At 45.6% G+C, this 144179-nt stretch overlaps 2 protein-coding genes and 1 pseudogene across 2 annotated transcripts; 1 reads left to right on the top strand and 2 right to left on the bottom strand.

The window, feature by feature from the left end:
* Nucleotides 1-14258: 14258 nt before the first annotated feature.
* Nucleotides 14259-14377, bottom strand: LOC133371051 (5S ribosomal RNA; annotated as a pseudogene).
* Nucleotides 14378-19162: 4785 nt separating this feature from the next.
* NPHS1 (NPHS1 adhesion molecule, nephrin) lies at nt 19163-80404 on the top strand. Its single transcript, XM_061596873.1, has 30 exons — nt 19163-19242; nt 21206-21320; nt 31810-32013; nt 33919-34041; nt 35027-35158; nt 38261-38342; nt 39251-39354; nt 46610-46731; nt 50690-50861; nt 52482-52639; nt 54018-54159; nt 54293-54417; nt 55466-55637; nt 56879-57008; nt 57654-57826; nt 59167-59307; nt 60270-60410; nt 61200-61321; nt 63469-63640; nt 65267-65423; nt 69762-69913; nt 70052-70163; nt 72131-72312; nt 72883-72939; nt 74178-74300; nt 74988-75012; nt 75954-76044; nt 77725-77827; nt 78335-78477; nt 80265-80404. Exons 2-30 carry the CDS (start codon nt 21260-21262, stop codon nt 80391-80393), a joined length of 3750 nt encoding a protein of 1249 aa, XP_061452857.1. The 5' UTR covers nt 19163-19242; nt 21206-21259; the 3' UTR covers nt 80394-80404.
* Nucleotides 80405-83064: 2660 nt separating this feature from the next.
* NFKBID (NFKB inhibitor delta) lies at nt 83065-116646 on the bottom strand. The gene is made up of 12 exons (XM_061596534.1): nt 116544-116646; nt 101210-101313; nt 100438-100471; nt 96702-97018; nt 94714-94925; nt 90456-90564; nt 89294-89440; nt 88656-88707; nt 87972-88117; nt 86772-86888; nt 85602-85766; nt 83065-85070 (listed from the first exon to the last, which is right to left on the bottom strand). Exons 1-12 carry the CDS (start codon nt 116563-116565, stop codon nt 85005-85007), a joined length of 1491 nt encoding a protein of 496 aa, XP_061452518.1. The 5' UTR covers nt 116566-116646; the 3' UTR covers nt 83065-85004.
* Between the last annotated feature and the right edge of the window lie 27533 nt (nt 116647-144179).

Here is a 144179-nt window from a genome sequence, read left to right on the forward strand (position 1 = left end):
CTTCCTATTAAATCTAGCCCTTCCCGTTGGGGCAGCAGGGAACAAATCTTTGAGGGTGTGGGGGAATGTGAAATTGATGGGGAGGCAGTAAAATTCAATGGTGGAGGGACTTTGGCGACAAAAAGGTTTGGTCACCCATGTGGTCCATACTGAAAGCCCCTGACAGCTGCATGTAGCCTATAGATGGCCCCCATGTTATGCCCACTACCTTGAACTCCTTAGAGGAAAGGCTGGATATAAATGTAATTAATAATAGCAAACTAATTATTTCCTTCCCTAGGATACATCCTTCTTTGTTTAATCTATCCTAACTTCTGACCAACCATCAGGTATTCAGCTATGTTTCATATGCATCCATCCAGACAGACTCAAAGACAGATAAACAGACAGAAGTCTATAACATTAGCTGAATCATAGTCTTCTTCTTTTTTGTCTCCCGAAATTTAACGTGTCCATAATCAATACATCCCACAATTTATACATCCGAGCTGTCTCTTTTTAGTAGTGAAGTTCGATTTCCATCGCTGAATTATGAGCATCCCTGCTTCTAACAGCATATTTTGTGCAAACATTTAACTGGAGTCAGTGATGTTCTCTTCATTAATATATCCCAGCAATATGGTCAGTGTCTGAAATCCCAACTTTTACTTCTTAAAGGTACAGGAAAGGTTGAAGAACTTGGGCATGATTTTAGACTGGAGAAGAGTGTGTGGGAGGGGGACATGATAGCACTACTCAAACACCTGAAGCACTGTCCCAACAAAAAGTGCATAGCCTTGTTCTCTCTTTCCTCAGAGGGCAGGATTATACTTAGCAGGCTTACTTTACAGGAGGGTAGATTTCGGTTAAACATCAGGAGAAGGTTTTAGGCATTAAGAGCAGTTCAGCAATGGGAACAATTGCCTAGAGGGGTGGTGGACTCTCTCTCTTTCTCTGGAGATCTTGACAAAGAGATTGGACAGTCCTCTACTGATGATGTTCTACCTCTAGATTTCCTGCATTAAGGAGGTTGGGCTAGATCCTCCAACTCTGTGATGCTACCTATACTTTTGGAGAAGGGCCATAGCTCAGTGGTAGAGCACCTGTTTTGCATGCAGAAGGTCCCAGGTTCAATCCCTGGGATCTCCAGGTCGTACTGGGAGAGATCCCTGTCTGAAACTGTGAAGAGCCACTGCCAATTAGTATAGATAATACTGAGCTAGGTAGACCAATAGTCTGATTCAGTGTAAGAAAGCTTCCTCTGTTTTCTGTGTGGACTATAGTTCCCATCATCCCTGACCATTGACCATACTGGCTGGGGCTTAGGGAAGTGTGAGACCAACAGCATCTGAATGGCCACAGGTTTTCTATCAGGATGTAGTTGTCCAGGGTTTTGGGGAGTGTGGTGGCCACAGAGAAGAGTCTTTTAAAATATTTTCTTGTCCTTTCCTGCAGATTGGAGCCAATCAGAGTGAAATGAGGTGAGTGAGCCGCTGAGAAGACTCTTCTCAGTGGCCAACACTCTCCTCTTTGGATGCTTATTGGCTCCTAGGGATGTCTCTTGTTGTGGGAGAAGACACTAACATGAATCTCATTGCCAACCTCACAGCAAAAAAAGGTGTGTGTGCGAGTATGGCCGTGACTAACATGAAGGGACCCTATACTTCTGAATTTGCAGTTACACTACTGTTTCCTATCCCTGTTATACCCACTAACCTAAGAATAAGCCCGACTGAGTTCAGTGGGACTTCCTTCTAAAAGTAGGCATGTGTGGGATTCCAGAGTCCTCTCTTTATCTATACGCATGCTTTGAAAAGAGAGAACAGAAATGTCCCACCCTTTCACTCCTTCACTGCGTATTCATTTACTGCTCTAAGAATTGGGAAATTAATTCACATCAAGTGGTTTGTTTGAATATGCATCCCTGATGGCTTGGAGTCATTTTCCCTCGAAAAGTGGCAAAATGAGCAGATTGTTACCCAGTTGGCAAAGTGCCTTAGTTTTTAGTACCTCATTAACGCCAGTCGATTGATGCTTCCCAATGTTTTTTCGTCGGTGGTGCTACTGATGCTCAGTGACTCAGTAGCACTAGCAGCGAGTGTATACTTATTTTATAAGATGTGTTTTTTATCCTGCCTCTTAGGGTAACCTTCCCCGAACCTTCCCATTTTAAAAGGGACAACTGAAATAGTTTGCAAATAGGAAAGCAGATCATTCAGTTCTAAATCTGCGGCATGCTGGCCAAGCGCTCATCACAACTTACTTTTTCTTCGGTGAAGCCACAGAAATATTAAGGCAATAACTAGAACAGAATTGCAATGATTGAAGATGTAGTTCTATATCTCAGGGAAGGGGAACCTGTCACCTTCCAGAGGTTGTTGGGCTACAGCAAGGGGTGAGGGAGAAATTTGATTCAGTTCACCTTAAAGGCAAACATGAACTGAAATGCAGCCGTCCTCCAAAATTCACACTTCATCAAATTGTGCAGTGCAGTTCTCCAGCGAAGTAATGTTTCCAAAATGCATGTACTAGGATAGTGTGTGCATATAAATGCATATACTTTTGAAAATAAGATACAAACACACATTGTACTAAGGAAAACAGCTTTGTAAAAAAGTGTATATTCTGAGAAATTCGCATTAAAAATTAATGATGAATTTGCACAACGACTTTAAAAAATTGCAATCTGATTTGGAAATGTGGAGACGTGAACTTAAGACTGAAAAAAATGAGAAAATCAGAGAAACTGAAACTGACATATATGTAGGAACATAGGAAGTTGCCTTATATTGAGACAGACCATTGGCCCATCTGGCTCAGTATTGTCTACACTGACTGGCAGTGGCTCTCCAGGGTTTCAGGCATGGAGGGTTCTCTCTCAGCTCTACCTGGAGATGCTGCAGATTGAACCGGGACCTTCTGCATGCAAGGCAGATGCTCTACTACTGAGCTGCACCCCCCCCGGGCTGTATTCACCCATCCCTAGCCGGTAGTGGTCATTGGGGTGGGAATGTGGGCAAAGTTGTGCACTTGGCTTCCAGAAACCAAGTGTCACTGCCACTTACACAAAGGGCAAGGGGCAGGGAGATGTGGCGAACTCAGAGTGGTATAGGTGTTGGTGTGGCAGCAATCTGACAGTTCTGTCACCGTGCCACCACCATGCCCATGGGAATCTGCGTTCATAGAATATTAGAATACTAGAGTTGGAAGGGGCCTATAAGGCCATTGAGTCCAACCCCTTGTTCAATCTAGGAATCCAACTTAAAGCATACCCAACAGGTGGCTGCCCAGTGTTGGAGAGCCCACCACCTCCCTAGGTAATTGGTTCCATTGTCATACTGCTCAAACAGGAAGTTTTTCCTGATGTTCAGTTGAAATCTGGCTTCCTGTAACTTGAGCCCATTATTCCGTGTCCTGCACTCGAGAAGAGATCCTGGCCCTCTTCTGTGTGACAACCATACAAGTACTTGATGAGTGGCATCATATCTTCCTCAGTCTTCTCTTCTCAAGGCTAAACATGCCCAGTTCCCTGCGCCTCGCTCACATGGTAAGCGGCAGCAACATGGGGTGTCGAGAAGGCAGGTGCTCAACACTGTCCCATCTTCCCAGTCCCAACAGCCACCACTGTCCCTAGCTACAACCCCCATCATCCCTGGGCATTAGCCATGCTCACCAGGATTGATGTGATCTGGAGTTCAACAAAACTAGCAGGGCCACAGGTACCCCATCTCTGGTAGATTCACTTGAATTGCTATGCCTGTTGAAGTCAGTTGAACTTACTGACTTACCAAGTAAATCAGCACAGGACTGTGCTGTCAGTTGCTTTGAAAATTCAGTCCTGCTCCATCTATGAGAGAGCAAAGGCTGACCCCCCTTCCCTCCTCATATAAAACAACTTTGTTTATCATCCTACTGCCAGCTGAAGTTAGAATCTGCTAGCTTGCAAGTTAGACGAGATTCTTCATCAGCTAAAATGAAAGACAGATGGACTCTGCTGTTGATTTGTTATGTGGCCCTGTTTCCTTAAACCAGAAGAAAAAGGTGAAACCTCATAGGTATAATCCCTCTTACTGGCTGGACCTCAGTGCTTCCATATTTATTTTCATCAGAGATAAAGGTGAGGTAGAGAATGTTAAGTTCCAGCCGTTTTGAGTAAATACTAGCTTAATCGCAAATCACTTGTGCCTCTTAGCATTGGATTGGTTGGTCCTCCCCCCATATTTATCTAGAATAAAGACACTTCTCTACCTATCTATTGATCCATGGCCATTGGCAGGAATTTTCCCAGGGGGGAGGGCCAAGTAAAACATTGAAATGGGGGCAGGGGCGAGGGTGGAAGATAATTTCTTACCAAAAAGGAGAAGAATAATGTCTGTATATAATGTCCCATATCTCAGTTTCTACAAATGCAAGAAGCCTACTCCTTAAAAAAAGAAAGCCAGGAATCTGGGGATTTTGGTTCATGAGGGTAGGGGAGGGAGGGGAACTGACCCTATCTATCTATCTATCTATCTATCTATCTATCTATCTATCTATCTATCTATCTATCTATCTATCTATCTATCTATCTATCTATCTATCTATCTATCTATCTACCTGTCTGTCTGTCTGTCTGTCTATCTATCTGTCTATCATCTGTCTGTCTATCATTTTTGTTGTTGTTAATTATCCTATCATCATCGTTGTTGTTGTTGTTGTTGTTGTTGTTGTTGTTGTTATTATTATTATTATTATTATTATTATTATTATTATTATCCTGTCTGTCTATCTGATCGAATCCATGGCTATCCTCTCCCACCCACCCCTTTCCTTCCAAGTCTGGCAGTTGGTTTCATCTATAACCAAGTGTGGGGCCTTCCCCCTGCTTTGTGTAACTCTAGTGAGGCAGGAGGGTGCTCTTTTCACCATGGAGACCCCTGCACCCCCACTGGGGTCGAAGACCCTTATTGTCTCTCTGTGTTTTGCTTCATTAAATCTTTATCGGAGTTCATTAAAAGTGTGGTTTGGACATTCCTGCATAGTCTATTAATCCTGCCTGACACAGTCCCCTCCTCCGCACTCCCAGCAGCCCCTCCATTATCCCCCAACAAGGTCACAAAAGCACCATCTGTTTCTGCCATGTTTACTCCCTCCTGACATGTTGGCAGTGTGGGGGGAGGAGGAAGGGATATTACAACCACTGTCTCCCCCTCCAGACTTCTGCCACATCCCACTTCTCAGTAGAAGGCTCCTTCCATTTATTGGAATTTATCCATCCATTGGAAAGCTGAAATGGTCTTCAGGAATTTGTCTACCTGCCTATCTGTTGCTCTCCATGCTCATTTTAATGCATTTCTTTAATCTGTTGCGACTGAGGCAGCCACTGCTGTGTTCGCTCCAGAGAATAAGGCAATGCTTTGCCATTGCTCTATTATTATAAAGATGTGTGCAGATTGTGGAGCAATGCAGAGCTCTTCATCAGAAAGAGGATGGCCTGATGAACAGATCTGTATAACTTGAAAGCCTGTGTACTCCTTTGGTGGTCCAACAAAAAGAGACCATTTTAGGATGTTTTCATAAATGACTGTATTTTCACAGTATTGTGATCCCTATTTTGTGGAACTCCTTCCTGGCTGAGATCAGACAATCCCTGATTTTATTGTTCATTTTAACTGATCATTTGCTCTGTTCTCTTGGTATGCCTCCTGTATCCCTATCGGGATCTGAAGGCACATGAGGCCACCACCTTGCTGAAGTTAAGCAGGTCTGGGTCTGGTCAGTACCTGGATGGGAGATCAACTGGGAAAGACATGTATGCAGCATTGAGTTCCTTGATGAAAGAAAAGCAGGAAATAAATGTAAGAAAATAACTAACTTACTAAATATTATATACCACGTGGAAACTGCGGTATTAAGTGGTATATAAATTATTAAAATAATCAAATAAGAAATAATGTTACCTTCTAAGGCACCCCCAAACTCTACAACTATATGCTTGCTGTTTAACTAGCCTCAGGGTGGCCCACTGGGACTTCACTTCTACAGTGTGAGGCCCTCCTCCTCTCAAGCTGCCTTCGAAGTCAGTCAGAGCCTTCTGGAACTGGAAGCCCTTCCTCAGGGCCTGTGTTAGCAGAGGGCATCCCTCTGGGCAGTTGCCAGGACCCAAGAATTCTGAAAAATGTCATTGGTGGGCAGCTTCCCAGACCCAGGTGTTTCCACCAGGTAAGCCCACAGATGGGAGCAACCACCAACAGGGAGAGCCACCAATGGGGACCCAACCGAGGACCTTGCGGAGGGGGCCTTCAAACCTGGACAAGTAGTCTGGTGTAATGCAGCCTCCTATGTTCCTAACTTTACTGTACCCTCCCCCTTTCTTTCGCCATTTTACCAGATCTGGAAGAATGGGGAAATAATAACTAAACTGAAGGTGGAGATGTAAAAAAGCATCATTTTCCATTCTGCCTTGCATTTGTAGCATGCAGCTCTGTTTCTGTTCCACTGCAGTTTGTTTTCCAGCAGAAAAACCTATTATTTGTCTGTCTGCCGTGGTGAAATTACATATTTACTTAACTATGTAAACTACGTTGTCATTACATTATTCTACCCCATTCATTTCAATGCAAAGGAAATGCAAGACAAATGGGAGAAACCCTGTTATGTATCATTTGTGTAATGGAAGCAACAACAGCCAATACCAATAATATCTGCTGAATTGATTCCATTCTGGACATGGAACAAATAAGTGAATATTGGCAATTTCTGCTCCCGGTTATTTATTTATTTATTTATTTATTTATTTATCCATTAAATTTATATCCCACCCTTCCTCCCAGAAGAAGCCCAGGACGGCAAACAAAAACACTGAAAGCATTCTAAAGCATCTTAAAAACAAAAGACTTTAAAACATATTAAAACAAAACATCTTTAAAAAACATCGTTAAAAACATATTAAAAGGCAATTCCAGCACAGATACAGACTGGGATAAGGTCTCTGCTTAAAGGGCTTGTTGAAAGAGGAAGGTCTTCAGTAGGTGCCAAAAAGATAACAGAGACGGTGGCTGTCTAATATTTAGAGGGAGGGAATTCCAAAGGGTAGGCGCCACGACACTAATGGTCCACTTCCTATGTTGTGCGGAACGGATCTCCTGATAAGATGGCATCTGCAGGAGGCCTTCACTTGCAGAGCGCAGTGATTGACTGGGAATAAGGGGTAAGACGGTCTTTCAGGTATCCTGGTCCCGAGCTGCATAGGGCTTTTACACCAAAACCAGAACCTTGAACTTGGGTCGGTCGCTAATGGGCAGCCATTATGTTTCTGTTTCTGTTGGCATTCTTCAACATTTCTAATTGTAGTGGTATTAGATAACCAAAGTGAGATCATTTCTCCCTTCCCTCAGACTCACACTAACATGGTGGCAGGAACAGCAGGGATTGCCCAACAGCTGGCTAGTGCTGCACCTCCTATGAAGCCAAAAACATTATTGGGAAATGCATCATTTCCTCCACCGTCCGGCCGGCCTGGAGGATGCTGACAGCAGGGGAGTGCGCAAGGCTGCTGCAGCCATTCATTGGCTGTGCCCTGGATCCAGGAAGTGTTTAATGCAGATGTTCAGGGAACTGCTAATCCCCTGGAATTGACTGAGGATAAAAGGCAACTCACTTTATTGTCCCTTACACAAGCCAGGCTCTTTTATCTGAGGAACAGTGCTGATAGCGATGACTTTTAAATACTTTTGGAAGAGCCAAGAGTTTTCCAGGCTCAAGTAATACCATGGCAAGCAGCACCTGCCCAAAATCCTTCCTGGGAGAGTGTGTGGGAGAAGCTGGAGTACTGTTGCAATGTTAAGATACCCTCCAGGCTCATAATTTATCTAGAGCTTCAACCTGGGAAGGCTGGATGCAGGCAGCATTTGATTAGAGGACACAGCCTCACTTTTACGCAGACGTTGATCCCAGCTCTAAGGAAGAATATTTTGACATGCTGTTGTTTGCATTAAAATCTATTTGTAAAAAGTGTTTGTGTAAACAAGGAAATTAGACAGTGGTGAACTGGGACTTTTTTTTTGGGGGGGGGAGGGTATATATATATTTGTTTATTTAAGAGTTAATCCCCCCTCCACAAATACAAAGGAGTGGAATATGGGTATTTCCAGATGTGGACTTTGAATCACATCTGGGTTATTCAGAGCTGGATTTTCTGTGCATACGTTTGTCATGTTACCTTCCACACAATCCTGGTTTTTCAGTCATAATATTGATTGGCCTGGGTTGTTGTACAGCACAGTAAGCCAAACTGCAGCTTACCAGCAGTAGTGGAGTGGCAAATTCAGAAGTGCAAAGTCCCTCCATGCTAGCCACACCATGCCCCCTCAGCCACGCCCCCTTTTCCACTTTCCCTTGCTCTCCGAGTCCTCACTCTGCTATAAGAGATGTCCCTAGAATGCCTGAATTGCAAAGCTCTTGTAGCATGCCTCTTATATGAAAAAAACCCCACTGTCGGAGCAGCATTACATGTTGCGGAAGTTTTTAATGAGCCTGTTGTATGTTGTATTCATTGACTCTGCCATTGCCAGCCCTCTGCTGGTTTGCAAGTCAAGAGGGTGGTTAAAGATGTACTCAGAGTGGAGGAGGAAATCCACATCCCATAATTCTCCTACATTATGTTATCAGCAATTCAGTACATACCTTGAGGTAGGGGACCTTTTCAGCTGGAGAGCTGCATTCCCTTCTGGGCACCGTTCTGGAGGCCACATACCTGTGGTGGGTGGGGCCAGAGGCTCAAGTAGGTGGAGCAAGAAATGTAAATTTTTACCTTTGCACAGTAGGCTGGTTTCTACACATGCTCACACACCCCATCCTCCATCCGGTCCAGTCCGAAATATTAGTTATTTATTTAATTGATTTGACAACATTTATATACCGCTTTATTGCAATAAAAATCCCAGGTGGTTTACATGCATGCACACACACGGGTGTGCACCTGTGAGCACACAGAGGCATATTTCGGCCTGACAAAAATACTAAGGGAGGATGGAAAGCAAGGTTGGTGAGGGGTGTCGTCTGAGGAGAGTCCTGAAGGGCCTGTGTGCCAGAGGTCAGTTGCACCCATAAACACCACCTTAAAAAAGTAACTTCTTAGAAAACCTGGGGAGGCAGCTAAAGCATGACAACTCAAGCAGGACCTTTTTTGGAGAAGGGACATAACTCAGTGGTAGAGCGCATGCTTTTTGTGCAAAAGGTTTCAAGTTCAATCCCTGGCGTCTCCAAGTAGGGCTGGGAGAAAACTCTTGCCTGAAACCCCTGGAGAGTTGCTGCCAATCAGTGTAGACAGTACTGAGCTAGATGGTGGGGGACCAAGACTGCCACAGACCAATGCCTCCCCCCCCCCGTCTTCCTTCTAATCTTGGCAGGTGTTCACAGAATCTTTGCCAAGGGGCTAGGGTGGTTGAGTGTGTGGATGGCATCCCCCTCTAGCTAATCCTGTTATCTCATTAAGAGGCGCTCTTTAATTGCCGAATAGCTCCTGAGTTAATTAGAAAAGGAGAAAGAGGAGAGCCTGGGCAATATGTATGTGGAGAGGAGAGGCAATGTTGGGTCAACACAGACTCTGGTGTTGTTAGTAGGGGCGAAATGCGGGGCTGGGGGAGGATCTGGGGGAAGGGGGGAGGGAAAGAAGCCAGGCTAATGTAGGGCAGGTCTCAAAGTTTGGGTACGCACTAGGGATGGGGGAAAATTGGATTCAGTTCGCATTTAAAGCTGAATTGATCAAATTTGCACTCTCTGAAACAAGAGAATTGAAAAGCAGCCATCCTTTGAAATTTGCACTTACTCAAGTTTTGCAATGCAGATCTTCAACCAAACAATGTTTTCAAAAATGCAAACATTAGGGGAACGGAGTGCATACAGATGAATCTATTGGTGAAAATAACATACAAACATGCTTTATATTAGGAGAAATTGCTTGCAAACATGCGTACATTTGTCAAAACTGCAAACGAACAATGTGTTTATCAGGAGAAATCCACACTAAAATGCTGATGAATTTTCATGAGGATTTTTTTTCTTCAAAAACAAACAAGTCCTCGAATAGCCGCAGTAATGTGGGGAATGGAATTTAAGATTGGGAAAATGAGAACCTACGAGAGCTGAAATGGACAGACCCTTCTACCCCTAGTATGCGGGCAAGGAGTTTGGGGGCATAGGATTTCTTGTCACCTCTTGATCTTGGAGCGGACATCCCTTTCTCTTTAGGGACATAGAGCTGTTTTGCAGAATATACTTGGATGCATCTTTGGAAGGTATCCTTGCTTTGGAATCCTGAAAGGAAACAGGCACTGGTGTCTGAGTTGGCTGGTACTAGAGCAACCTGAGCAGAGCATCTTCCTGGTTGCTGGTGCAGAATGTGCATGGAGTGCTTATGATCCCTGTTTCCCATCTGTGACCGAGGTGGGATTTTCACATGGTTGGGAGGTTTAAACCGGCAAGGCTTTAAACCCTTCTCTGCCGGCGGATTAGACCCTCAGCTGCTTGCAAGGGCATATGTTGCCCTATTATGTTCATCCATGCACGCACGCCCGTGCATGCCGCAGCCAGGGCACTGAGGGCCTGTTGCTACCCTCTGACGGGTAGAGCTTGGCACAGTGCAACATGTGTGCAAATCTTTCCAAACACCCAGTTTTGTGTATGCGAGGGGGAGGATTCTTCCTTGTGGCTGAGTTTGCTGGGGGAGCAAAGTGTGGCCTGCTATTGTATGCCTGCCTCTCCTCCCCTCCCCTCTCCTGCCCTGCCACAACCTTTTTGAAAATGCACAGCGTCGTCAAATCTGCACACAATCCATCAAAATGTAGGACGTGAATAAACAGCCAAACGGAGGCCTTCAAGCAAGGGATGAGGCTACCATGAAAGGCTGCCAAGCTGTTGCAACCAGTTCAGCTCTGCCTCCTAGTCTCTCAAGCCTTTGGGACAATTCTGCCGAAGGCTGGCCCTGCCATGCAATGAAGTAATGCAAGCTGTAGAGAAGATAGACAGGGTAGATACTTACATGTCCTCCCCTCCAAACAGAGAAGAAATATATCACCAAAAAAGAAGCTAATAGATGATACAGATTTCTTTGCATCAAATGTGCATATGCATTTAAAGCCAAATCTATCAAATTTGCACTTTCCGAAACAATATGAGAACTGAAACTCAGCCATCCTTCGAAATTTGCACTTATCCGGGTTTTGCAACGCAGTTCGCCAACCAAACTATATTTATAAAAATGTATGTGTTGGGGAAAGTGTGCATAAAAATGGATATATGAGTGAAAACAGCACACAACAATGCATTCTATTAGGAGACATTGCTCGCAAAATTGTGTACATTAGTCAACGCTGTCTCCAAAAATGTGTTGATTAAGAGAAATCCACACTAAAATGGTGAGGTTTTCCCCCAAGAGGATTCCCAAGACTGCTGCAGAAATGTGGAGGAGTGGAGACTGGAAAAATGAGAAATTGAAAGAACTGAAATGGATAGATCTTTCCATCCCTAAATTGATATCGATAGAGGCTCATGTAGAAAGTATTATGATCGCTGAAATCAGGGATGGGGAGTCTCCGGTGGAGGGGCCAAATGTGCCCCGCCAGATAGGAGTATAGGAAGCTGCCTTGCACTGAGTCAGACCATTAGTATTGTCTGTTTAGTACTGTCTGCACTGACTGGCAGCAGCTCTCCAAGGTTTTTGGCAGGGTTCTCTCCCAGCCCTACCTGGAGATGCCGGGGATTGAACCTGGGACCTTCTGCAGGCAAGACAGATACTCTGCCACTAAGCTATGGCTCTTCCCCTAAATCTAGATCCCTCTGTCTAGCCTTTGGGACCCTCCCCTCCCACCATACCCTTTACTGGCCCTGTTTTGCATCCACCTTGAGTCTTTTTGTGTCTGGCTGGAATGTGTCTGTGAGCTCTCATGTTTCTTGTTCACCCTCCAGAAGTTACTGAACTACAAATCCCATCAGCCCTAGCAGAGCTCGGAAAAGTTACTTTTTTGTACTACAACTCCCACCAGCCCAATCCAGTGGCCATGCTGGCTGGGGCTGATGGGAGTTGTAGTTTTAAAAAAGTAACTTTTCCAAGCTCTGAGCCCTAGCCAGTGTGGCCAGTGACCATGTGGCACTGCAGTAGGGCAGCAACATCTGGAGGCCCAAAGGTTCCCCACCCCTGATTTCAATGGAAGTGCAATAATCTCCCCAGGGAAGGCTGCGAGCAGGTGAGCCATGCGCTGCTAACAGTGGATGGGTGACCAGGGCCTTTGCTCTCCATTCTAGGCTTCTTCATATTCAAATTGGACTTAGAGTGGACAGCCCGTCAAAGGCAGGATGCCTTCAACTATAAGACTGTCCTCTAATCGCCCTTGGAAGAGGGAACTGTTCTCTGTGCAATAGGACACATGACCAACAGAGGATATTAGAAGGAATTGCCTCTGAATGGCGCAGCAAGACTTATTAAAGCATTGACCAGGGGTGGGGAACAGGCCTGGGGAGCAGATGCGGCCCTCCAGTCCTCACTATCTGGCCCTCGGAATTCTCCTTTGCCACCTCCCCCACATCCTTCCCAAGCCACAGTCTTTGCCCACCCTGGTTTGCACCCCACTTGAGGGTTTCGCCTGGCTCGAATGCGCCCTCGAACTCTGATAGGGCCTCTTGCGTATCTGGATGGAGAGAGGCGTGCGAGTGTGTGCAGAAACTAGCCTTCGGTACAAAGGTCAACTTGACATTCGTCGCTCGTCCCACATTTGCTGCTGGCCCCACTCACCATTGGCACGTCGTGCTCAGAAGGTTGCCCAGAACAGAATGCGGCCTTAGACTGAAAAAGCGCCCCCCCAGCACTGGACATAGTATTTATTTATTTGATTTATTATTTGATTTATATCCCACCCTTCCAGGCAGCAGGAGCCCAGGGCGGCAAACAAAAGCACTAAAAACACTTTAAAACATCATAACAAAACTTTAAAAACATTTTTTTTAAAAAAAGCTTTGAAGACTTTTTTTTTAAAAAAAAGGTTGAAAAACATATTGCTTACAAAAAAAGGTTTAAATGCATATTAAAAAGCAGTAGGGGTGGATTGGGGTATCATTTGGGCTATGCTTCTTGCAGAAAAAATGTGTGGGCCCGGCCCTGATTCTACCAGTCAAGACTGGCTGGTCGTGCATGTATCTGGCAAGTATGCTGAGGTGGAGGGAGCTACATTTACACAAGGGATGGACCACACCGAATCCAAGCCTGATACATGCAACGGCCGCATCAGTATTGGCATTCTGCCGGCTCTTGAAGACACACCTATTTAGACAAAGCATTGCCCTGTCCTCCTGGCTTGAATGCCCTGCTTTGATGGTGGTTTCAACTGCTTCCCTCTTTTAGCTGCTATCTGAGTGGGCTCCTTGATGATCTGTTTTAATTAAGGATGTTCTAATGTATGTCCTTTACTATGTGTTTCAATTATGGGCAGCTGCATTTTTTATAACTGGTTTTATTCTTGTAATTTTGCTGACGGTTTTTGTTTGTTTATGAACCGCCTCGATATTTCTTCTGGAAATGAAAGGCGGCGTATAACTTCTAATAATCATAGTAGCAACGAGGATGATCGTGTTGTGGCCCTGGAAAAATGACTTGCTCTCTCGCCCTCTGCCTGGCTTGTCTTGAGGATGAAATGAGATATAAAGAGCGCTGAATGCCGTGAAGTGCTGCAGAAATTAATAATCATTCATTAATCCTATAAAGAAACACCTGCTGCGATATTAGTTCTGTTTCATTACTTTTTGGCCAGGGGCGGCAGTGGCGGGGGGGAATGATTTAGATGCTTCCAGGGAAAATTTTCTTTCCCGGTGGCAGGAAAGAGTAGTTCCTTAACAGTTCCTGGGTAATGTCTTGCCACGCTAACTTGTGACCTTTCAAGCACCATACAGGTCACACCAGCTGTGCACAAATTAGCCCTCCATTAAGTACCCAGGAAGTTGCCTTCTACTGAGTCAGACCACTGGTCTATCTAGCTCAGTATCGTCGGCGCTGACGGGCAGAGACTCTCCAGGGTTTCAGGCAGGGAAGCTTTCCCAGCCCTACCTGGAGATGCTGGGGATTTGAACCTGGGACCTTCTGCATGCAAAGGAGATGCTCTGCCCTCGAGATGAGTTCCTTCTGTTTGTTGTTGTGATATGCCTTCCAGTCAATTATGACTTACGGCAACCCTATGAATCTCATTTGGATGTATTGATGGGGTTTTCACGGTAAGATGTATTCAGAGGTGGTTTACCATTGCCTTCCTCTAAGCCTACGGCACCCAATATTCCCAGGCGGTCTCCCATCCAAGTACTAACCAGGCCTGACCCTGCTTAGCATCCGAGATCAGACGAGAGCGAGCATGATCAGGGTAGTATGGCCATAGGCAGTCCCTCCCTAGTAGCCCAATGAGCTGCTGGTTTTGGATGCCAGTTCGGAACGGCAAAAACTGCTGCAGGGGGAACCTGTATGGTATGTTGGCTGTCATTTACTTTGGTGGGTCAGAAATTGAGCAGGCCTGCTCTGCCGTGACCAAGAAACAGCCAGAGTGGAGCAGTGGTTAGAATGTCAAGCAAGGTTTGGAGAGATCCGGGTTCAATTCCCCCTGTGACGCTCATTAGTCATCCGAGGGCCAGTCACAACCTCTCAGCCTAAACAACTTTAGTTCTACTCTGTTCTGTGCTGTGCCCAGTACTGGGTGGCTCATCATATAGGAACCTAGGAAGCTGCTGTATACTGATGTTCATCCATCTAGCTCAGTACTGTCTACACTGACTGGCAGCGGCTCTCCAGGGTTTCAGACAAGGGTCTCTTTCATCCCTATCTAGAGGTGTTGGGGCTGACCATGGGACCTTCTGCATGCAAAGCGGATGCTCTGCCACTGAGCTATGGCCCTTCCCCCTGAGTAACGCGTGAATAGAGCTTGCAGTCTGGACACTATGATTCTGTTTGTGCAGCCTCATACTGCATTGGCTTTTTTAGCAGCTGCATCACACTGCTGGCTCATGGTTCTTTCATGAATAAACAAACAAACTCAAGCTGCAGCTGATGAAGACATTTAGCTGGGCAGAGAGCAACAAGATCAATACTCATTACCAATGCCTGACCCTTAAGTACGGTAATAAATATGAATGGAAAAGGACTAGACTCTTGGTGTAATGGCAACACTTGCTCTGTCTCCTCCTCACCCCCTAAATGAAATTGTGGTCACCACTGGCAGGGAGCTGGTTTACTTTCTCCTATATGATTTATGAATGGCTGCTATTATGGGGTGGTGGTGGAGAAAGTAAAGCACAGCACTTAAGGATGAGTAGGAGCACAACCTAGCCTCCCTCCCCATGACACTGGGGAGCATCCAGTCCTTGCAACAGGCTGGACCTCTGTTCACCTCTTCCCATCATCATGATGGACAATTCACTGTTAGCTGAATGCAGAGCAAGGAGTCGGATTGACAACCAGTGGGAGCCGGCTCTACCATTAGACAGAGCAGGGATGCAGTTGTCCCCCCAGGCCCCTGATGTGCCCTCTCCTCGAGTGTTTTTTTTTTTTTTGGCCTGGCTGGAATATGTTCTTGAATTCTGATTCTGCCTCTTGCGTGACTGGATGGTGGAAAGAGAAAGGGGCGTGTGTGTGTAGAAAGTAGCCTACTGTACAAAGCTTCAATTTGCATTCATCGCTCCACCCAGTTTTGCCTCTGGCCCCACCCACCACAGGCGTGTGGATATTGTCGCGCCCCCATGGTTGACATACAATTCAGCTGACCGTCTGGCTGACTTCTGTGTGTGGAATTTGGAGGACGTGTGTGCCATCTTGCCCTTCACCCCCACAAGAGGCAGTGATGGCTACCAGCTTGGTTGGCCTTCAGAGAGGATTATTAGATCATTTGCATGGCAGATAAGGCTGTCATGACTAACTCTGGCAGCCTTCTTCTGTCTCCACTGTTGGATGCAGTATGCCTTTGAATACCAGTTGCTGGAAACCGCAGGAGTACTGTTGCGCTCTGGTCCTGCCAGCGGTGCAGTTGTTTGGGAATCATAGACCCCTTCCTTTTTTGGGAACAGGGTCCCAGCCAGGTCCCTATATATGAGCCAGTCATCATGAAAGGGCTAGCCGCTGAGAAGAGTCCTTGTCCTTTTGTGCTGATTGGAGCCAATCAGAGTGAAAGAAGACGAGTAAGCCTCTGAGAAGACTCTTCTCAGTAGCTGATGCACAGCCTCCCCTTTCATGTTGATTGGCTGCTGGGGACATCTGTTGTAGCGGAGAGTGGACTCAGAGACAACATGGAGAGCAAAGAAGACAAGGGAAGGTGGAGAAGGGGTGTGGCTGTGAGGGGGCGTGGTATGACTATCACAAAGGAACCCTGGACTTCTGAATTTGCCATTAGTCTACTGGGTCCTTCTTGCAGGCATCTGGCTGACCACTATAAGAACAGAATGATGGCCTGATCCAGCAGGGCTCTTCTTATGTGCTTATGTTCACCCCAGGCAACCATGTCTTGGGGCAGATATTTCCATGCTTCCCATGGAGATGGCTGGCTGGTGTGCTCTGCTAAAGAGTTTTGGAATCATTCCCTACTCCTTCTACAGGGGCCCTTCCCCCCTGTTATGATCAGTGGGCCTAGACAGGAGTGCACATAAAAGCATATCCTGTACACACTCTGTGTGGGCATGCTGTGCAGTTGGGAAGCTGGAAGGGCAGGCCCCCCTGAGGGTGTATTTGGAGCCTCCATGGGTACGTATAGGTTGTGTGCATAGGTTTTTTGTATGTTTTGCCGAATGCACACAGGAAGCTGAAGCAAGGATACCCATGAATGCACACAGGAACCATGAACAAGGTCCTTTTAGCAGGTGGCCACACCAACAAGTTTGCACGGGCTGAATGCACGTGGCAGTGTGCTCTGATGTGGGTTAGACTTGCGCAATCCATGCAGGTGTAGAAGAACCAGCTCAGGCTCAGCTGAAGACATATGCTGGGCTTGAATCCACTGGTGGAGGCTTTCTGCCAAGACCCACATAAAATATATATTTACATACCTTCAATTGGGTGCTAAATCTGCCGTCTCAAAGGACCCTTGGCTGAGGATTCCATGACGATAAGCCAGGCTAAGCCTTTACAAGTGGCAGTTGTAGGTCCAAAATGAAAGATAGAGGGAGGAAGGGGCATGGTCCAACATACTAATGAGGTGTATCTGCAGGATGACCTGGTGCCATTGCTCAGATAGCAAACCTGTGATTATGTCTGTGCTGCAATGCAGATCGCATACATTGGTTGTGAACTGGCACAGATCCCCTATAGCACAGAGTGGATTGTGCAGGCAGACTCCACCAAGGTGTGTCAGATGTAAATGGACATGAGTGCAGGCACAGCCTCAGGTCGGTGCAGGTTCGGCCAAGGAAAATAAGACCTTTGTCCCTGGCAAGGTATCTATTGCTAGTGATCACTTACTTGGGAAAAACATTTTTGGACGGCAGACCCAGAATAAGGTTGTCCTTTTTAACCTTTCGCCAATACCTTTCACAGATGCTTGTGGCTTTCTCTGTCCTTTTGACTTTGATCATGTTTGCAGAACTTGCCTTGTCCCTAAACAGACTTGCTAATTTCATGGTACTGAGCACCCTCCTTGTAGCTTAGTCTGTGTGATGCTGCTGCCCTCTGCTGGTAAGAATTGGCCTGCCTTTGGGTGGTTTCATATGTGCCTAATTAGGTATTAGTGCAACAAACTCTTGACCTTTTTCTTTAAAACAAACAAACTGTTATCACCACTAAGCATGCATTTGGGTAAAAGTGTGAGAGCATTACTTTTAGTCATTGCAAGCACTGGATAATAACATCATGTTAAAGGAGCTGCAGGAACTATTTGGGATAATGTAGGATATGTGGGTGTTACCAGAAATTAGCCCTCCTCTATATACAGCTGCTGGTCCCACTAGGAAAAACTGCTAATACAGACTGGAGAGAGATAATGTGGTTTCAAAGAGGGATCACTATTTGTGGTGTGTATCTTCAGCCCACATTTGCCTCTGGCTAATAGATTAAAGAGGTGTCCCCCCCTTGTTTCAAAAATCTGCAACACTTATTTAACCAGAGTATCCAAGGGAGCCAAAGAAATCTAGGTGCTGCCCTCCAGATGTTGCTGGACAACAACTTCTATCATTCCTGACTATCGGTCATGCTGCTTGGGGCTGATGGGGGAGGGGGAGCTAGAGTCCAACAGCGTCTGGGGGGCAACTACGTTTTATCTACACCATGGAAAGGGGAGCCTCCCTTTTGGTCTCATTGTGCATCCCTGAAATCTTAGATTATTCCTGATGCACAGTGTTTCTATGATCTCCAAACACAGAAGCACAATCCAACACAGAGTAAAATACACTTTAGCAGGAGTGGCTTACATGTGGCCCTCCAAGTGGTGTTAGACTACAACTCCCATCATTCCTGACCATCGGCCATGTCAATTGGGACTGATGGGAGCTGGAATCAGACAATATGTGGACAACAGCAGGTTCTCCCCACCTCTGTCCTTATACCCAACGAAAGCAATGGGCTAGGGTGCACAACTTTGTGTCTGATTTAGGTAAGCCCTGTTGCATTAATGTGAGCTGCCTTGCAAATATTTATATTGAAGGGTGGCACTCAAATCCATTAAAATGAATGAATACAGTGAGTGGTAGTTGATTTCCTCTATTTAACAAGAAAAAGCCAGAGAAATCAAATGCAACAAAAACATCTTTTAAGCTATTATATATTTGCCTTTTCAGAGGTGGGGAAAGGTAAAAGGAAAAGCCTAGAGAGAGAGAGAGCAAGTTGAAAATTGTAGCCTTAATTGGCTGGAAGCCTCCTTCCAGGGCTGGTCCAGAGAATGGGAAGACTGGGCACTTGCCAGGACCCCAATACCGGAGCCCACCACGTGCTAATAGTGCCATCATTTCTATTTTGGAGAATGTGTTCAAGAAGATCAGACAGAGCCTAAGAAAATTATCCGTTTGCGTGTCCCACAGCTTCCAATTTAGGGGCCCCTAGTGAGAGTTCCATGCCCAAGCCCCGCCCAAACCCTGGTGTCAGCGCTATCTCCTCCCATGCTTTTAATCAAAGACTCCCCCATGGAATGTAGGGTGGATTCCTTGCCCTGTGCTATTTTCTCAGGGATATGTGGAGGAGGGACTGGAGTTGGTATCTCAGCCATCTCACTGACTCGGCAGTCCTGTTTCAGCAGAGGCTCATAAGAGTCAGTCTGAGCGTCTGTCCCTTGGAACAAGGTAAGATCGCAGGAAGGGTTATCATACTTATATGCAGAGCTTGGAAAAGTTACTTTTTTGAACTACAACTCCTATCAGCCCAATCCAGTGGCCATGCTGGCTGGGGCTGATGGGAGTTGTAGTTCCAAAAAGTGACTTTTCCAAGCTCTGCTTACATGATGCCCAGATCATGGGAAGTAATAGTTCTGCTCATTTCTGTTCTGGGCAGGCTCCATCTAGACTCCTGAGTCCAGTCCTGACCACCACAATTTGAAGGCATTGGCAAACCTGAGCGTGTCCAGAGGAGGGGAATCAGAATGACTGATGGGTAGGAATAGTTGACGGGGTGGGCATGTTTAGTTCAGGGAGCAGAGGTTTAAAGGGAGACATGGGGAAGGACTGCAACTAGGGATGGAATGATCTGTCCGTTTCAGTTCCCTCTATTTCTCACTTTTCTTAAATTCAGTTCTCCGCATTTCTGAAGCAATGATTTTTTAAAAAAATCTTCATGAAAATTCTTCAGCATTTTAATGTGAATTTCTCCTAATAAACACATTTTTTGCATGCAGTTTTGACTCATGTACACATTTTTGCAAGCAATTTCACCTAATACAATGTATGTTTGTATGTTATTTACATGAATATATTCATTTTTATGCACATTTCCCCCTAATCTACGCATTTTTGTAAATGTTGGTTGGTTGGAGAACTGCATCGCAACATTCGGGTAAGTACGAATTTGGAAGGATGGCTGTGTTTCCATTTTCATACTGTTTTGGAAAGTGTAGATTTGATCAATTCAGCTTTAGATATGAACTAATTCTCCTCCATCCCTACCTGCAGCTCAGCAGTACAGCATCTGCTTTACATGCAGAAGGTTCCAGGTTCAATCCGTGGCAGCTCCAGGTAGGGCTGGGAGACGCCTCTGATCGAAGAGTTGCTGCCAGTCAGTGTAAATCACACTGAGCTAGATAGACCAAAGATCTGATTCGGTATAAGGCAGCTTCCTGTGATAGCCTGGGGAAGAAAGGAGGCAAGAGTCTTCAAATATTGGAAGTGCTCTCATGCAGAAGATGGCACAGATGTCTTCTGTTGCTTCAGATGACAGAACTAGAACTGCCGAGTGGTCTTTGCAGGGAAGCAGATTTCAACTAAACCTTAGGGAGAAACTTCTTAATGGCAAGAGCTGTTCACTAGTAGAGCAAGCAACATTAGGAGGTGGTGGGCTCTCCTTCACTGGAGGCATTTAAGCAGAGACTGTCAGGGATGCTGCAGTTGCATCCTGCACTGTAGGTCCTGCATTGAGTAGGGGGTTGGACTAGATGACCTCCATAATCCCTTCCAGCTCTTAAGAATCTGCTACATAGGGCATATTTAGAGTGCAATGCAATTTCATGCCTGTATCTTACACCCCCGCCCACAACGTTTCTTGTGAGGCGAGGCTGGGAAATGGAGTCGTTGGTGAGAAATGGTGGACTGTCCACAGCTGAGGAAAGTGTTCTCAGGGTGGTGGTGGCCATTGTGGTGGACATCTTACTGAAAATGTCATGAGGGTTGTATATTACCGCTAGTAACAGAGACATGATGCATCTGGAGACCAGGGTGGGTACCCTGAGCAGGACAATGTTATTGTGCTTATGTCCTGCTTATGGGCTTCCCAGAGGCATCTGGATGGCTACTGTGGGAAACAGGATGCTGAACTAAGTGAAGTAATAGTACACATTACTCTCTAAAAAGCCCCTGTCCGCCACTTAGACCATTAAATCCAGAGTGTAAAATTACCTAAATGTACCACTGACTAGATGATATGGCAAAATGATGATCCTCGAAATGATCTTATGTTCTCAACAGTAGTCTTCCCCCCCCTCAGGTTTAAGTCTATGATTGTCTACATGGGATCACAGGAGGAAGAGTGCTGGTTGCCATCAACCATCACTCACCTTCATCGCTCACAACCATCTCTTTGTCTGATGATTGCTTGCAGGTTTCCGAGATCCTGAGACTCTGATTCTTACATCCAGAGTGTCAGCAGATTGGAATGGTGCACTGGGGTCTGGCCGTTCTGCTCACCTGTTTCCTCCTGGACCCGATCGATGAAGGTGAGAAAGTTCAGCAGAGGCACAGAACGCAAGAGGATTGCTGCTGGGACCTATCAGAGGTCCATCTAGTCCAACACTCTGTGTCACACAGTGGCCAACCAGTTGTCTTTAGGACACCCATAATATAAGGGATGGCATGGGCAGCAGCCTGCATGTGAGAAGAAAGGGAGTCAGACCAAGCCCCCAAACCAACCCCTCCTTCCTGTTACCTTCACCACAGCCACCAAATAGATATCTTTATCTTTTCCACTAGCTACTTCCACTAAATAGCTCTTTAATCTTCTGGACATCACAGGTCCAACCTATTTTCAATACTGGGTAGAATGGTGTGGTACTTAGGTGTGGGGCAGATAACTAGGCCTCAGACCAAATTTTTCCAAACAAATTATACATTTACAGAAGGGCTTAGTAAGGCAACAAGTTAAACTGTTTTTTTTTTTTGGTGAATAGTGTTTTATTGAGATTTGTAGTAAATGTAACAACAAACAAGTAAAACAACAATCAAGGTACAATAAACGTGTCACTACAGTATATATAAAACAGAAAAAGAGTACATTCAGCGACAGAAGCTTTATATATAAAATAGAAAGAATAGCAGAATAATAGAATTAAAAAGCAGGGTACTATAGGGTTACCAACCGTACTCTTTTAAGAGTACATGTACTCTTTTTGAGATGGTGCAACAGCATACTCTTACTTTTCACTTATTGAAGCCAAATATACTCTTTTTGAAATGACAAAATGATGGTAACCCTAAGGGTACACATCCCACCAAAAGGAAGTTAATGAAGAGGGTGCTCTTGCTTCTGCCCCATCTTCGATAGCATAGCATAAAAAGGGATACCATATTGGAGTAAATTTATTGGAGGATGTCTCCCCCCAAGCTTCCCCCCCCCCACTCTTAAGTTAATTTTTCAGCTACTGCAAGTTGCCAAAGTCTGGTAAAACACTTTTTTATCGATAAATGCTCTGCCCCCTTCCAGTTTCTGCCTATTTCAAGCCTCGCTGCAAATAGGAATCTAGATAGGAGAGGCATCTGTTTTAGGAACAATGGAACCTCCTTTAATTAAAAGAAGTGCCAAGGCAGGATCCAGGATATGTAGCTTCAAGAACTTTACTAGCAATCTGAAAAACATCACTCCAGAAATGTCTCACTTTATTACAGTTCCACCATAAAAGTAGGAAAGAGCCATGAATCGGGCATCCCCCTCAGCACAAAGGGGAGAGGGAGGAGTTTATATAGTTCAGTTTGACCAGAATAAGGTGCTATCGATGTATAACTTTCAAAGCATTCTCTCTGATGAGGGCTGAGGTGACTCTTGAGTATGGCCTACCCATATACGGCCTACCCATATATCACTCCATTCTGGATCTGGGATATCCTTCCCCAGATCTTTAGCCCAAGCTTTATGTGCTGAATTTTCTTTTCCCTATTTAAGCTCTAATAGGAGGCTATAAATGATAGAGATAGTGCCTTTTTGGCTAGAAGTTCCCTGTTTACACAGGGCTTCATAGGATGTCAAAGAACGTGGCAAACCTTCTGCTTTGTAAATTGTGTTTATAAAGGAGGATTCTTGTAAGATTCTGTACCAGTTCACTCTTAACCCAGAGAGACGTTTTTGTAATTGAGACATTTGTAAAGGATGTCCTCGATCAAACAGATTTTGCATCGTTGGCAATCTCCTCTGCTCCCAACCTTCAAATTGCCTTATTTGTCAATGTGATGAAATTTGGGGTAATCTAGGAATGGAAGAAGGGATGGCCAAGGCGCTAGTTTGCGGACCCATCGAGTCCAGATTTTCAAGGTGGCGTTCTAGAAAGGGTGTGTGATTGAGGAAAGAGCACATTTAAACAGTGGTAACAAAGGGAGTGATCATGCTGATGGGCATTTCACTTCTGAAGTAATTTCCATTGAAATCCAAGGTATACTTAGATCAAAATGAATCATTTGAGCTAATTGTTTAATCTGCAATGCTTCATAATACAGTCGCAGATTTGGCATGCCAAAACCTCCTTTATTACTCAAGCAATACAGAACTGCTTTACTTAAGTGTGAGCATTTACCGCCATTACAGTAGGAGTCAAGTATTTATTGCCATTTCTATAGGCGTGTCTCAGGGAGATAAGGGGGGAGAGTTTGGAAGAGGAAGAGGAGTTTGGGCAGAATGGCCATTTTCACTGCAGCCACTCTGCCAAGCAAAGAAAGGGCAAGGTTTTTCCAAGAATAAAGCTCAGTTTTAATAGCTCATATTAGTAGATCAAAGTTATGTTTTTTAAATTGTTTTAAGTCTTTGGTAATAGTTACCCCTAGATATATAAGGCCACCAAACACCAGCAGGGGACCAAATATATTACTCAAGTGAGCCTGTGCTCATATGGGGAAATTGATGCAAAAAAGTTCTGTAGTTGATTTCTAATAGCTGGTATAGCACAGTGGGGAGGAGAGCCTGGCTGGGAATCCAGAGTCTGTGAGTTCAAATCCCCGCTCGTGTCTCCTGGGTGTCAAGGGCCAGCTAAAGATCACCCCCACAAGGAGTGGCTCAGGGGTTACGTGCCCTGCCACCTGTGCAGCTGTGGGCAAGCTGCATAGTCCCAAGGAGCCCAGTTGCCCCCCAGCTGGCAGTTGCAGACAAAGAAGGGGCTGGCTTGTGCAGCTGTGGCAAGCTGAGCAGGCCCTAGCCAGCTGGGGAGGACTAGACTCAGAGGGAGGCAATGGTCAACCCCCTCTGAATACCGCTTACCATGAAAACCCTATTCATAGGGTCACCATAAGTCGGGATCAATTTGAAGGCAGTCCATTTCCATTTTCAGTTGATTTCTAAGCTCGCCACTTCTTTAAAATTAGCTAAATGGGTTTGCAGCCGTGGGAGTGCGTCATAAGGTTCTTGTAAAAATAGGAGTACATTATCCACAAAGAGGTTGATAAGGTGCTCTTGGCCATTAATAACCAAACCTTTAATATTAGGGTCTGCTCTAATATCATGAGCCATGGTAGCCAGGGGTGGACCGACACATGGGGAGGGGAGGAAGACTTGGACCAGGATGTCCCGGCCAGGGAAGGATCCATCGAGGGGGAACATTGAAGCAGCCCCTCTCTGGGCATTGACAGGCCACCTTCAGCCATCCCAGACAAACCCCAAGAGGGACCCCTGGACCGGCCCCTTACTCGTCCTTCTCTGCTGCCACCACCAGATAGCTCTCCCCCCCTCGGAGGGAGAGGATGGGACTGACGCCAAGACCCCGCCTTCACCCAGGTCCAGGAGGTGGGCACGGCAGGAGATTCAACAAGCCCAGCTCAGAAGGAGTTTGCACTTACGCACCTGCCTCCAACCATGACTCGGGTTACACGCAAGCAGGGGAACGCCCAGCTGTACATAAGCTGGATGAGGGCAGAGGGTTAGTTGCTGAGTCAATGTCTTAATGCACCAAGCTGTGCCTAATTAGTTAGAGAGGGATACTGAGTCCTGAGTAAGCAGTAGATAGATTCATGAAGCTTTCTCCTGCTTCAATAAAAGAAAAAACTACAGTTCTGTCTGAGTTCCTTAAGTTTGGGCAGGGCATCTAAGCTTATTGGCCAGTACTTCTATTGCAGTTGCAAATAATATATGAGATAAAGGGCATCCCTGCTTGGTCCCTCTTGTTAAATGAATAAAAGGGGAATCAAATCCATTGATACAAATTATCGCTTGGGAACCAGAATAAAACGGATGAACTGCATTAAAGAAGTAAGGACCAAAATTTAACTTAATTAATAAGTGGATTAGGAAAGGCCATTCAAGGTGGTCAAAGACTGTGAATGCATCTAGGGAAAGTAGTGCAAGAGGAGCGCCTGTTCGTGAACTATGATGGACAATAATAAGAACCCATTTTATAGCATCTGAAAGTTGCCACTTAGGAATAAAACCGGTCTGATTGAATATATCTAGAGATAAAGACATTTAGTCTCTGAGCCATTATTGAAGTAAGTAACTTAGCATCTTGTTTCAGGAGAGCTATTGGGTGATAGGACACCAGAGAACACGGATCTTTATCAGATTTAGGGATGACAACTATTCTAGCTTGTTTCCAGGGCTCTGGGATCCTATCTCCTTTCATAATTTCATTCATCAGTGCTTGCAGATGAGGAAGGAGAATTTCACTAAATGTCTTATAAAATTCTGCACCAAAGCCATAAACACCTGGAGTCTTTCCATTTTTCAGATGTTTTATAGTGACTTCTATTTCTTCAGAAAGAATAGGACTATTTAAGTATTCTCTGTGCTCCAGGCTCGACGGGGGAATTTGAAGATCTGTTAAAAATGTGTCAATAGAAAAATCTTCTGGTGAGTCTGTAGCATACAGATTAGTGTAAAAATCAGCAAATGTAGAACTAATATCAATCATGGTGCAACATTTATGCCTTCGTGAGAGAGCACACTAGAAAGGACATTTCTCACTCTCCGTTTGCACACTGCATTGGCTAAGAGCTTAGAGTTCTTGTTTCTGAATTCAAAGTATGGCTGTTTTGTATAAATGAGAGACTTATGAATAGTGTCTATGTCATAAGACTGCAGCTCTGTACGTTTCGCTGTTAGCTTGCAGTATATCTTAGAGCCACCCTTGTTTTTATGGGCTGTTTCAAGGGCAGAGATTTCTGCAATTAGATCTATTCTAGCGGCTTCCCACTGTGTTTTTTTTTTTTAGTATGGAAGCTTCTTTAATACACAAACCTCTCATTACTAATTTCATAGCATCCCACACTGTCGCCTGGGTGAGATTGGGGGAGATGTTGAGCTTAAAATATTCAGAGAGTGACTCCTTAAGTTTGCTAACCAGATTTCTTTGGTGTAGGAGGGATGTATTGAGTCTCCAGGCAGCAGTGCAGGAGCCATTTTGCCTCAAATGTACCACCAATGAGAGAAGGGTGTCAACAGAGGTTAGAATTGGGCCAGTGTCTGCATCAACAACATCAGGGAGCAGTGTTTTGGAGATCAGGAACATATCTAAAAAACATCATTTTGCTGCCACTATTAAATCATCTCTTTGCCGCCCAGCGGAGCTCTTTCGAGTTGTCCGGGGGCTTCTCCATTCAAACCCTCCGGACACGGTGGAATCATCGGAGGCCCGCTGTAATCAGTTTGCCGATCACTTCCAGAATAAGATCTCATGTATCCGCCAGGACCTAGACTCTCAAGTTATAGCAGTAGATCCTAGTGAGATGTCCGGAGCACAGTCTTGTCCTGTTTTGTTGGATGAGCTTCAGTTGGTTCAACTCGAGGACGTGGACAAGGTGCTTGGACAGGTACGTGCAACCACTTCGGTACTGGATCCTTGCCCCTCCTGGCTGATAAAAACTAGTAGGAATGGAACAGGTAGCTGGGCCAAGGAAGTGATAAATGCCTCTTTACGAGAGGGAGTGGTCCCGGGCTGTCTGAAAGAGGCAGTGGTGAGACCACTCCTGAAAAAGCCTTCCTTGGACCCAGACAATTTTAACAGCTACAGGCCAGTGGCGAATGTTCCATTCCTGGGCAAGGTCTTGGAACGGGTGGTTGCTGGCCAGCTCCAGGCGCTATTGGATGAAACTGATTATCTAGATCCATTTCAATCGGGTTTTAGGCCCGGTTTTGGCACTGAGACAGCCTTGGTCGCCCTGTACGATGACCTATGTCGGGAAAGAGACAGAGGGAGTGTAACTCTGTTGATTCTCCTTGATCTCTCAGCGGCTTTTGATACCATCGACCATGGTATCCTTCTGGAGAGGCTCGCGGAGTTGGGAGTTGGAGGTACTGCTTGGCAGTGGTTCCGCTCCTACTTGGCGGGTCGTCTCCAGAAGGTAGTGCTTGGGGAACATTGCTCGACACCGCGGGCTCTCCAATATGGGGTCCCGCAGGGGTCAGTTTTGTCCCCCCTGCTTTTTAATATCTACATGAAGCCGTTGGGAGAGGTCATCAGGAGTTTTGGAGTGCGTTGTCATCAGTATGCTGATGACACGCAGCTCTACTTCTCCTTTTCATCTTCTTCAGGTGAGGCTGTCGATTTGCTGAACCGTTGCCTGGCCTCGACAATGGACTGGATGAGAGTTAACAAACTGAAGCTCAATCCAGACAAGACTGAGATGCTGTTGGTGGACGGGTTCTCTGATCGGATGGTGGATATATACCCTGTCCTGGACGGGGTTACACTCCCCCTAAAGGACCGGGTTCGTAGTCTGGGAGTCTTTTTAGACTCTTCCCTCTCACTTGAGGCTCAAGTAGCCTCGGTGGTTAGGAATGCGTTTTACCAACTTCGGTTGGTAGCCAGCTACGTCCCTATTTGAGTAAAGAGGACCTTACATCAGTGGTACATGCTCTGGTAACCTCACGTTTGGATTACTGTAATGCGCTTTACGTAGGGCTACCTTTGAAGACAGTTCGGAAGCTACAACTAGTGCAAAATGCGGCGGCCAGATTGCTGACAAGGACCAAGCGGTCCAAGCATATAACACCTGTTCTGGCCAGCTTGCACTGGTTGCCAATATGTTTCCAGGCTAGATTCAAAGTGTTGGTATTAACCTATAAAGCCTTATACGGTGCGGGACCACGATACCTTGCGGAACGCCTCTTCCGATATGAACTGGCCCGTGCACTACGTTCTGCTACGAAGGCCCTCCTCCGGGTTCCAACTCACAGGGAGGCCCGGAGGGTGATGACAAGATCTAGGGCCTTCTCAGTGGTGGCCCCCGAACTATGGAACAGTCTCCCTGAGGAAGTACGCCTGGCGCCGACTCTGCTTTCCTTCCGGCGCCAGGTCAAAACCTTCCTATTCTCTGAAGCATTTTAAGTTACACTGATTTAATTTTAAAAATGTTTATTGTGTTGGATTGTTGCTTGTATTTTAGTATTGTTTTGTTATTTATTGTATTTTTATGCTGTTTTATGTTCACCGCCCAGAGAGCTATTGCTAGTCGGGCGGTATATAAATTTAATAAATAAAATAAATAAATAATATCTATGTGTGAATAAACCTTATGCCTTTTTGAGTTCTGCTGGGTTACATTCCCGCCAAATGTCTATTAAAGCTAATTTATCTATTACATGGGAGAAATCTGAGTTAGGACAAGGAGTGGGGTGATTTGCTCCACTCCTATCTTTACCATAGCGCAGAACATCATTAAAATTGCCTCCAGCAATAATATCACCTTCAGCAAATGTTTCAAGGTAAGTTACAGTGTCAAGCAGGAAGGAGAGTTGTTGAGCGTTTGGGCAGTAGATAGATGCCAGAGTTATTTTTGAGTCTCCTATAGAACGGTGAAGACATAAGTAGCGTCCTTTGGGATCCAAAAGCGATTCTGCCACGTGGAAAGGACATCTAGAAGCTATAATAGTGGCAACTCCTCTAGATATGGATGATCCACAAGCTGTGTACTAATCGCCCATCTAATAAGTTTATTAGAGGATACATCTTTTTGATGAGTTTCTTGCAAAAAGACGATATCAGGACCTGCCTTCTGTAATAAAGTTCTGATTCCAGCACGCGTCACAGGAGTCCCCAATCCATTGACGTTAACGGAAAACAGTTTTAATCCAGACATTTCCTAAATTTGTTATAGCGGGAGGTTGGATTGGTGAGAATGGGAAGAATAATGTGACTTTGAGATGGCATGGAGTGACAAAAAAACTTTTAAGAACACAACAAGACCTAAACAATTAGAACAACTGGTCAACCCATATTGTGGGGGAGACTTTGCAGCCTCACAATCTGGAAATCCATCCCAGGATTGCCCACGGCTCAACTCTGCCAACATTGGGATAGTGGCAGAGAAAGAGAAAAAGTCCAAAGTTAAGCAGCAACGTTCCTCAGAATAGCAAACATATAAAAATAATGGAGGTTGTCTGATAGAAGAAAGGTTCGGAAGAGGAGCCAGCAGTTTGATCTGCAGAAGGACTAGGAAGTGTAGATTTAGAAGCGCCCGCTTCTTTCGGCTAGACCATTTGGCTGAAGGTGAAAGTGCATTTCTGTTGTGTGGAGTTTCAGATGGTAAGTTCGGGAGCTCAAGCCCAAGATCATGTAATAAAACAGATGCTTGACCTATAATTGAAGCTGTATAAAAACGGTCTCCTCAACAAACCATATGCTTGAAAGGGTAACCCCAGCGGTAGGGAATGTTAGCTTTGTGTAGAATCGCAGTGAACTGCCTGAAACCCTTGTGGCACAACAGGGTATCTGGGCAGCAGAGCTTGGAAAAGTTACTTTTTTGAACTACAACTCCCATCAGCCCAATCCAGTGGCCATGCTGGCTGGGGCTGATGGGAGTTGTAGTTCAAAAAAAGTAACTTTTCCAAGCTCTGCTGTGCAGACACCTCGAAAAATCTGTAATTCAGCATTTTCATAGGAGATCCTTTTAAGCTTTCGCAGTGCAGCTTAGATGAATTCTCGCTTGTGAAATCGCTTGAAGTGAATAGCAGTGTCCTTAGGGGGACCACCATCCTGTGATTTACGGCACAGAGCATGGTGAGCCCTTTCAGTATCAGCTTCTGCTACAAGTTCCGTGAGGCACAGTTGCATAAGTAATTCAACAATAAAAGAAATCTTATCTCCTTTTTCAGTCCCTTCCAGGACCCCACGTATGTGTAGATCCTGTCTGCGATTACAATCCTGCTGATCTTACAATTTAATTGGGAGATCTAGTACTTGATCCATTAACTTGTCTATCCTGATCTTTTGTCTTAAAGCCAGCTCAAAAGCCTCTTCAGCTGTTGTAGCGATTTCTGCAACTTGGGTGGTCAAATTCTTAAATGACTGTTCAAGGGGTTTGAGAGTAGCTTGCCAACTTTCCATAAGGTTAATTTGCATGTGTCAATCTGCCAGAGAGAGTTCAGCAGTGGCCTTTGACAGTTTTTCCGCCTTCACTGTATTAGTAGCCATTTTGAGCTTGTCAGTTTCACCCCCACAGAGCTGTCAAAAGTTGCAATGTAACAGAACAGGGATGTTAAAAGCTAGCAGAGCTAAAATTAGAGCATTTGTGATCTCCTCTAAGTCCCCCAACCAAAGCTACTCATAGGCCATGAAAAGTATAAACAGCCATCCGTTCGCAATAAAAAAGAAATGAGAAATATTACTAAGATCCAGGGTTAAGCAGCCATCTTAAACTCAAGTTAAACTGATTTTGAGAAAATGATTTTAGAGAAAAGGCCAATTTTACAGTGAGTAGTTGCCCATAAGTGCAAATTAAAAAAAAAAAAGTCAGAGATAAACACATCCAGGTATACATATTCTAGACAGTTTCTGTAACCACACTGGTACTTATAAATTTGCTTATCCCTCAGTTCAACCTCTGGGTCCCTTTGAGGTCTTCTCCAGGCACCTTCCTGCTACAACACCCTACTGTGCTCTCTAATTTTCCAGAGTTCCAGCTCTCTTAAAGTGCTCCAGCCCTTTCTCTTTCATGCAGCCCTTTGACTCCTGAACTTCAAGTTTCTGACTCTACAAACTTCTGACTAATTACTCTATTTTTTAGCTTGATTTTTATACAATATTTTCCCTCCCCCTTCCAACCTTTTAGTCAATTGGGAGGAAAGTAGAGTCTTGGTTGTTCCGATTTCCTTTCAATTGCCAGGTTCCTAGATTGAACCTTTAATCCTTCTGTGAACAATTTCCTGAACAAAACATCCCCCTGTACTTTTAACCTTCCTGTGAACTTTTGACCCTCTTATGCATTTGTCCCTTTACAGCAAAAAGCAACCATTTTACAACCAAAAACTCAACACAAAATATCTGAATGTCCTGTTATATCACAGCAGAACATGAAGGCAACAGACTAGAGCTCCTGACAACCTGCATCATAGCAGAAAGGATAGGGTGCATTTCCAATTGGGTTTCAACATTTTCATTATTGCCCAGTTCATGGGAGGGAATAGTTCCATTCTATCCTGTGCTGGTCAGGTCATATATAGGGTTCTGCATCAAGTTTTGGGCATTGCCTTTTAAGAAGGACATTGAGAAACTTGAGAGTGTCCACAGAAGGGTGGGCAGGATGGTTAAGGGTCTGGAACCCAGGTCCTGTGAAGAATGGTTGAACAAGCCAGGCATGTTTACCCTAGAGATATGAAGATTAAGGGAAGGAGAAGCATGGTTGCCACCTGTAAATATCTGAAGGGCTGGCATGCAGAAATTCAAGTAGGCTTATTCTCTGTAGATCCAGAGAAGGTTAGCACCAATGGGTGTAAATTGCATGGAAGCAAATTTAAGCTAAACATTAGGAGAAACAGTAAGAGTTGTTTGAAAGTGTAACAGGGACTGCATTGGGAGGCAGTGGGCTTTCCTTGGCTGCAGGTCTTCAAGCAGAGACTGGAATTCCTTAGTCAGGAACGGGGTAGTTGCATTTGAACTGTTCTCTGATTGTCCCAGTTTTCTCTGTTGAGCTTCAGGGAAATGGACATTTTTTTTACTTAGGTGTAATTGGCTTGGAGGAAATCGGCAGCCTTTGACTGAGTAGAACAGATGACCAGCATTCATATTTTGGATCTGCTAGGTTGCCATGCAGAGAACCTTCAACAGGCCTTCCGTGTGGAGCCAGAGAACATCACCATCCATGAAGGAGAAACAGCTTTGCTGAGGTGCGAGGTGGACAACCACTCTGGCATTGTGCAATGGGCAAAGGATGGGCTTTTACTAGGCCCCAACTGGAACATCCCTAGATTCCCCCGTTACAGTATGGTGGGAGATTCTAACAAAGGTGAGAAGTTCCCAATTTGTGTGTGTGTGTGTATTTGGAACTAGCTTCAATCAAGAATATCAGTTAGTGCAGGGGTGGGGAACCTGTGGCTCTCCTATTGTTGCTGGACTACAACTCCCATCATTCTTGGGGCACTGATCATGCTGACTGGAGTCTGACAACACCTGGAAGGCCGCAGGTTCCCCATCTTTAAATAGCCTATCCGGCCCTGCTTTGCTACCCTGCGCCAGCTCTATTTTTGTGAATCAGGTTTTCAAATAATTTGGCAAGGAAGGCAGAAGGGAAAGGAGGAAGGGACAGGCATGAAGACATTTACAAGCGTTACCCAGCAATCGCGAGAGCTAGAAATGTGCTTGTGGCTTATGTTAGAGAGCACAGACCCACGGCAGGAATGACGGGGGCATTTCTGAGGCTTTGGGACTAAGATTAGAGCAGAGAAAGATGTACGTTGGACAGTATTGTTGTGAAACTGGAAAAGCCTCCTTCTCACACTAGGTTTGCAAGAATGTGTTGATGCTGTTTATTTTATTTGTACTAAGGTACCTTGCTATGCGCAATGCCATTCTACTGTTTTATTTTGTATTTTTTTCCCCTGGGTGGAGGGTGGTGGGGAGGAGAATTTGAATGGCTGTGACACTTATTTAACTGTTCTTAATGGGGAATCCTTTGGGGTCTGTGTGTGTTTATGTAAGTTCTTTCATGAAATAAAGTTGAAAAGAAAAAGAAAGCTGAGGTTGTATCCAATGTCCGACCTGATCAGAGCAGACTCCTTTTGAATCAAATGGACAAGGCTAACCTAGGCCCATTGATTTCCATTGGATACTACCCCTGGTGATTTGAAAGAATGGGATTCTCAGGATGGCAAATTCTGCAGTGGACAGAACAGTGTCAGCCTAGAAAAGACACGGCTATGGAGAAAGGGCACAGTATAGCAGGAAGCCTAGAACAGGACTAGGGAACCCCACTGGATGGGTGGGAAATCTGGGAGTCTGAGATCCATCAGCTAAGCTCGTCCAAAGCAGGGTCTGAGACAGTGGAGGCTGGTGCCCTTGGGACTGATAGGGCAGAAGGCAGGGAGGCCAACAGTAGGTGGCGCTAGAGTAGGCTGGCGAGGCTAGAGCAGGCTGGTGAGGCTACAGCCAATGACCGATAGAGCCAAATAATTCTGGTTTCGTCCCCATCCTCCCTTCCTGCTCAGTTCTACAAAAGGCAACACTGAGACTAAGGAGGAGGAAGCTGATAGGTAAGGACACATCCTGGACTGGTCGTTAAGTAAGGAGGTGGGCCGGTGGGGGAGCTGGCTGAGGGTAGACCGAGTTTGGTGGGACTGTGCCCAACTCGCCCTCATGGATCAGCCTGAGGGATGGAAAGATCTGTCTGTTTTGGTTCTCTCAGTTTCTCATTTTTCCAATGTTAAATCCAGTTCTCTACATTTCTACAGCGATCTGTTGTTTTTTTAAAAAAAATCCTCATGAAGTTCTTCACCATTTTAGTGCGAATTTCTCCAAATAAACACATTTTTGTAGGCAGTTTTGACAAAGGTACACATTTTTGCAAGCCATTTCTCATCCTTTCATGCCCTTTTGCATGTTATTTTCACTCATGTATTCATTTTTATGCACACTTTCCCCTAATATATGCATTTTTGTAAATGTTTTTAGTTGGTGAACTGCATCCCAAAATTCTCATAAATGTGAATTTCGAAGGATGGCTGTGTTTCAGCTCTCATATTGTTTCAGAAATTGCGAATTTGATCAACTCTTCTTGAAATGCGAACTGAATCGAAATTCTCACCCATCCCTAACCAGCCCCCAAAGATTTGAGAATGTAGCCCGGAATGAGAATATTTGAGCCAAGCGGGAGGGAAAGGCTACTTCAACTTGTCCTTGTGTTTTGATACTTCAGGCACATATAATCTGCAAGTGACAAGGAGCCAACTGGAAGACGATGCCTGGTACGAGTGCCAGGTGGGACCCTCGGAGAAAAGTGGCGGCATCATCTCTCGCAGTGTGCTACTCACTGTGCTTAGTAAGTACTGGAAGGAATCTGGGGGTTCTTACTCTGTGTCGCTTTCCTCTCAAGCCTTTCCCATTCCCTCTTCCAGAATTAGTTCAGAAAGAACCTCAGTATCAAAGGCAGATGCTGCCTCTCAGGTCAGACTCCTTGTTCATTTACACCCATATTGTCAATTCTGACTGGCAGCAACTATCCAGGGACTCAGACAAAGGGCTTTCCCATCACTTGTCACCAGTCGCTCTGATGTCACTGGGGCAGTGAATCCGCTCTATGTGTTAGTTCGAGCTGTCAAGGAGCTGTTCAAGGTGCTTTCTTGAAAGTTTGGACTAAACCCTGCCCCGCTGATTCACTGCCCCGCTGACATTGGAGCCACAAGGCTCTATTGCCTGTCATCCATACTTTAACTCAGGGGTGGGGAGCCTCTGGCCCACAGGCCTAATTAGGCTCACCAGGCCTCCTCATTTGGCCCATGGAGCTGTATCGGCCAAGCCACGCCCACCTGTTTCTCCTGAAGATAGTGCTTGCTCTCCGTTGTATCTATATTAACAATATTTTTTAAAAAAGTTAAAACTTCTGCTGTCTGATTAATCAGAGGCAAATTTTTAATCACTCAAAATGTTTTTAGGAGATTATTCTCTAACTGATCGATTGATTCAATAACTGCAAACCTTAAACCAGGGATGGCCAATGTGGTGCCCTCCAGATGTTGCTGGGCTACGACTCCTATCATCCCTGACCACTGGTCATACTAGCTCAGGCTCATGGGTGACTGTTTATTTTAAATATTTTTTTTAATTCCACTTTTCAGCCGACAAAGGCTCCCAGAGCAGTTGACAGAACACTTGCAACAAGACAATCCCTGCCCTTAGGCTTACACTCCAAAAACACACACAAAGATTTTAGACACGGAAGTCACTTGTGGGAAGGATGCTCCGGTTGTGGAAGTGGAGCAGGGAAAAGCATCCCCATCTCAACCCTATGCTTCTTTTCCTTATAGTTCCCCCCAAGAAGCCTCTCATTATGGAGTACCAGGCAAACAGCACAGTGACGTGGGTGGCTGGCATGGAATACACGGTGCACTGCCAGGTGAAAGATGCCCGGCCTCCAGCTGAGATCACTTTCCGCAAGGGTGATGTCCAGTTGCAGATTTATTTGGGGGGAGGGGCTGGGTTTGCTATGCCCTCTCTTCTTTCCCTGAGTGATGGTGAAGAGACATTCCAGCAGCAGGAATTCTCAGGTCCTTGCAGAGGTCTAGAGGCAGAGCTCTAGAGAAGCCCTGGCCTCTTCCAGGTTTCGAACTCCCCCCTCAGCCCAGCTATAATAAAAATTTAAAAAATGACAACACAAAACCAAAATAAGGCACAAAAAAAGAGACATAATTTGAATATTTTTTTATTTAACAAATGCTTTTCTAGCCTTTTTCTGGTGCAAATGCACTAATTACTGAGGAAAAATTAGCTTTTGTGCAATGGATAATGAGGAATTCTCACACATAAACAAATCCTTTGTCAACTAGATGTGAAACTGTAAAGACACTAAAATGTACCAGCTCTCTCCCTTTCAGCACACGCTTGATCTAGTAACAGCCACAAGTAGTGGTTTGTTTCTATAATGAGCTGATCTGAGAAGACACGTTCATCACAATCTAATTTTGTGCCATGAGAACTGACAAAGTTTTTTTAATATTTATCAACATTTTTAGCTCTCTAATATGACAAAATCTATATCAGCTGAGAATCACATCTCTTATTTGCTTAAATTTGCAGCTCTAAGCTGAGAGTGTGTATCACATTTTGGTTGGATGCACATAGAAACAAGCTGCAAAACTTACCAAAATGCCAAGAAATGAACAAGTGTGTAAACTGGAGGCCCCCTTTGAGCTTCAGACTAAGTCCAAATGGCCCTCCTGTTCCTCTCCTCTGATTGGCCCTACTGGTTCTTGTCCTGCCCTCTGGAGCAACAGAGCCAGGCCTGCTCCTTCATGGCAGCCCTTCAGATATTTGAAGGCAGCTATCGCGTTTCCCTTTGAATACAGGCTAAACATACCCAACTCTTTCCTGCAGGCTAATCATTACCTATACAGCTGGTATAGCACAGTGGGGAGGAGAGCCTGGCTGGGAGTCCAGAGTCTGTGAGTTCAAATCCCCAGTAGTGCCTCCTGGGTGTCAAGATCACCCCACAGTGAGTGGCTCAGGGGTTACGTGCCGTGCCACCTGTGCAGCCGTGGGCAAGCTGCATAGTCCCAAGGAGCCCAGTTGCCCCCCAGCTGGCATTTGCGGACAAGGAAGGGGCTGGCTTGTGCAGCTGTGGCAAGCTGAGCAGGCCCTAGCCAGCTGGGGAGGACTAGCCTCAGAGGGAGGCAATGGTCAACCCCCTCTGAATACCGCTTACCATGAAAACCCTATTCATAGGGTAGCCATAAGTCAGGATCGACTTGAAGGCAATCCATTTCCATTTCAATCATTACCTCTCTGCCTATCCTACCTCACAGGGTTGTTGTGAGTCTACAATGGGAATGGGATGATAGGCAAATCATGCATGTTGCCCTTTTCAGGAAGGGTGGGATTGAAATAGAATAGATTACAATGACTTTGTCAAAGGTCTTAACTCCTCATCGTGTGTTGCCTTAGGCAAAACCATTCACAGTAATCAAACAGCAAAGGCACAACATACTCAAAAAGAACCAAAGGAAGCAGTGTTGATCCATAAGGGAAACAAACCAACTATGGATGAGCAATACGTTTACTACAACTAAAATGGCAGAAAGTAGTTTTGAGTTCTGCAGAACTCTTCATCAGGCTGGATGTTAAGGCAGTTGAGGTTGGGAGAGAGAGAAAACTCTAGCTTGATTTTGAAGCTGCATTTCATCACATTCTTGAGATGGAGCGTAAGAGGAGACTGCAGACTTAATTGAGTCGGGTATACTTGGCACTATGCAAGTTTCATACAGCGAGTAGATTTTGAATTAAGAGAATTGTGGTGGCCATCTCCAGGAGCTGATTGTTTCTGGTGCCATCTAAGTTAGCAGAGTGAGCGACAGACACATTTGGGCCCACGGAGCCCAATTCTGTTGTTCCACTGTTGTTGAAGATCCTAGAATTGTGCAAGAGCATGGAAGGATGTACTCCATATTTAGAACACAGGAACATACAAAGCTGCCTTATACTGAGTCAGACCATTGGGGCATCTACCTTAGTCCATCAACACTGACTGACAGTGAATCTCCAGGGTTTCAGGCAGAGGACAATCCCTCCAACGATATGTGGAGATGTTAGGGATTCAACCTAGGACCTTCCAAATGCAAAGCAGATGTTCAACCACTGAGCTATGGCCCTTCCCTCATATGAAGGGCCCTGATAGACCAGGCCTATCCATCTCAGAATTGTGTTCTCATAGGTGCCACTAGAAAGCCCTCAAAGCAGAACCCTCTAATCGACACTGGTTAGGCCTCATCTTGAGTACTGTATCCAGTTCTGGACACTGCAACTTAAGAAGGATGCAGACAAACTGGAACAGGTTCAGAGAAGGGCAACAAGGATGATCAGGGACTGTAAACAAAGCCCTATGAGGAGACACTGAAAGAACTGGGCATGTTTAGCCTTGAGAAGAAAAGACTGAGGGGAGACGGGATAGCACTCTTCAAGTCCTTAAAAGGTTGTCACGCAGAGGAGGGCCAGGATCTCTTCTTGATCATCCCAGAGTGCAGGACACAGAATAAAGTGCTCAAGTTACAGGAAGCCAGATTTTGACTGAACATCAGGAAAAACCTCCCAACTGTTAGAGCGGTACGACAATGGAACCAATGACCTAGGGAGGTGGTGGGCTCTCCAGCACTGGATGCATTCAAGAGGCAGCTGGACAGCCACCTGTTGGGTATGTTTTAAGTTGGATTTCTGCACTGAGCGGGGGCTGGACTCGATGGCCTTATAGGCCCCTTCCAACTCCACTATTCTATTATTCTGCGACCTGAGCACCATTGTCCTCTCCTGCTCATAGTTCCCATCAAGTGGTATTCAGAGACATGTTTCTTAGCGGGAAAGGGGTGCCATTGTGGGTTTTCACCTTGGGCACTCTTTTCCCACATGGTATAGGGCCTAACTGAAATAGTTTCTGTCATACCATGCTAGTCTCATGGAGGGGGCCATCACTGAGGGCTACTATGGGGGTATTTGGGAGGTTGACTTGGCCATGGAATTAGCATCCCCCTTACCAGTCTTTTCTTTCTCCCCAGGTGACAACGAGGTGACAGATGTGACATCTAGCATTCAACCTGGCTCCAGTGACAAACTCTTTAACACGGAGGCCATGCTGAGGTGGGAAGAGCCTGGAAGGGCTCTTAAGGAGCTCGATGGGACTAGCATCCCAGTCCCCATAGTGCAGGGGTGATTGACAGTGGAAGCAGAAATCTGAAGGCGTGTGGAGAGGGGAGCATGCAGAGTGCAAGCCAAATCAGAAGGCCCCCTATGTCCTGCAATACCAGCTAGCGATTGTTTCTCTTAGCTTCTCATTTTTCCAATCTTTTGCCATATTTTTTAAAAAAGTAATCTTGAAAATTCACCAGCATTTTAGTTTGCATTTATCCTCATATAATTTTCACCTAGGCTCCACCTGCACCATACCCTTAAAGCACCATTATACCACTTTAAACAGTCATGGCTTCCCCCAAAGAATCCTGGGAAGTTTGTGAAGGGTGCTGAAATTTGTTAGGCAACCCCTATTCCCCTTACACAGCTGCATTACTTGGAGTGGTTTAACAATCAATCCCTCTTCCCAGGGAACCCTTGAAACTATAGCTCTGTGAAGGGAATAGGTGTCTCCTAACAACTCTGAGCACCCTTAACGAACTACAGTTCCCAAGATACTTCGTGGCAGGGTCGCAATGACTGTTTAAAGAGATATAACTACTGCTTTCAATGTTTAGTGCAGATGGCTAATGTAGTGCATTTTTCTATGTCATTTTCACTAATATATGCCTTTTTATGCACACCTTCTTCAAATACACACGTTTCATACACATTCCTTGGCTAGGCAACTGCATTGCAAAATTCAGAGGAGAGACAATTTTAAAGGTAGCTGCATTGCAATGTGCGTATTCTTTCTGGAAGTGCACATTAGATAGGTTTGCTTAAAAAAAAAAAGTAAACCAAACTGAATTTCTCCCCAAATCCCTAATTACCAGCTTTGAATTCCTTCCACTGTCTCCTTCTCTGCTTTCTTTCAGGATCACTCCCCAGAACTCAGACAATAGGCAGAAGCTGAGATGCAGGGCCTCTAACCCAGTTGCTTTGATCCCAACAGTTGTCAGTTTCATCATGAACATCCTGTGTAAGTCACTAAGAATGCTTTGTTGGATCTTTTCTATTTCCGCCCAGGGCTAAGGTAACAGCAGTATAATCCGTAATACTAAGTGCCCAAGGTTACAGTGTTATTTCAGTCTTAATAAAAAGCAAACACAAAAGGATGTGGGAGGAGGAAGAGGTGGAGGGGGAAGCCAGAGATCACCCAGGGCAGTTGTAATAAAAGGCAAAAGAAACAAGAGGCACCGTGGAAGGGAGAGCATATGGACAAGATCAGCCAAGAGCATGTAGGAGATAAGTAAAGAGGTTTAGAGACTCTTTTAAAAACAAGACAAAGTCAGTGTGTGATGGAAATGGCCCACATGGGGTACATTGAAAGCACATTTAAAGCATATGGCATCCCCTAAAGAACAAAGCTTACCACTCACAGAGCTACAGTTCCTAGCACCCTTGACAAACTACAGTTCCCAGGATTCTTTGGGGGAAGCCACATGCTTTAAATTAATGGGGAGGATGTAAATCTTTAAAGCAGGTGTGGGGAACCTTTGGCCCTACAGATGTTGTTGGACTATAACTCCCATCATCCCCACCCATTGGCCAGGCTTGCTGAGGATGATGGGAGGTGTAGTTCAACAACGCTTGGCAAGAAAAAGGTTCCCCACACCTGCCTTAAGGTCTGATCAACTTAACCAGGCAAACACCATACTTCTAAGGCTTAAATATGACATTGTAAATGGCCTGCTTGATTTGGATGTGTTTAGCTTCCTCTGCGGATCAGTATCTGTCATTCAAAGCAGATCGCTAACCCAGCTTTCATCCTTTTTATTTTGATCATGATAAGTCAGTTGTGAGTATCCTGCTTTTGAGTAGGAGTGGAGAATCTACGGCCCTCCAGATGTTGTTGAACTCCATATCCCAGTATCCCTGACCACTGGCCACGCTGGCTAGGGCTGGTGAATGTTGGAGTCCCTCAGCATCTGAAAGGCCACCAACCCCATTCCTATGGTAGCAGAAGGCTGCTGTAGGGAAACAGGGATCTACGGTCTTAGTGACCTCTGTGATGTTCCTATATTAATGTATATATGGTAAGTGTTGTTGTTTTAGAAAATACATGGTAAGTGGAGTGAAAGAGGAGGGGGAGTGAATGGGCAGTAGAATGCGAGATGATTGGCTGAGTGTTTAAAATGGCTGAATGTATAAAAGGAAGAGTGAGAGTTGAATCGGGGGGGGGGGGAGAAGAGAAAGAGTGGATTGCTTGGTGGGGTTTAGAGAGTTGTTTACCAGGAGGGAGGTGGAGTTCGGATTAGTATTGAGTAAAACCAGAGCTTGGAAAAGTTATTTTTTTAAACTACAAATCCCATCAGCCCAATCCAGTGGCCATGCTGGCTGGGGCTGATGGGAGTTGTAGTTTAAAAAAGTAACTTTTCCAAGCTCTGAGTAAAACCATATGCTTATGTGACTTAAGAAGAAATCTTGTTAATCTTGTTAGCTTTGTTATCTTTAATAAATACTTAATTTGGTTTACCAAAGGCCTGATCCTTGGCTGGGGTTTCACAGACCAGAAGGGAGGGTAAGGTAATGACCAAGGCTGAAGGGGAACTGTAACAAATGGTGGCAGCGGTGAAGAGAATAACAATACCAGTATTCAGAGTCTCTGGGAATACTAGTATTGGGACGTTACTGGTGGTTGCCTAGCAGGGGGATCTGTTGAGATCTGTGCTAGAGCGGGAGAGAAACCATAAGAGAGAGCGGTCCGGACTGGTGGAGTCCCTGGTGGTGCCTAGTGACAGGCAGTAGCCACGCGCAGGTAGGAACCTGACAGGGAGAGCCAGGGAAGGAGCGTCACATGTGGTGTCAGTAGCGGTGGGATATGAACAACAGAGAATCCAGATACGAATACTAGAGAATCCCTAACAGTGGTGTGGCTAACAGAAATAACAAAACAAGATTACTTGTGAGAGTGACTGGCAAAGAGTGTGTGGCAAAGAGTGAGTGAACTCAAACACCATGGCTGAATACATAAAAATGAAAAGAGAGGAGCTGGTGGAGAAGTGCACAACATTCAATTTACCTCACGAGGGTAAAGGGGTAGATGAATTGAGGGTAGCACTTATAGGATTTGCAACTGCCCAGCAAAAACAACCTGTCAGGGAAGAGACCCCAGAAGGATATTTAAGCAATCCCGCTTATATAGAGTACTTGAGAGAGAAGTTAAGATGGGAGGCTGAGGAAAAAGACAAGCAGAGGGAGTTGGAAGCTGAGAGATTGAAGATGGAAGCTGAGAGAATGAGATTGGGGTTTGAGGAGAGGGAGAAGCAACGAGCAGTGGATGCCGAATTACAAGTAGAAAAGTTAAAATTTGAAAGAGAGAAGTTTCATTCTGATGAAACAAGAAAGGACAGAGATGGAGCAAAAATAAAAATTACAACAAAGGACTTTGCTGTCTATGAGCCTGGTCAAGATCCTCAAATTTACCTCAGCACCTTTGAAAAAGCAGCTCAGTTGTGGGGGCTACCTGAAGATAAATACATGCAGTATTTATCAAACCTGATTAAAGGGGAATTGGCTGAGCTATACCAATATTTCCCCTCAGACAGGCCCGTCACCTATGCTGAATTCAAAGAAGCAGTGTTTAAAAGATTCAGACTGGGGCCTGATCATTTTAGAAAGCTTTTCAGAAACTGCCAGATACAGACAGGGAGGTCTTTTGTGGAACTGGGAGCAAAGTTGATGGATATATTTGGAAAGTGGATGAGTAGTGCCAAAGCTCAGTCAGTGGAAGAGGTGAAAAGCCTCATGATACTGGATCAATTATACCATCAGTTACCACCAGAAATAAGGCTCCTGGTCAAAGACCGTTCCCCTACATCTGTGCAGGAGGCCGCAGAGATGGCGGATCACTTCGCCTCCAATAGAACTGGCTGGGTGGGGAAAACATCAAGAGAGTTTAAGCCCAGACCATATAGTGCTGGAGAAGGGATGTGGTACCACAGCAAGTGAGTCCTCCATTAAAATCTGAAGGGCACAGGACACCCCAGAGTGGATCTGTGTACCCTAAAAGTGAGGAGAAATTATGCTACAAATGTGGTAGACCGGGGCACCTACGTTTTCAATGTGAGGTTGCCAACCCCATTAGTAATCCTGCTCAGACAAGGGCAGTGAAAACAGAGCCCAAGGCTTTAGAAACAGCGAAAAAGGTTCAGTTTTGCCAGATAAACTGGACAGAAGTAACAGACCTTGATTCAAGTCTGAGAGAGGAAGTGAGTGTACAAGGGGCAAATTATTGGGCATTGCTTGACACTGGTGCCGCTCAGACGTTACTGAGGCCAGATTTAATAAAATCTGAAGAAATATTACCTCAGGAAACAGTGACTATCCAAGGAGTGAGGGGTCAACCAGAGAGTTTGCCTGTGGCCCTAGTGAAAATGGAATGGAGAGGCCGAAAGGGCCAATATAAAGTTGGTATTAATGCCCAGCAACAAGAACCAGTAATACTGGGAAGAGATGTTATGAGGGCACAGGGGAAAATATATGTAGTGACCAGACAGCAAATTGGCAGAGAAAAAGAAGCCATATTAAGGGGGGCTGAAACAAACAGGGTGGAATCTGTTAACCAGCCTCAGGTCACCATAGCAACCACTAGCAGGCCTGCTGAAGTAGACAAACTGTATCAAGTAGTCTCTGGGGAAGAAGCAGATCAATTCAGGGAAGAGCTGCATAAAGATATAAGTTTGAAGCAGATAAAGGAACAAGCCCTGACCCAACAGATTCCTTTCACTGACAAACTGAGGAATCAAGTTGTGTGTGAGAATGGGATTTTATATAGACTGTGGATGCCTGCTGAGAGAAAGGATGAATGTGAACCAGTGAAGCAATTGATAGTACCTAGCAAATACAGAACCAGATTGCTAGAGGTAGCCCACGATGTCCCATGTGCAGGACATCTGGGAATAAAAAAGACCAAGAGGAGATTGGCTGCACATTATTATTGGCCAAATATCTCCAAGGATGTAAAACAACATTGTCTATCTTGTGGAATATGCCAAAAGGTAGGAAAGAGTGGAGTAAAGACCAAGGCACCCTTAAAGCCCCTTCCTATAATTGGACAACCCTTTTATAGAGTGGGAATAGATTTGGTGGGCCCTTTTTCCAAACCCACAAGGCATGGCAAGAAATATCTAGTGGTGGTGGTGGATTTTGCCACCAGGTACCCAGACGCAGAAGCACTGAGATCTGTAGAAGCCCCTGTAGTGGCAGAGGCTTTATTAAAAATCTTTATGAGGCTGGGTTTCCCTCATGAAGTGCTGACAGATCAAGGCAGTGTATTCATGGGAGAAGTGATGCAATGTATGTGGAAATGTTGTGGTCTAAAACATCTAAAGACCACTACTTACCATCCCGCCACTAATGGGCTAACTGAGAGATTCAATGGAGTTTTGAAGGGCATGATAAGAAGCTATGTTCAAGATCACCCACAAGACTGGGATGAACGTTTGGGATGCTTCTTATTTGCATACAGAGAAGTCCCTCAGGAGTCAACAGGCTTCTCACCCTTTGAACTAATGTTTACTAGAAAAGTGAGGGGACCTTTGGAACTGCTAAAAAATTCATGGGAAGGAACTCTGGGAGAGTACAAAACTTCTGTAGTAGATTTTGTATTGGAATTCCGCAATAAATTAACATCAATGATGGAAGTAGTGAAAGAGAATTTGAGTCATGCACAGGAGAAGCAAAGTTACTGGTATGACAGAACAGCCAGGGAACGTGTGTATGATGTGGGAGATATGGTTATGGCGTTCATACCCAGGACACATGACAAATTACAGGCTAACTGGGAAGGACCATATACCATCAGAGAAAGGCTTGACACAGTGACATATGTAATCACCACAGACCAATTAAACAAAAGCAAAGTGGTTCATGTAAATATGTTAAAGCCTTACCATACCAGGGATGCAAAGGTGTTGCAAGTTACGTTATTCCCTGAGGGAAGTGGGCCTGAACTTCCAGATTTGGTACAGGAAAGCAAAGACAAAGGAGGGGTAGATCAAGTGGAATGGTCAGAGGAGGTGAAGGAGGAAGTAAAAGAGGAGATTCTGAGAGTTTTGAAAACCTATAGGAATCTCTTTAGCAACAAACCTGGCCGAACCAGTATAGTTATACATTCCATTGATACTGGAGATCATGCCCCAATCAGATCTGTTCCGTACCGTGTGAATGGGAAAGTTTTGAATGAGATCAAAAAGGAGGTGGAAGAGATGCTGGAATTAGGAGTGATCAGGGAATCCATCAGTCCCTGGGCCTCAAGTATTGTCCTGGTTCCGAAAAAAGATGGAACAAGGTTTTGCATTGATTATTGGCTAATCAATAAAATTACTGTCCCAGATGCGTATCCTATGCCTAGGGTAGACGCTATGTTAGAGTTATTGGGGGCAGCAACCATTATCTCTACACTAGATCTCTGTAAAGGATTTTGGCAAATGGAACTAGACGAGCAATCCAGAGCCAAAACTGCCTTCAGTACACCAGATGGGTTATATGAGTTTGTGACCTTACCCATGGGACTAAGGAACTCACCAAGTTCATTTCAGAGGCTAATCAATACTGTGTTGCGAGGCATGTCAGATTTTGCAGTGGCCTATATCGATGACGTGGCCATTTTTAGCAAGTCGGTGCCTGAGCATGTCCAACACCTGACAACAGTATTGGAGGCCTTAAGAAAATCAGGCCTCACAATAAAAGCTAAGAAATGCCAGTTTGGACTAAACGAAGTAATCTATTTAGGACATAAGGTGGGGAGTGGGAAAATCACCCCCTTATGGAGCAAGGTGGAGGCAATACAAGCGTGGCCGATCCCCTTAACCAAAAAACAAGTAAGGGCATTTCTGGGTGTGGCTGGATTTTATAGGAAGTTTGTGAGAAATTTTGGGGAAATAGCAACCCCCTTGCATGAATTAACAAAGAAGAAGTGTTCTGAGCGTGTGGTATGGACGGATGAATGTCAGAAGGCTTTTGATCTACTGAAGCAAGCCTTGTGCCAAGGACCCATATTAATAGCACCAGACTATGAGAAACCATTCATCGTGGCTACAGATGCGTCGGACCTGGCGCTGGGAGTCGTCTTGCTGCAGGAGAGAGAAGGCACCAGACATCCAGTGGCGTACCTGAGTCGCAAGCTGACGCCGAGGGAGAAAAACTATTTGTCGGTCCAGGAGTGCCTAGCGGTCATGTGGGGACTGAACAAGTTGCGCCCATACGTGTGGGGACGAAGATTCACAGTGACTACGGATCATCGGGCCTTGTTATGGTTGCAGACTATGAAAAACCATAACACTATGCTGCAGAGGTGGTCCTGGGCCCTACAGGACTATCAAGTGGACTTCCAGTTCATAAAAGGCAAGGACAATGTACTGGCCGATGGACTTTCCAGGCAAGTGGCTGGGACTGCAGTGACGTGACCAGACAGAGGAACAAAGAAAGACATTTTCCCCATAGAGACTTTTATTTGTTAACGCGACGTATAAATCCTGGAACAGGAATAATACTCTGCTGTTGTTTAAGGGGGGGGGGAAATGTGATGTTCCTATATTAATGTATATATGGTAAGTGTTGTTGTTTTAGAAGATACATGGTAAGTGGAGTGAAAGAGGAGGGGGAGTGAATGGGCAGTAGAATGCGAGATGATTGGCTGAGTGTTTAAAATGGCTGAATGTATAAAAGGAAGAGTGAGAGTCGAATCGGGGGGGGGGAGAAGAGAAAGAGTGGATTGCTTGGTGGGGTTTAGAGAGTTGTTTACCAGGAGGGAGGTGGAGTTCGGATTAGTATTGAGTAAAACCATATGCTTATGTGCCTTAAGAAGAAATCTTGTTAATCTTGTTAGCTTTGTTATCTTTAATAAATACTTAATTTGGTTTACCAAAGGCCTGATCCTTGGCTGGGGTTTCACAGACCAGAAGGGAGGGTAAGGTAATGACCAAGGCTGAAGGGGAACTGTAACAAATGGTGGCAGCGGTGAAGAGAATAACAATACCAGTATTCAGAGTCTCTGGGAATACTAGTATTGGGACGTTACTGGTGGTTGCCTAGCAGGGGGATCTGTTGAGATCTGTGCTAGAGCGGGAGAGAAACCATAAGAGAGAGCGGTCCGGACTGGTGGAGTCCCTGGTGGTGCCTAGTGACAGGCAGTAGCCACGCGCAGGTAGGAACCTGACAGGGAGAGCCAAGGAACGACGCCTCACAACCTCCTCTCTTGAGTTACAACCATTTTTTGCTCTCTTTGACAGTCCCACCCCAACCGCCTGTCATTGAAGGATACAGCGGCCCTGCAGTAAAAGCCAAGGACAAACTAAAACTGACCTGCATTTCTCTGAGTGGCAACCCTTTGGCTACTCTGCAATGGCTAAAGGTGAGTGGGAGAACTCTGGGATGCGGGTTGTGATTAGCGACGGAAAGTTCTGCCCATTTCGGTTCTCTCGGTTTCTCATTTTTCCAATCTTAAATTCACTTCTCTACATTCCTGCAGCAATTTGTGATTTTTAAAATTAAAAAGTCCTCATGAAAATTCGCCAGCATTTTAGTGTGAATTTCTCTGAATAAACATATTTTTGTAAGCAGTTTTGACTAACGTTCACATCGTTGCAAGCAGTTTTTTTTGGCCATATAATGCATTTTTGCATGTTATTTTCATTCATATATCCATTTTTATGCACACTTTCCCCTAACATGTGCATTTTTGTAAACATTGTTTGGTTGGCAAACTGCATTGCAAAACTCGTGTAAGTGCGCATTTCGAAGGATGGCTGAGTTTTGGTTCTCATCTTGTTTCGGAAAGTGTGGATTTGATAGATTCGGCTTCAAGTACAAACTGAATTGAACTTCTCGCATATCCCTAAGTTGGAATAGAACATAAAAAGCTGCCTTGTACCGAGTCAGACCACTAGTCCATCTAGCTTGGCGTATAGATGATGTCAGTGTAGGGCAGATGGGTATCACTTGGCCAAAATGGCCTGGTGGACTTAATCAGGCCCAGGGCATGGAGGTCAGTAGTGTAGTGGCAAATTCAGAAGTGCAGGATCCCTTCATGTTAGTCACAACCATGCCCCTCCTCTGTTTTGCTGCTGGGTTGAGAATGAGATCCTTGTCAACGCCTTCTCCCACAACAACAGAAGTCCCTAGGAGCCAATAAGCAAGAAATGGAAGAGTGTTAGCTACTGAGAAGAGTCTTCTCAGTGGCTGACTTACCTATTTTCACTCTGATTGGCTCTAATCAACAATAAACAGCAAGGAAGCATGTTAGAAGACTCTTCTGAGTGGCTAACACATTCCCCTTTCAAGCTGATTGGCTTGTAGAATGCTGGAGACACAGGGACCCTGCTGGGACCATGCTCCCAAAAAAGTAAGGGATCTAAGACCCCCTGAGACCCTGGACGACTACACCCTTGTTGGAGGTTCCCCACCCTTGCTTCAATAGGCAGAAGTGGCCTGGTAGAGAGACTAAACCCACTTTTGGAAATGGGTTGTAGTCTGTGGGTCATACCCTGTGTTACGTCATACTCATAGTCGACTAGGGAAGGGATCCGTTGGCCGGTTCCACTCAGAAAGCATTTCTTTGACCCAACAGGCCGGTATCGATTCAAATTTGTTCTTTGTCCACTATCTGCTGCTTTTACCAATCTGTTCTTTCCTCCCCCAAACTATTAATATTGATAGTTTTACAGGAAATATCAACCAATATTTTTTAAAGAAAATCTCGATAAATGAAAGGAAATAATGAAATGATAATTCTTACTATCAATATTTTTTTAAAAAATCTGTTCTCGAAAATAGCTGCAGAAAATCACCACATACAAATCCATAACGATAGAGAATAAGCAAATTAATGGAAAATACTGTACCAAATCTGAATTGGGAAGAATTCTAGCATACCCCTAGAGTAGACCCATTGAAATGAATGGACCTAAGTTAGTTGTGTCCATTAATTCCAATGGTTCTGTTTGGAGTGTGATCTAATGTTGGACACAACCATTTGCGTTTGCACTGCGGCACTTGTTTGACAACTACTTACTCACTTTGTGTTAACTTTGTTGGTTATTCACCCAGTGCTGAGATAATTCAGAAAGGAGCTGTGTGCCAGTGGCTTGAGTTGCTGAGAACCAGTCTTGAGTGGCGATCCTAAAGAAAAGGGAACAGGGGAATCTACCTTATACAGAATCAGACCATTGGTCCATCTAACTCAGTGTTGTCTACACTGACTGGCAGCGGCTCTCCAGGATTTCAGACAGGAGTCTTTCCCAGCCCTACTTGGATCTGCTAGGGACTGAACCTGGGACCTTCTGTATGCAAAGCACATGCTCTACCACTGAGTTACAGCCTTACCCATCTTTGGATTGGGTAGGTAAGAGAGGAGCATCCATAGGAAGTAGAAGCAAGGAAACCAAGAGATCGAGTGCTCAGGGCTGTTTTTGTACTGTTGATTTCAGTTTTCCTCCTATTGTGCTCTGGGGAGAGGAGAGCCATGCTTGTACTGCACACACTGGGAATTTTGTACAGCAGACCATTTCTTCCACTCTTTAACATGTGCTCTGACATTTTGTGACAGTCTTATAAATGTAAATGCAAACTTTTTCAGTGAGCACCACCTGGTGGTCATTATTCTAATAGCAGCCAATGAGAAACCTGCAGCCAAAGTTTTTGACATGCTTTTAAAAAAGAAAGCAGTGCATGAAATCTCTGCACCGGCTCTTTGGCCTCTCTTTCTTGGGTCCTTTGCCAACAATCCTCTTTCTGCTCCAACTACAGCAGCAATAACAATGCAACTTTTCCTGCCCCTTTATTTGGTGTGGAAGCTCAGCTTCCTGGCCTCCTTCGTTTTCCCTGTGTTCCTTAAGCCTTCTTTCAACCCTTTACCTCTTCCACCCACTCCTTGGTTCAGTGCTACCTCTTTAGTCCCCTGGCCTTCTGTCCCCTCACCCTCTCATCCTTGGCACTGGTAGATCCTCTTCCCTCTTAGCTTCCCAGCCTTCTGCCTCCCCTCTGTGGTTTCCCCTCCCTTTCCCACGTCTTTACAGCAATAGCTCATCATTCTGTGAGTTGCCTGACTCTCATCAGTTAGAATGTTCATGAATATTCCGTGATTGCCGAGCAGCTAAGGATTTGTATGGTGGCCCTTGCATGGTGTGTGGCAGTTGCTCCACATGGCGGCTGTTCCATTGGGGAAGAGCCACAGAGCACATGCTTTGTATGCAGAAGATCCCAGGTTCAATGCCCAGTATATCCAGGTAGGGCTGGGAAAGATCCCTGTCTGAAACTCTGGACTGGCTGTTGCATATCAGTGTAGCTAGATAGACTAAGAGTCTGTTAATACAGCCTAAAATAGTATTTGTCTTTTTTGCAACCACATCGCACTGTTGGCTCATATTCAGCTTGTGTTCAACAAAAATTCCAAGATTCTTCTCGCATGCAGTATCGCCGTTGGGTATGCTTTAAGTTGGGTTCCTGCATTAAGCAGGGGATTGGACTCAATGGCCTTATAGGCTCCTTCCAAATCTACTATTCTATTGTTCTGTGATTCTGATGAGCACTATAAGGCAGCTTCCAGTGTTCCTGAAGTTTTCTGCTGATGGTGTCTGGAGATTTTCTGAATGACAGCAGCAAACCACATGTCGCCTGATTTACATGGGATGTTGCTAGGGCTGTTAGGTCTCAGGGACTGCATGACAATGCTATGGCTTTAGTCCCCTCGGGGTCTCTGGGGAAGGAGTGAAAACCTAGGCCACATCTGCACTATATATTTAAAGCACTCTTATGCCACTTTAAGCAGCCATGGCTTCCCCCAGAGAACCGTGGGAACTGTTAAGTGTGCTGAGAGTTTCACGAGACCCCCTCACAGAACTTCAGTTCCCAGAGTGGTTTATCTATCAAACCCTCTTCCCAAGGAACTTTGGGAATTGTAGTTCTGTGAGAGGAATAGGAATATCCTAACAACTCTCAGCTCCCTTAACATGCTATAGTTCCCAGGATTCTTTGGGAGAAGCCATGACCGTTTAAAGTGGCACCATAGTGCTTTAAATGTTTAGGGTGGACATGGCCTGAGACAGGGGGACTGAAATAGATCATTTTTTTGTTTGGTTTGAGACCTTTTGCTATTTGCTCTGCCTCCATATTCAGTCACTTACAAACAAAGCCATGGTGCCTTAAGGCCAGCCGGCTATTTCTGATTGGCCAACAGCCCTTTTCTGCTTCTACTTGGCACCGCAATGCCCCTCCCCTATCTTGCCAACTCCAGCCCTTGATTGCTCAGGGTCCCCCACGTAAGCTTCCAGGCTCTGCCCCCTGGATCTCAGCCAAGGGTTTGTGCCTTACAGAACGATGAAGTCATTTCTACCAACTGGGAAACGGATGACACCGGCCAATTGTCCCGGAGTTCCCTAACCCTCAGCATCACAGCGGAAGACAACATGGCTACCATCAGCTGCCAGGCTTTGAATCAAGTCTTGCCCCTCCCGCTGCAGGCCAGCATCACTCTGCACGTAGTCTGTGAGTGTTGGGGCCTTTCCTTCCCAAACCAGGTCTAGCTAGTTCTTCCTTCCCCTCCCCTATGTCCTTCTGCCTCCCCTTATCTATGTCCAAGTCACCTCTCCCAATTTCTGTCCATAGCCAGTACCTTCCAATCCTGTCTTCTTCCACTGTCTCATTTTTTACCACAACTGCTGGGAAGACCGAGTAGCCAAATTTTACTGGCCTGACCAAAATGTAATTCTCTTGCTCAAACAACAGGCCATGAGATGAGGTGGGATGGTGTGTGGGTCTATGTTTTCTAGTCCTGTAGCTTGTTCCTTAGTTTCTATAAGATGCATTTTTTTTTAGAAAAGGAAGAGGTGTGTCATCCTTACTTTGATGTCTTTTAAAAAAAATGGCAAAGGATGAAATACTCCACACATGCTCAGGGCACTTGCTGTATTCACCCGTCATGATAAACAAAGAAATTTGACTCTGCTGTCCTCAAGTTTGCCGTGCCCCCTCCCCTCTCGTTCTCCAGTGCAGCCACGAGGAGCAATTTGGAAGGTTTTTGCACTTCCTTTTTTGTTTCATTGCAGCTTGTTGTTGCATCCAAATCCAGACAAACTCTAGTTAGCCTTAAGTGTGTTTTGTTGAATTGAGCCAATTTCAAAACCACTGCTTCCGCAACTGGTTTGTTTCAACAAAGGCTTGACTTGATATCCCATCCCACCTTTTATGGGACCGTTCCCATGACAGTGAACGGAAATATCTGGTGTCTTTGGGAGGGCACAGGCAAATTTTAATAATTTGGGGCAAGCTGTGGTCTTGCTTTCAAAGGGAGGGTTGCCATAGTTTTTTTTGCACATGTGCACACACACACACACACACACACACACACACACACACAGAGTATTGACATTGCTTCAGGGCAGCAGCTTGGCTGTCCTCAGGTGTGTCAATGCCCCAATAGGAACAATGCTCTGTCATGGCATGGGTTTGTTCCCAGTGGAATTCTTGGGGAGGTGGGGAGAATGGCTAATGGGCACTTTTTGTTGTTAAAAATAATAGAAGAAATTCCTCCCCCCAGCCAACTCACCTTTAAAGGTAAGACCGTCTTTCCAAAGTTCTTAAGAATTCAACCCCCTCAAGATTAATCCAATTTTCAGTAGTGTATTTTCTACGAACATCCCTGGAAAACTTACAAAAATCACTGGACTCCAATATTTTGGCTTGGCATTGGCTTCAATAAACCATAGTTAAGACTGACCACAGTTTAGGGTTCAGATGTAATGCTAAACTGTGGTTAATTTGAAATGGAAGCAAAGTCTCTGATCTCCACCTTGTATCTGGAGGAGGAGAGGAGGAGGCCATGTAAACCCAAAGCTCACTGCAGCTCCTTCCTGTAACTGGATATTTTTGTTAACATTTGAATGCAGCCACTCTCATTCGGTCCGTTAAAACGAAACTCGTTTCCCTTTGCAAAGGAGAGGCATGCTCTACATTCCCAGAATCACTGTGTCCTTAAACTCTTAAAAACAAAAACAAAGGGAAAGGGGGAGAAAAGCACATGGCATGTTTTGAAAACAAAAACTGACACCTCTAGCTTTTATACTGGATGACTGATCTCTTTCCCCTTCCCTAATTTTTGGATGGCAGTTCTCCCTGAACAGGTGAAAATCATAGGGTCAAGCAGCACCGAAGAAAACAAGGAGATCTCCCTGTCTTGTTCGACTTCCCCCAGCAACCCACCTGTGTTGGTGCGCTGGTGGCTAGGCTGGAGGGAGCTCAATGCCACCGAAGTCACCGTGTTGGAGGTAGGCAATAGCAGAGGCTTGCCATGTTACGAGGCAGAGTAAGATGGGTTCTCTGTAGATTCTCAGTTGAGGACATCAGTGGACATTGCATAGGCATTGCATCCTATCTTGTTGGTAGGGGTGAGGGGAGAAATTCGATTCAGTTTGCATTTAAATGGCATTTAAAGGCGAACCTGCCTAATTTGCGCTTCCTGAAACAATATGCGAAATGCAGCCATCCTTTGAAAGTCACACTTCTTTGAATATTGCAGTGCACTTCTCCAGCCATGTAATGTGTACAAAAATGCATATACCAGGGGAAAGTGTGCACAAAAATGCATGTATCAGTGAAAATAGTACACAAAAATACTTTATATTAGGGAAAGGTGCTTTGCAAAACCATGTATATTAAGCAAAATTGCATACAAAAATGTGTATATTAGAAGAAATTTGCATGAAAATGCTGCTGAATTTTCATGAGGCCTTTTTTTAAAAAAAAATCACAGATTAATATGGAAATGGGGAGACCTGAATTTAAGATTCGAAAAATGAGAAACCAAAATTGACAGATTTGCCCATTGCTACTTTTTGGACCTTGGCAGCTAACATTTCCAGACAAAAAGGAGATTTTAGAGCAAGATGATCATGTGAGGGCAAAAAATGGAGGTGAGCTGGTGCCATCTGGCAACGGTTCCTCAGAGCAGTCTGTCTGATGGGGGTCCCTGTTTGGGGGATTCTGTCTCTCCTGGCTGACAGGCTCCAGCCTGGGTGTCAGAGCCTGGGTTTGGGTTCGCCATTTCCATGGCTTCCACCATTGGTCTTCCTGATTCAGGGGGTTTCACCTCCTCTGTATCAAGAGTCCTGTCTGCTGCTAAGGGTCAGGGTCATGACAGTGAGGGCCTGAAGCAAGATTTTAGGATCCATGACAGTGGTGGCTGGTGGCTCCATATCAGCGGGGCAGTGGAATCTGCCCCGGGTTTTGGTCTGAACATCCAAGGAGCTGTCCAAGGTGTTTCAGTGGATTCCACTGCCCCACTGACATGGAGCCACCAGCAGCCATTGGTCCACGAGCGTGGGAAAATAGGGGCCTCTTCTGAGATTGTGGTATCCCACCTTGTGGGGGAGGTAAGATCATTGTGTGAGCATGGGGAAGGGCCCCAGCTCAGTGGTAGAGCATTTCCCTTGCATGCAGAAGGTCCCCAGCATCTCCAAGTAGGCTTGGAAATAGCCGCGGTCTGAAACCCTGGAGAACCGCTGCCAGTCAGTGTAGGCAATACTGAGCTAGATGGACCAATGGGTCTGACTCAGTATATGCTCCCCGTGTGAGATTTTCGGGCCCTGGGCTGTGGGGTGCTTTCTTCCTTCAGGTGAGTGAGTGAGGGCTGCTTTCTTCCTTCAGGCAACTCACGGCGGGATGATCACCGTGTCTAATCTGACATACACAGCACACCGGGAGGACAATGGATTGTCTCTGATCTGCGAAGCTTTCAATGAAGCCATCCTGTATGCCAAGAGCGCTACTGTGACCCTCCGAGTACAGTGTGAGCATGAGGGTGGGAGGACGAGGATTGTGTAGGCACGATGGCAGCAGTAGTCTGTGACACATTTTGATCCTCCTCCAGCTAATATTTATTGCATCCTTCTCTGCCTTGCTCTTTTGTCATTGCTGTTCAGATCCACCTCAGAAAATCTGGATGGATGTGCCACCACCAGAAACATGCTTTCGAGCTGGCACCGAAGTCAAGCTCACCTGTTTTGCCAGCGGCGGGAACCCTCTGCCTCGTCTCGAATGGTTCAAGGTGCCTCTGCACTGCAATCTCCAGGGCCGGCCTTACCATTGGGCGCTCCATTCTGGGCAATCTTCTGGGAACCTCACAGCAGCGATTGTATTGTTGGGTGGTAAAAGTTGAAAGTTGGCAGAGCACTGAATGTAAAATTTATCTTTAGTACCATAGGCTAGTTTTGATGCACACATGTGCCTCCCTATCTTCCATCCTGATGAGCAAAAGGCATGATCAGAGTTCAAGGACACATTACAGCCCAGCAAAAACATTCCAGGAAATTGTGAACCAGGGGTGGTGACGGGTGCGGTCCAGGGGGAGAAGGTGTGGATGGGGAGGGATGGTCACCTGGGGAGAGTTTCCAGGGCCATCTAGAAAGGCCTGGAGGCTGCATTTGTCCCCTGGGCTTGAGGATCCCCCCTCCTGCATTAGACAAAGTGAGGTGACCATCGCAAACGGCAGATGCTGGCGGGCCGTAGTAGCAGCCCCCTGGCTCTTCTTCCTAAGCCCCCTTGGCTAGTCCTTTCTATTAGAGCTGTGTCAGCTAGATTGGCCTATCCTCCCCCCCCCCCGAGACTAACCTGCTGTCTCGGATGTACTGGAGGGCGCCATCCTGTCACTACTATTTTGATGTAAGATTCAGCCCCCAGGTGGTCAGCTGGGTTCTGCATGTGGAATTGAGAGGGGACACCATCTTGCCCTTCACCTCAGGTGGCAGAAGGACTTGGACTTGTCCCAGCAACCTCCTCCTTTCTTTTGCTTTGCCCCAATTCAATGCAAGAGTGCCTCTCCAAACAGCAATAATACAGTAACGTTGGGGAAGCATCGCAGAACAACTCATCTAGCAGAATGATGTCTGTCGAGTGCAGTATAAATCTGCCACTAATGCATGATTATTGCATCAGCGACATGTTGCGGAATACACCTGCAACCCATCACCCGTCTGGAAGGGCCCTGTGAGGATTTCTTAGTTCCAATCCTGTTGGGGGCCGGCATCAAAGATCTGAAGCAGGTTGCTGCCTCTCCGCTACTTTCCCCCCCTCAACAATCTGGATTATTTCTACAGGAGACCAAGATAGTGAGGGACGGAATAACACCAGGCTCATCTGGGAATATCGTTTCCAAGGAGTTGCTCTTGACCACTACTGCCAGCGACAACATGGCTACATACCGTTGCACGGCCACCGGAAGCTCGAGAACCTCAGCACTCACCGCAAAGACTCGTCTGCATGTTCAGTGTAAGCCTCAATACATGCACACACGTGCACATTCTTCCAGCCTTGATCTGAATGGAGGGTGTGTCTGAGGACTAAGTGAGAAAAGAACGGGATACTGAAGAGAAAACTTTCTTTCTTTCTTTCTTTCTTTCTTTCTTTCTTTCTTTCTTTCTTTCTTTCTTTCTTTCTTTCTTTCTTACTTACTTACTTACTTACTTTCGGCTGATGTTATCAATATATTTAGGGCATTCTTATCGTGCCTTTCAGCCAAAAAGGCTATGTCAGAGTGGCTTGCAAAAATCAGTACTAAGATGGCCCCTACCCTCAGGTTCACAGTCTAAAAATTCACGACACATGAGGAAAAATGAACAGGAGGGAGGAAGTAAAAGCTAGCTCAAGCATAAGTTCTTCAAGTTACCGTTCTTATAATGCAGTTATGTAGATTCTGGCTGTCTTGTCCTTGATGAAGGAGCAGCCCCTCCCTGGAAGCACTCTGTCCACCACTCCCACAGATCTGATCGAGGAGCCAAGCAGGTGACAATGTCTATGGAAGATGGACAGGGCGGCTCCTGCCACACAGTTCTTCCATCAGACTGCTGACTTGATAGCAGTTAGCAATTTAGAATCATCAGAAGGATGGATCTGTTCTGGAGTCTTCCTTGGCTGAAGAGTAGGGATGGGTGAGAATTTGGATTCAGTTCGTATTTCAGGCTGAATCTATTAAATCCATGCTTTCCAAAACAATATGAGAAGAGGAATACAACCATCCTTTGAAATTTGCACTTATTTGAATTTTGCAATGCAGATCGCCAAGCAAACAATATTTACAAAAATGCATATATTAGGGAAAAGTGTGCATAAAAATGAATATATACATCGGTCCATTTAGCTCAGTGTTGTTAACACTGACTGGCAGCAGCTCTCCAGGGTTTCAGGCAGGAGTCGGTCCCAGCCCTACCAGGAGATTCCAGGGATTTAACCGGGGAGCTTTTGCATGCAAAGCATGTGGTCTGCCACTGAGCTATGGCTGTTCCCAATAGCTCAGTTCAGAATACCTGAATACAGAACGAATACTGCCTCCCCAATTCATTTGTTTTGAACGACAATTCCCATCATGGCCACATTGGCTGGGGTTGTCGGGAGTTGTAGTCCAAGACATCTGGAGGTTTGGGGAGGCTGATGTGGAGGGCAGAGTTGGGAGGTGGCACTGAACCTTGAAACTTCCCAGTCTGCCATTTCCTTACCATTCTTTCTTTCCACAGTTGCACCCCTAAGTGCCGAAATTACGGTGACGGCCAAGGAGGTGAAACGTGGCCAGTCGGTGACGCTTCACTGCAAATCGGGCAGCAGCAGCCCTCCTGCCAGCCTCACCTGGCTGAAAGATGGGAAAAAGTAAGAGGATGCACCTTCCCAATGTCACCTGCTGTTCTCTGTAGGTCCTTGCCTATTTCTGCCTGGGCCAGCCCAAGACATTGTAGAACCTGTAGTGGAAAATCTAAGCGGTGCCTCCTTTCCTCTCTCCAATTCCCCGGGAGTGGCTTAGTGCTGAGCCAGAACAAAAGTGATGTGGACAGTCAAGTCTCCCTAGCATGTATTCCCATGTATATTGGGACATGAATCTCCCCACAATGTCCCAGGGTGCTTCCAGACCACCTGATCATTGACCATTCATCCTGATTTCCATGGGAGAGCCAGTGTATGTAGTGCTTAGGGTGTTGGACTAGGACTCTGGGAAACCAGTTCAAATCTCCACTCAGCCATGAAGCTCACGGGGTGACCTTGGGCCACTCACCGTCTCTCAGCCTAACCTACCTCACAGGGTTGTTGTGAGGATAAAATGGGGAAAGGGGAAGAACCATGTATGCCAACTTGAGCTACTTGGAGGAAAGGCGGGTTGTAAATGCAATCCACAACTACACTCATTTGTGTGCAGGGAGACCTGGTAATATATGCAGAGGGCTTTGGCCACCCCAAAGCTCTACATAAGCATTAATGCTGCTGCTGCTGCTGCTACTGTTGTTATTGCTTCTTTTTCAGGTTGAATGCAACTGACCTAGGGCAGAAGAAAGCAGAGTATGGGGGTTTTTCCACTTCGGGAAAGGTGACTCTGGTGGTGTCATCTGCAGATCATGGGATGAGGGTGGAATGCCATGCATATAGTTCTGTCCTCTCTGAAGGTGTGAACACCTTCTACCAGCTCACTGTCCTATGTAAGTAAAAAAGTAAGGATGGGGAAGAAATTTGGTTTGGTTCACGCTTAATGGTGATCCTATCTAATTTGCACTTTCCAAAACAATATGCTGAGCCAAAATGCAGCCATCTTTCAAAATTCATGCTTCTCCAAATTTTGCAATTCAGTTCTCCAACCAAGTAATGTGTACAAAAATGCACATATTAGGGTAAAATGTGTGTAAGAATGCATATACTATTGAAAATAACATTAAAATCCATTATGCATGGGGAAATGGCTTGCAAAAATGTGTATAAGGCAAATTTGCATAAATGGATATGTTAGGCAAAACTGTATAGAATGTGTGTATTTGGAGAAATCACACCTAAATTCTGATGGATTCTCATGAGCGCTTAAAAAAAATTACAAAGTGATGTGGAAATGTAGAAAACTGAACAAAATTGGGAAAAATGAGAAATGGAGGGGACATGAAACTGACAGATCTGCGCATCCCTAGTAAGAAGATTTCTCCAGGAGCGTAGCACAGATCTATCTAGTCTAGCCAACCAGAAGTCCTGAATCCTCTTCTCACAGTCTGTGGGAAGCCCACAACTAGACCCTGAGTGCAAATGCACTCTCCCCTCCTGCGGTTGCCAGCAACTGGTATTTAGAAGCATATTGTCTCCAACAGTGGAGGTAGAACATATTCATCAAGTTTAATACTTTCCAGAAATAATTGAAGACATTTTTGTTCTGCCAGTGGATGAATGGGTCTCTGCCATGGATATCTTGTTTTGTTTTAAATGTATTTGCTATTGTGTGTGTGTATGTTTAAATGTTTTTGAGGTTTTATTGTACATTGCCTACAGACGCTTGTGTAGAATGTTAATAAATAATAAATAAATAAATAAATAAATAAATAAATAAGCCTTTGATAGCCTTATCCTCCTTGTCTAATCTTTTAAAGCCATCCAAATTGGTGGCCATCACTGCCTCTCGTTGGAGCAAATTCCATAGTCCAGCCTTTCCCAGCCTTTGGGTCCCCAGATGTTGGCCAGCATGGCCAATGGTCAGGAATGATGGGGGTTGTAGTCCAGAAATATCTGGGGACCCAAAGATTGGGAAAGGCTGCCATAGTCTAATTACGCTGTGTGAAGGAATACTTTCTTTTGTTTGTCCTGAATCTCCCAACATTCAGCTTCAATGGATATCCCCAAGGTCTAATATTATGAGAGAGATATTTTTTTCTCTGTCCACATTCTTCATGCCATGGATAATTTTATACACTTCTGTCCTGTCTTGGGCTGCATGGAGTGGGATGGGGCCCAGCCGGGAAGCCTCTATCCCTCAGAGAGTCTTTTATCCCTCTGCTTTATACAGTTTCCCCGGAGTTCTCCTCTGAGCAGCCCCTTGTGGTGCAAGCAGTGGAGCACGGAGCTGTCCGCCTGCCCCTGCTGGTGTCTGCCAGCCCTCCTGTGATCACCTATCACTGGAGCTTCCTTGGTGAGGTACTCTTGACAGGTGGGTCCCACAACATTCTTTGGGTAAGGTCCCAAGCGCTGGATCTGGGCTGCCGTATGGTGAGGGATTTTTGGTGCTCGTTGCGGTTATTCCGTGTGCATGACTTTCTACAATGAACAACAAAACAGGTTCTCGCCCCAAGGAGCTTTCAATCAAAGGGCCCAACTAGATGGGTGTCTTTGCATTTAATATGCACATTTATTATTTTAAAAATGCAAATGACATCCACTTGGTGAGCTGTGATAATTAGTTAGCTTGCTGCCAGTCAAGAGGAGGAGTTAAAGCATTTTCTTCTCCTGCTGCAGTCCTAAGGAAAATCCTACCTCTGATGCTTCTATTTTCATTGCCTAATACAGGGGTGGGGTACCTGTGGCCCCCCTGATGTTTTTGGTCTACAACTCCCTTCATCCCAGGCCATGCCACCTGAGGCTGGTGGAAGATGGAGACCAACAACAACTGGAGAGCCATAGATTCCTCACTCTGGGCTAACATGTCTCCTGAAGCCATTAGAGCCTTAGTATGCATGGCAAGGAATCCTACAGGGCTTCAGCCCCCGGTAGGGAAAAACAAAATACTGTGGAGCAGGTTAAATTGTGGATAATAGCAGGATGGGCCAGCTTTCCCCCTTTTTCCCTCTCTTTTGTTGCTCACCTGTTTATTTATTTATTTTATTTATTTATTTCATTTTTATACCGCCCCATAGCCGAAGCTCTCTGGGCGGTTCACAACATCAAAATATCAACATACAATTTAAAAACCACACATTAATCAATTTAAAACATAACTCATTAAATTTCCAAAAAACCTATACTAAACTAAAATACTAAAATACTAAAAATACTAAAATGCTAAATACTACAATACTAAAATGCTAAAATGCTAAAATGCTAGAATGCCTGTTCCTAGCCCTTGCTTGTCTGCAGTGCTTGCCTTAAGACTGATTGCCTCCGTATCCACCTTAGAGGGCGCCCCACGGTACCACCTGCGGGATGGTGGCTCTCTGGAGATCTGGAATGTGACTCGAGCTGATGCTGGCAAATACAAGATCTACTGTGAGAACCCAGAAGGCCACAATGAAACGGCCATCTTGCTGGATGTGCAGTGTGAGTATCAGATGGAAAAAGAGTCTATCCTTTTCTCTGTTCTGTAATTATAGCCCTGGCATGCCCTCCTTTGCTGTTCCTTGTTCTTGGTGTTACACAGAGATGTGAAGGCCTGGGGGGGGGGAAATGAAAAATTAGTTAAACTGTTTCCCCAGTTTTCCCATTTTTCCTGGAACAATTTGGGAAAAAAGGCTTTCCCCCAGTTTTTTGTTTTTGTTTTTCCCAGGCCTTCACATCTCTAGTGTGGCAGCACACAACCTCTCCAGGCTGGCCCGTGTTTAGCATCATACTCACTTTTGGGACTGGTCCTACATCTCCTCCCCCCTCCCTCATCCTTCTGGTGATATAACATAAGATGGACGAACCTGTCAATTGTAGTTTCTCTCAGCTTCTCATTTTCTAGTCTTAAGTTCCATTTACCGCATCAGTTTGCAATTTTTTAAAAAAAGTAATCCTTACAAAAATGTTTCAGCTGTTTAGTGTGCCTTTTTTCTAATATACACATTTTGTGTGCAGTCTTAGCTAATAGGCACATCTTTGCAAGCAATTTCCCCTAATATACTGCACTTTTGTATATCATTTTTAATTAACATTCGTGCACGCTTTCCTGTAATATGCACTTTTTTTCCGTGAGGAAATGAATTGCAAAATTTGGAGAAGTACGCATTTTGAAGGATGGCTATGTTTCGGATTATGGAAAGTGCAAACTAGGTAGGGTTGCATTAATAAGTGAACCAAATTGAAATTCTCCCTTATCATTAGCATGCCACATACTTTTCCAATGAATAGATTCGCCATCCATCCGCAGCATTGGTGACCCAACCTATGTGGACCTGGGAGGCGCTGCTGAGATTGTGTGTGAGGCTGATGCCAACCCTACACCCACAACCATGTTCCAGTGGAGGTGGCTGGTAAGGTGCTGAGCTAGACCAGAATAGGACCTCAGGCTGAGATCAGGGGAAGACTTCCTGTTTGCTTTGGGGCTCAGTTCAAAATGCTGCTTCCATCATAATCATAATGATCATAATCTTTGTTACCAGTAGATCCCAGGGCAGGTCACAACAATGTAGCCATTAAAGGATGAGTGGGAAACCTGTAGCCCTCCAGATGTTGCAAGACTACTGTTCTCATCACCCCACCATTAGGCATACTGGCTAGGGCTGATGGGAGTTGGAGTCCAACAATATCTGGAAGGCCACAGGTTCTTCATCTTTCCAGCTTGAGGGCCACATTTTCCCCCAGGGGTAATCCTCCAGGGGCTGCATGCTAGTGGTGGGTGGGCCCAGAGCCAAAGGGCGGGGTAGTAGATATCACATGAACCTTTGTATGGAAGGTTACATTCCAGCCATTCAAAAGCCACATCTCTCCATTCTCCATCAAGAGAATGATGGAGACATTATCACGGCAAGCAAGAGACATTATCACAGTTCAATGACACATTCTGGGCAGACAAGAGCACTCAAGGAAGGTTTGGAGCAGGGCTGGTGAAAGGTGTGGCCTGGAAAGAGTCCCAAGGGCAGATGGAGAGGCCTGGAGGGCCGCATTTGGTCTGCGGGCCAGAGGCTCCCCTCTCCTGCTCTACACAGCTTAGGACCAGTTTGCCTTAAGGCGGGGTGAGGAACTAGATGTGGCAGTTAAGAACATAAGAAGAACCTGCTGGATCAGGCCAGTGGCCCATCTAGTCCAGCATCCTGTTCTCACAGTGGCCAACCAGGTGCCTGGGGGAAGCCCGCAAGCAGGACCTGAGTGCAAGAATATTCTCCCCTCCTGAGGCTTCCAGCAACTGATTTTCAGAAACATAATGCCTCTGACTAGGGTGGCAGAGCACAGCCATCATGGCTAGTAGCCATTGATAGCCCTGTCCTCCATGAATTTGTCTAATCTTCTTTTAAAGCCATCCAAGCTGGTGGCCATTACTGTGTCTTGTGGGAGCAAATTCCATAGTTTAACTATGCACTGAGTAAAGAAGTACTTCATTTTGTCTGCCCTGAATCTTCCAACAAGATGGACCAGATCCTTGTCTTTACCTGCCCCATGGTTCAACTTTGAGATATGAACAGGGCTGGCCACCTGTCAATAACCTGATGTCACAATGGCATCAGGTGACCCATTTTCTATTGCCCATGTGGGTAAAGGCACTGTGCTTTGCAGGTGCCAACAATCTGCTGATTGACAGCACTTGCAAAGCGTAGGCCTTGGCAGGTGCTGATGTCTAGCTGATTGTTGGTGCTTGCAAAGCCTTGTGCCTCCTCGACTGCATTGGGGAGTTCCCCATTGGGAATACCCTACTGTGGCAGATCCTGGTGGGGCTTGCTATAAGTATTGATCAATTGATCAGTGCGGACAGCAAGCCCCCTTGGCTGCACTAGGGTCCATGGCTGAATGCAATAAATCAAAATTGTAATCATGTTCACAGGAGGGTTCATTGTCAGTGAGCCCTGCTTGCAAAGGAAGAATCAAGAGCTCACTTCAAGGTTCTGATTGTTCCTTTGGAGCCACATCCTTACCAGTGACGCAGGTGGGGATGGTTTGAGGGAAACAGCCTTGTGGGCTAAATTAGGACCCTTGCCACCCTGGGCTCCTGCTGGGGTGGGATATAAAACAATCAGTCAATCTATGGATCTGTAATAGTCTTTGTTTCCCCCAAAGAATCCTGGGAACTGTAATTTAAGGGTGCTGAGAATGGTTAGGAGACCCCTATTCCCCTCACAGAGATACAATTGCCAGGGAAAGGGGGACTGATTGTTAAACCACACTGGGGATCGTAGCTCTCTGAAGGGGGTCTCCTCTCAGCACCCTTAACAAACTACAGTTCCTAGGATACTTTGGGAGAAGGCTGACTGGCATAATACTGCTTTAAATTTATAGTGCTGATGGGGCCTGATTCCTTCATCCATCCTTACCTTCTCTCCTGGCTATGTTAACAGCAACTTAATATTTGTCTTTGGTGGCCTCTGCTGGCCCGAGGGGGAAAGTGCAATCCTGTTCCAGTTGCTGATCATGTGAAATCCCACCTAGTACTAAGAGCAGATCCCTCTTATCTTTCTATTGTACACAGAGTGATTTGGAGCGTAGCCTGGAAGAGCTGGGGATTGAACTGAGATCGGAAGGGCTGGTGGGGCGACTACGAATCCAGGAGTCACAGCGAGCCCATGCTGGACTCTATGAGTGTCAGGTTGACAATGGAATCTCCCCAGCAGCAAGGAGCAGTGCCCGCTTGATTGTGCGATGTAAGTGTCCTCCTGGATGCCCCCCAGTGCTTAACCCTTGCCTAATCACCCATTCCCCTGCAGTACATCTCTGGGCCCCATGATTATTTTATACCAATTGTATATAGTGAGATATAAAGATTTTGAGATATATAATACTTGCAGCTTGCAAGCATTAATGGAACAGTAACAGCGCAATCCATTTAAAACAAATGGCTAACATCCTAACAATAGCAGCATTGAAAAACCAACTTTGGTTGCATCTCTAAACCAAACAGCAGAAGCATCTCTAAGCCAAACAGGTTTTTTTAAAATAATCTTTCTGACACTTGGGGAGGAAGGGGTTAACCAAGTCTTCTGAGAGTAGGAGTGCCAAACCTAGGGTGCCACCATTCAGAAGGCCCTGTCCTGGATACTCACAAAACCGATCTCAAATTGTGGTGGGATATGCCACCATCTAGGCACCAGGAAGCAAAGGGGCAAAGTAATTCACTCTATTTGTGGAAGGAGGCATTTTTCTGAATATTCTTGAGGGGGAGAGGGGGAATTCTTCACAATTTCAGCTCATTTTATGTTAAATAAAACTCTAATGTTAGATCATACTGGTGGATGGAGGAAGAAATGGATTAAGAGAGGAAGACTGGAAGGCCAAGCCCATCACTTCCTTCAACAATATTAAAATAACAACAAACAATATTAAAACTGGATCCACAGTTGTACCCAAAATTCACGTAAGGTGAAATCAGCGAGCCCATTTCATGGAATATTCTCCAGGGGAGGATTGAAATCCTCCCAATAGTTCAGGAGGAGCTTTGGGTGGGGTGATCAAATATTTGTCAATTTTTTTTCCTGAGAAGTTTTAGCTTACCTCAATTGTAGACATTCTCCGGATTCTAAGCATCCTGAGCATCTTTGAGTATCATCATTATAAAATCTTTTCTATTCTGGCTGACTTTTGGGAGCCAGGGTTGATCAGGCAGGCTGGACTTTTTATGCATTTAACAAATTGTATAGACTGCTTAATCAAAAAGAAAACATCCCCAAGGATTTACATAAAATAGTGTAAAATATTTACCAAGAAAACTGCAGATACAATCAACAATATTTATTTATTGAATTTATATCCCACCCTTCTTCCCAGAAGGAGCCCATTTAAAAACCAATACATGTAATAAAATTACATAATGCATAATGAAATCGAGTTGTACCCAACCAAGGTTCTACTCAGAGTAAATCCATTGAAAAGAATGGGCCAAAGTAGGTCAATTGATTTCAATGGGTCTACTCTTGAGTGTGACTAACATGGGAAGACTCTTTTGTGCCGACAGGCCTATGCATCTGTTTAAAATGTCTTTTGAGTAGCCAGTGATTGTAACGATTGTTCTCTATTGTTTTTAAATGTTTTTATGTTGCTGTATACCATTCTGATGTTTTGTGAGAGGGTGATATAGACATACTTTTCTGAATGAATGAATGAAATTTACATAGTAAAATTTAATTTGATTGTTGAGATCAAGAATAATTCAGTACTGTGCTTCTGAAGTTTTGGCTGAAATTCTGGAGGTTGTTCCAAATTTGCACTGTCTACTCACAGGCTGTGCAGATATGACAATATTCTCATGATACATTTACCTACTCTTACCCCAGTCCCACCAGAGATCATCAAGGGCCCTGGACTGAGAAAAGTGGCGGCTTCAGGAGATGGGAGAAGCCGGGCCGCACTCCAGTGCCGTGCTCAAGGGGTTCCCAACATCCGCTTCAGCTGGGCGAAGAATGGTGTCTCCCTTGACCTTCAGAGCCCCAGGTGAGAATTCTCACCTGAAAAGGTATCTGAGTAGAGAGCCTTATATTGAACAGGAGTGGCTCATCTGGTGGAGCAAAACCCCAACAATGGCCTCCCAGCAGTAGCATTGCTGCTGCGTGCTGGGAAGGTGAGAGATGAGACAGCAGCAATGTCTTGGCTGTACAGAGGCACCGGTGGGAGTGCCATATTGACCCTCCTGGGGCATCTGTACAGCCCTAATTTTGCTGCCACCTCTCCCCTCCTGCTACTCAGTAGCAATGTAGCCATCAGAAGGGTATTGTTGTGGCTCTGCCCCCCTGCCAATGAGCCATTCCTGATACCCGAAAGACCATCTTACCCTTTATATACCCAGTTGATCACTGCACTCTGCAGGAGAGGGCCTGCTGCAAATGCCATCTTATCAGGAGGCCCGTTCCGCACAACATAGGAAGCAGACCTTTAGTGTTGTGGCACCTACCCTTTGGAATTTCTTCCCCTTAAATATTAGACAGGCATCATCTCTGTTACCTTTTGGTGCCTATTGAAGACTTTCCTCTTTCAACAAGCCTTTTAAGTGGAGACCTGCATCTGTGTTAGAATTGATTTTTAAGATGTTTTTAAAGGTTGAAAGATGTTTTGTTTTAAGATGTTTTTAAAGATGTTTTGTTTTGATGTTTTAAAGTCTTTTGTTTTTAAGATGTTTTAGAGTGTTTTCAGTGTTTTTTGCATGCTGCCCTGGGCTCCTTCTGGGAGGAAGGGTGGGATAATTAACCAACCAACCAACAAAAGCAAGCAAACAAACAAACTGATATGGGGGAAAGCTCATGTCCTGTTATGCTCATGTCCTGCTTGTGAGGGCTTTCCATTGTCAACTGTTTGGTCACTGGGAGAATAGGATGCTAGACGACATGGGCCTTTGGTTTCTATCCAGCAGGACCCGTCTCATAACCCTCTGCTCTTTAATGTCTGAAACTGTAAGACTTAGAGCATCTGGGTCCTACACCCTCATCTCCCAATTCCCTCCCAGTTACATTTTGGTTACTACCCCAATAACACTGGTATCTGCAGGAGCCTTATGTCCGAGTTGCATGCGATGGAGTTTGAAAACTCAAATATAGTTTGCTTTCATTGATGTTGCAGTGGTAAGCCCCAACCATCACGAGATGGTCACCAGCTTGGATGGCTTTCAAAGATTAGACGAATTTGTGGAGGATAAAGCTATCAATGGCTACTAGTCCTTGTTGGCTATGCTCTGCCTCCATAGTCGGAGGCAGTATGCTTCCAAATACAGTTGCTGGAAACTGCAAGAGCGGAGAGTGCTCAGTGCACTCAGGTCCTGCTTGTGGGTATCCTGTGGGCAACTGGTTGGCCAGTGTGAGAACAGGATGCTGGACTAAATGGGCCTGATCCAGCAAGCTCTTCTTATGTTCATATTTGAACAGGAGTACTTGCATAAATGAACATAAATGGGCTCCTGCTGGGAGGAAGGGCGGGATATAAATCCAATAAATAAATAAATAATAAATAAATAAACACACTTGCTGAAATTGCCTTGATCCTGCATGCCTCTGTTGCCTCCCCTTTCCCCCTACTCCAAGATAAGCGCTTCTGCCTTTGGGCTGGGGAAGAGGAAGGAGGTGGCAGATGCTCTCAAGCTTTCCTGAGCATTTGCAGAGAATCCTTCCACTGGCTCTAACCCTTCCAGGCCAAGCAACCTCTGCAACCTGAGTTGCTTTTACCTTAGGGCAGGGATGGTGAAAACCTGTGGCCCTCCAGGTGTTGTTGGACTCCCATCAGACCCAGCCAGCATGGCCAGTGGTCACAGATGATTGGACCTGTAGTCCAGCAACATCTGCAAGACTACGAGCTCCCTATCCCTGTCTTAGGGCAGAGAAAGCAGAGAAAGCAAATAATGGGAATCATAATATTTAAAAATGTTCCTTTTTATTTGGATTCAGTTGCAGCTTGAATTTATGCTGGCATGGCTCTTCCAACCGAAGCCAATAAAAGCCTGGAAAAAGGTTTGGTGGACATCTGGAAGTGGCCCATTTCTCCTTCAATCTGGAAAAATGGAAAATGCAACTCGCATTCCCTGTGTTGATTTGCAAAGCAGAAGGGGGGTGGAGTAGCTTAATGTGTCTAATTTGTTCCAGCTAAATGTCAGCCATAACCCATAAATAGTAGGAAGCATGTATGAAATTAAAAATAACCAGGATGCTTATTGGTAACTTCATGTTTTATATATATATATATAAAAACTGAAACATTTAAATTTCAGTGGATTGCATTCTTAACCCTTAAAGCAGCTTTTTATCCTGCTTCTGGGGTCTTTAAAGGCAGAAACATACATAGTGAGGGCAATGTGGACCACTCAGCCCAATGCTTCCTTTGTTATTTGTTTCTTTATTTATCATTGCATTTATATCCTGCCTTTCCTCCATGGAGCTCAAGGTGGCGTACATGTTTCTCCTCTCTATGTTTTATCCTCACAACAACCCTGTGAGGTAGGTTAGGCTGAGAGAGAGTGACTGGCCCAAGGCCACCCATTGAGCTTCATGGCCGAGTGGGGATTTGAACCCTAGTCTCCCAGGTCCCAGTCCAACACTCTAACCATTTCGCCACATTGCTTATGGATGGATGGAGAACCTCAGGTTCTGGGGGCCAAATGTGGCCCTGCAGGCCTCTTTATCTGGCCCTCAGGACTCTTCCCAGCCCACATCCCTCACTGGCCTTGTATGTGTCCTCCTTGACTGTTTTTGCCTGGCTGGCATGTCCTTAAATTCTGATAACGCTTCTAGCTTGTCTGGATGGAGGACAGAAAGGAGTGTGCAAGTGTGTGTAGAAACTTGCCCACTGTACAAAAGCAAAATTCATATTTCTTGCTCCACCTATGTTTCCCTCTGGCCTCACCCACCACTGGTATGTGGCCCCTGGAAGGTTGCCCAGAAAGGAATGTGGCCCTTGGGCTGAAAAATGTTCCCCATCCATCACTGTGCCAATGTGAGGAGGGGGCATATTCAGGGAAGAATCAGTATGTAGGCTTGGGTGTCTCTCCTGCTTCTGCCCTGTAAATACCCTCAAGGCCTCTTAAAGTATCCCCTCCTCCAGCCAGGCTCCAACACTATGAGAAGCATGGCTCTGGGGAACAATGGATAGTGGGGTGTCAAGGGAGGGTTGTGGGCAGCTGTCTGAGGTCAGGGCCAGCCCAGCCCTACTGTTGGACAGAGTGAGGGAAGTGCCTTAGGCAGCAGATGCTGATGGATGATAGAGGCAACAGCAGTAGCAGCCTTCAACTGTTCCTTCTGTGCCACCCAGCCATTCCCCTCTATTGCCCCTGGTGTGGAGGGCACTCTCCCATCACCACTGTTGGCCTGCCTGTCCAGATGTCTTCCGTACATGGAATGGAGATGGGGCACCATTTTGTCCTTTAACTCAGGCAGCAAGGTTTCTTGGGCCTGCCCTGCCTGAGGTGAGCTGGAAACCTGAAACCAGGAGCCTTGGACTGAAGAGCACGTTAGGCTCCAACAACAAGCTAGGAGGTAGGATTGAGGAGCACATCAGGAGTCAGGAACAAGAGATAGCTGACAATACAGGAACATGTCAAAGCTTAGGAGGAACTTCCTGCCCAAGCAAAGCTTGCCTGGAACAGGAAGCCCTCTTATAGTCATTCGGGGGATCCAGAGGCCAGCTAGGGTGGGCGGAGTCAGTCCAGGGCCTGAGGGTACTGGGTCTGAGAAGCTGCCACCTGCATCTCAAAGGCTCACCACATGGGGGAGCTGCACACAGATCCAGCAGTTCCTGACATGGGTGAGGGGGCGTTTACATGGGAGACTCTGCAGGTACAGAGAGATAGATCAATCTTTGGAGCTTGCTGGGAATCTTTCTCCTCTCCAGCAGAAACCCTTGGGACTTTTTTGATTGCATTATTGAATCATCTGTAATGACAGTTGGTAAATTAATGATTGATCACTTTGTTGCATTATAGTTTGCATTGAGCTTCTGCCTTTGATGGGAGGAGTGGGCTGTTTATGTTTATATTGTGACGCATGAATCTGAACATAAGAAGAACCCTGCTAGATCAGACCAAAGACTCATCTAGCCCAGGGTCCTGTTCGCACAGTGCCCATGGGAAGCCCGCAAGCAGGACCCAGTGCAACAGCCCTTTCCCCACTTGTGACCCTCAGCAACTGGCAATCAGAGGCAAATTGCCTCCGGCAGGGGAGGGAAAGCATAATCTTTGTGGGAAGCAGTCACTGAAAGCCTTATCCTCCATGGAAGATCTGGAAAGATCATTGATCTGTAGGAGTCTGCCTTGCTAGCTGTACTTCTTTTCTGACTTAATTGCTTGGCCTTTCCCAGGTATACCGTGCTTTCTGAATATGAAGGGTCCCTCCACACCAGCACATTAACCATTGCCAATGTGAGCGCCGTTCTTGACTATGCCACCTTCACCTGCATAGCCAGCAATGAACTGGGCACAGATACTCTTGACATCCAGCTGCTTAGTACCAGTAAGGACAAATGGACGGCTGGGATCTGAGCTGTTACATTTGGATGTGTATCAGTTGAATATGAGGGGCAAAGAGTACCATTCTTTTTTTTTTTTTAAAGTTCTTTAACCAGCCTTTGATTGATCTCTTTCTCACCAGGCCGCCCTGACCCACCAACAGGGCTAAAGGTTGTTGGTGTGGCCCACAACTGGCTGGCTTTGGAGTGGACCCCTGGCTTTGATGGAGGGCTTCAACAAAGCTTTCGTGTCAGGTAGGAGTCATTAGACAAAAATCAGCAACCATAAAGACAAATGGGAACCAGTGTGTTTGTTTTTTAAAACCAGCGTACTTATTTGAAACAGTTTAAAATAGGGAGCTCTGGGAAGTGGTTTGGTGAGGATATCCCCTGGCTCCCTCACAGTTCCTAAGACCCTCAGGTGGGTAAGCCATGATTTGTGTGTGTTTGTGGGGAACTGAAATGACAGTGTAATGTCCTTGTACCACTAGAGTGCTGGATAGGAACTGTATGCAATGGATTGTATCCATTGCTAATTCTTCTCAGAGTAAATGTAAATGTACTGCCTTCAAGTTGATTCTAACTGATGGCAACACTATGAATAGGGTTTTCATGAGGCTGAGAGGCAGTGACTGGCCCAAGGTCACCCAGTGAGCTTCATGGCTATGTGGGGATTTGAACCCTGGTCTCCCAGGTCGTAGTCCAACACCTTAACCACTACACCACACTGGCTTCAATTGATGAATGTGACTAATTTACTGTAGGTCCATTAGTTTCAATGGGTCTACTCTGAGTATACCTGGTGGATGTAGACAAGAGCAGAGTGAAGTCAGTTGGGGAAAATGAGTTTGTTAGAGTAAGGGATAGAAAATAGGAGAATATGGGGGGGGAAGACTTCTCAGTACTTTATAATCTCTTGATTAGCCACTATTCAGGTAATTTAGTTTATTAATTCAAATATTTCTATAATGCTTTTAATTTACAGGGAAAAAATACCAAAGTGTTTCCATGAAAATAAAACACACAGAAAATCCAATAAAAATGTAACCAGTAAAATCATAATAATAATGAGTGTTAATAATGTTAAGTGTCAGAGAATCCCTGGAGAACATGTGCATCTTCAATTGGTGGTGAAAACATCCCACAGTTGTCTGCCTGATCTCAGCATGATAGGTGCTACAACAGAGAAGGCCCTGCTTCCATGCTTCCAAGGTATATGTGGATGCCACACTCACCACTGGCCCAGCCCCCTCAAACCTGCACATTTGTCAAGGGGTGCCTACACATGTTCAGTTGAATGCATGTAAGAGCACCTCTGCAGACACCTGCTGTCAACATGCATATGTCAGGGGGCAGAGCTTGTGGTACACAGGATGTTGAGGGCGGCAGCCCTGCTGCCCCTTATCCATGCATAACTTGTACATGTGGATAACTTCAGCATAGGGCTATTAACTTGTTATAGGGATAATTAGCCAGTTTTACAACATCCATCAATTCCTCTTCTATAGTTATTTTCATGTTTTTGAAAACTGTCTCTGCTTCACTTATCACCGCTTTTGTGAATGGTCACTGACACTTTGTGCGTGCAGCTGAGCTTTGCAGAGAAATGTCACGGAGAACATGTTCTGCAGTTGTAGCTTCTATCGGGTTGTTCACATGTTGCATTCGAGTGTACAGGCTGTGTACCTGTGTACACAAACAGCTGAGTGGCACAAATCAAGAGGTGTACACTCTTTCGCACAAACACTTGCACATTGTGGTAGAGACAACCTGTACCTGTGTTCAGTGTAACTTGTGAAAAAGCCTTAAGCGTGAAGGGGGACCAGGACTGTGTTGCTGGGCCAGCCCTGATTGTTGCTGTTACCACACAAACAAACAAAACGCCCATTCTCTTGTTGCTGAGAAGGGTCTTAAGTATCAATCTCAGGATCTGGGTAGGTTCATATATGGAGTAAGGTAATGGAGTCTTAAGCCGTGAAAGGCTTTATAGGTCAAAACCAGCCCTTTGAGTTGGGCTCAAAACCAATTGCCAGACGGTACAGGCAAGCCAGAACTGGAGTTATGTGTTCTCTCTGTCTGCAAAGTAGAATAACTTACCTGAGCATATTCCCTGAGCTGAGTACCTCCACCATTTTTAGGCCATAACACTAGCTATATGGGAGAGGGGGAGGGTGTCAAAATCCCTTCTCACTTGCACCTGTTTTCCACTCACCTTGCTCCAGGTATCACTGGCCAGGGGCTCCTAGCTTTCGTTATGTGGATGTCTTCCCACCGCAGTTTCCCGTGTTCACCTTGACAGGCCTGCGCCCAAACACCCTCTACAATGTTTCCGTCAATGCCCGCAACGCTCTTGGTGAAAGCGACTTTGCTGATGGTGGTGCAGGGCTCAGCATCGCCACTGCAGGTAAGGAACATCTTGCTGCTTAGGCAAGGATAGGCACAGGAGCACGAGGGCATGGCTGTGGTTTAAGAAGCGAGAGGCAGTGCAGCGTAGTGAATAGAGCATTGGACTTGACCCCGGGAGATCCAGGTTTTGAAATCTGTGTTCAGTTTCACTGAAAGACCTTGGGTCAGTTGCTCTCTCAACTAGCCTGCCTCACGTGGTGGTTGTGAGGATAATAAAGTGGGTGGTGGGTGGGATGGGACCATGTTAGCTGCACTGAAGGGAAGGATAAGCATGTAATAAGTGACTAATAAATAAGATGGTAAATTGATCCTGGATTAGCCGTTATGCTAAGTATGCCACAGAGCTGGCTCACATAACACAAGAATAGGTTAGCAAAAGAAACTGCGTGGCTCAAGGACTGAAAGTGTCAAGTCCTTGTGGTTTGAAGACATGAGATTTTGCTTACCCTTCCTGATGCAGCCAATAATATCACATTAATATGACTTTTTAATATATATATTAGGCAAATTGTCTCCTGCTTGATGCTCAGAATTTGGATCAATCATTGTTCAATATGTTCCCTTCCAGAGAGTGAGGAAGAACCAGTTGACAGAGAACCCAAAACTCCGTCCGCACCTGCACCAGGTACAAAAACATTAACAACTAGTCAAGTTGTAGTACATGTTGTTGAGAGAGTGAATCCTTGCCATGTCTCTCTCTTTTTTTCCTGCCTCTGTCTTGTCTCTCTGTTGCAGGCAGGGCTGAATGTATACTAATTATAGTCCTGGAGGATTTCAATGTCCATGCTGAAGTTGCCTCTAGTATTCTGGCTCGGGACTTCATGGCTCCATGACTGTCATGGGGCTGTCTCAAGTTGTCACCGGTCCGACACAAAGTGCAGGGAACACCCTTGATTTGGTTTTTGCTCCAGATGAAGGAAGGGGTCTTCTGGAAGTGGGAGGGGGGTAGATGTCACCCCATTGTTGTGGTCAGACCATTTCCTGGTGAAGTTTAGACTTACAGCTCCTTTACAAAAATCCTCATGAAAGTTCATCAGCAATTTAGTGCAAATTTCTCCTGATAAACACATTTTTGTATGTAGTTTTAATCAAAATACACATTTTTGCAATAAATCTTTGCGAATGCAGTTTTATATGTCATTTTCACAAATATATGCACTTTTATGCACACATCCCCGTAATATATGATTTTTGTGCACATATTTGCTTGGAGAACTGCATTGTAAAACTTGAAGAAGTGTGAATTTTGAAGGATAGCTGCATTTTGCTTTGTGCATTAAGAAGTGCAGATTAGGTTCTTTCTTGTCGAAATACAAATAACATCAAATTTTGCCCTCATTCCTCATCACTGCTTATATCATATTTTACATTACCGCACAACTTTGTAAGCCTATTTAGTTTTAATTTCCTTTTTAAAAAACCCCAAATTGTTTTTTTTTTTGTCTGTGCACTCTCCCTCTCCTGTGCTGGAGCATACATCTGTTCAGGTCTTTTGAAATAAAGGGACAAACAGCGTCAAAGCAATCCCCCTGCAGGAAAACTATTCTCACGGCTAGCACAAGACATTGGGACAATGCTCCCATCTCCCACCCTCTTCCTGATATGCCATCAGAGAGCTATGTGACTCATCATGGCTCATGGTAGGGCCGGCCCTGACTGTTCTGTTCAACTCTACTGTGCACAGTGAGGCTATTGTGCAATCCATCTATTATTTAGGAAGCCGGATGGAGATTCTCACTGATGGGCAGGGGAATGTTGGGACTCTTGGGTTCTTTCTCCTGGGATAAAGGCAGGATTGTGAGATGGGGAGGGAGTTGGTTTCCTCTGTGATCTCACCTTTTAAGCTTTTATTTTTTTCCACAGAGAGCCCTTTGCTGTCTCTTCCCCTGGCTGGGCTCCTTAGCACCTTAGGGGGACTTCTGCTGGTTTCCAACCTGTCCTTCCTGGGCTGCCTACTCTGCCGGCGACGGGTCCGAGCTCTCAACGGTAAGTCTGCACACAGACCCATAGCAATCAACTGAGTCATGGCGCATAGGGAAGTTCACAGCATCTGCTTTGCATGAAGGCCCCGGAAAAGGTGAAAATGAAGGCAAATCCTGTTTAAGAAGCACTCTGCTGGATCAGTCCAAAGGCCCATCTAGTCCAGAGCTCCATTCTCAAATGGCCCATGGGAAGCCCACAGGCAGGACCTGAATGCAACAGCACCTCTTTCCCAGTTGCGATTCCCAGCAACTGGTATCGAGAGGCATGTTGCCTGTGACAGTGGAGGGAGGTCATGGCCATAATGGCTAGTAGCCGTTGATTGCTTAATCCTTCGCGAATCTGTCTAATCCTCTTGTAGAGCCATCCAGGTTGGTGGCCATCCCTAAATCTGGTGGAAGTGAATTCCATAATTTAACCATGCTTGGTGTGTGAAGTACTTCTTTTTGGTCTGCCCTGAACCTTCCAACATTCAGCTTCATTGGATGATCCTGAGTTCTAGTATCTCCATGCCACGCATAATTTTATACAAGTCGATCATGTCCCCTCTTACTCACCTTTTGCCTAGACTAAAAAGCCCCAAATGTTGTAACCTTTCCTCATAGGGGAGTTGCATCTTTTACCATGTTGGTAAAGGAATCCATTGGCCTTTCCCCCATATGATTCTTCTTTCCTTTCTCATTCTCCTTGCAGTTGAAGGAACCCAAGAAGCAGCCAAGTGAGTATTGACTGGGTAGGAGGGAAAGGGGCCCTTGAAAACAAGGTGGCCGCCTTTTCTTCTAGCTCATCTCTTGCACTTGTAAACCACTGAGACAGGAGGCAAAGCTTAGAATCATAGATGTGGAAGGAGACTTTGAGGTCATCTAGTCCAATCCTGTTAAATGCAGGATCTGCAATGCAGGATGCAACTATAGCATCCCTGAGAGATGGCTGTCCATCCTCTGCTTTAAATATCTCCAGTGAAGGAGAGACCACCACCTCCCAAGGCAGTCTGCTCCACTGCCAAGCAGCTCTTCAGGTGAAACTTTTCACATGAGCTCATCGCTATGTGTGTCTGGGGCAGCGGGGTGGGAAGTTGCACCAGCCAGTTTTCTTTCCTGGTTATGGGACTGTTGAACGTACAGGAGACTTGCCCCCCCCCCATGTTGGCAAGCCTATTTTAAGGAAAAATAACTGCTTTGACCACTATAGATCGTGATTATAGCCTGAAGAGGCTTACATTATACATAGGGACAGAAACATCTCTGTTTCAGTTCTCTCAGTTTCTAATTTTCCCAGTCTAAAATTCACTTAGGAAATTTTTAAAAAACAAAATCCTCATGAAAACTCTATAGCATTTTAGTGCGAATTTCTTGTAACGCACACATTTTTGTATGCAGTTTTGATTAATGTCCACATTTTTGCAAGTAATTTATCCTAATAGAATGCATTTTAGTGTGTTATTTTCACTAAAATGTTCATTTTTATGCATTTTCTCCTGATCTATGCATTTTTGCAAACATTGATTGGCTAGAGAACTACACTGCAAAATTTGGATGAGTACGAATTTTGAAGGATGCTGTGTGTTGATTCTCATATTGTTTTGGAAAGTCCTTATTTGATAGATTCAATTTCTCCCCCAATCCCTAATTATACCCTATAATGTTGCTGCTGTTTCAGGGGAAAGGTGAGATTTGGGAACAACTACACAGTGAGCAAGTGGCTGAAACTTGGTGCTCAACCAACGCAGCTGGAAGAGCGCAGCTCAGAGGTAAGCACCTCTCTCTGGATGCAGGGAATTGTGGGTACAGCATCCAGGTGGCAAGTAGGGTTGCCAAATAGCCAGCTGAAAACCAGCTAGGTCTGCTTTTGTGCCTCCAGCAGGAGCTTGCTTGGAAGAGATCAGTCAGTGAAACTTTTCATGACACAGAGAGGTGTATATCCTGGTTGCGATTTGTAGACCAAGCTACAGTTAGAGACACATAGGTTCAGGAGTTGGTTTGAAAGTTGGCAACTATAGAAACAAGAGTCCAGGTAAAGAAAACCAGGAAGAAAAATAAACCCATCTGGAAAGGGGAAAAAAGTCTCTGTCCTTTATTCCTAATGCTCCTTCTTAAATTTGCTGTTTTTTCAAAGGAGGCAAACTTAATATTATTTATTTATTTATTTATTTATTTATTACAGCCGAAGCTCTCTGGGCGGTTTACAGCGATTAAAAAAACATAAAAACAAATATACAAATTTTAAAACACAAAAAACAATTTAAAAACACAATTTTAAAAAAATTAAAAACAATTTAAACATTAAACCAAGGCACTTGGATCCGCTTATTGGTAACACCCACTCAACGTCGAGGTTACCTTCCTTGAAAAAAGCGTAATTGTTGCAATGCATCTGCATATAGGCAGTTTTACAGGGGCTCCCGGTTCTGCACCAGTGATAAATTACCCACCAGCCAGTGAAGATGAGCATAAAGGACTTGCTTTCCCCTGGGATAGATACTGTATAGTGGAAGGAAATATGGGGCCCAAGGGAAACTAGCAGTGAACTCCCTAAAGGAAATGGCGCTGAATGTAGAACCCCTTCTTCTGCCCTCTTGAAGCCTTACCCAGATCTCTTTAGGTTTCTTATCAGCAGGAAATGGCAAGCTTTTGTCATAACTGAATCATAGAATCATCAAGTTGGAAGAGACCTAAGAGGTCATCCATTTCACCCCCCTGCCACTCAATGCAGAATCTACAATGCAGAGTACAACTGTATCCCTCCTGATAGACAGCTGTCCAGACCCTGTTTGTTTGCTTCCAGAGTGAAGGACAGCTCACCAGCTCCTAAGACAATCTCTGTTCTACTGTTGAACAGCTATTACTGTTAGGAAGTTTCTCTTGATGTTTTGCTGAAATCTGTTTCCTTTCAGCTTCTAGTCCTGCCCTCTAGAGCAACAAACAGCTATATTGTTCCCCCCATCATCTTCTGTTCTCCAGGCTAAGCTTAATCAGAGCCTCACAGACCAGCGTTTGCCAACCTGATGTCCTCCAGATGGTTTGAACAACTTCCATTAACATGACTGTGCTGGGTGACGCTGATGGGAGTTGTAGTCCCAAAATATCTGGAGAGCTCCAGGTTAGCTAAGACCGTCATAGGCCATGGTTTCCAGACCCTTTATGATAGCATCACATTCCTTATGAGTGCTAGAAACTTGATCTCTCTTTAAAAAAACACAGTGGGCATTCTTGGGCCCATCCAACAGGCTCTGATAGAGGTCATATGTAATGATCCTTAGTCAAAAAAGTCCTAGTAGCTGAGATGTCCCCTATCCAAAGGTTAGATGGCTGGAAGCCGTAGCCCAGCTCTCAAGAAGAAAGGAGCGATGGGCAAGGTTCACAGGTGTGGATATAGGCAGTAAATATTCATTCCTTGCTCCTGACATGGCTGATTGGCTCTCACTGTGCAGGGAAGCTCTCCCAAGACATCATCGACCGGCTCTGGGGCCACTGCACAAGTCTGGTCCCAGCTCAGACGCCACACTGAGAGCGAGACAGATGCCAGTGTTACAGGTGGGCAGATGTCAACATGTCCTTTCCTTCCTAGCTGTTCTGCCTCTGGGGCACAGTGTCTGGAGTGACCTGGAGTCACAGCATATCCCAAATCTCAATGCTCTTTTTCAGCCCAAGGGCCGCATTCCCTTCTAACTAACCTTCTGAGGGCCACATGGCAGTGGTGGGTGGAGCCAGAGGCAAAAGTGGGCCAGGCAACAAATTTAATATTTTCCTTTGTACGGTAGGCTACTTTCTACACACACACAAACACGCACCCTCTTCTCTATCCTCCATCCAGGGAAGCCAGAGGCATTCTCAGAGCTCAAGGACAGATCCCAGCCAGGGTAAAACACCCCAGGAGGGCGCAAATTAGGGCTGGTGAGGGATATGGCCTGGGGAGAGTTCCAAGGGTTAGATAGAAAGGCTTTTACAGCAGCATTTGGCCGGTGGGCCTAAGTATCTCCCACCCCTGCACGAAGAGCAAAGACAGGTTCCCTGAAGATATAAGTTCCTTTATCATTGCAGACCCTAATATCCCACCCACATGGCTTGGCTCTCCAGAGCACCACGAGTACGAGGAAGTGGGGGTGCCTCGGAGATATGAAGAAATGAGACCTCTGTACGAAAGCTGGTACCCCAAGGAGGAACCATGGCTTCAGGAATATGCAGTGAGTACCTGGGCAGAGGCTTACTGGTGGGCACGGGCATAGTTGTCCAGGGTTGCAGGCGGTCATAGACCACCTACTTTTTGGGGAACAGGGTCCCAGCCAGGTCACTGTGTACAAGCCAATCGTCATGAAAGGGGAGCGTGTTAGCCACTGAGAAGGATCTTTGTCCGTTTGTGCTGTTTGGAGCCAACCAGGGTGGAAGGAGGTGAGTTGGCCACTGAGAAGACTCTTCTCAGTAACTAACCCACAGACTCCCCTTTCATGCCGATGGACTCCTAGGGACGTCTGTTGTAGTGGAGTGTGGATTCAGAGACGATAACGGAGAGCAAGGGAAATGAGGGAAAGTGGAAAGGAGGTATGGCTGTGAGGGGGTGTAGCTGTGACTATCATGAAGGAATCCTCCACTTCTGAATGTGCCACTACACTACTGCTGATGGGGAGGGAAGCAACCAGTCGTTATTGCCTCCCTTTTCAAACAAGATTGTCCTCTCTCTCTCTTGTGTTTCATAATGGCCCACAGATTCCTTTGTTTCTGCCGCCGTCTTTGTTTAAAAACAAACATTCAAATACTTGATATGATGCTGCCTTCTAGCAGGTCAGAGGTCTGTCTATCTAGCCTCATTTTGTATGTTCTGATTGGCAGCACCTCTTTAGGGGACACTGCAGAGGGCACTTCCCCCTTCCCTGTTAACTGATCTTCCTGAATAGAGTTGTCTCAACCTGGGACTTTTTGTGAGCTGCCATGTGCTCAAGCGTTGATTTACACACCCTCCGTAATGTCCTGGTCCTGGATGGAACGCCAGCTCCTAGATCCTGTTAGGACTACTCTTTTCTTGAGTTAAATTACAGGTCCCAGGTTAAGGTGAGAAGTAGTAGGCTAAAGTGTGGTGGAAGATGGGTGGGGGTGGGGGAGAAGGTACCCCCACAATCACTTTTTATTAAACTGAAAAGCACGTTCTGGAAGACAGGAAGGCGCCTTAGACAGAGGCAGATCATCTGACTCACTGTGGTCTACTCTGACCAGCAGTGGCTCTTCTGAGGCTGTGCTCTCTCCCATCACCTGTTACCTGGTCCTTTTAGCTGGGATGCCAGGGATTAAGCCTGGGGCCTTCTGCATGCAAAACATGTGTTCTCCTTCTGAGCTACAGCCCTTCCCCACAGGAAGCTGCCTCATACAGATTCTAATCAAGATCCCGTCTAGCTCACTGTTGCCTCCATCTGGAATGGGGAGCCTGTGGCCCTCCGGATGTTGTTGGACTACAGTTCCCATCATCCTTGGCAACTGGCTGTGCTGGCTGGGGCTGCTGAGAGCTGGAGTCAGAACAACATCTGGAAGTCCACAGGTTCTCCATCCCTGGTCTACATGGACTGGCAGTGGCTGTCTTTCAGACAGGCGTCTTTCCAAGCCCTGCCTGGAGACAGCAAGGATTGAACCTGGGACTTTCCACATGATGCTCTGCCATCAAGGTATGCCCTTTTCTGTGCAGGGAACTGGGGCTGGGCTATGACCACCAGGTCTATCTCTGCCCTTGGTAGATCAGGCCAGAGCTCATCTAGTCCAGCTCTCTTTCGTCAACAATGGCCATCTAATGACAGGACATGAAGGTAATGGCCTCCTGCCATTTTGGCCTCAGCAGCTGGTGTTCAGAGGTAGATTGCTTCTGCACATGGAGGTTCCATTTAGCTACTGTGGTGATGAGTCACTGATAGTTCTGCCCTCCTTTTATTGTCTCCTCCAGTTTGAAAATGGTAGAGAGCCTCACCAGTCTTTCTCTCCTTACATTTAGGGTGCCTATCAACGAAATGGAAGGTTAGCAGATGGCTATGTAGAGACAATGCAGATCTATGACCCTGTGGCAGATTTTCTGCCTCTGGATGGGGAGCTGCCTTTTGAGCAACAAGGGGAACTAGTCTGAGCAAAAGCTATAGCATCTGGTCCATTGTTCAGGGTTCAAATCCTCACTCAGCTATGAAGCTCGCTGGGTGACCTTGGGTCAGTCAGTCTCTCAACCTCGCCTACCTCACAAGGTTGTCGTGAGGATAAAATGCGGAGGAGGAGAACCACGCACACCATCTTGAGCTCCACGGAGGAAAGGTGGGATATACATATAGCAATAAACAAATCTACAATATATTTTGGAAAGTTGTTTTTGTTCGCTATTCATTTGGACACCTTTAAGACGTTGTAACCAAATTTTGTGTGATGGTTCCAGAGATCGAGGAGCATGTTTTAAATCTATGTTTAGATACAATTGGACGCTGTTTTGAATCAAGAGAACTACACTGAGTTTTTGGTTTCTTAAAATTCCTGAGCAACGTCGGGTACAAGGGTGCTAATAAAATAAACAAATCATCCAGGATTTAGCTGTGTTCTACAGTGGTGGCTGTTGCCCGCTGGGACCCGTGGGGCAGAAGGCAGGCGGGCCCAACATTAGACGGAGCCAGAGCCAGTAATAAGCAGAGCCAACTAACTTTAGTTTCCCCCCCCCATCCTCCTCTCTGCCAAATTCTTCAAGGGCAACACTAAGACTGAGGAGGGGAAGGTGTCAGGCAATGCCACCCCATGGACTGGCTGCAAGAAAGAAGGCAGGCAGGTGGGGACTGGCTGACAGCAAAGTTGCCTTTACGGGTCAGCCTCCACTTGTGTTCTATAAAGTCACTCCTGGTGGTGGACCTCAGACCCTTCCTGTCTTGTGTCTCTGTTCCCTCTTTGTCAATGTGGCAGAGCTGAGCGACCAGAGGATTCTGGCATGCAGAGAAATGTGGAGGTGGGGGATTCGGGGAGGGGGAAGAGAGAGGACAGACTACAGCAGGTTCACAGGTTCTGTGCCGGAGCTGGGTTGCAGGCAGCACGAGACGGAGACAGACGAAAAGATGAAAAAAGTGGGCTTCTTTATTGCCACAATTAGCTCACGTCTGTTCCAAAAAACATATGGTTCATCATAAACCCCGGCATGTCCTTTTCGTCATTAAAATATTCCATTAGCACAAGCTTGGAGTGTTTTATCGAGCTGAACGCAGAGGAGGGCATGTGAAAGGTTGCCAGACTCAGAGAGAGAGAGAAAGGTGTGTGTGTGTGTGTGTGTGTGTGTGTGTGTGTGTGGAACAGAAGCACATAGAAAGCTGCCTTGCACCAAGTCAGTCCGCTGGTGCTTTTATCTCAGTCTTGTCTACACCCGGGGTTCCCAGGGGCCCGGGAGCTTCATTCAGGTGGTCCGTGGCATGTCGGTGTTAAATATTCATACTGATTTTTAACTGTATACTGTTTTTGCTACTTCTTTTATTTCTTACCTGGTATGCTATTGTATTACCATTTGCATTCTACAGTAGACAACATAAGAAATAAAAGAAGCAATGAAATGCAATTAAAATCATACAGCATCTAGCACAGCGCATTGGAATTGTTACAACAGACAGAAAAATCACAAAGCAGAGCGCTGAGACCATCAGCAACGTTCAAGTGGTCTGTGGGGGAAAAAGGTTTGGGAATCATTGGTTTACACTGACTGGCAGTGTCACTCCAGGAGTTCAGATGGGGGTCTTTCCTGGAGATGCCAGGGATTGAACCTGAGACCTTCTGTGTGCAAAGCAGATGCTCTGCCACTGAGCTGCGGGGAAGAGTCTCCTCCTGTTTCTCACTAGTTAGGTAGGTAGAAGGAAGAATTGTTGCAGCAGCAGACACTCCCACAGGATTTGAAGAGAGGAAGAAGCTGCACCAGCCAGAATTCTCCCTTTCTTCACAACAGTTAAGAAAACTGGACTGGGGTCTGCCAACTATAGACGGGCAGATCTGTCAAGTTCAGTTTCTCATTTTTCCAATTGTAAGTTCATTTCTTCACATTTCCACATAAGTTTGTGATTTTTTTGTTTTTACAAAAAAAGTCCTCAAGAAATTAATCGGCATTTTAGTGCAAATTTCTCCTAATATACACGTCTGTATGCAAGTTGGCCCCAAACACACCTTTTTTGCAAAGAGGTTTTTTTATGTAATTTTTGCGAATGCATACATTTTTATACACACTTCTGCATTTGGGTACCCGTTCCTTGGCTGGAGAAGTACATTGCATAATTTGGAAAAGTGCACATTTTGACGGGTGGTTGCATTTTCCAGTTTGTGTATTGCTTTGGAAAGTGCGAATTAGGTAGCTTCACTTTCAAATGTGTGAACTGAATCGAATGTCTACTCCATCACTGCTGGCAAGCTGAGTCCTTGGGAAAGAGGAACAGCCAAGCCAGGCAACTCCTAACAGAGATCTGAAGTGTGGAAATTAGTAGGTCGTTGTGACTTAGGGCAGTATTCTACTGACATGACCCATCAGCGCAAGGATTTCCATTTGCACAGTGGAACTTTCCCTCCCTCCCTTAGCCTACATGCACCTGGAAAGCTCTGATCTAGAGGGTTAGGCAGTGGTGGCTGGTGGCTCCGTGTCAGTGGGGCAGTGGAATCCGCTCTGGGTCTTAGACTGCACTTTCAAAGAAAGTTCAGACTAAACCCCGGCGTGGATTCTACTGCCCCACTAACTTGGAGCCACCAGCTACCGCTGGGGTTAGGGGAACCTCTAGAACAGATTTAGAGGGTGTGCGGTGGGAGGGGTGGATTGCATTGCACGAGCAGAAATCCTTGTGCTGACGTAACTCATTAGCACTATGTTGGATTCCACCAAGTCCAAGATGAGACTTTAAGAAATTTCATGGTGGTGGTGGTGTTAGGGTGGATAGGACCAAAAGGGGAGGGGGTTAATGGTCCCACTTTGTGGGAATACAGCTTCCTTGCGTGGAAGGAAGTCATGGTGAGAGAAGGGCATGACTGCTGTCTTGGCGGCAAGACAGAGATGGAGAGAGCGCCACGCTGGGCTCTAAATTCAGCCAGGGACCTGGCTACAGGTTTCTGGACACAGATGCTGTGAGAGGGTGTGTCACAGGCCGGAGCCTAAACTGAGAAAAACACACAGTGTTTATCCCCCCCAGCTTCGAATGCCAAAGCCCTGCTCTTGCTTGAGGGCCTCCAGACAGATTCCAAGCATCAGAGGGCAGCACTGAAACTGTGCATATTATTTATTTGCCCCAGGTTATTTTGGGGCACAATAAAAAGCACTGCCAATGTCAACTCCTGAGAGGGTTCCTCTAACCTATAAAGGGCATCTCTCCACCACAGTGTTGTTTAATATCCGCTTTAAGTGTCATGGCACCTGCCTCACTGCAAAGAAACCTGGGAATTGTCATTTGTGGGAAGGGTCAGAGGCTTCTGTTCTGAGAGCCCAGAGCCATGCTTCAAGGAGTTACAGTTCCAAGGGTTTCCCTGAGGAGAGGGAATGACAATTAAGCCAGTTATATTTGTAGGTTGGAGATGTACCCTAAGACAGGGGTTAGGAAGCGATGGTCCTCCAGGTGTTACTGACCAACAACTCCCATCATCCCTGATCTCTGGCCAGGCTGGCTGGGGCTAATGGAAGTTGTTGCTCAGCAGTGTCTGGGTATCACCAGGTAGCCACCCGTGTCCTAAGATTTGCACTGAAGGGAGAATTTCAGCAGCTTAGAAGACAACTCCATGGCTGCAGTTACCAGAAATTCCACCTGGTGGGATTTCTTCCCCCTTCTGCACAGTTCTGTTAAAAATAAAGTTACAGGAACCCTCTTAGGTTTGAAATCTAGCATCAAGGGGTGGATCACACTGGGGCTGGTCTAAAGAGCAACGCAGTTTCTCCAACGTAATTCCTCAGCCAAGGCCAGCCCTGTGCTATACGATCCAAATTTTGCTGCAAACCAATATGGTTCAAATAATAATAATAATAAAAATCCAGTTCATTTCACAGAAATGATATGTGTGGCAGGTAAGCGGATGGGGAGGAGAGGGGATGAGCCTGGCAGCTGCTGCCCCCCACTTCCTGCATGCAAGAGTGCTGATAGGACCACTTAGAACTCGGGGAGGGGGGAGGCAGCTGGGAGCCAGAACTCACCATCAAATCCTAAACTGTATCCTTGCTGATGAAGATGACCCAGGCAGTTCTGTGTAGTGGTGAGAGATGGTATTTGTTTCCTGCTCACCCACCAGCCTGAGGCTGAAAGATGGTAATGGCAGGGAAGGCAGAGGGTTATATCCAACTAAGTGTCACTCAGAATAGACCACACAAATTAATGGACCTAATTCCATTGAAATTAATGGACCTAACTGAATTAATGTTCATTGATTCAAATAGATCTACTCTGAGTAGGGTTAGCATTGGTTACAACCAGAGCCCTCCACACCACCAGTGCAGCAGGACTGCAGAGGGTCGTCTCCACATCAGGGACAGAATCGGGTGCCGCCACTGGGGGCAGAATTTTGGCTAACATCAGCAAGGAAGCCAGGCAGATGACCCTCCCTCTCCAATAAGTTAGTTAAATACTGGCAATGCAAGGCAATGTTTCCCTGTAAAATAAAATAAAGAAGCACACAAAACATTGACACGTCTTCACTTCCTGGGTGGTAGAAAAAGAGATGGAGGCTCGCTGATCCCTGTCCAGGAGTGTAACGTGACAGAAGGCCATCAGGGAAACAAAGGGAGGTGGGCTGGTCCAGGGCCCACACGGCGGCTTCTTAGCAACAGGCGGAGCTGGAGAGGAGAGGAGACAACGGTCAGTCAAAGCTGCAGGTCAATTCACCCTCCTTAGGTTTCCCACAGTCCCCGTATGATCCATCTAGGGATGGACGAATCTGACCATTTTGGTTTCTCTTAGCTTCTCATTTTTCCAACCTTCAGGCCAGTTCTCCCCATTGCTGCATCCGTTTCTGATTTTTTGTTACATATATTAAAAAAAACAGCATTTTAGTGTGCGTTTCTCCCAATATACACATTTTTGTATTCAGTTTTGCGTAGTACACACCATTTGGGGCAATAATTTTCGTATGTTATTTCCACTGACATATTCAGGCACACTTTCCCCTAATATATGCATTTCTGGTATGCATTCTTTGGTTGGAGAACTACATTGCAAAATTCAGAGAACTGCAAATTGCAAAGGATGGCTGCCTTTGGGTTCATGTCTTGCTTAGGGAAGCATGAATTAGATAGGTTCTCATTAAAAAGCAAACTGACTCCGATTTCTCCCCCCACTCCCCAACCACCAATCCAGCCCTAGCTCACCTGCTCTGTTGCTGGTCCCGGAGCCAACAAGTGAACCGGCTGCTCATTCTCCAGGTTCCGGGCACTAGGATTGGCCCAATGATGTAGCAGCAGGTGCACAATCTGCTCCTGAAAGGGATGGTCATGAAGACCAGCAGCCATGTGCAGGGCGGTGTTCCCATGGGCCTGAGGAGAGAGATTCCCCCCCCCCAGTTAACCAGTATAATAGGCTCTGCTCTATTTATCTATTTGCAGATTTATACATCAAAAGTTACTGAAGCTCTGTACAATAAAATAAGAATAAAATACAAAAGATTATAAATTCACTTAAACTACAAGCAATAAAGCCATTTCTACAATAGTATAGTTATTATTCCGTAAAAATGGAAAGCCTGCCTAAACAACGTTATCAATAGCTGCCTGACTGTTGAAAGGCTAGGTCCTTGTCTGATTTCAGGCCCCATCTGCACTATACATCTAAAGCATTATTATGCCACTTGAAAGAGTCATGGCTTCCCCCAAAGAATCCTGGGAACTGTAGTTTGTCAAGGGTCCTGAGAGCTGTAGGGAGATGCCTATTCACCTCACAGAGCTACCATTCCAAGAGTGGTTGAACAATCAGTCCCTCTTCCTGGGAACTCTGGGAATGATAGCTCTGTGAGTGGAATAGGGGTCTCTTAGCACCCTTAACAAACCACACGTTGGGGGACGCCATGACTGTTTAAAGTGTGGTATGCTTTCAATGTATAGTGCAGATGTGGCCTAAGTCCTACTCAGAGTAGACCCATAGAAATTAATAAGTCTGAGTTAGCCACGCCCATTAAGGTCAATGGGTCTACTCTGAGTAGGCTTAGCAATGGGTATAACTTCTCCCTTCTCTGCCCCTTAAAGTCCTAGGTTGTTCAGGTTTCTCTACGGCTTCTACTGACATAGACAAAAATGTGCATGCCAGCTGCAAATGATATCACATCAGATATGACCCTCAGAGCAGGGCCATCTGATGGAAGGAACTGAACAGGTATGCCAGAACAAGCTTGCCCATGATCAACTCTCAGCAACCTATTCCACCCTCCCTCCCTCCCTCCCTCCCTTCGTACTACAAAAACACTGTATAGGAAAAGCAAGCCATCTTCTTTCTATCCCCAACCTTGGGTAACAGTGCCACCTAGTAGAGGAAACCCAGAAGCACACCTTCATATTGACAAAGTTCTGGAGTTCTCCCCTGGGCAGCTGGAGAAGGAATTGGATCAAAGGCAGGTTTGCAGCTTGGACGGCCAAGTGCAGGATGGTTTTGCTGCTCTTCAGATCCTAGAAAAGGGTAAGGGCAGGGTAAGTATCAGATGGCCAGATGCTCTCTCCGAGAGATTTGGGTAAGGTGACCACGTGCCCTACTTCACAGTCTTCTATTTGAAGCAGATGCTCTACCATTGAACCATGGCCCTTCAAATCTGTGGCTGCTGGTGACTCTGGGTTTTAGTCCACTCTGGGTTTTAGTATGAACTTTCAAAGAGCTATCTAAGGTGCTGCAACTTATTCCTAAAGTTCAGCACCTTGGACAGCTCCTGGAAAGTTTGGACTAAAACTCAGAGTCACCAACAGTCACTGATTTGAAGGGCCACAGCTCAGTGGTAGCACATCTGCTTAGCATGCAGAAGTCCCAAGTTCAATCCCTGGCATCTCCAGGAAGGACTGAGAGAGAAATTCTGGGGACCTGCTGCCAGTCAGTATAGACAATATTGAGCTAGATGGATCAAAGGCCTGACTCTGTATAAGGCAGCTTTCTATGTTCTTATGTTGCAAGTCCCCTTTAAAGTCCTTCCAGACTACAATCAGGAGGGTTTCAAGCATATCCTGGAAGTGTAGGTTTGTGCAATTCAAGTGGATTGCAGCAGTCAGTTGCTCTGGCACAACAGGTCGGCTTTCGTTTTAAAAGTGGCTGTTTTGCAGTTAGGAAAGTGGCGGGGAAATGCACTGAAAAGTGTGGGATGAATGAATGATTAGTAGGAAGCTGTTTGAACACACTGCAAGCAAACCATGCTGAATGCATTGCTCAACAAACAGGTCATCTGGGGGAGCTCCGGGATAATCCTGAAAGGGAAGCATGGGGGCCTTGAAGTTACACATCGGCCGTTAGCACCAGCCTGAGCAGGCACACAAGACACTTGGTCACAGTCTTCCTCGCTACAGTGAGATATATTTCTCTGTTTAAATTACAGTAATAGTTGCCAAGTTGTGCAAATGTTATGCAGACCTGCATCCTCTTGTCCTCTTTTTCTTTTTTTTTTAATGATGGATTGCCTTTTTTGTGTGTGTGATGCAGACACTCTGGTCTTGGGTTCCTTAACCCTCTCCTGGGGAGAAGGAAATCCTTCCCATAGCGTGTCCACCTACCTGGCTTTTGTAGTCGGCCCCAAGTTGCAGGAGCAGTTGAATACAGAGCAAGTAGTCCTGGAGGTGTTGCTGAGACAATGGTTCCATACTTTGGGCCCGGAAGGCGGCGTTGTGAGCTATGACAGCACAATGCAAGGGGGTGAAACCTGCCAGGATAGTGCAGAATGGGATGTCAAGTGCTCCATGTATTAGCAATGTGCCCCCCCGCCCACATTCTAGGGGTGGAAGAAACTGTCACATTTGGTTCTTTCAGATTCTCATTTTTCTAATTTTATATTCAATTCACATTCCTGCAACAATTTGTGTGCTTTTTTAAAAAAAAATCCTTATGAAAACTCTTCAGCATTTTAGTGCATTTTGCAAGCAGCTTAGGTGAATGCACACGTTTTTTGCAAACAATTTATCCTAATGTAATGCATTTTTGTATATCACTAATATGTTCATTTTGCATTTTTGTAAGCATTGTTTGGTTGGAGGTCTGCATCACAAAATTCAGACAAGTGCAAACCCCAAAGGATGGCTGTACTTTGAAAGTTCTCACATTGTTTCGGAGAGTGCAAATTTTATAGATTTGGCTTTAAACGCAAACAGAATTGAATTTCTCTCCCCCTGCCCCCACTCTGTCCATTCTCCAGCTCCAGAAAAAGTTTCTGGGAATACATAACAACCCTCCCATCATCTCACCTTCAAAATTTCTGGCCTCCACATTGATGGGGACACCAATCATCATGACAGCCTGAAAAAGAATCCAGAAAAGAGAAAGTAATCCTGACTTGTGCTTAGAACAGATGACATCCCGACCTAAGAGAAACCCGACATTTTATCTGGTACCAATTATCCAAGCATGGAGATCAAGTGATGGGAAAAACACTGCTGGCTTCATTTATGGGTGCCAGCTTGCTGTTAAAAACTACAGGAGCAGGGGGCTGTAGCAGGTATGAACAGCTTGTAGCCCACCAGATGTTACTGAATGCCAACTCCCATCATCCCTGATTATTGGCCACACTGGCTGGGGCTGATGGGAATTGGAGTCCAACAACAGACAGGCATGGCTGGGGGCACCAGAGAAATAGACAGGAGCTGCCCCTGAGCATCTGCTACCTGAAGCAATTGCCTCACTCTGCCTAGTGATAGGGCTGGCCCTGCATTGCTTGCAGATATGGGGAACCTGTGGCTCTCCAGCTATTGTTGGACAACAACTCCCATCACACTTGACTATTGGCCACATTGGCTAAGGCTGATGGGAGCTGGAGTCCAACAGCATCTGGTGGGCCATGGCTTCCCTATCCCTGCTCTATGGGCAAAGTAGTAGTTACACCCACCTCAATAACGCTGGGCAGCCCATAGGTGGCACCAAGGTGCAAGACAGTCTGGCCCTTTTGGTCTACAGCGTCGACGTCTGCTCCCAGCATGATCAGGTCCTTCATGATCTCGGGCTCATTTGCTGCAGCTGCTACTAGCAGTGGAGTCTGGGCACATGGAGGAGGAAAGCAGTGAGAGGTTGCAGCTGGGACTGGGCAGAGCAGAACCTTACCAGGTAGCTGATCCTAAGCAGCCACCTAGGGCAGTTTATGGGGAGGCAGCCTGCAACTGATGGAAGGAAATATGTGCCCCTTTAGTGCACTTACGCCAAGGGTGGGAAACAGTCTCAGGGCCACCTTCATTCTGGGCAACCTCCCAAGGGCAACCTGCGAGTGGTGGGCAAGCCAGAAGCAAAAGTGGGTGGAGCAACAAATGTAATTTTTTCTTTGTGTAGAAGGTTAGTTTCTACACACACTCACACATGACTCTCTTCCTCCATCCAGACAAGCAAGAGACATGATCAGGGTTTAAACACTTGAGGTGCAAAGAAGGGCCAGTGAGGGATGTTGCCTGGGAAGAGTTCTTAGGGAGAGGCCCGAGGGGGCCACATTTGGCCCCCAAGCCTGAGGCTCCTTACCCCTGGTGTATCATTTTTTTGTGGGTCCAGTTGTATAGACCAGGAGTCCAGCAGACGTTTATTTTAGAAAATGTTAATAACATTTTAATGTAAATGTATGTTTTACTTATGTTTTATTGCTGTAAACTTTATGTGGTGCATGCAACGTTGTGATTTTACAAAAGTGTGGTTTATAATTAATGCTGTCATTAAAACAGGTATCATAGTGGGATGCAATTTCGAGTAACAGATGCAATTCATAAAAATGTATAAAATAACAAATCTATATATATTTTAAAAATAACTTGGAATAATCTGGAAAGGTAAAAGTTACAAACAAACATTTGCGTGGATACATGAATAAATGAATGCAAATATGCTGATATTCATCCAAGACACACTTAGAGTACACACACCAAAATCAGTGGACCTAAATTTGATTTCAATGGTTTTATACTGAGTATGACTAATACTGGCTATCCTCCATAACAAATATGTAGCGTATAAACTACTATTGAAGAAATTATACATGTGTGAGCCGAATAAAGGCCAGGACTCATTCTCACTTTTCCCCTGTGCTCTTTGATGTCCAGCTGGCCACTCCAGTTCCGGAGCAACTCAGCAGCAGCGTAAGCCAGTGGGCGGAGTCCTTGGGCCACATACAGGTGCAGGAACCTGAAAAGGAGAGAGACACAGGATGGTTAAAAATCTGGTGACCAGCAGACAAGACTCTTTGGCTTACCCACCTCCCATGCCAATGCAGTGACAGAACACTGTGGCATAATGGTTAGAGCGCTGGTCTAGAACTGCAGAGACCCTGGTTGTTATTATTATTATTAAATTGATATCCTGCCCTTCTTTCCAAAAGGAGTCTAGGGTGGCATGGTTCAAACCCCTGCTCAGCCATAGAGCTCATGTGGGCCAGGGACTCTCTTTCTCAAAATTAACCTACCTCACAGTGTTGTTGGGAAGATAATAGCTCAGGAAAGAGCCATGTGCGCCACCTTGAGCTCACTGAGAAAGGTGGGTTATAAATATAATAAATAAATGTAATTAATGCATAATCGAATAAGAATGTAAAATAATGGAAGCATGTCTTGTTTCTGTTATTTGGGCTGATTGCAGGTGTTGCCACCACTCACCATATGCTCAGAGGCACATGTTACCAAATTCTTCCAAGCTACACAGGAAGTGGATTGGACTGTGAAAGACCAACCCAAATTGTGTTTGCATTTTGACAAATTTGTAGGGCAGTACAATATCTCAGAGAGTGGGTCAGGTCTCCCGCTCGCCTGGTGCATTCACCACAACGGCCCAATTTCCCTGCTTTTTAAAGTTTGATAGAAATATCTGTTGGCTATAGGTATGTTCTTAAACCACAAGGTTTTTTTGCCCATTAGTGAATTTCTCTGCTTTTTAATTCAGGAGGTAAGAAATGGGATTCTGTGCAAGTTTGCTGAGAATGGATTGATCATTGGCATGCTTATTGAGTTCAATGGGATTTACTGCCGTGCAATCATGCTTAGCATATGTAAAACTGACCATGGGGGGGAGGAGGAGAAGAGGGAGGGGGAGAGGGAAGGCTGGAGTGGGCAGGGGAGGAGAAAGAAGGAAGAGGGGAGGGGAGGAAGGAGGAAGGGAGAGGAGAGGGGAAGGAGGGGACAGGCAGGCCTGATCATTTGCATGCTTATTGAGTTTAATGGGATTTACTTCCATGTAATCATGGTTAGCAACAGACCATGGGGGAGGAGGAGGGGGAAGGAGAGAATTGGAAGGGGAGGGGGGAGGGGCGAAGGAAGGGGGAGGGAAGGGGCAAAAGGGAGGTGATGGGAGGGAGGAGGAGGGGAGGGCAGGTTTGATCATTTGAATGCTTATTGAGTTCAATTGGATTTACTCCCACACAATAATGCTTAGGATAGGTGAAACTGACCTGGGGAGGGGCAGGGAGGGGGGAAGAGGGAGGGAGGGATGGGAGGAGGAGGGCAGGAAGGTGAGAGGGAGGGATGGGAGGAGGAGGGCAGGAAGGTGAGAGGGAGGAAGGGGGAGGAGATTGGGTGTGGAGGCACTGGGCAGAGGGGAAGCCCCTTTCCTTTCCAAAAGGAAAACATTGTGAACAGTATCATTCTTTTTCAGGGTTTTCCCCCACCTACAGCAGGAACATGTAGTCTCCCACCCAAATTTAAACCAAAGCTGTCAGTGGCCACATCCACACCAGGCCTTTATTTCACTTTGGACAGTCATGACTTCCTCCCAAAGACTCCTGGGAAGTGTAGTTAGTGAAGGGTGCTAAGAGTTGCTAGGAGATGCCCTGTTCCCCTCACAGAGCTTTAATCAGAGTGGCTGACTGTTAAATCATTCTGGCCACTGGAGCTCTGTCAAGGGAATAGGAGTCTCCTCTCAGCACCCTTCAAAGACTACACTTCCCAGGATTCTTTCGGGGAAGACATTACTGTCTCAAGTGAAATAACGGTCTGGTGTGGGCATGGCGCCCTGATTAGCCAAGCCCAGCAGCTGTGAGTCTGGCTTTTAGAACACTGACAGTTGGTTATTACTGAGCATGCCTGGGCTTATAATTAACTCCAATGCTAAATTTCTTCAATTAATTAAAAATCAGGTAGGTATTTTTTCAACTTTTAAATTGCAGAAGATGGTTAGAGTATGGGGCAAGGTCAGTAATAGGATTACAGGTACTCTGTGAACACTGATTTTTAATTAATTTCAACAAATTATACAACTGACAGAAAAAAGTACAACAGGGGTCTGTTTTTTTCTTCTCTTTTTACACAGAGAGAACTCTCAATTCTCTCTGACTGTTTTGTGTATCACCATGAAAATTTAGAGGGTTGTTAAGTGTTTCTGAATTCAGGACTATATGTTTTGTAAGGTTTTGTTTTGAAATGTGCTTATGGGAAGCAGCAGAATGGCATGGGGGTAATGTCAATTTAACATTGCAGAATGCAAACAACATGCTGGCTATAGTATACAGCCCATCTTATGGCTGTATAATAAATAACCTCCCTTCCCCACCCCACTGGTCTAGGGCCCTCTGGTGACACCAGATAATCCCATAAATTCAGGTCAGCATTGTGACCTCCTTCCCTTCCCCTTTCTTCTTGCCTGACCCTTGCTAGGGTTGGGGAGTTGCAAAAACTGCTACCAAAAAAATAATAATCCTTGTTTGGGTTACACTTTCGATCAGCCTGTGCACTCCAGTTCATTTGCCCCATTTCAGGGCCAGTCAAAGAGGTTTCCAGGTAAGGCTGTAGCTCCATGGCAGATCATCTGCTTTGCACGCAGAAGGCCCTGTGATCAATCCCTGGCATCTGCAGGTAGGGCTGGAAATGTTCCCTGCCTGAAATCCTGAAGAGCCACTGCCAGTCAGAGTAGACAATATTGAGCTAGATGGACCGATGGTATGACTCAGTATAAGGCAGCGCCCTGGGTTCCTCTGTTTTGTGGCCTGAGGCAGAGGACAAGATGGTGCCTTCTCTCCATTTACACTGAGATAGGACAGCATTCTTCGCCTGTCTCTTGGAGGGTATAGGGCAGGACCTCTAAAAGGATGGCAACAAAGGGGAATGACTAGGGGGCTCAGGAGGAAAAGCCTGGGGCTGCTGCCTGCTAGGAGGAAGGAACATCTGCGACCTATGGTGTTCACACCCTCTGCCTAATAGTAGAGCCAACCTCGGCCCTGTCACTGGCTTGAAAGCTCCAGGATGATTTCTACCAACCTCAGCCTTTCCTGCCATCACCCATTCCACTATGACCATACCTCTCCACCACACAAGGGGATTGCCAAAACAGAGGATGCATTTGCCTAAAGTTTGCCCATGCGAGGTGCACATGTAAGATGCAATTTGTGAAATAATTACTATAAATAGAAATGTAGTGCATATACCATCTTGGGGAAGACTGACTAAGGTGTACCAGCTCAGTTTGACATCCAGGTATGAACTGTTGATGGGCAGTTTCAAGGTCCCCACTCTCACTTCTTAGGGTTCTTCATCTTTATGTATCCAACTAGGCTCGTGTCCATACCATGCATTTAAAACACATGGCTTCCCCTGACCCCTGGCAAAAACTCCAGCTCACAGAGCAACAATTCCCAGCACCCTTAACAAACTACCGTTCCCCTGATTCTTGGGGGAAAGCCATGTGTTTTAAATGTGCTTTAAATGTACGGTGTGGGCATGAACTTGGGCCAGGCAGCCCTTCAAATAGAGGAGTCCTTCACATTGAGCAGTGGTTCCTCAACTGTTTTCCCCATGGACCACTTGAAAATCGCTGACCGCTTCATGATTTTTCTGACTACTGTAGCAATTGTAATGTGCTGCGTTAGATGCTGTATGATTTTTCATTGTATTTTTACAGACGCACCTGAATGAAGCTCACAGACCACCTGTGGGACTACAGTGTGGGAACACCTGAAGTAGAAAATTGTCCCCTGTAAAGCAGGAGACGCATGGCCACCTCACTTGGACAGGGGCAGAGTGACTTCCCACATGGGATGTGGTTCCAAGTAATTGGCAACATGAGAATGGGCTTTTTCAGTGGTGGCCCCCTGGCTGTGGAATGCTGTTTCCGGGGAGGCACTCCTGGCACCTTCTCTACTCATCTTTAGGCGCTAGGCAAAGATCTTCCTTTTTACCCAGGCCTTTGGAATGCTGTCTTAGTCCTTCTGCTTTGGGTTCTAAATTTTGTATATTGTATGTTTTTAAGTTCATTTTATCTTGTATGTTTTAAGAATGTGTTGTAAGTCGTCTAGGGACCACTAGGTATGGGGTGGCTAACCAATTAAATAAATACCGACAGTAGCAGACTCACATGTCTCCATCCTCATCTTGCTGTAGCAGAAGAGGCAGCCCCATCTGCTGGATCTGCTCTCGAGCTTGGGCCAATTCAACTGGATCCATCTCCATGGATGCAAGTGGGTAATTCTCAGGGGGAAGGAGGCTGGGGAGGTTCAGCTGTTGCTCCAGACAGGCACCCCCAGGGGTGGGAAAGAGGTTCAAGGCCCCAGTTTCGTTGATTGCCTTCTGTGTGGAAGAAACCATGGCAAAGAGGCATTGGAACACTGCCAATCTCTCCCTGTCTTAGTCAGGGGTAGGGGTGTCAGAGAAATCCAACAGACACAGAAACTGGAGCAGAAAATTGCCAGTGTTCACTTATTCGTCTCGTGTCCGGAATGGAAATCAGTCTAGTGAACATGATCAGTATTTGCTGTTGTTGCTTTCAGCCCACAAATGATATGAAATTGATATCTCCCCCCCCCTTTGCATTTCATTTCCTTTGCACTGAAATGAAGGGGAGGGAATAACATAAGGACAATGTAATTGACATCATTAATTAATGTAAATCACGTAAGTTACATCATTTCACCACAGCAGACAGCGAGACGAATAATGTATGTTTGGGCAGAAGAAGAGCTGCAGCGGAATGGAAACAGTGTTGCCTGCAACAACGGCAGGGTGGAAAGGAAAACATTGCCTTCTTCCATGCCTAGTCAGGGATTGCCAGTGAGGCACTCGCAGGCAAACATAGGCTCACTGAGATTTTCCCTGGCACCCGCAAGGTCCCCCACTCCCATTGAAATTAGGCTTGGAAGAAGCATCTATTGTAGGCAATAGAATTGTTTGTGGTATGTGTGTGCGTGTGCTGCCCATGACAGTTTCCATGGTTTGCAAATGTGCCCATGGGCTGAAAAAGGCTGCTGACCTGATACCAGTTCTTCTACCTCTGCCTTGCAGCAGTCCTGCTCACTATCCTTACTGACCACTCTGTCATCAATAACCTGTTTTCGATACCTGGGCCAAAAAACAGTAGCTCATGAAAAAGTGAAACACAGTGATATAGGATTGTTTCTGGCTAAGTCACATTGAAGAATAGACCCATTAAAATCAGTGGACAAATGAGCCATGAAAGGAGGAGGTAGAGCGCCTTTCTGGGTGAGTGGGAGGCGGCAGGGCAAGCCAGGCAGTAAGGCTGCCAGCCGGGGCCACCAGCTGCAGGGGTGGGGCCATTGAAAGCATGGGGTCTAGGACAGTCAACCCTATTTGCCTCTCGCCCCAGGGATAGCCCCGGCTGCGGCCCTCCAGATACTGCTGGACTGCAATTCCCATAATGCTTGACCACTGACCATGCTAGCTGGGGCTGATGGGAGTTGGAGTCCAACGACTGGAGGGCTAGAGGTTCCACATCACTGCCTGAAATCACAGCACTACCTTGTCCATTGTCTATCTGGTTTGGGGAAAGAAACTAGGCACTGCTATTGCTGTGCTGCTCCATCTCTCTGTGAAAACGGAATGGGGAAGGGCTGTAGCTCAGTGGTAGAGCATCTGCCTTGCATGCGGAAAGTCCCAGGTTTGATCCCCGGCATCTCCAAGCAGGGCTGAGAGACTCCTCCCTGAACCCTGGAGAGCTACTGCCAGTCAGAGTAGACAATACTGAGCTAGATAGACCAACGGGCTGACTCAGTATAAGGCAGCAACCCATGTTCCTAAAGAATCTGACATAATAAAATGCCCCCTTAACTTTGCACCATAATGGCTGAGGCATGGCCTCAGCTACGGCCAGCAGGCAGACTCACAACCAATATCTCTGGCCTTGTCCATACCACAAACATATACTGCTTGCTGGCAGCTTTTTACAAAGAATCCTGGGAATTGTAATTTGGAGTGGTCCCACATACATTTCCCAGGATTCCCCTGGAACAGGAAATTGGTTTAAAAAACAACAGTTGGTAGCATGACCCTCTTCCCTACCCTCAGTTTGAGTCCCTCTACAGACCACACTCCCTCACATTCTGGTCTTACCTCGTAATCCACTGTTGACGCCACCTTGGAACCATACACTGCTTCTGAGGGACCAGGCCCTGCTGGCCCATAGACACTAGTTTCTACAGGAGGAAAGGGGCTCCTCACATTATACTGGGGCCCCGGAGATGGGAGGAGGTAATTCTTGGTGGGGTCTACGGGATGGTAGTGACAGTCAGTGGGGAAGGCTGCTTGGCTTGAGGTGTCCGGCTGCCAGCTGGGAAAGGCAGGAACTGGGTATTCGGGAGCAGCTGTCTGTCCCGGAGTGGGTCCTCTTCCCTCGGTGGCTCCAGGGGGCTCTGGGAACCGGGACTCAACTGAACAAAGAATACAAGTACATTAGAAGAGCCTGGATGATAGATCAGACCAAAGGCCCACCTAGCCCAGCATCCTGTTCTCACATTAGCCAACTAGGCTCATGGGAAGCTCACAAGGAGGGCCTGAGTGCAACAGCACTTTCCCCACCTGCAATTCCCAGCAACCGGCATTCAACAGTGGAGACAGAATGTAGCAGGGATGGGAAGATCTGTCAGTTTCAGTTCTCCCACTTTCTCATTTTTCTAAACTTAAATTAAGTTCTCCACAATTCTGCAGCAATTTCTGATTTTTCTTTAAAAAAATCCTCATGAAAATTCTTCAGCATTTTAGTGTGAATTTCTCCTAATAGATCAGATTTTTGTAGACATTTTTGACATATGCATTTTTGCAAGCATTTTCCATTTTGACATGTTATTTTCACTCATACAGGCCTATTTTGGCAGACTTTCCCCTAACATATGCATTTTTGTAAATGCTGTTTAGTTGGCAAACTGCACTGCAAAACTCAAATAAGTGTGAATTTCAAAAGATGGCTGTGTTGCGGTTCTCTTATTGTTTTGGAAAGTACAAATTTGATAGATTTGACCTGAAATGTGAACTGAATTGAATTTCTTACCCATTCCTAGAACATAGTCATCATGGCTAGTAGCCATTGATAGCTTTATCCTCTATGAATTTGTCAATCCTCTTTTAAAGCCACCCAAGTTGGTGGCCATCACTGCCTCTTGGGTGAGAGAATTCCATAGTTTAACGATGTGTTGCACGAAGAAGCACTTATAAAGATGAGGCAGCATAGAACGGCTATTCTTAACCAGCATGAGGGCCGGCCTCTTGTAAGGTAAAGCAGAGAATAACCAGATGAGCATGAATAAGCCTGTTGTGCGCGGTGTGTATTAAGGACATCAAAATGCTGCCTCTCCTCTGAGACCCAGAAAAGCAGAATACTGCAAACTGTATGAATCTTCAAAATTAAGTGCTTTTGCCTCTCCTTTCACATAATTTATTCTAATTTGGCTAAACATGGACAGGAGCTAGGCAGGATACTTAAACTCTGACCAAATCACCAGAAAATCCAATGAGGCCAGTCCTCTGGCTTATGTGATTGCAGAAGGTGCTGCCCACATGTTTTTGAGCACATTTCCACAACTCTAAGAACTAGAAAATTGCTTTCTCTCTCTCTCTCTCTCTCTCTCTCTCTGTGTGTTTGTGTGTGTGTGTGTGTGTGTTTAAAAAGAAAAGTCTGGAAGCAGAATGAGGCAAGCCATAGCAAAATATTCTGCTGCTGTGAAACTGCAGCTTATAAATAGCCCTGGCCATTTCCCTGCAGCTTGCCCCACCAGAAAACTAACACGACACACAGCTTCCAGCCCCCACTTCAGCTGATCCATACAGAGCAGTTGAGGACGTTGCCGTCGCCCCCACCCTGCTCATCCAATGTTTGATTTGATGACCAGGGAGAGGGCAGCTGGCATCCCCATCAAGGAATGGGCCCCATCCACCCCAGCGCTATCTCAACTTAAAACAAAAACAAAAAACCCTGGCAAAATTGACGGGGTCTTCAGGGGCCAAAAAAAAAAATTGCTTGTGGGGCCAGATCAGGCCAGCAAATGGAGGATTAGGCCCTTCTGTTGTAGCATGTTCCAATCTCACATCACCCTGTTTGCTTCTTTTCTTATGCTAGCCCTTAATCCAGCCTTGCATACAAGCTCACAAAAGGTCCTACACTCATTTTTCCTCCCTCTTACTAGCCTGTGTTTCCATGCTGGCCATTGAGCAGGAGAAATCCCCTCTTTCACAGTCATCATGGAAATGCAGGTCACCAGCCTCTTAGGGTACAGAAACACTTGCTCTTCTGTCAGTTGCAGTGTGTCTCCGCCTCTCTTTTCTGAAAACAGGGGCTGCCCCTTTTTACTCTAAAACCTGGTCGAATCAGCTCAAGTGTATTTTTTTTAAAAAAAAATCAGCTTCAGGGAGGTTTCGCAACTGATTGGTAGATCAATCTTTTTGACTTCCAGATGCGGCCAATGGAAATGCTTTGCTGCAGGCTCAGGCAGAGACTATGACTGGCCCAACGCTTGGCTGTGGGCAGTCCTAAAAGGTCTGAAGTCAGCAGTGGGGAAGGGAGGTGTGGCCAGCAGAGGGCAGAGTCACTTCAAAACATAGCCAGGAAAACCATTCTGGCTGCTTTTGAAGTGACTAGTATGCCCATCACTGAACAGTAAAGTCAGGATCATTCAGACCATGGTATTCCCGATCTCTATGTATGGATGTGAAAGTTGGATACTGAAAAAAGCGGATAAGAGAAAAATCAACTCATTTGAAATGTGGTGTTCGAGGAGAGCTTTGCGCATACCATGGACTGCGAAAAAGACAAATAATTGGGTGTCAGAACAAATTAAACCAGAACTATCATTAGAAGCTAAAATGATGAAACTGAGATTATCATACTTTGGACACATCATGAGAAGACATGATTCACCAGAAAAGACAATAATGCTGGGAAAAACAGAAGGGAGTAGAAAAAGTGGAAGGCCAAACAAGAGATGGATTGATTCCATAAAGGAAGCCACAGACCTGAACTTATAAGATCTGAACAGGGTGGTTCATGACAGATGCTATTGGAGATCATTGATTCATAAGGTCGCCATAAGTCGTAATCAACTTGGAAGCACATAATAACAACAGTGTGCCCATAGCTTTAATAGGCTAGTAAAAAAAAAACCTTAGTTAAATAGAAGGCTGCCTTAAACAGAGGACAGCTTGCTCTGGGTACATCTGGGGAGGCTTAGATCAGTTCCCACCACCACCACCAATGAGTTTTAGAACTCTTGGCATACAGAAAAGAGCAAGGGGAGCCTTTGTGGCAGAGGCAGGTGGGATGGAGAGAAATGGTGTTGGTCTTAACCTTTAAATCCCTATACGGTCTCGGCCCAGTTTACCTGAAGGAGCACCTCCAGTACCACCAACTAAGCCGCCCGACCAGATCAGCCACACAGGGCCTTCTCTCCGTCCCACCAACGAAAACAGCTAGGTTGGTGGGGACTAGAGAGAGGGCATTCTCAGTGGCGGCCCCCACTCTCTGGAACTCCCTCCCGTTCGATCTTCGCCATGCCCCTTCCCTAGATTCATTTCGCCGAGCCTTAAAAACTTGGCTCTTTGGACAGGCCTTTGGGGTCCCCGGGGTGGGCTAATTTCTTTATATTGTTTTAAAATTGTCTATTGATGGCCCTGTACAGCCGCTTTTTAAAATGGTTATTGTTGACTGCATTGTATTTTATTATGTATTGTATTATTATGTATTGTTGAATTTAATGTTGTACGTCGCCTAGAGTGGTTTCGACCAGATAGGCGACACAAAAATTAAATTTATTATTATTATTATTATTAAATGTATCTCAGTGTGTCCATGTCCACTCACCTGCCTTGTTGCTTTCAGGAGCTCTTGGGGGGATCTGGAGAGGAAGAGAAGAGTCAATAATGAGCCTGGCAAGGACAATAAGACTGTTGCATCTGGACGCGGCTATGGTCACCACCCTGGACTAAACTGTTCTTTGCCCTGATCCCCAATGTTCAATCTCATGCTCCTCAATTCATAACAGGAAGATAGGAAACTGCCTCCTACCAAGTCAGACCATTGGTCCATCTAACTCAATATTGTCTACTTTGGCTGGCAGTGGCTCTCCAAGGTTTCAGGCAGGATCTTTTCCCAGAGCTATCTGGAGCTGCTGTGGATTGAACCTGAGACCTTCTGCATGCCAGGCAGATAGTCTACCACTGAGCCATGGACCATCTCTCAGAAGAATGCAACCCAACCACACCAGATACAGCTAGCCTTGATGTCACCCTCAATGTGCCACCATGAGGTGACAACTTCACCTAGGCTCAGGGCCATGCCACCTTTGGGCAGAATCTGTTAGCTCTTTGTTCGCTTCCCTTTCCAATTATATGGATTGTCTGGAGATTTGGGACAGACAAACGGGAATGGTTGGATCACCTGGTGCGTAACTGATTTACTGAGCTCCCTGCCACAAGATTGGGATGATGGCCGCTAACTTAGAAGGCTTTAAGCTACCGCCCTTTTCCCAAAGGGTGCCATGATCCTGCAAAGAACCTATGGCTGAGTTTTAGCAGGAAGTATGGGGCTGCTGGAGTCGAGGAACAATCACAACCGGTTTCAGCTGACGACTCACCAAGGGTCCAGTGCTATGGCCACGGGCCGTCTGCTGTTGTCGTTTTTGCTCCAGTAATTTCCTCACAGTCTGGGGTGCTATGGTGCCACGCGGAACTTTGCAGCCTGAAGGGAGAGGATGAGCAAATGGGATTATGAGGCCAGTGGGATGGAGAGAAGGGCTCACCCTATTTTCTGTGATGTTGTTGAGGTTGTTTTTAACTGTTTTCAATTGTGTGTTTAAATTGTTGTAACCCATCCTGGGACCTCTGAGTGAAGGGTAGGTAATAAGTCCTAACCCCAACCCCAATAATAATAATGATGATAACAACAACAACAACAACAAATCTGCATTCCAATACAGATGCAGACAGGGATAAAGGTCTCTACTTATAAGGCTTGTTGAAAGAGGATGGTCTTCAGCAGGCGCCGAAAGACAACAGAAATGGCACCTAATATTTAAGAGGAGGGAATTCCAAAGGCCAAGCTATTGACCAAGCCATTGACATCTACCCCACATCTGACATCATATATGACATCAGGTGTGGTGCAGGTAAAGGGGAGGCTCCCTGCTGAAAGGGGGAGTTTGAAGGCACCCCTGATCAGCTAGTTGTCGGCCCTTGCAAGGCCCTGTGCCTTTGTCAGGCAAAGGAAAACAGGTTACCTAATGTCATTGTGATGTCAGGTGACTGACAGGGGGGTAGCCCCACCTGTCAAAGTTGACCCATGGCAGTGAGGGAGGTAAGGATCTGGTCAGCCAGCCCGATGCCTAGTCTATTTGGAAGTAAGTAGACCCACAAGCAAAGCTTCCCTGCCTACGGAAAGCTAACCTATCAGGAAAAGGCTTTAGGAGTGGTGTGTACGCTGTCCTAAAGTTCCGGTATGTGCTTGAGCTCCTCCCTCAAAACAGTGACTGTCTGGAGACCCTGTAAGTCCCTGAGCCCTCATGCACCATCCTTTGCCTTTCCCCATGCCCACTACCAAGGCAGGGCTGTCAGCACAAAACAATAGCTCTGTGCCATTCTTGAATCATCTGTTGCCCTCACCCTGGCCTTCCGTCTCTGCCACCTGTGGTTTTTCTGCTCAGTGCACAAGGGGTACTTTCCAGAGCAGGCAGTGCTCAAACACAGATGTTGTGGGTTCCTCCTCCACCACCATTAACAAAAAAAAATCTTCCAAGCACAATGTGAGGAGGAGGAGGAGGAGGAGGACGAGGAACCGCAACATGCTGGCTCAAAGATGTGCACTGCCTGTTAAAAAACAACAACAATGATCTGCTGTGCCATTGCTTCCGTGAGGGAAGGCATGACAGTCTGTCTGGAGGAAGTGATGTGGAAGAAAAACTCAGCGGGCCTGCGCTCGTGGTCAGAGCTTTTTCTCCACTAGACTATGTTTTCTTTCCAGAACCTGTGACCAGAACCCATGAGGTTCTGGGCTATTCCACTTTGCAAGTCCTGGGTGTGCAAGTCAGGGGTAGCCAACGTGGCCCCCTCCAGCTGTTGTTGGACTCCAGCTCCCATCAGCCCCAGCCAGCATGGCCAATGGCCAAGGATGAGTTGGACGCTCCCTGAGTCCCACATCGCAGCAGGGCCTCAGGGCCAAAATCCAGCAATATTTATATTTAGGCTTTTATCACGGTTGCTCATGGTGTTTTTATCATACTGTATTAGGGTCAAATTTATGTAATGTAATGTCAAATATTAGAGTCAAATTGATAGATTATCGCTATATTGTGGTAAACCCATGACCTCAAATGGGTTTTGATGAAAAGAGGTATAGAAATGTGTGAAATAAATGCATACAACAAGCTTCCCTGTCCCTCCCCTGGGCTGGGGGCCGGCACCAGACTTCAGTGGGTTCTCGCCACTGTGCCCTGGAGGGGCCCCATTTACATTTAGCCTCACCTGCTCAAGCAGACAGGCCACCTGGTGTCTTCCACACTTAGGTGAGAGGTATTTCTGTGTATATTGTAGGCATTATTTCTAATAATACCAGAGCTTGGAAAAGTTACTTTTTTGAACTACAACTCCCATCAGCCCCAGACAGCATGGCCGCTGATGGGCTGATGGGAGTTGTAGTTCAAAAACGTAACTTTTCCAAGCTCTGCAATTAACCCATGCAAATTTAATGCAAATTGGCTTCCTCTTTTTCCGTAAGGCAAGCCCTTTCTTTTGCCGATTCATAACTGGCCCTTCCCTGCTGTTGCTTCCAATTTGCCGGCCCTCTGCAAGCAAGGGACCAGGGGACGGTGCCAAGAGAAGGAGCAGTCGCCTCCACTTGCCTTGTGCTCTCAATTTGCAAATTTCTTTTTAAAGAAAATTCTCAAGGATTTCCTCCCCTCCTGCATTTTAGAGTGGATTTCCCCTGATAAGTACATTTTGTTTGCAGTTTTGACTAACATGTAAATTTTTACAAGCAAGTTGTCTTAAAAGAATGCATTTTTGTATGTTATTTTCACTAATGTAGTCATTTTTATGCACACTGTCCCCCCATTTTTCTAAACCCTGTTTGGCTGGGGAACTGCACTGCAAAATTCAGATACGTGCGAATTTTGAAGGATGGCCGTTTTTCATTTCTCATGTTGTTTCCAAAAGTGTGAATTTGATAAATTTGGCTTTAAATGTGAACTGAATTGAATTTCTCCCTCCTCCCTAGATGTTACATGATCTGACTGCCTGGCCCCCACCACCTGAGGTTTCCAACCCGTCTTTAAAAGCAGCCTCTTGTAGAAAGCATTGCAGTAGTCCAGCCTGGATGGCACTGGTGCATGGATATCTGAGGCAAGGCTCATCCTCTTCAGATAGAGCTGGATGTAGCCATTTTTATGCACACTTTCCCCCTAATATATGCATTTTTCTAAACCCTGTTTGGCTGGAGATCTGCATTGCAAAATTCAGATGAGTGCGAATTCCATAGGATGGTTGTGCTTTGGTTCTCAGATTGTTTCGGAAAGTGTGGATTAGATAAATTCAGCTTTAAATGCAAACTGAATTGAATTTCTCCCCCATCCCTGCTTCCTGCTGTGCTCAAATCAGAGTGTGTTTGACGCTTAATGCATGAAATATCGCCCCTGGCCTACACCTTTGCTGACAATCTGTCTTGGGTTGTTTACACCTCACTGTATTTTTCCACAAAGCTGTGAACTCCACCCATAAGAGATAAATTGCCCAGCAGTTGACTTCATGGTTCCTTAGGCCACAACGAGAGAGAGATTTCAAAATCTATTCTAGAGTCAGACAGTACCTATATTAGGACTGACTAAGATGCTGCAAAAGAGTGAGCAAGGTATTGAGTTCTTCAGAACTGGATGCTAAGCAAAGCAGGGATTGGGAAAAGCTGGAGGTTGTAGTCAGAAAATCTGAACTTAGGGCACTTCCAGACTACCTGTTTATCCTGATTTGTTGGCAGGGAGGTCGTTGCCTATTTAATGAGCATTCATTCAAATTTGTTTGTGAGGTGGTTGGATGCCATTGCGTCAAAGCAAGTGTTATCCCATACTAGGGATGGCAAGATCTGTCAATTTTGGTTCTGTCAGTTTCCAATCTAAATTGGGTTCTCTACATTTCTACGGATCTGCTTTTTTAAAAAATCCTCATGAAAATTCTTCACCATTTTATTTATTTATTTATTTATTGCATTTGTATACCACCCCATAGCCGAAGCTCTCTGGACAGTTTACAACAATTAAAAACAAATATACAAATGTAAAAACACATTTTTTAAAAAGTAATTTAAAAACACATGCTAAAATGCCTGGGAGAAGAGGCAAGTCTTGACCTGGCACAGAAAAGATAACAGTATTGGCGCCAGGTGCACCTCGTCAGGGAGATCATTCCATAATTTGGGGGCCACCACTGAGAAGGCCCTCTCCCTTGTTGCCAGCCTCCCAGCTTCCCTCAGAGTAGGCACCCGGAGGAGGGCCTTTGATGTTGAGCGTAGTGTACGAGTGGGTTTGTGTCAGGAGAGGTGTTCCATCAGGTATTGTGGTCCTAAGCCATGTAAGGCTTTATAGGTTAAAACCAGCACCTTGAATCGAGCTCAGAAACATACAGGCAGCCAATGCAAGCGGGCCAGAATCGGTTTTATAGGTTCGAACCGTCTGGTCCCTGTTACCAATCTGGCTGCTGCATTTTGCACAAGCTGCAGTTTCCGAACCGTCTTCAAAGGCAGCCCCACGTAGAGCACATTGCAGTAATCTAACTTGGAGGTTACCAGAGCATGGACAACTGAAGCCAGGTTATCCCTGTCCAGATAAGGGCATAGCTGGGCCACCAACCGAAGCTGGTAGAAGGCACTCCGTGCCACTGAGGCTACCTGAGCCCCAAGTGACAGAGATGGTTCTAGGAAAAAAACCCAAGCTATGAACCTGCTCCTTCAGGGGGAGTGCAACCCCATCCAGGACAGGTTGTATATCCATTTTAGTGTGAATTTCTCTTAATAAACACATTTTTGTAGGTTTTTTTAAAAAAACTAATTCACACATTTTTGCAAGCCATTTCTCCTGATATAATGCATTTTTGTATGTTCTTTTCATGAAAATATTCATTTTTGTGCACACATTCCCCTAATATATGCATTTTTGTAAACATAGGCCATATCCACACCATACATTTATTCCATTATTATTCCATTGTAAAAAGTCATGGCTCCCCCAAAGCATCCTGGGAAGTGTAGCTTGTGAAGGGTGTTGAGAGTAGCTAGGAGACCCCCATTGCTCTCACAGAGCTACAATTCCCAGAGGTCTCTGGGAAAAGGGACACACTGTTAACCAATCTGGCAACTATAGCTCTGTGAGTTGCTAAGAGACTCCTGTTCCCCTCACAGAGCTACAATTGCCCAATTGGTTTAACAGCGAACCCCTCTTCCCAGAGGCCTCTGGGAAATGTAACTCTGTGAAGGGAATAATGGTCTCCTAACAACTCTCCACACCCTTCACAAACCACACTTCCCAGGATTCTTTGGGGGAAACCGTGACTGTTTAAAGTGGGATAATAGTGGAATCAATGCATGGTGTGAATGTGGCCATTGTTTGGCTGGAGAACGGCATTGCAAAATTTGGATAAGAATTCCAAAGGATGGCTGTTTTGGTTTGTGTATTCTTTTGCAACATGTGAATTTCTCTCCCATCCCTATTCCACACTGCATTTGATCATCATTTTCCTAATTGCAAAAAGTTTGATCTTTTGAGGAAGTTGGTTTGCTATGAAAGAGGTCCCCATCAACTGTAACTGCGCAACCTGAATTTGCTGGTAAGAGATCGACTCCCACCCGACTATGGCAACAGTCTGGAAGCACCCTTGATCACAGTCTTCAAATGTAAGCGAAGATAACAGACTTATGGTGCAATTGTATACACCATTCCACTCTGTCTATTCTGAAGAAAGTTCCACTGAGTTCAATGTTACTGCCTGCCTGGTAAGCATGTCGATGATTGCAGACCTAACTGGACCAGACTCCGTTAGGTGCTACATGCAAGTTTCAGGTATCACCTGAGAAAAGAACCACATAATGGTTGATCCTCTATTTTGAAAACATAAAATCCAGCAGTTACCCTGAAAGTCAAAGAGCCCTCAAGGGAAAGTGGCTGTGAGTGACAGCCTGTTCCTGGCAGGTTTATCAAAGCAAACAATTCCCTCATGCGAATTTTATTTAATGATAAATAAAACTTATGGCTGAGGAATGTTGTAAAGTCCTGGGGTTGTACTCTGCTAAGTACTACTCAGAGTATTGAAAAGAATGAACCTGTTAGTCTTGTCTTTAATTTCAATGGGTCTACTGTGAGTAGGACTAGCATTGAATACCACCCCTGAGTTTAAATTTCTCCCCTGCCATTAAGTAATTGGGCAGCTGTAGGCAAGTCATATTCTCAGACTTTTATTGACAGGCAAGGGGCGAATAAAGCCTTCCAGATGCCACTTTACAGGGTTGTTGTAAGGAAAACAGAGAGAGAGAGAGTACATGAAGTGCTTTGGACACTGTCTGACAGTATATGAACAAATGCAAACTATTATTAGGAAATGCCCACAATCTTGCTACAGGGCTGTCCTTCAGTTCCTGTTCTTACATATGAGACTGTTCTGATTTACTGAGCTCTAGGGCCATATCTGTGGCTCTCTTACCTGATGGCAGGGCCACCTCTTGGTTGCTTATCCCACTTATTCGCATTATCTGACAAAGTTTGCTCTTCCTCAACCGTTCTCCCCACAGCTCTCTTGCAAATTCCTCATAGCACTATCTCTGGATCTCAGTTGAGAGAGAGAGAGAGAGAGAGAGAGAGAGAGAGAGAGAGAGAGAGAGAGAGAGAGAGAGAGTGTGTGTGTGTGTGTGTGTGTGTACAAAGAAGCTAAATGGACAGCAATTGAATCTTACTTCAGATTCCACCACACCTGAGACAGCAGGCCAGCTTAAGGGGGGCAGGAGAGGTTATGGGGCAGACACAGAGAGGAATGTTTATAGAACAGGGTTGGGGAACTTATGGCCCTCCAGATGTTGCTGTACTACAACTCCCATCATCCCAAACCACTGGCCATGCTGGCTTGGGGATGATGGAAGCTAGAGTCCAGCAGCATCTGGAGGGCTGCAGGTTTCCCAGCTCTGCTCTAGAGGAATAGTCAAGGGCTGTACCTGCTGCCTCTGAGCACTTGGTACCTGAGGCAGTTGCTTTCCTCTGCCTCATGTTAGAGATGGCCCCTACCTTGCTAGCAGAAATGTGACCCTGCAGATATTGTTGGACTACATTTCCCATCATCCTTGATTATTGGCTTTGTTGGGTGGGGCTGATGGTAATTGAAGTCCAACAACATCTGGAGGCCACAGGTTCCTCTGTCCTTGCTACAGAGTTTGGTCAGTTTCACCAAATAGAGACAATGCTCAATGAGGGGCAAGGGGGACATACTGTTTTAAACAAAATATTTTGTAAAAAAAATAAATAATCCATGAAATCTATTAGAGGCAGTACTGGGCAGAATAGTGTAAACAAGGCACTGGAACGTTTGAACCAGGGACTCAGGCACCAGGCAGTTTAATTCCCTGCAGGCTGAAAGAGTTATTGGCCTGATCTTTCCCATGCTGCAGCACCCCTCCTTGTAGTGGCCACAGCAGGTACTGCAGCTCCAGGCTTCGGCCCCCAGTCTGAGCAGCTTGCCTTGCCTGTAGGGATTCATTTCAATTTCTCTGTATCTCATTTTTCCAGTCTTAAGTTCAGTGCTCCACATTTTCACATCAGTTTGCCATAAAAAAAAAAAAAAAGGCCTCCGGAAAATTTATCTGCATTTAGTGCAAATGTCTCCTAATATCCACATGTTTGTATGCAATTTTGCCTAATATATACATTTTTGCAAAACATTTCCCCTGAATATAATGCATTTTTATATGTTATTTTCAGGGATTTACCGTAGGCATTTTAATGCACATTTTACCCTAATATGTGCATTTTTGTACACATTACTTGGCTGGAGACCTGCACTGCAAAATTTGGAGAAGTGTGTGAAGTTTGCCTGCTTGATTTGATGATGACTACTAGCCCACTATTGGTCATGATTTTTGCCTTTGAATAACAGTCTGCTTGTGCTGTAGCTTCTATTTCCAGCCTGTCTTGGAACTTGGCCAAGGTCTGATGGTAGGTTTTGCACATTTAACTAGATCAAGGGTTCCCAAGCTGTGGGTGGTCCACAAGCTTCATTGAAGTCATCCACGGCATGTCCATATTAAATATTTATATCGATTTTTAATTGCATTTTTGTTTCTTTTTTATTTCTCATAGGGTATTATATTGTATTACAATCTGAATTCTGCAAACTGTAATGCAATAAAATGCAATATATAAAATATAAGAAGGAATAACAATACAATTAAATCATACATATTCTAGCACAGCAGGTTACAACTGTCACAATGGGCAGAAAAATCATTAATCCATCATGACCATCAGCCATTTTTAAGTAGTGTGTAGGAAAAAATGTTTGGCAGCCACTCAGGGCCAGCACCAGGCATGCCTGGACACTTGGGCACCAGCCTGCCCCAGGCTAGCAGTGCCATAGTCCAACCCCTCCATACAGGCAACACAGGGCTAATAAACCTACCCAAGCATTCCACCTACCTCTATTGTCCCTGTAAATGAGGTGCACTCTGGTGTGCATGCCCGCCATCAACCAATATGGTGGCAGGGGCATCAGCCCTTTAAGGAAGCCTCTGCCACCATCGTGGTTGATGGTAGGCATGTGAATGCAGCGTGTTTGTCATTCACTGGGATGGGAGAGGTAGGTGGAGCGTGCACGCAGGCTTATTGAAGCCCGCACTGATTGTATTGGGGGAGTGCCTGGGAGCTCCCTCCCTGTGATCTGGGGCACGGTTGGGAGACGACACTGCCATGGATCATAGAATGGGAGTGCTACCCTCCCACCCTAAAGAGGGGGCCCAGGGCTGCAGGGACCACCAGCCAGAGCCTGACCAGGCCGCCTCCTGGTGCCAGCCATGGAGCCACTGAACTAGACAGTAAAGACAGCATTAGACTTAGGACTGGGAGGCTTGTTGTGAAAGCTTCTCTTTCACTATCAATACACTGATGATGAGTTGCCAATAGGAATGGAAGCATATGCCAATTTCAGTTCTCTCAGTTTCTTATTTTCTTCCATCTTAAATTCAGTTCTCCACATTTCTGGAGCAATTTGCAATTTAAAAAAAAATATCCTCATGAAAATTCTTCGTTTTAGTGCAGATTTCTTCTAATACACAGTTTTGTCTGACTTTTTGACTAATGTACACGTTTTTGCAAGCAATTTCTCCAAATATAATGCATCTTTATACATTAATATATTAGTAATCAGTAATATTTTATGCACACTTTCCTCCCATTTATGCATTTCTGTAGGCATTCTTGGGTTGCAGAACTGCATTGCTAAATTCGGAGAAGTGTGACTTACAAAGGATGGCTATGTTTCAGTTCTCACATTGTTTCAGAAACTGAAAATCAGCTTTAAATAGGAACTAAATCAAATTTCTCCCCCATTCCTAGTTGCCATGATTTTTTTGGGGGGGGGGTGTTTGGGGAGGGTCATTGCAAACTTGTAAAATCCCCCCCCCCACACACACCGTGATTCCATCCCATACACCTACTAGCTCATGAATCCTGAAAGAAAAGTTCCAAGTTCTACATTTCTGAAAACTATATCTCGGCCCAAATCATGAAAGAAAAGTTTCTGGTTTTAATTAGGAAACTACATCTACATTTCTGTAAACTATCTCTTGGCCCACACTGTGGTTTTACTGCCCCTCCATTTCTGCTATTTTTTTTTAAGAAAAAGCATCCAGGCTGAAGACGAATCCCACAAAGCTTGCTGACAATTTCATAACCATTCATTTGGTCCTAAGAAAGGTATTATTCTGTGGATGTGTTGATTTTTATTTTTTATTTTTTAAAAAGAAAAATCCAGTGGATGACCATGGCTGCAAATATTCTGTAAAGGAAATGTTCAAAAAAATGAGATCACTCCCGCTACGGTGTGAAGTGATACAGACTACTTTACCACCACCTCACTTTGCTGCATGCAATCCATCAAAGCATAAATAAATCAAGGGGCAAGAAATCAAGAGTGGTGCAGATGGAGATGTGAGAGCCAGATTAAATGCTCTCTAATAACTCACCATTGTAAATCATGACCAGTGAGGAAAGAGTGAGCGAGATGAGCGAGAGAGCAACCCCCTCAATACTGGAACTTGGAGTCTTCAGAGGAAGCTAGACGTTTAACTACAGTTTTTCAACCCCAGATGTTGCCGGACTATAACTCCCATAATCCCAACTAATTTATTATTTATTTATTTATTATTTGATATCCCACCCTTCCTCCCAGTAGTTGCCCAGGGTGGTAAACAAAAGCACTAAAAACACTTTAAAACACCATAAAAACAGACTTTAAAATACATTAAAACAAAACATATTTAAAAACATTGAACCATTTCAGGAACATTCCATCAACAGTGATCATTATTTTTATATACCACTTAATCATTAGCATTTCTAAGCGGCATACCTCAAAACAAACCACGCAGAAAATAAATAAAAATAAAACTGACCACTACCTTGGAATGCCGGCTGGAATATGAAAGTCTTAATCATGCACTTGACATTTAGCAAGGAGGGTGTCTGCGGGATCCCAGCTGGGAGGGAATTCCACAGGTTTGGGCCCGCAACATTGAATGCATGACTTCTAGTAGTTGTGAGCCATGTATCCAAGCCATATGGGAATACTTAAGGGAGATTTCCCCAAGGATCTCAATGATAGGGCAGGCTGAGATATAAGGGATTAGGCAGTACTTAAAATATGCTGGATCCTAGTCGTTAAGGCCCCTGCAAATTAATACAAGAACCTTGAACCTGGCCCAGTAACATATGGGCAGCCAATGCAAGCTTTTACAAACTGGAGTTATGTGCTGGTTGTAGTCTGTCCCCATCAACAGTCTAATTGCAGCATTTTACACTGACTGGCGCGTTTGGGCCAGGGTACTCCCACGTAGAGCACATTGCAATAATTAAGCTCTGAGGCTATCAGTGCATGAATCGCTGCAGCCAGGTGATCCTTGTCCAAGAATGGCAAGAATTGGCCTACTATAGTGGCCATCTTCCTACCCTAGGTACTCCCTTCTTGCAGATGTTTACCCGGGAAAGTCAGCTGAAGCGGTGCTGCCTAGGCTGCGGAATAATCTTTCTACAGACATTCACTTCTCTCTGTTTTTCTACCAACCTAAAACACTTATTTGAAAGAGTTATTAATGGCAGGACTTTATACTGATTATTCTGCTTTCATGGTTTTAAGTCTGTTTAGTGTGTCTATCCTCCCCCACGTTTCCTCTCTTTTTTACCTGACTTTAAAAACCTTAAAGATTTCTTAGTCACTTTGTAGACTTTACTGTGCAAAAGCAGGATAGAGGTATTTTGAAGAAACGAAAGTGTTGGCTAAATGGAAGAACCTCCAGGTTCAGAAGCAGTGTACATCTGGGCATAGCTATTGTCATCATGGCTTTCAAGCCTCTTGGAAGCATCTGCTGTTGGAGGCAGAATGCTTGTCTAGATGGGCCCTCTTGGCTTGTATCATTATGATGACTCTTATGGGAAATGGCATCCCTCTCTAGCCCTAAATTGTTGGGCAAGAGGGCAACCTAATCAAACACTAGCATCTTTTATTATGGTGATGGGAAACCTGTGGCCCGCCACACATTGCTAGGGTATCATAGTGGTTAGTGTTATACAAGGACCTGGGAGACCAGGGTTCAAATCCCCACCTAGCCCAGTCATGAAGCCCTGTCTCTCAGCCTAAACTACCTCACAGGGTTGTTGTGTGGATAAAATAGGGAGGGGGAAAACCATGTAGTCCTTGGAGGAAAGTTGGGATGTAAATAAAATAAATAAGCTCACATCAGCCCCAGGCAGCATGGTCAATGGTCAGGGATGACGGAAGCTGGATTACAAATGTGAATGTTGACTGCTCTCCTGTGTGTGTGTGTGTGTGTGTGTGTGTGTGTGTGTGTGTGTGTGTGTGTGTAATCCCTGCAAGTAGAGAACCAGCTTGTCAAGGACAATAGATTCTATCCATTTCCTTCCCTTGGCTACGCTAGTTTTCTAAATACATGAACATCTGTATAACAATAATAGTGTAGATTGGCACAGAGGGGCCACTGCCCAGAAGTGATCCTCCTGTTGTGTGCAAGCAGAACTCCTAACGCCTTTATGTGGGCTGTGGAGTCAAAGCCCTAGAGACTCAGAGCTGCCCCTGAGAGCAGAAGGGGCTTTCTTGGGGAAGCCAGTTGATGAGGGGATTCCTATCAGTCGCTCTGAGTGCACATATTTGTGTAGAAAAGTGACTGACAAATATAACACATCAAGGAAATAAATGCTGGGGCTCTGGTTAACCAGCAGCCCAGCAGCCATATGAGCTTGGCTTTTGGCCCATTTGGTTTTTCTGCCCGGGCGGCTGCCTGCCCCCCTTCCTCTGATGGCAAGAGAGAGTTCTACTGCTTGCAACCAAGCGTGGTCGGCCCACGCACTTGGCAAGCTGATGCTGTGAGCAGAATGGAATCCCCAATGTCGTGTCACTGGGAAACCCCAGTGTTTCCTGTCTTCCTGGAAGCGAACAGATGGTAACATCTCTTGAGATTAGGTGTGTGTTTGTGTGTGTGTGAGAGAGAGATCTTGGGGAAGCCTCTTTGCTCCCACCCACCTTGCAGGGCTCACCCTGCTCAGCACCCTTATGCAGAAAGAGGAACAAGAGAACCCAGGAGTCCTGGCTCTTCTCCCCCACTCCCCAGCAAATTCCCCTACAGTTAACTGAATTGGCATGCCTCCTTTGCTGACACACCCCTCTTCTTGTGCCTATCAACAGCTGTGCTCTGGATACACAGTCCAGGGCTGGGAAACCTGCAGCCCTCTAGATCAGCGATTCCCAATCCCCCCTCCCCCATGGACCGTTTAAATTGCTGAAGGACTTGGCAGACCACTTAATGATTTTTCTGCCTGTTGTGGCAATTGCAATGTGCTGTGCTAGATGGTGTATAATTTTTAATTGCATGTTGACAGACACTCCATAGACCACCTGAATGAAGCTCACAGACCACTACTGGTCCATGGGCCACAGTTTGGAAACCCCTTCTCCATCGACCCATGACCATTGGCCATGCTGGCTGGGCTGGGCAGAATTGGAGACTGACAATCTCCAGGTTTCCCAACCTGCATTACTCCTCTCCCCCTGGCTTGTAAAGCCCACTGCATTTCTTCTAAAGTTGACAAATAATCAGGAAAACAAAACAAAACAGCCTGACCTCCTCTTATGCCTTTAAGAACACTTTGCAAGACAGCAGGTGACGAGACTTGAAGCTTTTCACAACATGAGAGGAGACCTCTCCCTAATACCTGCACACATCAAGTTGCCGTTTAAAGGCACACTCAGCTTATGGTGGCGCTGGGGAGGTAGAAGGTCCTTAATTAAATAAAATGACTAGTCACACATTCAGACGCCTACCAATTCTACCCAAAATACAGCCCCCCCTTGCTGATTACATAGGCTTCTTAAAAAATGATAGCTGTGGGGAATCAGAAAAGGTAAGGGGCTGTTCCCTCTAACGTCTTGTAATTTGAGCAGTGAAAGCCATTGTTACAGAGGCCAGTCAAAATGTTTCAACAAGTGCTGCACAATATGCTTTATGTGAGAAGAGGCTCCTTCTCTTATTCCAGAGAGACTTAATTCCCCCCCCCTCCCAATGTCCTTTTCATACAAGTCTGGCGCCACTGAAATGTTATATGGCAGATAGATATCCTTCTGGACAACACAACTTAGTTCTGATCCTTTTTTAACTGGGTAATTTTAAGATTTCTAAGCACAGAGGTCTTCCCACAGTAGGCTTTTAAAATCATCATTGTGATACCACGGCAGAGTGACGTGCGATAAACCTTAGATCAAGATCACTGGATGCAGCCTCCTATTCAAAATACATATTTGTCATTCTAGACCGATTCCCAAACTCTACCCCAATTTTTTTGGGAAGGAGACCATGAAGGGCATGGCTGCCAGGGAAGAGGGATGGTGGAGCACCTGGGAATGTTAGGAATCACCATCATTGCCTGTCCTTCAAAAACATGGGAGTTAAACTAAATCGACAGGAGTGGGCAATAGCTGCTTAGAGTCCATCAGTGTGTGTGTTATCATCTTATCTGAACAACCAAACAAAGAGGAAGGTCCCCAATATAGGAGCAAAAAAGGAGAAAATATCAGAAGAGGCAGCATGTAATTTTTTTTCCTATGAAATTTTATGTGGTTGAGGTTATAACCATTGAAATTATTATCTTATGCGTGTATGGCAGATGCAGATTTGCAACAGGATTTAGTCTTAGGGCACATTCCTGAAGAAAGAAATGTATTTCACAAGAATTTGAGGCAACAGGGGGTTGAAGAAAATTGCTATCCCTACACAGTCTCCGTCCACATCTGAAAAAGTACGAAATGAGATGCAGTCCAGGAGATCTCGTTAACAGCTGGAACACTGGGAGTATTTTATGTTTATTAGGCAGCTAATTAATGACTAGATAACTGACAACTGGAATATTTGGAGTATCTTATTATGTAGTAGATTATTATTAAAAATCATTAATTTCTTATTCTTTCACATTCTGGGTCTTTCTTGCCTGTATTATCTATACAAGCTCATATTAACAACACTTTATTCTTGCCTATTGGTTCCTCTGTTTTCTTCTTTTTTGCTCCATCATTCTGTCTAAAGTCGGATTAAAAACATGATGCATTTCTGTTCCTTGGAGTGGAAAGCAGATAGACCTTCTCAAATGGTAGCTTTTTTGAGAACAACATCAACTCCCCACCCCCAGCCCTGTTTAAAGTCTTCTGACTTTAAGCCGCAGTCTTACCCTCTAGCAGATTAAGGCTACAGATCCTAAATGCAGTTGTCACCAGGGCCTAAGCCCTACTGAACAGAGCGGGGCTTCTGAATAAGCATGCGTAGGATTGCTCACTCAGTTTCCTGCACTGAATTTTTCCATGCAAGGAGAAAAAGGCTCACCTGTTAATTTTCTGTGGGTCAGGCTGCTGTTAAAGACAGTGGAACAGGGACACTGTTGGTTGAAGGATGGTAGCTAGGTGGTATAAAATCTGCTTTGCATGCAGAAGACCCCAGGTTTAATCCCTGGCGTCTCCATGTAGGGTTGGTAAAAAAATCCCTGTGTGAAAGACTGGAGAGCTGCTGCCAGTCAGCGTAGACAATACTGAGCTACAGAGACCATTGGACTGACTCAGTACATGGCAGCTTCCCATGATCCTGTATGAGGCTCTCCATTGCATATCTAACTGCAAAACATAACCACCCTCTTAGGATGCCGAGGGTAACGCCAGGACTGGCTGGTCTGGAATGCTCCACTGAGCCAAAGGCATTAGATTAGTAATCCATCCCAGTTCCACCAATGTCTTCCGTTGGAGAGCGCGCGCGAGAGCTCTTCTTGTGACTAGCATGCTATCCAGCAATTGCTAAATGGCACCAAGCTCATATTTTAAGACAGTTTTCCAGCTAGGATTGCCAATCTTTCCTTTCTGGTAGGGCTTCTGTGCTCTCTAACAGCTGCGCACGGAGGCAGGAAATCAGCTAACTACTCGCTTTCACCCATACCAGGAAAAAGCTTCATCTGTTGAATTGTCTGCCTGCCTTGTAGCTGTTCAAAAGAGGCACAGAAGCCTTGCTTGGAAGAAAAGCAGCAGCAATTCTTTTGCTTCTTCAGTGGATTGTCAGCAATGGCCCCAAAACAACCAATAAACTGAACAATGTCCCCCCCACACCTAAAGTTTCTTAAGGAATCTTCCACTTACCTTTTTGCAGTCTCATACCCATCCCCGGCACTTGTGGGGCACCAGACCCTTTCCCTTCCTCCGCCACCTTCCTCTGTTGCGTCTAACACAACGCACCCGTCTTGCAAAGGCACATGTGAGATCACAAAGAGGAAGCAAAGCTTTAGTTTATACTAGCGAGAGGAAGTGGCTGCACGGCCCCCTTCAGCAGGAGCACGCCTCCTTCCCACCTGTCTGGAAATAGCACACTTTTAAAAAGGGTAGGAGGCAGGGCAGCCAGAAATGTTGCAGAGAGGTGGCTGAAGGATATATGGAGGGACCTGTATTTCTTCTAGAAGATTTCTTACTTGCCCTTACATTGGACGAGGGTAGAAAATTCTCAAGAGAAAAACCTGTGGAGAGTCAGAATCTTAAGTTTGCATTATGCTTTTCTTCACTCTGGTTTTACATAATTTTATTCATATTTCCTTGCTGTTTAGTTTTAGACATCTCTTGAAGGCTTTTTTTGTGCCAAGAGGCCTGTGCCACTGTTTAAAATGTTTTTTGAGCAGCCGGTCACTTTAATGATTGTTTTATATTGTTTTTAAATGCTTTTATGTTGCTATACACCACCCTGACGTTCTGCAAGAGGATGGTATATAAATGCTTAGATAGATAGAACAATCCTTCCATTTGAAAGAAGTGTATTGTGATTTGCCAGGGAAATTCAGCATTCTAAGTCTGTTCACGTTATTTATTTGCATCCAAGGCTGTGTACACATTATACATTTAAAGTACATGACTTCCCCCAAAACCCTTCACCATAAAGTCCCTGGGTGGGTTACAGCAATATAATCATACAATTTAAACAAGGGCACCTCCAGACTGCCAGTATTTTGTGGGAGGAATTTCAGCACATCCTGGGAATTTCAGGTTTGCACATTTAATGTGGATTAAAGGCCTCTGTCAGCCTAGCTAGGGATGGGGAAGGAATTCATTAAAGTTAAATTGCACATCGGACTACCACCCAGATCACACATTCAATATCGTCGCAGATTGGTCTAGTTTGCTATGACCTTCTGCGCCTTTCCCCGAATCTAGATTTAAAAAACAACAGCTGCAAATATAACATTGATGACATCTTCATTGTAAACAACTCAAATGTGTATTCCCATTATCACTGAAGTGATGATGGTCGCCATTAACATGCAATGTGTGATTCTCAACCTGTCTCTCCCTTGTGTCTTTTTTTAAAATCTCTGTGACTTTAGCCAAACTCACAATATGTTAGTATTATTATTTATTATTATTTTTACATTTATCTCCCACCCTTCCTCCCAGTAGGAGCCCAGGGCAGCAAACAAAAACACTAAAAATAGCGTAATAAGTAATCTGTTGCCTCTGGCAGGCACAAAATATCTCTCCACCAGCACACTGAAAATCTGACAGAGGCATGTGCAAGCGGAGAGAAAGCAAAATAAGTTGGTTAACTGTTGGTCAAACGGGCTAACTGTAAAGCCAAGAACTCAGTAGACAGCAGCATTCAAGGCTTGAAAAAAAATTGGATTCAGTTTTCAACTTTCAAATTTATATCACATACCTGAACTGGAAAACAACATTCAGCTTCACAAGCCTCATTTAACTGTGCGCATGTAGGGACTTTTGTCTCCTCTCCTGGGACAGTCAATAACCCTGAGGCTAGATGCCTGCTTGATGGCAATTACCTGGCTCATTCACTTTTGAATAAAAAAATTGCAGGCTATTGATAACCCCCCCCCAAAAACAATAATGTTATTTTTTTGGCAATAGAAAAGGGCAAAATGAGAAAAGCAGAAGATAATGAACTGCTAACTACAATGGACCATAATCAGCAGCCGTTTCATCAATATATGCCCTCTATGATGATGGAAGGATACTTTCAAGGTATACCCCATGATCAGGGATTTTCTCTGTGTGCTTCAGGTGCTGTTGAGATGACAGCACACATGCTTCTATGTTGTAATTTTTTTAAAGGTGCAAAGGACAGATTGTTGCAACCCATTGTAGAACCATTTCCCATTAGAAAAATGGGAATAGTCCTTTTGTTATTTTAAATGTTGCCAAATTTCTAAATATTGTTATTGATACTAGGGCTAAAAGGCCCAAAGATTAACAGATCATGGTTTTCGTAACGTTTGCTTGTTTGTAATGGTTAGGGTTGCCAGGTTCAGGGCCTGAGACTGATCCTGTATCTTTAGGAGAAGAGAAAGTCAGCCAAGTGCAGGTGTTCATGGGAAAAGCCATGAGGTGGAATTCTCCTTTCCCCCTGCACACCTTTTAAAGATACAGAAGACCTCTTGGTTGCCAGGGATAGAAGGGCCAGTCCATTTTGGTTCTCCCAGTTTCTCATTTTTCCAGTCTTAAATTCCATTCTCCATGTTTCTGCAGCAACTTAAAAAATTCCTCCTGAAAATTCTTCAGCATTTAGTGCAAATGTCTCCATTTTAGTGCAAATTTTGGCATGCAGTTTTGACTAATGCACACATTTTTGCAAGCGATTTCTCCTAATATAATGCATTTTTGTATGTCGTTTTCCTGAATATATACATTTTTGTGCACACTTTCCCCTAATATATGCATTTTGTAACCATCCTTTGGTTGGAGAATTGCATTGCAAAATTCAGATATGTGCAAATTTTGAAGGATGGCTGTGCTTTGGTTCTCATATAGTTTTCGAAAGTGTGAATCTGATAAATTTGGTTTTAAATGTGAAATGAATCAAATTTCTCCCTCCTCCCTAGATGTCACATGATCTGACTGCTTGGCTCTTACCAGCTGAGGGTTCTAGCCCATCTTTAAAGGCAGCCACATGTAGAAAGCATTGCAGTAGTCCAGCCTGGATGGCACTGGTGCATGGATATCTGAGACAAGGCTTCAGATAGTGTTGGGGCTGCTGAATCAACCTAAACAAAAGTTGTCCCCTGTGTTATAGAGGCCCGGCTGGCCTCTACTAGAAGCTGGGCATTTAGTGTTGCTGGTCCCATGCTGTGAAACACTCATCCAGCAGAGATTCAGCAGGCATGTAGCAATACTACATGTGAGAAGGATCTTGGAATTGTTGTTGAATATGAGCCAACAATGTGATGTGGCTGCAAAAAAGGCAAATGCTATTTTAGGCCGCACTAACAGAAGTGTAGTTTCCAAATCACTTAAAGTACTAGTTCCCCTCTATTTGGCACTGCTTAGGCCTCACTGACAGCAATGAGCTAGATGGACCAGTGGTTTCACTTGGTATAAGGCCACTTTTTAGGTTCCTTATGTGCTCTCAAAGATCCTCCGTGGCGCAGAGTGGTAAGCGGCGGTAACACAGCCGAAGCTCTGCTCACGGCCAGAGTTCGATTCCAACGGAAGGAGGAAGTCGAATCTCCGGTAAAAGGGGTCGAGGTCCACTCAGCCTTCCATCCATCCGTGGTCGGTATAATGAGTACCCGGCATATGTTGGGGGGTAAAGAAAGGCCAGCAACGGAACTGGCAATCCCACCCCATATATATGGTCTGCCTAGTAAACGTCGCAAGACGTCACCCTAAGAGTCGGAAACGACTCGCACTACAAGTGCGGGGACACCTTTACCTTTACCTTATGTGCTCTCAATCCATCATGAGCTAGGGCTGTTGCCTCAGTGGTAGAGCATATACTTTGCATGTAAAAGGCCCCACAGGCAGCTTCCCATGTTCCTAATCTGCTTAAGAAAGGAATGGTCGCAAGCATCATGAATACATTTTTTAAAGATGTAAATGTTATCAAATGTATATAGTTTAAAATACCCAGATGCTGTTAATGGTGTCTTGAGTAGTCGAAGAATCAGTTGCAAGACCTCTGCTTACCTGGGTTCAGATAAGCACAGGTTTAACTGATCATTGATAAGGGATCATGTGACCACAAAAGGAGCCCTCCAGGTGTTCTCTAAGCCTGCAATCCAGTACACACTTACCTGGGGGTAAGTGCCATTGAACCTAGTGGAGCTTACTTCTGAGTAGACATGTCTTGGATGGCCGTCTAAACATGTTAGTTCTTTGTCTTGCAGAAAGAACATTTTACAAGGGTCTCAATCATGAACGAGTTTTTTTTGTGTAGAAATGCCTTAAAAATGCTAGCAATTCTAGAAGGAAGGAAGGAAATTCTAGCAATGCCGGAGAATTGGACAACGCCCTCGACTACTTCACATAGATGGCAAAATAAATAAATAAATAATGAGGCAGGGAGTGCTCAGCAATGCCATCTTGTGGCCATTTATCCAAACTTTGGGCATGATCACAATGGATATGGAAAATACACCCCCTGAAGAACATCATCTGCTGTATAACTTCTAACTCGGGAAGGGCCATAGCTCAGCAATAGAGCACCTGCTTTGCATGCAGAAGGCTCAGTCCCCGGTATCTCCAGGTAGGGCTGGAGAGTTGCTGCCACCCAGTGTAGGCAATACCGAGCGAGACAGACCAATGATCTGACTTGATATAATGCAGCTTTCTGTGTTCCTGAAGCGACTAATCATCTGTGTCACCACGGAATCTACGCTGTGTCCCATTTGGCTTTCTAAGAAACATCTGTGTCACCCGGACGTCTTGCAAAAACATCTGGGTTTGGTGATGGGTGTGTGTTGAAATGGATCTCCACCTTTCTTGAGAAACTGGTTGAGTAACCCTTCTAGTCACCACCCCCAATGGTCTGGAATTCAAACGGTACACAAATGGCCTCCCCAAACTCTCTGCCCTGTTTGTGGGCAGAGGCCCTGGGGTGGGAGGGGGAGAGAAGTTTCTTTAGGGGAAGGGAAGTTCCCCAACAGTTTAATCAGGGGTTGGACTCACCGTCAGCAGTGGTGACAGCACAGCGGCTTTCTCTTGCTGTCTTCTTGTTGCTGCTGCTGCAAGTGGCGACAGTAGCAGCTGTGCTGGCAGCCCGGCTGCTGTTTTGCATCCTCCCCAGTTACCTGGACCTGAGCACCTTCCAGGGCACTGTGCGTGTATGTGTGGGGACTGCCATAAAAACAATGGTAGAGAATATTCCAAGAAAATTCCACAGAAGTGGTGTTTTCCCCCTGTATTTTTTCTCTGCCAGGAAAGTTGGGAGGGGAGAGGGAAGGGGCACTTTTGGGGTTTCCCCTCTCAGGGGACCAAAATAGCTGGAGTGCTTTTAGACACTCATCGTCATGACCAGAGAGGAAGCAGGAGGCGCCGTTTGCAGATCTAGCTCTGACAGCAAAATGGCTTTGATTGTCCCTGATGCTTTGGTAGTGACCTCAGTAGGGGCATAGAGGTCTTCTTCTACTGAGCTTCCAGTTCATTGCATCAGTACTCTTGCTGCCGCAGCTACCAAAGTATACCATTTGTCTCCCTGGTCCACTACTATCTATCCTGACCGTAACCAGGCAGAGGTCCTTCCCATTGTCTGCTACCTGATCCCCTTTTAGCTGGAACCCAGGAAGCTGCCTTTTACTGTGCCAGACCATTGGTTCATCTAGATCAGTATTACCTACGCCGTCTGGCGGTGACTCTCCAGGATTTCAGGCAGAGGTCTCTCTGAACCCTGCCTGGAGACACCAGGGATTGAACCTGGGACCTTCTGCATACATGTGCATACATGTGCTCTCCCACTGAGCTATGGTCCTTCCCTGATGGACCCTTGAGGTCTTTTATCAGGCATGTTGAAAAGTTACTTTTTTTACAGGGATCTAAAGCTGCGGTGGAGAACCTGTGGTGTTCCAGATGTTGCTGGACTCCAGCCAACATGGCCTGCATTGTCAGAGGCAGTATGCTTCTGATTGCCTGTTGCTGGGAATCATAAGCAGAGAGAACACTGTGGCTCTCAGGTCCTCCTTTCAAGCTTCCTGTAGGCATCTGGTTGCCCACTGTGAGAACGCGGTGCTAGACTAGATGGGCCCATTGGTCTGATCCAGCAGGGGTCTTCTTCTATTCTTATGTCTAATGGTTGGGCTCAATGGGAGTTGTAGTCCAGCAATATCTGGAGGGCCATAGGTTTCCCATCTCGGATCTAAAGCTGCTTTTAGACACATGCTTTTGACAATTGCTTCATTAATTGTCGTTCCAGCATTTTCTAACTGTTGGACACAATTGATGGGATTTAGAGTGGGGTGACCATGTTAGTCTGTTGCTGAAAAAACAACAGTCTTGTGACCACTGGAGGCTGGTGGCTCTGGTGTCAATGAATTTGCTCTGGGTTTTAGTCTAAACATTCAAGAATTTGACCTTGGATAGCTCCTTGAAAGTTCAGATGAAAACCCAGAGTGGATTCACTGCCCCTTTGACATTGGAGCTACCAGTCTCCACTGTGTGTGACATCTTAAAGATGCACTAATGTATTATGGCATAAGTTTCCATGGACAAATGATGGACATTTCCAGTTGTTCTTTCTCTCTCCACTACTCTCTCTCTGTATGCGTGATTACATTTTCAGAAGACAGGGTGATGTCCCAAATATTTTATACCATTTTGGAATTTAATAATATAATGCTCAGACATGACATGACATTGGGTTCTCTTAAATGAATCCTTTCCTGACTTAGGCCTGATCTATACGTACAGCTAGGGATGGAGGAGAAATTTGATGCCGTTCACATTTAAAGCTGAATCCATCAAATTTGTACCTCCCAAAGCTATATAAGAAGTAAAACATAGCCATCCTTTGAAATTCGCACATATCCAAATTTTGCGATGCAGCTCTTCCCAAACAATGTTTACAAAAATGCATAGACTGGGAGAAGTGTGCATAAAAATGAACACCTTGGTGAAAATAACGTACAAAAATGCATTCTGTTTGGAGAAATTGCTTACAGAATGTGTGCATTAGTCAAAATGACATCAAACGTGTTTATTAGGAGAAATTCGCGCTAAGTACTGAAGGGTTTTTAAAAAATCACAAATAGGGGTGTTTTTTTTGGGGGGGGAGTACTGCCTCCAGCATCTTCAGCTATGCCGCCTAACAAGATCGGCCTCAAAAGACCTTCTCTCTATCCCACCAGTCAAAACAGCTAGACTGGTGAGGACTAGAGAAAGGGCTTTTTCAGTTGTGGCCCCCACCCTATGGAACTCCCTTCCAAATGATCTCCGCCAGGCCCCCTCTACAATGAGTTTCCGCCAGGCCGTGAAGACCTGGCTCTTCAGGCAGGCCTTTGGGGTGGGCTAGATTTCAACATCATTGTTTTTAGATTCTAATGTGTATTGATGTGTCATTTTGTGCTATTTTGCTTATTTTGTACGTCGCCCAGAGTGACTGGTTAGCCAGCCAGATGGGCGACTAAGAAATCCAATAAATGAATGAATGAATGAATGATTGGAAAAAATGAGAAATAGAGGGAACCAAAAAGGTCCTTTCATCCCTACATGCAGCTGCATGATGTTGAGGTGATAGGCTGGGCTGTGCCACTTCAGAAGGTGGGAGAGGGGTCAATGCCATCTTTGAATGCTTCACAGTGTGAAAACTCCTTGCTAATGAAAGAAAAAAGGCAACCTAGACTAGCACATCCAAGAGACAGAGAGGTTCTACCACCTGACTGCTTCCTACTCTGTTAATTTTCCACTGGGAGTTCAAAAGCGTAAAACCAAATGCAACCCCTCCACTTGTGGTCTCTAGTGGTGTCGTCGGCCACCTCCTCAGACATAGCCTCATTCCGCTCAGGGCCAGCTCCCAGTTTGAGAGGACTTCTGGCAAAGTGCCCTTTGCTGGGCTTATTTGCTGCTAGTAGCAGCACTGCAATGTGGTATCCACGAAAGCCACGCCATCAGCCACAGTATAGGCATCCAGTCCTGACGCAGCATGAATGTTTGAACAACATCTGAATCTGCTGCCACGTCTGATCGTAGCAGAATTCTTCACCATCTTTAATTGCAAATTTAGGTGCTGAGGGACTAGGGATGGGTGAGAATTTTGATTCAGTTTGCATTTCAAGCAGAATTTATCAAATTTGCAATTTCTGAAACAATATGAGAGCCAAAACGTAGCCATCCTTTCAAATTTGCATTCATTAGAATTTTGGGATGCAGCTCGCCAACTAAACAAGGTTCATAGAAATGCATATATGAGGGGAAAGTGCATAAAAATGAATACATGAGTGAAAATAACAGGCAAAAAGGCATGAAATCATGAGAAATGGCTTGCAAAAATGTGTACCTTTGTCAAAACTGCCCACAAAAGGGTTATTTGGAGAAATTCACACTGAAATGGTGGAGAATTTTCATGAGAATTGTTTTTTTTAAAAAATTCACAGATCGCTGTAGAAATGTAGAGAACTGAATTTAACACTGGAAAAATGAGAAACTGAGAGAACCGAAACTGACAGATCTTTCCATCCCTATGAGTGTCCTCTAGACTCATCTGCCTAATATAGGAGAGTGAGGGTCAGGATCAGACTGAGGGCCACCTCTGGCCTACTAAGGGGTCCCAATGCCGGGTGCTGAGATCAGTCCTGAAAAATTCCCCTATGTATGTGTCCTTAGCTGTGCTAGACTGGAACGTCCCACAGTCCCCTCTGCTCCAGTCTATGCCGCATGAACTGTCTCAGGCAGACTGACTTGCCCTCACCTACACCAGCTGCATTTTATAGAAGTGATAATTATAGTCTGCATTCAAAAACAAGGGGAAGTGATGTGTCACCAAGTGACGTGAACAGGAAATGGCAACTGTGGGGTCTGTGGGTGACTCTGGTGGTCTCTCACTTCATTATTTGGGGGGGTAGGAAGGGGGAATGATGCAATCTCAAGCAAGCAAAGGGCTTTGGCAGTCCCTGCACATGGGAAGGGAGGGGGAGCAAAAGTGAAAGAAGGAACGATGACCATTTCAGATGCAGAAACCCACCACTCCTCTGTTGACTCGGCAAACCCCTCAATGTTTGGGGTCTCTTGTCTGGTGGAGAGCAATAGACCGATTCATACTGGGTTTTCCTAAACTAGCTAGCCAGAAATAGTTTGCTACTTGAGGGAGAAGTTTTCAGTGACATTCCCCGTGGCTACTCTCTAAGAGGGGCAGAATCTCCTGGGAATTTCTCCTGCACAAGCCCTATTGAAATGAGCACAAAGGGATTGAGATGGGGAAGCTCTTGGTGGATTGTGTCCTAGGATGGGTTGGAGAGAGAGCCGACCCGAGACGTTTTGCAGCCTGAGGCTAAGGACACAATAGCATCCTTCCACTTCCCATATATAAAAGCCCCCCAGTTAAAGACATATGGAGAGCCTGGCTGCTGGATCAGGACAAAGGCCCTTCCAGTCCAGCATCTTTTTCTCAGCTAGATGTCCCAATGGAAAGCCCACAAGTGCAACAGCACTCTCCCCAGTTGTGATTCCCAGCCCCCTAACACTTTAGCACCTGCCCCCTGCCCTCTCACCTTGCCCAATATCTGCTGCCTGGCCACCAAGACACCTTAAAAAGAGGAATAGATAAATCTGTGGATTAGGCTACCAAGGGATACCAGTCATGACAGCTGTGTGCAACCTTCAGTAGTGAACCAGAGCCTGCGGGTCTAATTAGGCCAGCCTTTCCCAACTAGTGGGCCACCAGATGTTGTTGGACCACAACTCCCATCAGCCTCAGCCAGCATTGCCAATGGTCAGGAAAGATGGGAATTGTGGTCCAACAACATCTGGCGGCCCACTAGTTGGGAAACGCTGAATTAGGCCCTCCAGTCCTCCCCATTTGGCTCGCCAGGGCATTTCGGCCAAGCCCCACCCACCTGCCCCACTCCTGACATCATTTCTGCTTGCAGACTGCTCCAAAGCACCTGACGATCAGCTGATTGTTGGGCTTGCTGCATAGCTAGGCCTCTTGCGAAGCATGCTGGGCGAGATATGCCTTTGTCTGTCTGTCTGTTATTTGATTTATATCCTGCCCTTCCTCCCAGCAGGAGCCCAGGGTGGCTGTTTATATATAAACAGACCAGAAAAATCTACCCTGGCCTGCTCCTGCATCTCTCATTGCAGGGTTAATCTGCAGAAATCAGCAGGCAGAGCTCTTGTACGGCAAGGGACATGTGTAAAAATACTATCATCTGCAGATCAAGCTGCTATGAAAGGCACAACTACTGAGTTCCGTCAAAAAGTTGGCAACCCAGTTTGCAGAGCTGTCCTTGGATCTGCTGCAGAGCAAGCAGCAGCATCTGACAGCAGCTCAGCCATGCTGAAGCCAAATGAAGTCTTGTGACTCTGGGGAAGTCAGTGGGATGCAGCAGCGACCCAGAGGCGAGGGCTCCTCTGCTGTTTGGCTCCGTAGAGCTGACGTGTGTGACTCTCCATGTGTCATCCCACATCCTCCCAGGCATTGGAGGAGGGTAAGGCAACTTCTTGTTGCAGATCCTCATATCTGGTTGCACAGTCCGGAGACCAGGCTCAGAAAGACCATGTGGGCCTTTGCAATTTGCATTTTCTGCCTGTTTGCTGGTGAGTGCTTTACGAGATTTTTTTTTTGATGGTTAGAGTTTGAGCCTCATGTTTCCAATGCACCTCTTATGTGCATTCTGGCACATGTTCCCTGTGCCTTTACAAACTCTCCCACAAATCTTCCTGTCACTTACTTTGATGCTTGCTATTTGTTGGAGACTCAGTTCATGAGCGTCACTCTCTCTACTGCAGCCTTTCCCAACCAGTGTGCCTCCAGATGTTGTTGGACCACAACTCCCATCAGCCTCAGCCAGCATTGCCAATGGTCAGGAAAGATGGGAATTGTGGTCCAACAACTTCTGGAGGCACACTGGTTGGGAAAGGCTGCTCTACTGCCTCGGTTCTTGCACCAGTTTCTCCATGATGCCTAATGGGAAATAGATGGATCTTGAACAGGTGGGGCCATTGCTCAGTGGCTGAGCACATACTTAGCATGTTTCCAGGTTCATGTTTCCAGGTTCATTCAATGGCATCTCTGGTTAGAAGTAACATTGATGTATAGCCATGGCTGAGAAATAAACACACTTGGCCAGGTTGGCACGTGTTCAAGCAGGTGGCCTTGACTTTGATGCCCTTTTCTATAGTAGCTCCCCATCTATTGAATGCTCTCAGGGACGCCATCCTGGTGCCAACTTTGACATTGTTTCAGTACCAGACAAATATGTTTTTGTTTCCCTGGGCATTTGGGTAGCACCAAAGGATTGGATGTTTGTATTCTGACCAGGTTTTCAACATGCTTAGTATTTGTATTATTGAATTTCTACTCTGGTTGCAAATCACTTTGGAACTTTTTTGTGGTTGTAAGTGATATATACATTTTATAAAACTAAGCCTTTGTGGGAAAAATGACTAATAAATGTTAATAATGCTAATAATAAGCCTTCACCACGTGGTATGGCTTTCCTATGGATCTGGAAAAAAAGTCTGATAAAATGTGATACAGTTTATAGAGGTGAACAGGAGATGTTGCAGGGTATCATGTTAATGTATGTCAGGACAGACAAAAAAGTACTTCTTCACACAATGCATAGTCAAACTATGGAATTCACTCCCACAGGAGGCAGTGACAGATACCAACTTGGATGGCTTTAAAAGAGAGCCAGTGTGGTGTAGTGGGTAAGGTGCTGGCCTATGACCTGGGAGACCAGAGTTTGAACCCCCACACAGCCATGAAGCTCACTGGGTGACCTTGGGCCAGTCACTGCCTCTCAGCCTCAGAGGAAGGCAATGGTAAACCCCCTCTGAATACCTCTTACCATGAAAACTCTATTCATAGGGTTGCCCATAAGTCAGAATTGACTTGAAGGCAGTCCATTTTCCATTAGTACTGAGTTAGTAAAAAAACCTAGGACACAAATACATGGAGGATAAGGCCATCAGTAGCTACTAGCCATGATGGCTATGCTCTGCCTCCATAGTTGGAAGCAGTATGCTTCCAAATACCAGTTGCTGGAAACTGGAGCAGGGGATGATGCTGTTGTGCTCAGGTCCTGCTTTCAGGTTTCCCATAAGCATCTGGTTGGCCATTGTGAGAACAGGATGCTGGACTAGATGGGCCACTGGCCTGATCCAGCAGGGCTCTTCTTACATTCTTACACTATGCTATTATGTAGTTAACATGTATGTAAGTATGTATAATATATAGAAGTTAATTTTGGCGTGGTTAGAGGGACCCTTCCTGGCGCAGACTGGTAAGCAGCAGTAACGCAGCCGAAGCTCTGCTCATGGCCGGAGTTCGATTCCAACGGAAGGACGAAGTCGAATCTCCGGTAAAAGGGGTCAAGGTCCACTCAGCCTTCCATCCATCCGTGGTCAGTAAAATGAGTACCTGGCATATGCTGGGGGGTAAAGAAAGGCCGGGGAAGGAACTGGCAATCCCACCCCATATATACGGTCTGCCTAGTAAATGTAGCAAGACGTCACCCTAAGAGTCGGAAATGACTCGGAAGAGTCGGAAATGCGGGGACACCTTTACCTTTTAGAGGGACATTGCATGTTGGTTGATCTGATGGCAGGTGGCCACCACACACAGGAGCCCAGCAGCTTTCATTCAAAAGGGCAGTTACAGTGTCACCTGTTCACCACATCTGATCATCCAAGGGTCTGGGAGGGAGGAAGGCGGCCGGGTGAGTGAATGGTAGTGCATGGTGGTCAGCATGGGCAGAGTTGGGTTTAGGCTGGTGAGGGGCCCTTCTGAGCTCCCGGACCCTTGGCCAGTGCCTGACCTGGTCGACTGCTGGCACCGCGCCTGGATCAGTTGGTTGTGATACAGATGTTTCATTGAATTTTAGATTTGTATCTGTTGGGTTCATTCAGTCTAATTCTTATATCTCTATTGGTTGAGTTGTGCTATATGTAAGGACAGATATCTAGCATTGTTCTTGCCAACACTGTTTTTGATCAAAATGAACAATACCAAATGGATGTCTGTCAACCAAGAGCAACAGATACATAACTGAAAAGGTGACTGTTTGATATTAAGTGAAAGGAGTGCTGTACCCAATGTATTTAGAGTGTTAGGGAGAGGAAGGGCACCCTGACATAACCATACACAACCATCCTTTGAAATTGGCATCTCTCAGATTTTGCAGTGCAGCTCTCCGGCCAAGTAATTAATACAAAAATGCATATGATAGGGTAAAGTGTGCATATATTTGTGAAAATAATGTAGAAAAATATATTACATTAGGGAGAACTGCTTTGTAAAAACGTGGATATTAGGCAAAATTGCATACAAAAAAGGTGTACATTGAGAGGAATGTGCACTAAAATGCTGATGAATTTTCATGAGCACTTAAAATAAAATTGCTAACGGATGTGGAAATGTGGGGAAGTGAACTTAAAAGTGGAAAAATAAAGAACGGAGAGAAACTGAAATGAACAGATTCACCCATTCCTACTGGCGGGTGGATGGGGATTCAAACCCCGGTCTCTTCCGTCTAAATCCAACACTCAAACTGCTACACGATACGACTCTTGAGACAGTGCATGTGCAGTGCTTCGAACACTCAGGAAAAGAGTTGCATAAAGGCTTGTGGTTGTTATGAGTGGTAGTGACAGTGACGTCTTGCACTGATTTGCCTGTGTAAAGCTTAGCAAAAGCAAACTCTCTTAGCCCCGTGTTGTATGCGCATGTGGAAGGAACGAGTGCCTTTTTCAAAGCTGCTTTTCTGCAGAGCATTACAGAGTTGGCCCCATCTCTCAGAGGAACTGAAACTAATGGCAAAGCCTGTGTTTGTGTGAGCCCCGTGGGAGGAAAGAGGGTGGGAGGGCAAGATGGTGTTGCAAGAGGAACTAGTAGCAGCTGAGAGGAAAATTATATGAACTGTAGCAACCCCTCTTCCTGTCTTTGCATAATCCAGCAGCATCTCCAAGAATCACTCTCTTTCCTTCAGTGCGGCCATTCACCAGAATTCCCAGGTGCCCCCTGCCCCATGGCAACAGGGATAGAAACCTCAGGCCTGGGGACCAAAGGCAGGCCTCTCTGCCTCTCTTCTAGGCTCTCAGGACTCTCCCCAGGCAATGCTTCCTCCTTAGGCCATCAATGGCCCTTCTCCATGCTCCTCGCAAGTGCCTTGAATTGGGATGATGCTCCTTGATTGCTGGCCAGCACAGGCCTCTGGCTTTGGTCATATCCATTGCCCTGCTAGTGTTCTTGCCTCTGGCCACACCCACCACTGGTTTGAGTCCTCCATGAGGGAATGCTGCCCTCAGTCTGAGAAAGGTTTCCCACCCTTACATGAGTTACTACTTGCAACTGCACTTCCTTCAGGGATCTCAGGGCAGCAGTGCATGAGGTTGCCCCTATTTTGTCTTCAATGCAACCCTAGAGAGAATGAGTGGCTGAAGGCCACACAATGAGCTTCATGGCTGAAGGGGGATGTGAACCCAGGGCCACATTCTCGTTATACATTTAAACAGAGCTTGGAAAAGTTACTTTTTTGAACTACAACTCCCATCAGCCCCAACCAGCATGGCCACTGGATTGGGCTGATGGGAGTTGTAGTTCAAAAAAGTAACTTTTCCAAGCTCTGCATTTAAAGCAGTATCACACCAATTTAAACAATGGTGGCTTCCCCCAAAGAATTCTGGGAAGTAGCTGAGAGTGGTTACGAGACCCCTATTCCCAGAGCTAGAGTTCTCACAGTGGTTTAACAATCAATCCCTCTTCCCTAGGAATTCAGGGAATTGTAGCTCTGTGAGGGGACTAGGGCATCTCCTAACAACTCTCAGTACTCTTAGTCAACTACACTTCCCAGGGTTCTTTGGGGGAAGGCATGACTGTTTAAAATGGAGTAATGGTGCTTTAAAAGGATTGTGTGAATGTGGCCCAGGCCTCCTTCATTCAACACCAGTGCTTAAACCACCACACTACATTGGATATCCCCCAAATAAACCATAAACCTGCTTTTTTTGCAACAGGTCATTCTGATTGCCTAGTAGGGCAGTGCACAGCCCTCTGATCTGCTCCATGGCCACAATCCAGACCCCAGATTTGCCTCGGATCCAGTCCTTAATTTGTTTGGGGATGGGGTGGAGCTAATGCTTAATTAGGGTAAAAAATCTGGCCAGGAGGGGTGAAGGAGCCATTGCAAAACTGTCATTTGTTAAGGGAACTGGGAAAGGTAACTCTGTGAGGGTAAACTATAGTTCACAGGATTCTTTAGTCATATGCTTCAAACGCATGGTGTGGATGTGACCAAAGTGATAGGCATCTGGTAGGAAGTTCCATTGAACAATAAATGATGCAAATGTATTCTTGTGCCAATATTCATTGTCACCTCTGTTTTATTCTGTTTTTAAACATGCTTTAAAAGTGAAAGTCCCTTACAGGACCACGGTGCACACATCTCTCTTCAAAATCAGAGCATGAGTCAGCCTCCATTCTTCATTTCTCAAAGTGATTGGCACATATCCATCCATGCACATAATAACTCTTTAAAAAGAACAAGGGGAAAAATGCAGTTTCCCTTAAGAACGATGATGATGGTGATTAAACTGCACTTACAGCAAAAGTTGTCAGGGCGGTGTACAAAAATACATTAAAACACAACATCAGCCCAACTAAAAACCCCACGACATTATCCAGTTCATCAATCAGTTCTAAAATAGCGTCAGTAGGAGACAGAAAGCAGGGTAGCCATCTTCTTAGTCCCCAGAGGAGACATAGGGAAGGGCTGTAGCTCAGTGGCAGAGCATCTGCCTTGCACTCAGAAGGTCCCAGGTTCAATCCCCGGCATCTCCAGCAAGGCCCGGGAGAGAACCCTGCCTGAAATCCTGGAGAGCTGCTGCCAGTCAGTGTTGGCAATACTGAGCTAGATGGAGCAATGGTCTGGTTCGGTATAAGGCACCTTCCTATGTTCAGAGACTACATGAAAATGAGGTTGTGTGTGTGTGCACGTGTGCCACATAATTAGATAGTGGATTATATGAATATAGATTATTTTTACATCTTGCCTAGTCCGAGAAGCTCAGGGCACTTTAATTTACCCCTCTCCCCTGCCCTGCTTTTGTGGTTACATCAACCCTATAAAGTTGGCAAGGTAGCATGATATCACCAATAGCTTAGGAGCATATAGTAACTTATTTGTTGGTTGGAAATATTTTTGCACTGCGTTGAAAGGTAACAAATTTGGGATAAAGAAAAACAAGGAGAAGAGGAGCTTGCATTGTGGGAAGGGGTTATGTTGGAATGCTTATACTTCCTTGGAGTAACAGAATTGTTTTCTTTTCCCCTCCCTTCCTTTACAGCAAGCACAGCCATGGAAGAAAGAGGTGAGGGATTTCTGCTAATCAGCACGAGAGCCGAGAGGACGGCTTCATTTTCAACACATGACACACACACAGAGAAATATCTACCCAGCCAAGCGTATGAAAAACAATAGGGCTTGGAGTTCAAAACCCATGGGATTCCCCACCCCATACTCATCCTGTAGCATGCAAGGCCCGCTGGCCGTTGAGTCAAATGTTTTTAAGTTGGGAGGATTAATTTGATTTTGTCTTTGAGCAAAGATTCCAGAGCTATTTGTCAGGTGCCCCACCAAAGGAAGACTCATTCTGGTTTTTTCCCCCCTAAGCACCAGCTCCCTGTTTCAATGCTGTAGTCTGCTGAAGGGGTTCTTGTAAATGAGATGGGGAGAGGGGACACGAGGGAAGTTGCCTGCCCTGAATGGAACTCCCCTTCATGCGCATCTACTTGTGCAAACACATCCACTCACATACTGCCAGAGGTTGGGGTGGGAGCTAGGACCTGGCATCCTTATTTATTTATTTATTATTTTTATTTATTACATTTATACCCTGCCTTTCTTTCAGCATAGAAACCCAAGGCAGCATACATGTGGTTCCCAGGCAGTCTCCCATCCAGGCACTGACCAGACCTGGACCTGCTTAGCTTCGAGCTGGCCTCATGTGCCTTCAGACCATAGCCTGGGACTTATGCATAGCTACGTATCAGAACATAGGAACATACCAAGTCAGACCACTGGTCCATTTAGCTCAGGGTTTCAGACTGAGGACATTCCCAGCCCTACCTGGAGATGCCAGGGATCAAACCTAGGACCTTCTGCACACAAAACAGATGGTCTGTCTCTGAGCAGTGTCTTTTTACTGGTATATGGGTGCGTGTGTCCAGATGAACAGAGGAGAGGGCTCCTAGACCTCAAACAGATGAAAAGAAGAGATTATTTCAACACGTCCTACTTTTTCCCTCCCTCAGCCTTGCAAAAATCTTTTTGCATCCTTGCTTTGCCGGTGTACCCCTCCTGAAACTTCCCTTTACCAGACAGCTGGCCACTCTGAAGTGGCATTTCCTGTTGTAAATGGTGCTTTCCGAAACACTCTGTAGGGCTGAGAAAAAAAGGCCCCCTGCATCCAAATTCTCCACCCTATTTGGGAGTGGCAAAATGGGGAGGGAGGCATTTTGCTGAATTTTTTGCTTTTGGAGGAGGGGAGAGGGTTGGGAGGGTTCACCATTCACATCCGTGGCAGGCAGTAGACGTCTTGTTTTCTGCCACTAATTTGGGGAAGGGCCATAGCTCAGTGGTAGAGCTTCTGCTTTGTATACAGAAAGTCTTAGGTTAGATCCCTGGCATCTCCAGGTAGGGCTGGTAGACACCATTTCTGAAACCCTGGAAAGCACTGCCAGCCAGTGTAGGCCATTCTGAGCTAGGTGGACCAAGGGTTTGACTCAGTATAAGGCAGCTTCCTGTGTTCCCGAGTTACAGCACTGGCGACAGCAGAGTTTCTGAGTTGGCCGCCTGGCCGCCATTTTGTGTCCCCCTCCCCCACAAAGCTCTCCACAGAATGTCATTTCAGGGCATGATGGGGGAAAAAATGGCATCCACCGTAAAAATGGCAGGGCACTTTCAGCAAATATTTGACAAAGTGGCCTGTTTTTACAGGGTTTGGGTGTACTGGGGGCAAAGATGCCCAGAGAATTTTATAGAAAAAGTATTTTTAAATTTTTTTTTTGGTCCCAACTCTGCTTCCTCATGGCAGTCTCATAGCCTCTGATACCATGTACCGTCTCCAGGTTAAGAGGCACGATGTTTGGGAGCATAAACAGGAGAGGGCTGTTGCACTCATGAATGGGAGAGGGCTATTGTGCTCAGGGCCTGCTTTTGAGCTTCCCGTGGGTATCTGGTTGGTCACTGTGAGAATAGAATGTTGGACTAGATGGGTCTTTGGCCTGATCCAACATGGCTCTTCTTATGTTCTTAGCCTCATTGTCAGGGACAACTTGGTACCAAATGGGGGCACAGTGCCCTCTGTCTTTGCTGGGGGCACTGCATTTCACCACTCCCTTATTTATTTACTTATTTAATCCTTATTTGATTTATATCTCGCCTTCCTCCCAGCAGGAGCCCAGCCCCTTGACTCGAATGGGACAAGGGAAACTGGTTGCACTCAGAACTGCATTTTTCCCTCTCATGTACAGGGAACGATGGAGACTGTTATCACATCACTACAGGCATCATGATTGGAATTGTGATGGGAGACATCCTTTTCACCTTGCTCCTCCTCATCCCTGTTTATTACTGCACTAGGCCAAAGGGTAGCCAAAAGAGCGACCATGGTAAGTGAGGCACACTCAGGAAGCTGGTCTCTCCACAGCCCTAGTGATAAGCAAAGACAAGTGAAATGGTGGGATTGTTTCTGGGGAACTGGCCCAAGTTGATGGAACAGGTCTTTGGAAGAGATGATAATAATAATAATAATAATAATAATAATAATAATAATTTAATTTTTAGGCCGCCTATCTGGCCGAAGCCACTCTAGGCGGCGTACATATTAAATTCAATAAAATACAATAATACAGTAAATACAGTAAATACAATAAATATAAATAATCAACAGTGACAAAATAGCAGCAAATGTAATACATAGCAACGGGCATTAAGTATATAATTAGCCCATCCCGATAGTCCCAAAGGCCTGACCAAACAGCCAAGTTTTTAAGGCTCGGCGGAAGGTATCCAGGGAAGGGGCATGTTGAAGATCGAACGGGAGGGAATTCCAGAGAGTGGGGGCCGCCACCGAAAAAGCCCTCTCTCTAGTCCCCACCAACCTAGCTACTTTTGGTGAGATCGCATAGGTCCTATTGTTCCACCGGTAGTTTCTGAAGCAGTGGCAACTGGTGGCTCCATGTCAGTGAAGCAGTGGAATCCGCTCCAGGATTTAGTCCAAATTTTCAAGGAGCAGTTCAAGGACTGGACTAAAGTCCAGAGCAGATTCAACTGCCCCATTGACATGGAGCCACCAGCTGCTACTGTTCTGAACCCTATTCTATAGAACAGTCATTCTTGTTGATTGATGCCACCTTTCTGCCAAGGAGCTCAAGGCAGTGTACATAGTGTTCCCTCCCTTTATTTTATCCTCACAATAACTCTGTGAAGTGTAGGATAGACTGAGAGATAGTGACTATACCAAGGTCAGCCACTGAGCTCCATGGCTGAATGGGGATTTAAACCTGGTTCTTCTAGCTCCCAGTCCTAGCCTCTAACCACAACACCACACTGACTCTCCTAAAGGTCTGATTGAAGGTGTTTTCCTAATAATTGGCACACACTGTCCAGAAAAAAGGTAGGGTAGTTTGAGGGCCAAAGCAGAAGGTATAAGAGATGCAGGGGTACCACTGAAAGCAGTGGGGCTGCATTCTCTCTGATAAGTTCTAGCAGGGCCAACCTAGGACATATTGCTGCCTGTGGCTAGTTGGAGTCAATGGCCTTAGGGGGTTGGACTAGATGGCCTTATAGACCCCTTCCAACTCTATGATTCTATGAGGCAAAGGACAAGATGGTGCCTGCCCTTCCATGTTCAGAAGCAGACAAGCCTGGTAGTTGAATGTTAAAGCTGAGACAATGTTCTCCACCACACCTGAAGGCAGGCAGTTAGCTTAGGCGGTACAGGAGAACCCAGGTGGGCCACACAGCTCTGCCCTGCATCACATCACTCCACTCCCCAGCATCTGCCACATGAGGCAGCTTCCTCACTCTCTCTAATGATAGGTCTGGCCCTGATGTCTAGTCATAGTTCTTATTGCAGCCCCCTAGGATGGAAACATCCGCTCCCTATATTGCCCTGGCAATATCCTATTCAAAGAAGATGCTTGACTTTATATTAACATGTCCCTACCATGGTTTCACTGCATTAACGTCCCCTTGGGGGAAGACAGAGAATCTTTTTTTTTTTTTTTGAACTAGACCTCAAGGCCGGAAACACTTCACGTAGCCTGATGGAAAGGATACTGCTAGGTGAAGGATGAGGTAGAAAGAGGGCCACGCACAGCTGATCACTCAGCAGAGCCAATGGAGTAGCCCTGCTTCCCTTCTCTCCTTCTGCTGCAGTCTGACAGAATGGTTGCTGCGAGGTGACAGTTGAGGAACAACAAGCTTAGTGGATGGCCAGTCAAAAGGAAGATTTATAAAGCCCATTTAAAAGTGGTCAGATAGAAACTTGTTATAATATATTTCCTCTCCTAGGCAATTCACTTCTCTCTCAAGATGGGGAAAAGTCCTGCTGCTGTTTTTTGAAATTATCAGTTAGTGAAAATTCATGAAGTTATCACACTGCCTGTTGTTTGGCGTCGATGTTGAACTTTTTTTTAAAAAAAAGTTAAAGCCAAAATCTATATCTGTATCTGTTATTTGTATGTATATCCCATAAAGGGTTAATATCAGCCAAGTGGCAATTAATTGTGATGTGTGTGGTGGGGCGGAGCTGCCCTCCGGGTACCTCTGCTACTTACCTGGATGGGACAGGGCAGGGCAGCAGTGAAGTTGGGGCCATGGGTTTACAGGTGGGAGTGCAGGATTGGTGCCAGTGCTCCTGCTGGTGCACTTGCGTGAGCTGACCTCTCTGCTACCCTGCTCTACCCCAGCCTTCTCCAGGTAAGAGCAGCAGTGATGCCAGTGTTGGGAGGGCAGCTCTGTGGCCTCCTCCCTGCTACATTTACCACTATGGGTGTCAGTCCTCTCTGTTAACTTAACTCAACTTTACCTGTTGGATCTAATTGTCAATCCTTTCTTCTTTCTCCAGGAGAAAGGAACAGTTACATGAACATGATCAAAAGACATGAATGACATCCCTTTTCCTTTGAATCTCCTTTGGATCCAGTAGACATAATCAAAATCAGCACTTTTACAACACAGAAAGTTGGAGGGTCTTCTTTGTGTTGGGTCCTCTGAAACCTGACATCCGGGTTGGGAAAGAGGGTGGAAGAAATGAGCTCTGGTGTTTTGTTTCTTAAGGGGTAGAAGCTGGCCCCAATGGACTCATCAGTTCCTGTGCTAGCAATGAACCAGTGGAGGCTGGTCCATCGGGACACATGGGGCTCTGCCACACCAACCGCAGTCTTCCCTCAATCAGCTCCCACCTGTCTACCTTCGTACTTATAACCAGTCTGTTGGGTGGCACCTCCGGTCCTCCTCCTCCTCAGTTTCAGTTTTGCCCTTGTAGAACTCAGCAGGGAAGACGATGGGGACAAAATTAGAATTGGTTGACTCTGTCTGTCATTGGCTCTGGCTCCGCTTACCATTGGTCACCCTGCTTTCTGCCCTACCAGTTTCAACGGGACCCAGCCACCACGGATATGTATAGTTAGTTCAGGGTGAAGTTTCACCCCTAGTCCTTATTTGGTGGAATTGGCTCTCCCTGGTTGGGTCAGATAGTCGGTTTGTGCTTGGCAGCTGGCCTATAGAAGTGGCCTCTCCAGTTATCCAGTCTCCTGCATGCACATGAAGGAGGAGGTGGGGGCAACCTTGATTTCACCCTCCTTGGGAAAAATGGACATTCCTATGCAAGGAACACTGTAATCAATGCCAGACAGGGACATCTTCCCTGTCCCTTTGCTTCTTTAAGCAACATTTTCAAACTGTACCAGCTAACAGGAAGCTGTCTTAAAATTAAGCAGATATATCCAGCTGATTGGGGCCTACTCTCACTAGCAGCAGACCTCCCAGCCCATGGTGCCTGGTGGCTCCATGTGAGTGGGGCAATGGAATCTGCTTGGGGTTTAAGTCCGAACTTTCAAGAAGCTGTCCAAGGTGATGAAACCCATTCCCACAATAGGTTCAGCACCTTGGACAGCTTAAATGTTCAGACTAAAACCCGGCATGGATTCCACTGCTCCAGTGACATGGAGTCACCAGCTGCCGCTGCTCCCAGCCTGCTACCTGAAGCTAGGGATGGGTGAGAAATTGGTTCAGTTCACATAACATAAGAAAATGCATTCTGGTGGGAAGAACTGCTTGCAAAAAAGTGCATATTAGGCAAAATTGCATGGGATGCAAATAAAGGCGCACAGATCTGTCTGTTTTGGTTTGTCTCAGTTCCTCATTTTTTCCAATCAGTTCTCTGCACTTCCTGATCAGTCTGTGATTTTTTTTTTAAAAAAAGTCCTCATTAAAATTTACCAGCAGTTTAGTGCAAATTTCTCCTAATGTAACACACCTTTGTAATTTTCATGAATATATGGACTTTTATGCACACATTACTCTAGTGCTTGTATTTTTGTGCACCTTACTTGGCTGGAGAGTGGCATGCATGGCGAAAGTGTGAATTTGAAAGGATGGCTGTTTCTGTTTGTGTAGTTTTGGAAAGTGCAAATTAGGTTGATTTGCCTTTAAATGTGAACTGAATCAAATTTCTTCCCCATCCTTGGATGCATATTAGATGATTGACCTGATCGACTGAGAGAAGACAATTTGCATCCCCATCAGGGGTCTGGCCGGGGAGGAGTAATGTAAACCTCTCTGCCCACCCCAGTGCTACATTAATCTTTCCCTTTTGCTGCTGCCTCCAAAATAAGTGAAGTCTTGGGGAGAGAGAAATTTGTTTGGGAAGCTGGATCAGGCTTCTGGCCTGGTGTTAGGCATCCCTGCTGTAGGAGATTCCATTTTTTTTCTTCTGGGGAGGGCTCATAGCTCAGTGGTAGAACACATGCTTTGCATGCAGAAGGTCCCAGGTTCAGTCCCTGCAATCTCCAATTTTAAAAAAGGATCAAGTCGCAATTGATGGGAGAGACTCTTGCCTGTGACTCTGAAGAGCAGGCAGTTCTAGTCGAGATGGACAAATAGTCTAACATGCTATATGGCAGGTCACAGCCATACATTTAAAGTGCATGGCTTCTCCCAAAGAATCCTGGGAACTGTAGTTTGCCCCTCACAGAGCTGCAATTCCCAGCACCTTTAACAAACTACAGTTCCCAGGATTCTTTGGGGGAAGCCATGTGTTTTAAATGTGCGGTGTGGATGTGACCACAGCTGCTTGGTTTTTTTCTGTGTTCTATACAGCACCTAGCGCAAAATAAATGTGAAATTGTAGTTGTCTTTATCAGACAACTATTTAGCAGTATCAGGACTGTTAATAGAAATATACTAGCACTAGGCATGCTGGGATCTGGATCTGGTGTTACATTGTTTGCCATATTTACTGCTGACAAGGCAAGGGAATGGTTGTGGGAAGGAGAGTAAATGATAGAACCAGCCGCTGATGGATCTAGCCTCAACAAATGGTTTCGTAGTGAAAAACATGCTGTTCTTAAATAACAAAAGATTGGTCAGCAGACAATAGAACCAGTAAATATCCAATTTTGTGGGGCAAAACCCTACCCTGGTGTGCTTTCGATTGTGGTATTTAGACATAAGTCAACCTTCAGGGTAGTCTTTCTAAGACATTGTCACAAATGGTCACCAGTACAACATCCCCAAATGTCACCCGGTTACCACTTACCATGTTCCTTCAGGGGAAAAAAAAACCCACCTGGGGCACCAAAAGTCCCAGAAATGCAATGGGGTGTATTGACTACCCCAGACAACGTTAGAACAGGCCATTGTTTTTTCCTTGAAAAAAGGTCAGGGACAGGTCAACAAAAAGCAATATCCCACCTCTTCTGAATAAATGTTTCTGGCTCTGGGTGTTTGGGTATTGTCAAGCATGCTTCTTCATGAACCACAGACAAAAATGTTATCTGGGGACCAAATTAGCCCACCATACACTGGAAATTTCATTGGGATAGAAAATATACGCCAAAAATTGTTAGTGTGATTTTTTCCCCCTTGACATTGGTTACCCTTTGGAGATGCTTTCTAGATCTTTTATCAGAGCTTGAAAAAGTTACTCCCATCAACCCCAGCCAGCATGGCCACTGGATTGGGCTGATGGGAGTTGTAGTTCAAAAAAGTAACTTTTCCAAGCTCTGCTTTTAATCTAATAACTGATTGCGTGTGAAGCCTAAACTGACTTGGGATCTGCTTTCTTTTCCAATGTACAAATGAAACTCACTGGCTGAGTCGTCAAGCTGACCTCTGCATTTTCTAGCAGAAACATTTTCTACAAATTCCTTGGGCTGAAATTGTTACTGTGGTGCAATACCAATGTTGGTACATGCTCCCTCTGAAACATAAGGATATAAGAAGAGCCTGAGTGGATGAGCCCAAAAGATCCATCTAGTCCACAATCCTGCTTCCCACAATGGCAGGGCTGGCCTAAGACATTTTGCTGCCTGAAGGGAAGGACAAGATGGCACCTTCCCAGGGCTGGTTCCAAAGGGCGGCCAGGTTGGGCACTGGCCCGAGGGCCCCGCAGTTCTAGGAGCCCCTGGGGGGCCCCTGAGGGGCCCTTCGCTCCCCTTCCACGATCCCGTGGATTGCAAGATGAGCTTCCAAGCCGCCTGCCATCCCCCGCGCTTCACCTACCTTTCTCTGCTGTTCGCGCAGGGTTGCCATCAATAAAGATGGCGGCCGAGGTTTCCGTAAGGGACTGAAGCCTCTGTCACCATCTTGGTTGATGGCAGCAATGTGCGCGCTGCATGCCATCAACCAAGATGGTGGCAAAGGCTTCAGTCCCTTATGGAAACCTCGGCCGCCATCTTTATTGATGGCAACCCTGCGCAAACAGCAGAGAAAGGTAGGTGATGCGCTGGGGATGGTGGGGGATGGCGGGCGGTTCGGAAGCCCGTCTTGCAATCCACGGGATCGCAGAAGGGAAGCAGAGGGGCCCGGGGCAGGCTAATGCCCAAGGGCCCCTGCATTCCTGGAGCCGGCCCTGCACCTTCCCATTCCATCTTGTGTGAATTTGATAGATTTGGCTTTAAATGTGAACAGAACCCCCCATCCCTATCTTCATCACATTGCCACCACTTCCTGCCTCTCAGCATCTGCCACCCGAGGTTGCGATCTCTCTTTGCTTAATGGTAGGTCCAGCCCAATGCTTTGGCCTGGTGGAAACAAGACTCCCTTTTCTCTGCCTGGAGCAGCTATTCCACCTGTAGCCTCAAGATGGTAGTACTGCATCTGTCAACAGGGATCCTTCACATCCAGCTTGTATTTGCTTCAAGCATCAGGCTTGCAGTTCTTGAAACTGCATTTTATTCTGCAAAGTCACAGTTTGGGTGGGGTTAGCAGTTATGTCTCTCCATGATGCTCTGGGTTGTGTGGTGTATATCTGGCACATATGATCCAAAGATAAAAATAAACGTTGCAAGTTTCCCTGTCTTGTGATGAAGGGCTTTCAGAGGCTCATCATTTTCAGCAACTGGAGTCGAAAGAAGTGCATGAAAATAGTGAAAATACAAAAGCAGGGCTTCACAAAGACGTTTTGTCCAGAGGAAATTGGGGATGGAAAGATGGCTTTGACGTTTCCAGGTCCCGGTGCTGACAAGACCCATCTAGGGCCCCTTTAAATGTAGGGTACATTTAAAGAGCTCATATGCCACTTCAACACAGTCATGGCTTCCCCTTGTTGGGAGACCCTGCCAAGTGCTTCTCCCTTGAAACTTCTCCCCTGGCTGATTTTACCTTACTCATGTTCCAGATCCATGTTAATCTTTACCTCCCCCCCCCAATGCACAGCACATTACAATTGCTACAACAGGCAAAAAAAATCATTACGTAGTCCTCTAGGACCCTCGGCAATTTTCTAGTGGTCCATGGGGGAAAAAAAGTTTGGGAATTACTGGGTCAGATGGACAAATAGTTGTAATCCAGTATGAGGCAGATTCCTATGGTGTCAGGTAGTGAAGGGATTGCTGAGTTTGATCAGGATGAGTGATCAGCCAGTTGGTGTGACAGACAAAGTTTAAAAGAAGGAAGGGGGGAAAAAAAGATCAGATGGTTTATGTGAGTCACTTCATGCGCTTGTTGCTGGGCTGTGGCTTCAGCTACACAACAGGGACTGCAGTGCTGATTTCACCATGTTCTAAGAAGAGACAGGAAATGTGGTAATACTGCAGCTACTGCGCGCTACTCAGCTAGGACAGAACTTGTCAATAAGCCAGCAAGGAGGCATCAGAACATCAGGCCTGGCCAATCCAGAGACTTTCAACTGCCAGCTGATTGTAGGTGACAGTTTTTGTACACTGTTGTTCTTGCCTGTGCCTGTAGAGCATGCTGAAGCTTGAAGATGCCATGGTAGCTCACTAAGTAAGGTTCCATTCTCAGAGCTTGATAGCCCCAGTTGGAGACTCATAGCCCCTGACACCTATACATCAAATCTGTGTTGACTGCTTGGATATAGATTAGCTGAACATTTGAAAGGTTAAACTCTAGGCAGTACATCCCCAAGTCATGTGAAGCTCTGAAGAGCAGCCCAGGAACGTCCAGGCTTTTCTCTTTGTAGAACGAAATGGTCTCGTATGGGGGTGGGGAACCTTTTTGATTCCACAGGCTCAGGATCGGCCTCAAGAGCCAAATTTGACAGGTGGGTGGGTAAAACAGAAAGGATGCTGTTCTTAGAAGAAAAGGGCGGTAGCTCAGTGGCGAAGCATCTGCTTTACATGTAGAAGGTACCCCAGGTTCAATCCCCAGCATCTCCAGGTAGGGCTGGGAGAGACCTCTACCTGAAACCCTGGAGAGCTGCTACCAGTCAGAGTGGACAATATTGGTAGACCAATGGTCTGACTCGTTATAAGGCAGCTTCCTATGTTCCTGTATTAAAATCCTGTGCTTCAACAGCAGTGAACCAATCTCTGTCATGTTTGTTGTTGTTATGTGCCTTCAAGTTGACTACGACTTATGGCGAGCTTATGAATCAGCAACCTCCAAGAGCATCTGTCATGAGCCACCCTTTTCAGATCTTGTAAGTTCAGGTCTGTGGCTTCCTTTATGGAATCAATCCATCTCTTGTTTGGCCTACCTCTTTTTCTACTCCCTTCTGTTTTTCCCAGCATTATTGTCTTTTCTAGGGAATCATGTCTTCTCATGATGTGTCCAAGGTATGATAACCTCAGTTTCATCATTTTAGCTTCTAGTGATAGTTCTGGTTTAATTTGTTCTAACACCCAATTATTTGTCTTTTTTTTTGCAGTCCATGGTATGCACAAAGCTCTCCTCCAACACCACATTTCAAATGAGTTGATTTTTCTCTTACCCACTTTTTTCACTGTCCAACTTTCACATCCATACATAGAGATTGGGAATACCATGGTCTGAATGATCCTGACTTTAGTGTCCAGTGATACATCTTTACATTTGAGGACCTTTTCTAGTTCTCTCACCATGTAGTTCTCTGCCATGTAGGAGGAGTTTAATTATCTATGGCCCCTCCCATCCAACCGACTTGTCCGAGCCTCTGATTCCTCCAGGTTGGAGGGCAGGGTCCTCACTGTAGAAGGGAACAGAAATCCCTCTTCTGCTGCCTTCAAGCTCCACCTTCCTAGCAAGTGACAGCAGGAAGTTGTCTATGGTCTCACATTGTTTGCTCCTACTGAGAAAGATCAGATTAGAAACAAACACATCACACTCTGGATAATGAGCC

Source organism: Rhineura floridana, chromosome 15 (assembly GCF_030035675.1).
Source record: "Rhineura floridana isolate rRhiFlo1 chromosome 15, rRhiFlo1.hap2, whole genome shotgun sequence".
Taxonomy (NCBI): domain Eukaryota; kingdom Metazoa; phylum Chordata; class Lepidosauria; order Squamata; family Rhineuridae; genus Rhineura; species Rhineura floridana.

Bases quoted from the DNA above. Each gene is read 5' to 3' on its own strand.
- NPHS1 (XM_061596873.1), top strand. From the start codon at position 21,260: ATGGTGCACTGGGGTCTGGCCGTTCTGCTCACCTGTTTCCTCCTGGAC. The intron at 57,827-59,166 runs GTAAGTAAAAAA...TGCTTTATACAG, and splicing joins CTACCAGCTCACTGTCCTAT to TTTCCCCGGAGTTCTCCTCT. The intron at 72,940-74,177 runs GTACAAAAACAT...TTTTTTCCACAG, and splicing joins TCCGTCCGCACCTGCACCAG to AGAGCCCTTTGCTGTCTCTT.
- NFKBID (XM_061596534.1), bottom strand. From the start codon at position 116,565: ATGGGTATGAGACTGCAAAAAG. The intron at 97,019-100,437 runs GTGAGTGGACAT...TTCTTTGTTCAG, and splicing joins TCCTGAAAGCAACAAGGCAG to TTGAGTCCCGGTTCCCAGAG. The intron at 88,708-89,293 runs GTGGGTGTAACT...ATTCTTTTTCAG, and splicing joins GGCTGCCCAGCGTTATTGAG to GCTGTCATGATGATTGGTGT.